Source organism: Callorhinchus milii, unplaced genomic scaffold (assembly GCF_018977255.1).
Source record: "Callorhinchus milii isolate IMCB2004 unplaced genomic scaffold, IMCB_Cmil_1.0 Scaffold5, whole genome shotgun sequence".
Classification (NCBI taxonomy): domain Eukaryota; kingdom Metazoa; phylum Chordata; class Chondrichthyes; order Chimaeriformes; family Callorhinchidae; genus Callorhinchus; species Callorhinchus milii.
In genome coordinates, this window is record NW_024704746.1 from 27,086,610 (window position 1) to 27,228,708 (window position 142,099).

At 40.6% G+C, this 142,099-nt stretch overlaps 9 protein-coding genes across 15 annotated transcripts; 3 read left to right on the top strand and 6 right to left on the bottom strand.

Moving 5' to 3' along the window:
* Nucleotides 1–16,772: 16,772 nt before the first annotated feature.
* On the bottom strand, nt 16,773–19,928 carry LOC121848060 (sulfotransferase 6B1-like). The gene is made up of 6 exons (XM_042335699.1): nt 19,714–19,928; nt 19,381–19,589; nt 18,719–18,845; nt 18,460–18,554; nt 17,811–17,997; nt 16,773–17,199 (listed from the first exon to the last, which is right to left on the bottom strand). Exons 1-6 carry the CDS (start codon nt 19,850–19,852, stop codon nt 17,081–17,083), a joined length of 876 nt encoding a protein of 291 aa, XP_042191633.1. The 5' UTR covers nt 19,853–19,928; the 3' UTR covers nt 16,773–17,080.
* Nucleotides 19,929–23,665: 3,737 nt separating this feature from the next.
* LOC103181076 (sulfotransferase 6B1) lies at nt 23,666–26,340 on the bottom strand. The gene is made up of 6 exons (XM_007897290.2): nt 26,134–26,340; nt 25,801–26,009; nt 25,455–25,581; nt 25,139–25,233; nt 24,598–24,784; nt 23,666–24,233 (listed from the first exon to the last, which is right to left on the bottom strand). Exons 1-6 carry the CDS (start codon nt 26,270–26,272, stop codon nt 24,115–24,117), a joined length of 876 nt encoding a protein of 291 aa, XP_007895481.2. The 5' UTR covers nt 26,273–26,340; the 3' UTR covers nt 23,666–24,114.
* A 3,367-nt stretch (nt 26,341–29,707) lies between these two features.
* LOC121849226 (sulfotransferase 6B1-like) lies at nt 29,708–32,662 on the bottom strand. Its single transcript, XM_042335703.1, has 6 exons — nt 32,434–32,662; nt 32,101–32,309; nt 31,649–31,775; nt 31,336–31,430; nt 30,692–30,878; nt 29,708–30,155 (listed from the first exon to the last, which is right to left on the bottom strand). Exons 1-6 carry the CDS (start codon nt 32,570–32,572, stop codon nt 30,037–30,039), a joined length of 876 nt encoding a protein of 291 aa, XP_042191637.1. The 5' UTR covers nt 32,573–32,662; the 3' UTR covers nt 29,708–30,036.
* Nucleotides 32,663–35,769: 3,107 nt separating this feature from the next.
* LOC103181074 (sulfotransferase 6B1-like) lies at nt 35,770–38,652 on the top strand. The gene is made up of 6 exons (XM_042335704.1): nt 35,770–35,947; nt 36,072–36,280; nt 36,752–36,878; nt 37,091–37,185; nt 37,737–37,923; nt 38,409–38,652. Exons 1-6 carry the CDS (start codon nt 35,809–35,811, stop codon nt 38,525–38,527), a joined length of 876 nt encoding a protein of 291 aa, XP_042191638.1. The 5' UTR covers nt 35,770–35,808; the 3' UTR covers nt 38,528–38,652.
* Nucleotides 38,653–38,655: 3 nt separating this feature from the next.
* Nucleotides 38,656–50,508, bottom strand: recql (RecQ helicase-like). Of its 2 annotated transcripts, none has more exons than XM_007897288.2 (15): nt 50,430–50,508; nt 48,120–48,184; nt 47,617–47,811; nt 46,687–46,866; nt 46,213–46,319; nt 45,593–45,791; nt 45,196–45,362; nt 44,488–44,569; nt 43,328–43,476; nt 42,757–42,874; nt 41,660–41,798; nt 41,156–41,247; nt 40,621–40,840; nt 39,991–40,111; nt 38,656–39,316 (listed from the first exon to the last, which is right to left on the bottom strand). In XM_007897288.2, exons 2-15 carry the CDS (start codon nt 48,133–48,135, stop codon nt 39,188–39,190), a joined length of 1,914 nt encoding a protein of 637 aa, XP_007895479.1. In that variant the 5' UTR covers nt 48,136–48,184; nt 50,430–50,508; the 3' UTR covers nt 38,656–39,187. The 2 variants fall into 2 exon arrangements, with proteins under 2 accessions (XP_007895479.1, XP_007895480.1); XM_007897289.2 differs by lacking the exon at nt 50,430–50,508 and adding an exon at nt 49,858–49,889.
* A 245-nt stretch (nt 50,509–50,753) lies between these two features.
* On the top strand, nt 50,754–64,474 carry LOC103181073 (vesicle transport protein GOT1B). Of its 3 annotated transcripts, XM_007897283.2 has the most exons (7): nt 50,754–50,858; nt 54,740–54,831; nt 56,492–56,670; nt 57,290–57,371; nt 59,423–59,464; nt 61,384–61,415; nt 62,486–64,474. In XM_007897283.2, exons 1-6 carry the CDS (start codon nt 50,834–50,836, stop codon nt 61,396–61,398), a joined length of 435 nt encoding a protein of 144 aa, XP_007895474.1. In that variant the 5' UTR covers nt 50,754–50,833; the 3' UTR covers nt 61,399–61,415; nt 62,486–64,474. The 3 variants fall into 3 exon arrangements, with proteins under 3 accessions (XP_007895474.1, XP_007895476.1, XP_007895475.1); XM_007897285.2 differs by lacking the exon at nt 59,423–59,464; XM_007897284.2 differs by lacking the exons at nt 59,423–59,464; nt 61,384–61,415.
* A 3,796-nt stretch (nt 64,475–68,270) lies between these two features.
* LOC103181071 (spexin prohormone 1) lies at nt 68,271–70,099 on the top strand. 2 transcript variants are annotated; one of them, XM_007897281.2, is made up of 5 exons: nt 68,271–68,350; nt 68,860–68,940; nt 69,103–69,160; nt 69,637–69,699; nt 69,923–70,099. In XM_007897281.2, the coding sequence occupies exons 1-5, from the start codon at nt 68,345–68,347 to the stop codon at nt 70,066–70,068; spliced, it is 354 nt and encodes a 117-aa protein (XP_007895472.1). In that variant the 5' UTR covers nt 68,271–68,344; the 3' UTR covers nt 70,069–70,099. The 2 variants fall into 2 exon arrangements, with proteins under 2 accessions (XP_007895472.1, XP_007895473.1); XM_007897282.2 differs by having other exon boundaries at nt 69,637–69,693.
* A 2,796-nt stretch (nt 70,100–72,895) lies between these two features.
* gys2 (glycogen synthase 2) lies at nt 72,896–92,784 on the bottom strand. 2 transcript variants are annotated; one of them, XM_007897280.2, is made up of 16 exons: nt 92,394–92,781; nt 90,751–90,932; nt 88,949–89,140; nt 86,867–87,052; nt 84,576–84,720; nt 83,870–83,987; nt 82,709–82,829; nt 80,783–80,889; nt 78,998–79,057; nt 78,397–78,475; nt 78,014–78,127; nt 77,268–77,394; nt 76,775–76,870; nt 76,309–76,472; nt 75,698–75,778; nt 72,896–75,353 (listed from the first exon to the last, which is right to left on the bottom strand). In XM_007897280.2, exons 1-16 carry the CDS (start codon nt 92,512–92,514, stop codon nt 75,165–75,167), a joined length of 2,082 nt encoding a protein of 693 aa, XP_007895471.1. In that variant the 5' UTR covers nt 92,515–92,781; the 3' UTR covers nt 72,896–75,164. The 2 variants fall into 2 exon arrangements, with proteins under 2 accessions (XP_007895471.1, XP_042191634.1); XM_042335700.1 differs by lacking the exons at nt 72,896–75,353; nt 75,698–75,778 and having other exon boundaries at nt 76,374–76,450; nt 92,394–92,784.
* Nucleotides 92,785–108,781: 15,997 nt separating this feature from the next.
* ldhb (lactate dehydrogenase B) lies at nt 108,782–116,961 on the bottom strand. 2 transcript variants are annotated; one of them, XM_007897279.2, is made up of 8 exons: nt 116,822–116,961; nt 114,540–114,677; nt 112,810–112,927; nt 111,984–112,157; nt 110,977–111,150; nt 110,346–110,463; nt 109,656–109,779; nt 108,782–109,135 (listed from the first exon to the last, which is right to left on the bottom strand). In XM_007897279.2, the coding sequence occupies exons 2-8, from the start codon at nt 114,666–114,668 to the stop codon at nt 108,965–108,967; spliced, it is 1,008 nt and encodes a 335-aa protein (XP_007895470.1). In that variant the 5' UTR covers nt 114,669–114,677; nt 116,822–116,961; the 3' UTR covers nt 108,782–108,964.
* Nucleotides 116,962–142,099: the final 25,138 nt, after the last annotated feature.

Sequence of the window (142,099 nt, forward strand, 5' to 3'; positions counted from 1 at the left end):
CACTCAAATTTGCAAAATACTCTGGCATTGATTTCAGGGTCTGCAATTTCAAGGACTCAAGGGATGATCTCAGGTTAAATCCAAAAGTCCAAACCAGTCCCTGTTCAAACCAGACTGTTATAATCAGCCTGGTACAGTTCGTAGCAATGTCTGAGTCAGGAGGCTGTGGGTTCAAGCCCGACATTGAAACGTTCAGCTCACAGTCTAGGCTGACACCCCAATATAGTGCTGGGGGAGCGTTGCACTGTTGAAGATGTTGCCCTTTAGTTCAGATGTTAAAAAGTCTGCCTGTTCAGGTGGATTTTAAAGATCCCGTGACACCATTTCAAAAGAAAAAGGGAGTTTCTCCAAGTTGCCGAGCCCACAATCCCCCAGGAGAAATCGGTCATTGATTTGCATGGTTGTTTGTAGGACATAAATGCATAAATCAAACACAAGGATTATTATGATTGCGTAGTGGTTCGAACAACAACAACAACAAGGTTCCATTTATAGAGCGCCTTTCACGTCGGGAGGACGTCCCAAGGCGCTGTACAGTTGGGTCAGGACCCGAGCATTGGGGGGGAAATGGTCAGGGTGAGGGGAGGGAAGGGAGGGAGCGAGGAGGGGGTAGAGAGTCGAGAGGAGAGCTGAAGGTTGAAGGTCAAAGAGAAAGGTCTTGAGACCGGCCTTGAAGGAGGAAAGGGAGGAGGCGGCGAAGGCACTGGGGGATAGAGTTCCAGAGCAGCTGCCTTGCAAGCGGGAGAACCTGATTTCAATTCCTGGAAGGCTAAACCTTGGGCAAGATTCCTTCCTCAGCAAGTCTTAGCAGCAAGTCAGAACAAGGTTGTTAGTCAAATCACTTTCCTGAGGTAATAATCCTCAAAAAATATTAGGTCACTCAATCCACGACTGTTTGTGGGACTCTGCTGTGCGAACTGGCTCCCATGTTTCGCCCACAAGATACCGAGTCAATTCATTTTACAGTATATTCCGCGAAGCGCTTTGAGACGTCTCGATGATGTGATAAGGCGCTATATCAAATGCAAGGATTATTGTTATCACTACCCACCTCTTTTATGGGTGCATCATATACAATCTCTAGAGCTGATGCAACCCAATGGCAATTTACATATCAAGACAAGAATGAGCTCATGGTTTTATATTAGTGGTGTAATATTGCTCCTTTTCATGATTCTACACCTCACACAGTTAAGAACTTTCAAATGTGTGGGAACGTAGAGAGAAGTCTTGGTTTATGGAAGCTGGATACAGTAAAATCCTCATCTTTTCCTTAGTTTTATTTCCTGCAAATTTAAAAAAAGATTGCATTTTACAAGCATACTACAGGCAGTTTTAACTACAATGCACAACTAGATTTCTTTTTTGGCTAATTGCGCTAGATTCTATAAATGCCGTACATTTGCAGGGATGATTGCTGTTAAACAGATGGTAAGCGTATCATCAAAAGCAGCTGCAAATGGTATCAGTAGCTCTGTACTTTACTTTTTAATATCAGAAGCAATAACGCAGCCACACAACAGCTTTAGAGTTATCACCGAGTCTTAAAATTAGAATTCTTTCTTGGATTTCCAATCTTATTTCTCCTAATTTTCCAAGTTGCAGCCCCGAAACTCTGGAACATTCTCCCTCTATCCCTCCCTCCCCTTTAGTCCCTCCTTCCCCATCTTCGGGTCGCGCCTGAAAACCTTCCTCTTCGACCTGTGCCTGCGGTCACCTCCCCCCTCCATCCCCCCGGCTCAGTGTCGTGCTCCGACACTGTCAAGCGCTCTGGGACGCTCAGGACCTAGTATTGCAAAAGGTTTTTATCTAGATGTATCCGTCCATTTATCCCAATTGCCATGATGTCTCTAGGGCTATATTCAGTGTTTGTCTGGAGAGAAATGATAATTATGACATCAAATCTGTTATAAAACATTGCATTTTTCATTCCATAGACTGAAACTAGCTCTTCGGCAAATTGGATAATTTTTTGTACCAAACACATTTCCCTTCTCTCTTGTCATTTTAACTTTGGCTCAGATACTTTGACTAAAGTAATTTGCCATTGCATTGTATTCAGAAATAATACTCTGTTATATGTGCGAGACCTGCTGACCTCGAAATGGCTTCGAACTATTCCCAGATGAAAGAGAGCCAAACCATCTGAAGCAACCCTCTATCAAGCTACTCTAGCTACTCACTGAGGGGTGCAAAAGGGCAGCCGGTGGTGAGTCATCTACCAATTACCAAATATTTTATAAAAATCATTGAAATAGGGCCCTTTTATCTCCCCTAGAGATCGAAGGTTACCCTGCCCTTGGCTTTGCTGCCTGCTCATTGTCTCTTAATGCCATTATCAGATGCTGTAGGAACAGAACTGTGCTGCAGAGTCCATAACATCACTGGTGTGAGGATAATCTAAAAATATATACAGGACTAGTCTCTACAGTGTAGTGTTGGGCAAATCATGGCCAAAAGATAAGACACTTTTAGAAGATTCGTAATTGGAACAGAATTGGATGTAACATTTTGCCCCACAAAATATACAGTCAATTCACTTTACAGCATATTCCGTGAAGCGCTTTGAGATGTTTTGAAGACAGGATAAGGCACTGTCTCAAATGCGAGGATTACATTATTAATTGTTATGTGCTTTGAGACATTCAATCCATTTGAACAAAAACAATATTCCTTCCATTTGGTGTAGGGCCTTTCAGATTGGGGAGGACATCCCAAAGCGCTTCACAGGATATATCGTAAAGTGCAGTGTCTGTGATTTGTAAGGGAAAGGTACATTATCAGTATAAAGTGTTGTTGCTTTGCTTAAATCTGTCTGTGGCCTGCACTGAAGTCCATTGAAAGTCATGGAGTAAGGCATCTGAGTACTGTGATACTGGTTTCATTCAAAATAAAACAGGTTACTTGGTATTCAGAGAAACCGTACTTAAATGTCGTAAATAGCCAAGGGCATTTAACCACAGCCATAGGCACAAATCTAATGATTTTGGGATTTGAGCCCAAACATTTTGACAGTGTGACATCGATAGAGTCGAATTTCCTACTGTGTAGCACTTAGCACATCACATATGCCATGATTCTCACCCCAAGTTTTCCAGCCTATACAAACTGTATGTGATGAATCGAGTTCCCTTGAATGTTGATGTTAAATAAATGCAAGCCATCCCTCGACTTGAAACAAAGAACCATCATCCCTTCTTATTAATCACAGAGGGGGGAAAATTATAATCATTACAGCTAAAATAAGCAAAGTGTATACCCCTGTGTCTGGCTGCTCTGTGAAATATTTCAAATGTAATCACCAGCAAATTATATGTCTGCTTTATTTAAATACTTGCTGATTTTAGACGAAGATATATTTGAATTCACTGCCAGTGATGAACTGCCTTCCGTTGTGGCTTTGTGCAAGATGATGGAAGATGATAATTATATTGAGGTTGGCCTTTACGGGTTAAATGGCCATCTCTTTATAGAAGAAGACGTAAATGATAATTTGGTCACTCAATCCACGACTGTTTGTGCTGCTGCGTTGCCCCCTCCTACCTCCCTGACCTGCTGACTCCCTCCCAACCTGCCCGCTCCCTCCTTTCATCGGGCTCCGGCTGCTCCATACCTCCCACCAGACCCACCCTACCATCGGTGACCGGGCTTTCAGCCTCTCTGCCCCCACACCCTGGAACTCCATCACACAGTCCCTTCTCCTCGCTTCCTCCCTCGCCTCCTTCAAGGCCGGTCTCAAAACCCTTCTCTTCGACCGTGCCTTCGGTCGCCCTCCCACCTCTCTGCCTTCCCTCACCCCTACCCCAACCCTCCCCCATGCTCAGGTCCTGATCCCTGACTGTTCAGCGCCTTGGGACGTCCTCCCGACATGAAAGGCGCTCTATAAATGTCATTTTGTTGTTGTTGTTGCTAAGAAGCAGGATTTGCTGGTGAAATCTAATTTGCTGGTTGCAGGAGAAGCGTAAAATAATGCACCATTTGTGTCGTGCGCTTACGTAAGAGGAGAAAGAATTGCATGCAAGCAGGTCAGGAAACTAAGTGCACAGAACAAACTAAGATTACATCCCCTCGTTTGTTTCAGATTTCTTCACACCAGAGGAAATAGTCTCTCTGTAGCCACTCTTTTGATTATAATTTGAAAGACCTCGATTAGATCGATCCTCAACCTGCTGACTCCAGGAAATACAGACCAATCTTATGCAACCTGTCCTCACAATTTAATCCCTGGTATCATTCGGGTGAATCTGTGCTCCAATCCAAAGCCCCATTAAAATTTAAGTTTGCCCAGAAACGTGGAAAGCCGTTGAGTTCAGTCTTAATCTGCAACCCTGTGTTTTGTGTTGCTTTTTCAAGAAAAGAAGATCCAGATTCCGTGTTAGAATTGTGACATTCTTAAATTTTACGACAAAATGGTCTTAAAGGTTAAGTTTTTGTCCAATTCCCGGCTTGTTGTGTACCCATTCAGTTGAATAAAACTGTTGTTGGCTGCAAATCCAGATGGTCTTCTCTTTCTTGAAGTCAAGTGGATCCACTGTGTGTTTTGTTCTTCATGAACGGAGCTGTGTAAGTGCGAATTGTTGCAGGAACTGGACTTATTGAATGCCTCATGTTTAAACCAGTTGATGTAGCATAACTACAGTGGACAGCTAGTGCAACCTAAATCACGGCTTTTAATTGGCCTACATAGACTAACTGGGCAAACAGAATCTTTTCAATTTACGGAGAATTGGTTATTTTGAGGTCAATTTGGTCGATGTCTAAACAAAATGCCGTATTCTCTGCTTCCATTTCAACAATCTACCAAATAGTGTCGTTAACTTAACCCCAAGGCTGATACAGATCTTCTTCAAACAAGATCCCTCTGCAGATGATGATGTTGGAATGATAGTGTAGGGATTCTGGCAAGATGGCAAGATTGTGGAGTCCTGTAGCTCAGTGGTTAGAGCACTCGCTTTGCAAGCGAGAGACCTGTGTTCAATTCCAGGCAGAGGGCGAAACCTTGGGCAAGTTTCCTTACTCCACACAGAGCCTAATAATAATCCTCCAAAACCCAAAACAATAATAAATTGGTTATTTTCAATCTACGACTGTTTGTGGGACATTGCTGTGCGCAATTGGCTGCCGCGTTCGCCCACAAATATACAGTCAATTCACTTTACAGTGTGTTCTGTGAAGCGCTTTGGGACGTCCTCCCGACGTGAAAAACGCTATATCAAATGCAACGATTATTATTATTATTATTATCAAATTAGTATAAATGGAATCTTGTTGTTGTTGTTGTTGTTGTAGTTGAAGGCCTTCTTCATGCAATCCTCTCTCGTGTGAACTAAAACTGAAAATCTACCAGAATATTTATTGCTATGTATATATATGTATATTTGATATTATGGCGACTGGTTGATCTGACACATAAGTAAAGCTAACTTTATTTCCTTTCCATTCAAACATGCAGTGAAGCAACACCAGTAACCTACAATTGTAAGGATTGCTCAGTCCTGTTTAACATCAGTCTAACAAATACTCAAGTCATGTGTTTTATAGAGAGGAGAAACAGATTGTACAAAATGTACAAAGTCATTGCCGGGCATTGAATAGTGGCTGATTGTGAGTCATATTTTACATTTAGTAAGGATCTGTTCAACATAAAAAAATGCAAGGATTATTATTATATGAACTACACCATTGTATTACCTGCATCACCAGAGAGGCCAATCTTAGAAAATTGTGTCTCAGCAGTTTTAATTGCAGGAAGTCACCGAAAATATTATTAGATTACTTACAGTGCAGCAAATACGATTTAATCGACGGAGGATTATTCACTCACAGCCCTCATCATCTTCCTTTTTATTTAATCTGGAAGTTGTAATGGCTTTAGATAGCAGTCTACGTCCTTTGTTCTTTTTTTGGTCTTTGTGAAGTTAACCCTAAAAGCAAGATTGTGCAACTGCATTCAGTTTCCTAATAAATTTCAGTCAAGAGGATTAATAATATTAAATCTAGTACAAAGCCTATTGTTTCAGATAACAATACTGGGTCATTTCTTGATGTAATTCACAGGCCTTTTGAAGAAAAAGAAACTAAAAAAAACATTGCATCATATGAGTCCTAAGTAATGCTCGCATTTGATATAGCGTCTTTCATGTCAGGGAGATGTCTCGAAGTGCTTCGCAGGATTTACTGTAAGGTGTAGTGACTGTGTACTCACAAACAGCCATGGAGTGAAGCAATTTTATGATTATACGAGTTCAACGTCAGATTTGAACCCACTGCCTTCTGACTCAAAGGCGATGAGAGTGCTACAAACTGGCCCCATTTTTTTAAAGGAATTATTACTCCCGGAAAAGTGGTCTGCCAATCGACTAGCAACTGGGTTCTTAGTTACTGCGGTAAACAGAGGTGTGTGGAGCAAGGAAACTTGCCTAATTTTTTTCCCTGCCCGGGAATTGAACCCGGCTCCTCAGGCTTGCATTATGTTAATATTGCGTAAGGGAATATTACAGCCTTGCTCTATGATCTCTTCTATCCAGGATGGAATGTAGGTTGTACATATTAGATGAATCTCTCTCTCTCTCTCTCTCTCTCTCTCTCTCGCTTTCTGAGACTGTTAAAGCTCATTTTGGTTTGGCTCATCCGTGTCTTAGTGGGGATGAGGCCACAGACACAAATAATAATAATAATAATAATAATCCTTGCATTTGATATAGCGCTTTTCACGTCGGGAGGACGTCCCAAAGCGCTTCACAGAACACACTGTAAAGTGAACTGACTGTATATTTGTGGGCGAACGCGGCAGCCAATTGCGCACAGCAATGTCCCACAAACAGTCGTAGATTGAAAATGACCAATTTATTATTGTTTTTGGTTTTGGAGGGATTATTATTAGGCTCTGTGTGGAGTAAGGAAACTTGCCCAAGGTTTCGCCCTCTGCCTGGAATTGAACTCAGGTCTCTCACTTGCAAAGCGAGTGCTCTAACCACTGAGCTACAGGACTCCACAAATGGCTTCAATACCGGAAATCTAAGAGCAGATTAAATGAAATGGCAGTGAAGCTGTGGGGAATTGGAAAGCCGATTGTTTCTTAAACCAAAAAAGAAAAGAAAATCTGTCTAATCCCTAAACAAGATGTTACAATGGCCCAACGGACTGCATAGGAATATTGATGTCAAAAGTTATAAGTTAGTGTTCATCTCAGGTTGCAAACGATGCAGAGAGGCTTTGGACAACATCTGCTGTACATCTGTCAAGTATTACTTTTGGCAAATTATGCAACTGGAAAATACTGTTTCTGCCTATCGGCTATTTCTACTGTGCGAAATGGCAAAATTGTCTACTCCTTGGCTCTGTTGTTCAAAAATTGCATCAAAAATAATAGATTGCGGCAGAATCGAGTGGGAAAACTAAGATTTATAACAAATGAGTGGGGGTATATGTACATGAAGATATTTTATTTTTGATCTGCCAATTAGTGTCTGACACACAAGGCAACACAGCATTGTGCATCCAAACCAGGCTGAGAGTGCCACATAAATATAGCCACCCACGTATGGAAATTTCTCTGTGTCTCTTATGGAATCCACCTTCTCTTCCTTGGGCGATAGCTCCTGCTTACTTAATTCTGGAGCGTATGAAATGTATGAGAGCTTTGTCACCATCCATCCTCCTGCCTACAGCTTGGACACACGCTCAGCAAAATACGAAGCCTCAGGCAGCTATTTAATTCCTAAATTTTAAAACAATGGTCTTACGTGCAACGCGTAAAACATTTTGGGGCTCTGCTTGGACAATAATAACCCTTAACAACCCTTGCATTTGATACAGCGCCGTATCACGTCTTCGAGACGTCTCAAAGCGCTTCACAGGATGCACCGTAAAGAGGATTCACTATATATTTTGTGGGCGAAATGCGGCAGCCAATTGCGCACAGCAGCGTCCCACAAACAGTTGACGATTGAGTGACCAAATTGTTATTTTTCTTTTTTTTTAAAGGATTATTACCAAACCCTACAATGGCATTAGTATTATTCAGTGGAGTTTTCTGCACAATGCACAATACTTTAAGGGATTAATGTGTTTCAAGGCATACACGTGTTAAGCAATGAAGCTGTCTTTTACTCATTAGTACTTTTCCTGCATTCTAGCAGTTAATCTGCTCTGACTAAAACCAAAGCTAATTCCGAAGATTTAAAATGTCCTGAGTGAGACAACCAGAGCAATATCTGACGACAGACATGAAATTAAATCTGGAACTCAATTAAAAATTATGATTAAGAAACGAAGCCCTCGGTAGACTAGATTAATACTGTTTCAATGCACCTCAGCAAATACTGTACCATAAAATCTCTCGCTTTCTTGGGCATTTCCTAGTTCTTGTTGGACAGTGCTGTGATATGATGGACACTCCAGAAACTATAAGCTCAGAACAAAGGAATGAATTGAGGAGTGGCGGGAAGGGGTGAGGGGAGGAATTCTAGGTCAACATTCACTGGAAATTTGATGAGTCAAAATTGTAGAGTTTTTTCTGTTGCATCGTATTCCGTTTGATTCTTTGCCTCTGCTCCATCGGCAGCCCGGACATTGAATTGTGTCTTCAGCTTATTCCGAGTGCAACATAAGTCAAATATAAAAGCTGTGAGACAGTGTGAGGCTTTCGCAAATCCTTTTTGCACGCTTTTGATGGGGTTGGGGTGGGGGGTGGGGGAGAGGTTCATTCAGCGAGTAATCATTGTCTTCTCTGAACAGCAACGACAGCTTGAGTGATTGATTGTTCCGCGGTGACGAAGATCAGCCCCCAAAAACGAGCGTGTAAAATAAGCGAGTCGGTTCCTGGTGAAATAATTGAGGAGAAGAAATATGTGCCTCATATGTGTCGTCTTGCTTGCGACCTTATGGCACTGCGTCCGTGCTTCGAGGCATTGTGTGAGGCAGGGAAGCTGGTGACTGTGCTGTTAAATCAGCCGATTTAAGCGGTCAGGGTTTACGACATCAATCTTCACAGATTCTCTGTTTGGAGTTGATAATCGTACGGTGCACACATGTGTCAGCGAGTGCCGCGTGCATGTGTGGGAATAGCCGAGACGTGAACCCACTACAGAAACTCGGAGCTGGTTTGCACTACAGGCATCAATTTGCCATGCCTGTAATATCAGTTCAAGGTTAGATTTAAAGTTAACAAAATCTTCCGCCTCATTGAAATCCTCTTTTCTTGTCGGTTTTCCAGCCATTTCAGCTGCATGAATGCAAGTTGTCGTTGTTGTCGTTGTTACAAAACAGCGATATGAGACCACAAAGGTGCATTTCGTATTTTTGTTAATAGGCATTATTATTAATATTATTATTAATATTAATACCACACATTCTCTCCCTGGAGGGATGCACTTCTGCAGAGTATCAGGGTCCGTTTTGATGTGAACCAATGCTTTGGGAACCCAAGAGTGTGCATTGAGACACCTCTGGAGTTTAACCAGTTAAAACTGCACAGCCGGCCATGGATAGCGGTATCTGGCAAGCTTCCTGCTGCTTCCAGGTCTTTGGCTTGCACGATTGAAAGGAACTGAGTGGGAAGAATCCTTGCTCCCAAGAAACTATCTATTCCTCCTGGCAGTTTCACACACAGCATACACAGTCATTACACTTTACAGTATATCCATTGAAGACGGGATGAGGCGCTATATCAAATGCAAGGATTATTTTTATTATCCGTCATCAGCAGTGTCGTACAGTCCTGTTGTGGACCCAGGTACTGGTCTAACAAGACTGCCACAGATGATTTATTCAATTCCAACATTTTCTTGCCAAGCACATGATCTTGGAACCAGTTCTGTTCAGCTCCAAGGTGACTCCGCTTTAAGGGAGCTGTAGAATACTTTGAGACATTCCTCCCAGTGTGAAAGGTGCTACGTTAGTTGTTATTGTTGTACACACTGTATGAACGTTTAAAATGTGGGTCACTATTTAGCTCTCATGAACCTGATCTCCAACTGTTTGCGTTCTCTTCTTGACCAGCGGTCAACTGCTGTGGGCTGTACTCAACTATTGGCACAGATCAGGCTATTCCTCCTGATCTCTGAGGCTACATGTTACACTGAGGCAAACTGTCTGCAATGAATAATAAAGTGATTATTCTTTCATTACCTCCTGAGAATTTAAAGTATAGATACATATTACATATCTACATATTTATGACTATACAGTATATAGAACAGTAGATTGGAATAGGTATGTTATGCTTTTTTTTACAATAGGTTATGACTTAAATTATTCAAGTTTATTTTTGTTTATTACCTTTTATTGTTTCTTTATAGAAGGTAAACAAGCAACTCGTGGAGTCCTGTAGCTCAGTGGTTAGAGCACTCGCTTTGCAAGCGAGAGACCTGAGTTCAATTCCAGGCAGAGGGCGAAACCTTGGGCAAGTTTCCTTACTCCACACAGAGCCTAATAATAATCCCTCCAAAAACCAAAAACAATAATAAATTGGTCATTTTCAATCTACGACTGTTTGTGGGACATTGCTGTGCGCAATTGGCTGCCGCGTTCGCCCACAAATATACAGTCAATTCACTTTACAGTGTGTTCTGTGAAGCGCTTTGGGATGTCCTCCCGACGTGAAAAGCGCTATATCAAATGCAAGGATTATTATTATTATTATTATTATTATTATTATTATTATTAAAGAGAAAACAAATATCCCTTCATATTAAAACCTCAATAGCTATCTCCTCCAAATTCAACATCTAGAGACAACCGAGACTGTTTGTGCTCAATTTGCTGCCGTGTTTTGTCCATTAAATATACAGTCAATTCACATTACAGTGTATTCTGTGAAACGCTTTGAAACATCTCGAAGATGTGATAAGGCACTGGATGAAATGCAAGGATACTATTATTATCAAGTCTATCAGACTCTTTGAAAATGAAAACACAAACCCAAAGATACGCAATGGAACAGCAAAACGAACAGTACAGTTGTAAATTGAACATTTACTTCTGACCTTTCTAACAATACTACCTGGTTACGTTATTCTTTTCACCTTTAAGTGCCAATGATACCCGTTAGGAGATGGTACCTGAGAATCCAAGCTACAGAGCTGCCCTTAATATTGATTTCAGTCCATAAATGTCCAAACTGTTGCAGTGACAAGCAGCACGGAGATCTTAAACTGCAGACAGCGTGCTAAGCCACTGATCGAAAGTGAGGAAATAAAAAGGATGCATCCAACACCAAACAAATCAAAGTAATCCCATGTGAGAAATGCACTTTGGACCAGAGTTCAGATAAAGGGCATATCCCCTCGCTGTGTTTTAATGTGAGAAACGGGATGGAGAAAGTTAACTGCCACTCAGCCCAAAGATAGCTTGAAAGATGAAGTAATTGGGTTATTTAAGGCATGTAAATGGTTTTGCTCCTGGAACACAACATACGAACATAAATCACTCCTCCCCACATGAAAGGCGCTATATCAAACGTAAGGATTATTGTTATTACAGTGAATCTCACATAAATTTGTCTTTCGTCGGTTACAGATGGTTCGGTAAACTGTTTTATATGGTAGAGGTGTATTGTGTACTTTTCACTATTTTGTCTGCCTCATAATAATAACCCTTGCATTTGATATAGCGCCTGATCACATCTTCGAGACGTCTCAAAGCGCTACACAGAATAGCCTGTAAAGTGAATTGACTGTATATTTTGTGACCGAAACGTGGCAGGCAATTTCGTACAACAGTGTCCCACAAACAGCCGTGGATTGAGTGTCCAAATTATTATTTGTTTATTTTGAAGGGATTATTATGTATTAAAAAGTATTATTATTATTATTATTATTATTAAGGACAAGCATGCTATTTAATAATTGACCCTAAATTGTTAATTAGCAATAAGATGCACAAAAAGGACTCAGTTTTGAGAAGATAATGAACATTTCAACAGTGAGCTGAGTAATCTGATGGAAATAAGATAGATGGAGATTGGAGTGGAATCAATGATGCCACTAATTGATTATCTGTCAGTCATCACATTTCATGGCTGTTTTCAATTGAAATCACATTTCATTCTGTTTCTTCATCAGCAAACACAATGATTCCAAAGATTTATAGCAAATGCCCCACCTCCTTTACAGATGTATCCTGCACGGGAAATGGTTTAAAATTCTGTTCAATCCTATCTTATTTTCACAGCTGGAATATATTAGAAAATCGTGATAATAATAATAATCTTTGCATTTGATACAGCGCCTTATCACGTCTTGGAGTGGTCTCAAAGCGCTTCACAGAATAAACTGTAAAGTGAATTGACCGTATAGTTTGTGGGCGAAACACGGCAGCCAATTGTGCGCAGGAGTGTCCCACAAACAGTCGTGGATTGAGTGATCCAATTTTTTTTCATATTGAAGAAATTATTAACCCCGGAAAAGCGATCCGCCAATCGACTAATAACCAGGTTCCTACTCACTGCTTGGTAATCAGAGGCGCGTAGAGTAAGGAAACCTGTCCAACGTTTCACCCTGTCGGGAATCAAACCCAGTAATAATCTGGTCACTCAATCCATGACTGTTTGTGGGACGCTACTGTGTGCAATTGGCCATTCACGGCCTCGCTCCCTCCTACCTCTCTGACCTACTATCCCCCTACCTACCTGCCCATACCCTCCGTTCCTCTGGCTCCGGTCTGCTCCACGTGCCCCGCCCCAACCGCCCTACCATTGGTGGTCGGGCCTTCAGCCTCTCAGCCCCGAGGCTCTGGAACTCCATCCCCCAGTGCCTTCGCCGCCTCCTCCCTTTCCTTCTTCAAGGCCGGTCTCAAGGCCTTTCTCTTCGACCGTGTCTTCAGCTCCCCTCTCGACTCTCAACCCCCTCCTCGCTCCCTCCCTTCCCTCCCCTCACCCTGACCATTTCCCCCCTCCTCGCTCCCTCCCTTCCCTCCCCCTCACCATTTCCCCCCTCCTCGCTCCCTCCCTTCCCTCCCCTCACCCTGACCATTCCCCCCCTCCTCGCTCCCTCCCTTCCCTCCCCTCACCCTGACCATTTCCCCCCTCCTCGCCCCTCCCTTCCCTCCCCTCACCCTGACCATTTCCCCCAATGCTCGGGTCCTGACCCAACTGTCCAGCGCCTTGGGACGTCCTCCCGACGTGAAAGGCGCTTTATAAATGAAATCTTGTTGTTGTTGTTGTTGTTGTTGCTACGTTTCACTCACAAAATATACAGTCACCACACTTCACAGTATATCCTGTGAAGCGCTTTGAGACGTCTCGAAGAGGTGATGAGGCGCTATATTAAATGCGAGGATTATTATTATTATAACCGAGTATGTTAGTTTAGTTGACAGCAGCTTTACTTTGACTGTTAATCATTCATGCATTAATTATCTCCCATTTTGCTTAGCAGATTGGGTTTAGCAGTGGGCGCAGATATCCAGGTATTTCTTGAGTCTTACCTCATTGAAGGGCGTTGGTTGTCCTATGACATACTGATTGAGATTCATGCAGCAAGGAGTCATTGAGCTCTACTGGAGCTGTGCAGTTGCTGCATTGCAGTGACTTCCCAAGTTGAAGGCAAGTGAACGTCGCAGAAATGGCTTATTAATTAAGATTTCTATCACCGTTTACATCAACATGCTCTCACAAACTTAACAGTGATATTCACTGCAGCAGAGTTTCTGAGAATGAATGTGTTCTATAAGGTGAAGGTGTGAATTAAAGAGGCAAAAAACTGAAATAATATTAATAATAATCCTTGGATTTGATAAGGCGCCTTATCACGTGGTTCAGACGTCTCAAAGCGCTTCACAGGATACACTATGAAGTGAATTGACTTTATATTTTGTGCGAGAAACGCGGCAGCCAATTGTGCTCAGTAGTGTCCCACAAACAGTCATGGATTGAGTGACCAAATTATGATTAATGGATTATTAACCCCAGAAAGAAGTCTGCCAATGGACTAACAACCGGGTTCCTAGTTACTGCTAAATAAACAAAGGCGTGTGGAGTAAGGAAGCTTGTCTAAGGTTTCGCCCTGCCCGGGAATCAAACCCACGTCCTCTTGCTTGCGAGGCGAGTGCACTCACTAAATTGCTGCAGGACTCCACAAATTTAGAGATATTCAGACTCAGACCTTAAAAGAGAGATTAAACTAACATGAATATTGCATTGCCATTTGGCTGTATTACTAAGGGAAATTAAAATATTGTTATGTGCTGCTCAAATTCACCAGAGGATCCAACTGTCTGCCAGAAATGCTTCAAATACTAGAAATTAAATTTCGCAAAATTGCAATGATTGCCCTGGGAAATGCTTCTTAAGAAATGAAAGTGCTCTCAACTTGCATTCATCTTTACCTTAAAGTAAATTGTAAACAGTAACTTAACCCCTGCACCGTTCGAATGAAAATACATTCAGATAAAACATCTCTAAACGACAAATATTGCAGATCTCTTGAAGTTCTTCAATTCAACTTTCTTCAGTTGAACGTCAACAAGACCGAGGCTCTCCTGATTGGCTCCCGTCAGCGCTTCCTCACCTCAGGCGCTGACAGCATCACCATCCCTGGGGCTCACTCCCCCTCCCTGAGCCGGTCCCGAACCTTGGGGTCTGGTTTGACCCTCAACTATCCTTTCTCCCCCACATCTGTGCCATGACCCGCTCTGCCTTCCCCACCTCCGCAACATGGCCCGACTCCACCACTGTCTCACACCGCAGCCCCCGAGACCCTCACACACACATTCATAGCATCCAGGCTCCACTGTGCAAACTCGCTGCTTGTCGGCCCCCAACTCCTCCCTCCACAGACTGCAGATCATCCCGAACTAACTCTGCAGCCCGTGTCCTCTCCCCCACCGGGCACCGTGACCCCATCACCCCCATCCTCTCCCACACCGGGCTCCGTGACCCCATCACCCCATCCTCCCCCACCGGGCACCGTCACCCATCACCCCCATTCTCTCCCACACCGGGCTCCGTGACCCCATCACCCCCATCCTCTCCCACACCGGGCTCTGTGACCCTATCCCCCATCCTCTCCCCACCGGGCACCGTGACCCATCACCCCCATCCTCTCCCACACCGGGCTCTGTGACCCTATCACCCCCATCCTCTCCCACCCGGCTCCGTGACCCATCACCCCCATCCTCTCCCCCACCGGGCTCCGTGACCCCATCACCCCATCCTCTCCCACACCGGGCTCCGTGACCCCATCACCCCCATCCTCTCCCCACCGGGCACCGTGACCCTATCACCCCCATCCTCTCCCACACCGGGCTCCGTGATCCTATCACCCCCATCCTCTCCCACACCGGGCTCTGTGACCCTATCCCCCCACCCTCGTGACTTCACTGGCTTCCCATCACACAGAGGATACAGATCAAGATCCTGATCCTCATCTTCAAAGCCCTCCATGGTCTTGCTCCCCCCCCAACACCTCTCCGACCTCCTAAATCCCTACCACCCTGTTCGCTCCCTCTGCTCTGTGGGCTCCGGCCAGCTTCACATCCCCCGCCTCGCTCGCCCCACTATCAGTGGCCAGGCCTTCCGCCACTCTGCCCTCGCCCTCTGGAACTTCATCCCTGACCCTCCGTCTCGCCCCCTCCCTCGCCACATATCAAGACCCACCTCAAGACTCTCCTCTTCGACCGTGCTTTCGATCTCCCTGCTTCCCCCCACCCGCCCTCCCCCGCTCGGGTCTGTAACCCTATACGTCCAGCGCCTTGGGACGTCCTCCCAACGTGAAAGGCGCGATACACATGTCATTTTGTTGTTGCTGTTGTTAGTTTTGTACCTTTCCCAGTTTTAATGAACTTCCCGTTGAGACGGTGGATTGCACAATTTAGTTTGAGGAGATCCATTCCTCGTTTAAGCGATTCTTACTAAACTTTCTTTGCCGACACTGTCCCCTCCCTTCTGAAACATCCTTGGTGAGTCATTCCTGACAGTAAAGGTGATTCATCATGTGATTTTATACATACGCAGTGGGTGCACATGTACACAACAAAATTACATTTGTATAAATAGAAATAGAAATTTGTGTACAAAAAAATTAAACCTGACTTCCTGGTGTGTGTAAAGTTTTACAATGTTCTTTGACGTGAATTGCCGTACAACTGCATCTAATTGACTGTCGTTGTTAACTGGGTGTTACGCTGAATTCTCTCCAAATTAGTTTTTTTCAGTTTTCGCCTGTTTGAAAAATTTTATTAGCTCATACATCACGCAATATTTTGTGTTTCTGACGCCCTCTGCTGTTAAAATATTCAAGTGAATGCTTTTTTTTTAATCGCCCAGTGAGCGTCAACACTCAGCTGTGCAGCGCTGGGAGGATGCAGGTTTGAAACCCATCCGTTCTGTGCTGAGTTGATCTCAGACACGGCACCAAGATGGGCACTGCCTTTAGTCTCAGCATTGCTGGGATAGAGAGGAGAATCTCAATTAGGGTTCGTAAAAAGAAGCAAATAATTACCTTCGAGTCTCTTCCGGCAAAGAGGCAAGAATCCAGCTTGTGAAATAATACTAATACTAATACTAATGATCCTTGCAGTTGATATAGCGCCTTATCACGTCTTCGAGACGTCTCAAAGCGCTTCACAGAATAAACGGTAAAGTGAATCGACCGTATATTTTGTCGGCGAAACACGGCAGCCAATCGCGCACAGCAGCGTCCCCACAAACAGTCGTGGATTGAGTCCCGCAATTGTGTTCGGAGGCAGGAATCCAGCTTGTGAAATGGGATATAGTAATAAGAAAATGATTGGAAGGAGTCGAAATATTTGTGTCAAAAAATATATAATTTGTTATTTGAATTTTATTAAATACAACTGTATTATTGAAATATATAGTAAGCAATGATCTGAAATTCAAAAATACTCAATCACCCATGTTTATATAAAAATAAATAGCTATTCATCATTTTTTTAAACTTAAATAGATGCATTTAATACGTTCAGATAACTGTTGATACAATTCGTAATGGAGTCTGTGCTAAAATCTTGATGCAGGAATCTAGAAAGCAGCTGCTATAAACACAATCATTTTGGCCCTAACTCTGTTGCTTTAGTGTCAGAGATTTTCTTCTTCCGACTTCACTGATGTCCCTCGATGTTAACTCTCATATTCAATAGACTTTGCCAGTTCACTGGAATTCATTCTCTCTCCAAACCGCTCGTCGAACAGTTTATTCTGTCTTGTGCTGAAATGGTTCTTCCAGTCTCCAACAGTACCTAAAGAGAAGAGGCGCATGGATTAGACTGGGAAACAGTAATAATAATTGGATTTGATACAGCGCCTCATCACGTCCTTGAGACGTCTCAAAGCGCTTCACAAGACAACCCTGTAATGTGGATTGACTGGATATTTTCTGGACGAAAACACCTTTGTAACTTTTGAACACATGTGATTTGGGGATCTGCTCTGGGGAGGAAACTAAAAGAAGATGTTGCGGTGAGCCCTAAGGAGGGTATAAAGGGTTTCAATGAATTGAATCCAGGGAATCCGTGGAAACAGATTGACTAGCGTGCTGCCAGATACGCTGACTACAAGCAGATCAATTCAGCCTTCATCCCTTCAGGAAACTGGATGCAAGTCCTGCGAGGTGACAAACTTCTCTGTTGTGCCACTCAGTCGGCTCAATGTTACCCCAAATGCCCATCTAAACAGTTCTGATATTATTGCAAAGCTGTAGCCATGGCAACCCTCCATTATTATTGGCTAAAAATGAATTAAACCTCTAATTGTATTATCATAATAATTTTCGCATTTGACATAGCGCCTTATCAATCACTATTGAGTCTGATCACCCTATCAGTATCAAATAAACTCAGAGGAGACGAACCTTTTCGGAATATCAGCCTCTTGTTGGATGTCAGAGCGCACACAGTGTTATTGGCATCGACCTTTTCCTTCTGCGCCTGTTCCTTCATCTCATTAAAGGACGATTTCCTGGTGATGTCGTCAATTTGCTCAGAAGTCAGGTTGACACCCAGGAAGGTGCTGATCTGCTCAACGCTCTCGGTCGGATCCTGGAGAGAGAATTCCAGAACAAAAGTTTAATTATAAAAAGGGAAATGAGAGAGTATACAGTGCCCTTCATGAAATAATAATCTCAACAAATGTGTGACTTTGTAACAAGAACATATGACAATTTGTGATTTATTCTACTTTAGACATTTCGCCAACAAAATACACAGTCAATCTTTTTCCTGTGAAGTGTTTTGAGACCTCTCAACGATGTGATAAGGTGCTATATCAAATCCAAGTAATATTATTATTATTATTATTATTATTTAATGTGTCATTTACATTGTGTTTAATTTCTGAATGTTTAATTCAGAAATTAAACACAAATTTTCAGCGAAACTGAAAAATAATTTTAGTGTTGCGGAATAATTATTTCAGTTCTTTCAGTTGTTGTCTGGCCGCGTGTATATAATAAGTGTGGTGCATTGTTACAGATCTCGTGCGAAACAAGTGCAGTATCTCACCTTCTTCATGGCTTCGTAGTACAGAATGAGAACATTGTCATCATTTTTGCGCTCCTCCCAACTGTGAATGTGATCGCACCACGAGCCACAAACAACTGCAATAGAAAAGAACAAATGTTCAGCAATCAGTCATCTGGAAATGAGATTGTATTTAATTTCTTGCCCTCCCTCTGTGCCTCCCCTTATCCATTGTCGTTAAATTCTGCCATTTTGATTTACGTGTCAAATTGAACCGTATAAAGATTTTTCCTATTCTCACCGTCTCCGTTCAGGAACTTTTCCAAAAAGGTGGTCCATTTGTCAACGGTTGGCAGGTTGGGATTATCTTTGTAGTAGTGATACAAGGAAACAGCAGTGTCTTTAGGGTTTCTGATGATGTAGATCATCTATTGAGAAGAGAGAACACAACATGTTTAGCAAAGATCATACAAAGAGCACACAAGGTTTTATATTTAATTAATAATAATTAAATATAAAACATATATACAACAGATCCTTAGAAACAAACCGAGCATCCCAATTTACATTTTATTAGCAAAGAACACAAGATACTGCATTATTCAAGACAATATATGAATATGTTACATATATTTTTTGCAGATGTTATGTGTAAATTATTTAAGTAAAAACATAAGAATTTGCTAAACGAAAGAAGACCGAAGTCCACCCCGTTTGCCTTCCACCATCCTGGCAGCCACTTGCACATGTCATGTCCCAAACTATATACTGTATCCCCGAGATATTATTTCTTAACAGAAACCTATCTCATTTGTTCTTGAAATAATGATCTACATTAAACATTTCAAATCGATGAAAAGCAATAGTTTTGATACATTTGATTTGTTTATAAAGCAACTCTCTGAAGCATTGCAGAATACAGCGTCTCCTTTAATTGTACAATAAAATGCCAAGTGTCTGTACCTTGCATTTCTTGGTTTTGAGCTGCACTGGCAACATCTTGTAGTTCAGGTGTGTGGGGATCAGTCTCGGGGAAGGAAGATTTCTCAGGTCCTCGTATTTGGAAGGATCTCCAAACTCAATGGGAGAGGTCAGTGTCACTGTTCCACAGCCATTTGCACCTTGTTGAGTGCGGTACAGGTTTTTCAGGATCTCTGCCAGCCAGTGAGTCCCTGTGAGGGTTGAAGAGAGAAAGACAATGAGAGTGAGATATTGTCAAACTATTATCAATAGAAACACACCATCTTCCCTATCTCTGGAGATTTGATTTTATATTTAATGTGTAAAACTTCTTACCTGACTTTGGGTAGGACACCAACAGCACATCATCCTCTCTGGCTTCAAAGGAGTCCAAGGTGTGTAAAAGCTCTTTTGATGAGCGTGTAGAAAAGGGAATCCCGTTAAAGGTGTGGACGAGGGCTGACTGGGATGGCATGTTGCAGTCGGATTCTCTCTCAGATCTGAGGCTGTGGAAACGAGAAGAGACTCTGAATGATGAGAGGCTGGAGATCCTCCTGTATATATACATCCTCTCTGTCCTGTCGTAGTTACACCATTGACGCAGCTGTCAGTTACAGGAAAATGATTTCACAATTGACCAACCCAAGATTGTTGTAATGGAATATTGAAAAACCACAATATTTATGTATTTTCTTAACCAGAAACGTATTACTGATAACTAACTCGAATTGTATGGTTTGTGTGGCTGTTGTCTATTGATGCAATGTTTGGAGGGACTTCCAATATATGGACCTGTTCACTTTTTCAAATACCCTTTACGTCTTTAAATCATTCTTACATATTGCCTTTAATTGATTTTGCAATCATTGTGACTGGATGTCATCAATAATTGTACCTCTTTTGCAACTGTGCGCTGATGCATTGAAGATAAATAACACGGTTGCAAACAATGATGGTGATTGATTATTATGCAGCTTCGCTTCTCATAGAAATGTGAGTCAAACATCCTCCAGACAAGCAATCACATAGATATAAGTTTATCGTGTTATAAGGGAACTAGAATACAGTACAACCCAATACATTCATGGTGTCCTGATTAAACATCGAAACAGGAGGAGGCCATTCAGCCCCTCAAGCCTGTTCCGCCATTCTATAAGATCACGGCTGATCTGTACCTCAAGTTCAATTACCCTCCCTTGCCCCGTATCCCTTAATACCCCGACCTCACAAATATAAACATCTTCAACGTCAGAGTCGGTTACTATAGGGTGAATAGTAGCAAAGTATTTTCACGCTGTTTGGTGAGGCAGTAACCAATTGGTGCAAATTTTCAGATAATCACAAAAAAATTCAACGTGAGGTTCAGAAAACAAACAATTACACGGAGAGAGGATGGAAGGTGACATTCTCTGCCATAAACTGTTGCTGAAGCAGAGGCTATAAATGGGAAGAGGAGGAATATTAAAGGATATTGTGAATGAGCGGGCAAACGGTATTAGATTGGCCAATGTGTAGAAACAGCTACGGCGTCAGCCATTGTGTGCTGCAACATCCTATGTTTCATTCAATTTATCTCACTGTACATTTAATAATAATAATCCTTCCATTTTACATAGAAACTGATCATGTCGTTGAGGCATCTCAAAGTGCTTCACAGAATACACTGTTAAGTGAACTGACTGCATATTTTTTTTAAGGGATTATTACCTCCAGAACTGACTAACAACTTGGTTCCTACTTACTGCTGGTAAACAGAGACGTATGGAGTAAGGAAATTTGCCTAAGGTTTCACTCTGCCCGGGAATCAAACCCAGGTCCTCTCGCTTGTGAGGCGAGTGCTCTAACCAATATGCTGCAGGACACCACATTTATGGTTTGAAAAGCCTTTCTTTCACAGGGGAAAGAAAAGCAAAGCTGTTATCTTTGTCAATCTTTACTCCTCAGCATTCATTAAAACTGATTGATTGATTTGGTGTTGTTTAGTAGAATCCACAGCCTTTACAAATGTTACTTATCTGGTGGAAATGACAATGACGCGAAAATAAGATTTTTCCATCTTGTCATGTCATTACTAAACAGGAAAACATGATGCAGCACGATCGTGCGTCCAGAGAAATAACAGGAAGTTGCAAAAGAGTTATTGGGTGGCGAGATGGTAGGGCTTTCCTCTTTCTTTGAATTGATTTCTTCTTTCCTTAAATTCTTGAGATCATTGCTTTATAATTTGGAGTTGCGCAAAAACTTCCAGGAAGTTCTTAAATTGAGTTCATTTGAAAGCAGAGTTCCACAGAATGTACTGAAAACAACAACAACAACAACAACAACAACAAGATTTCATTTCTAGAGCGCCTTTCACGTCAGGAGGACGTCCCAAGGCGCTGGACAGTTGGGTCAGGACCCGAGTAGGGGGGAAATGGTCAGGGTGAGGGGAGGGAAGGGAGGGAGCGAGGAGGGGGTAGAGAGTCAAGAGCGGAGCTGAAGGTGCGGTCAAAGAGAAAGGTCTTGAGACCGGCCTTGAAGGAGGAAAGGGAGGAGGCGGCGAAGGCACTGGGGGATGGAGTTCCAGAGCCTCGGGGCTGAGAGGCTGAAGGCCACCGATGGTAGGGCGGTTGGGGCGGGGGATGTGGAGCAGACCGGAGCCGGAGGAACGGAGGGTACGGGCAGGTAGGTAGGGGGATAGTAGGTCAGAGAGGTAGGAGGGAGCGAGGCCGTGAATGGCCTTGTAGGTGAGGATGAGGACCTTGAATTCGACAGAAGTGAATTCTGTGATATTCTGTGATATTCAGAGAATTCTGCATCTTGTGGGCGACGCTTGATGTTCATTTCCTCATTCCTTGTGTAGGATTTGATATTCTAAAATTAAGATAAATGTAAATTAGTGTCAGTGCTAATTGTGTGGTACAGTATTTCTGAAAATAGATAACAGCAGATGCATCCACTATGCAATGGCACATCTCTCAGAACACTTGTTCCCAACTTTCTGAGTGCTTTATTTTATCTATGATGTATTGTTAATATTTTTGGTATCAAAGTCCCCTGCGGATGTTATACTTTTTTTTCTTTATGAGTTCTTGTCTGGCCTTGGCAGTTGCACCCTTCCAAGCCCAGAAAATGTTATTTTCCAAATGAGATTGATACCTTGAGCTGAGCCAGAGATTTAAATCATGATCTGGCAATGAAGAAAACACAGAATTATAGAGTATTATAGTACAGAAGGAGGCCATTCGGCCCACTGTGCCTGTGCTGGCTCTTTAGAAGAGCTCCCCAATCACACAAGCGCATTGGGACGTCCTCCCGATGTGAAAGGCGCTGTACACATGTCATTTGTTGTTGCTGATGCTGTGTTTCATTGTGTTCACTGTGGATGTGGTGAAGATTCACGGGAACTAAAGAACATGGGTAAAATGTGTGATATAGTCTGTCAAAATCAATGGCTGTTTAAAGTCAAATTTATTATCACCAGACTGTGGGACATTGCTGTGCGTAGGAACATAGGAACAGGAGGAGGCCATTCAGCCCTTCAAGCCTGTTCAGCCATTTAATTAGATCATGGTTGATCTGTACCTCAACTAATCCTTTCAAATCCAATTTCACGCTTTCTCCCCATATCCCTTAATACCCTGACCTCCCATTACCCGTGCTCAGATCGTTAACTGCATTTTTCTAGACGTTTACAGTAACTACATTTACTTAACAATAAATTCTGTGAAGCGCTTTGAGACTCCTGAAGTTTGAATGACAGATTTTATTCTGTGGCGATGTCCAAATTGAGTTCACTTACACCACTGATTGTAGAGCAAAACCTCAGAGAAGCACATCTAATACTTTGCAAACAACAACAACAAGGTCAACAACTTGCATTGACACAGCGCCCCTCACGTACAGTAGCGTCTGAGAGCGCTTGACAGTGGCGGAGCACGACCCTGAGCTAGAGGGAGCGGGGAGGCGAGGGTAGGCTCGGCCAAAGAGGAAGATCTTCAGGCGCGATTTGAAGGTGGAGGGGGGGAGGAGTGGGGGCAAAGCACAGGTGTAGAGGAGGAGTGTTCCAGAGTTTCGGGTCGCAGTGGCTAAAAATGCGGCCACTGATGGTGGAATGGAGGGCACCAGGGACCAGACGAGCGGAGGCAGAGGGTAGCGGAGTGGGGGTGGGGGGGGGGGTAAGCAGGTCGGAGAGATAGGGAGGTGCCAGGGCATGAAGGGATTTGAAAACGAGTGAGAGGATCTTGAAATCAGCCGTAAGTAAAGCCGATAGCAGGAGTTTGAAAATGACCATTGGTAAACTTCTCTATTGCTTTTCGTTTCTTTATTCAGGAAATAAGTAACAATCACAAAACTATGAAGTATCAAAAAAAATTGTTCAATGTGTGACTGCAAATGAAAAATCTAAGTACATAATAAATCTGAATTTAATACACTATTAAATTGCGATACAATTTCTTTTCATTTCCTGAGTTCATACCATGAACTGAATGTGGTATTTCTGGGATACATCAATGTAAACATCTCAAAAAACACATTTGATCATTCAATCCACGACTGTTTGTGGGACAGTGCTGTGTTTTACCCACAAATGTACAGTCAATTCACTTTACAGTACATTCTGTGAAGCGCTGTGAGACGTTTAAACGACGTGATAAGGCGCTATTTCGAATGTAAGGATTATTTTTATTATTAAACATAGCAAACAGAAGTTTTCACCATGTTTCTCAAACTCTACTTTGACACTGTCCTTTGATGTTAACTTTCATATTCAATAGACTTTGCCAAATCACTCAAATTCATTCTCACTCCAAAATGCTCATCGAATAGCTTATTCTGTCTTGTGCTGAAATGGTTCTTCCAATCTCCAACAGTACCTAAAAATAGAAGACAAATGATTAGACAATGAAGACCATGTGTGTAACACGTGAAAATTCAATTAAAAAGTGGTGTTGAATGTTCTGTGGTCAAAGTAATAATAATAATAATCCTTGCATTTGATATAGCGCCTAATAGTGTTTTGGGGACATCTCAAATTAATGACCACCCACTGGTATTACTATTGTTATATTAAATTATATTATGATGTTATATAATATATTGTTATACTGCACTGTTATTATTTCCATTATTGAGATGGAAATAACTCTATAACTATTTATTAGGGAGACATTTCCATCCGGTCTAGACGTTTTTGGCTGAGGAGCTTCACTATGGTTCGATGTCACAAACTATATTTACCTTTTCGGAATATCAGCCTCTTGTTGGATGTCAGAGCGCACACAGTGTTATTGGCATCGACCTTTTCCTTCTGCGCCTGTTCCTTCATCTCATTAAAGGACGATTTCCTGGTGATGTCGCCAATTTGCTCAGAAGTCAGGTTGACACCCAGGAAGGTGCTGATCTGCTCAACGCACTCGGTCGGATCCTGGAGAAATAATCACAAGGAAAAAAAGCTTATTATGAAAAAGGCGAAGGGTTTGTTCATGTAGAATTCTGTGTGTGTGTGAGTTGAGTGTGAGTGTGATTAAAAGTATTGCGCTGTGAGATGCCGTCGTCTGAATCGCAATTCTCTTGAATTGTGGATGGATTCTTCCCTCAATAAATATCTACCGGTATTTGTAACTTCTTCCACATGTAATTGTGAAGTAACTTGTTCATTCCTACTCCGAAACATGATCATAACATTCTTATTATTATCAATTTGGATGTGAGATACTTAGACAAAGTGTAAATGTGGTATAATTTCATATCTGGCAACACATTTTCTACAGTATCTCACCTTCTTCATGGCTTCGTAGTACAGAATGAGAACATTGTCATCATTTTTGTGCTCCTCCCAACTGTGAATGTGATCGCACCACGAGCCACAAACAACTGCAATAGAAAAATAGAATAAGTGTTAAGTAAACAGTTAATTGGAAGTGTGATTATATTCGCGGTAGTTTCTCTTCATTGGCAAACTGAATGAGTTGGTCAGTTGATTGATATTAAAGTTAAGTACCAATATTTGTCTGTAATAATATTTCATTTAAGGGCAGTGTTAAAATCTTTTGTGGAATCTGCAACCTGAATGTTTTTGACATTGTAAATCTCACCGTCTCCGTTCAGGAACATTTCCAAAAAGGTGGTCCATTTGTCAACGGTTGGCAGGTTGGGATTGTCTTTGTAGTAGTGATACAAGGAAACAGCGGTGTCTTTAGGGTTTCTGATGATATAGATCATCTGTGAGAAGAGAGAACACAACATGTTTAGCAAAGATCATACAAAGAGCACACAAGGTTTTATATTTAATTAATAATAACAATATTCATTACATTTGATACTTGGCTTTATCATGCCGATGGGAATATGTTGTAAAGTGGATTGACTGTATATTTTGTGGGCAGAATAGGCACTGTTCTTAATGTAAGGATTATTGTGATATTTATCAAGTGTCTGTACCTTGCATTTCTTGGTTTTGAGCTGCACTGGCAACATCTTGTAGTTCAGGTGTGTGGGGATCAGTCTCGGGGAAGGAAGATTTCTCAGGTCCTCGTATTTGGAAGGATCTCCAAACTCAATGGGAGAGGTCAGTGTCACTGTTCCACAGCCATTTGCACCTTGTTGAGTGCGGTACAGGTTTTTCAGGATCTCTGCCAGCCAGTGAGTCCCTGTGAGGGTTGAAGAGAGAAAGACAATGAGAGTGAGATATTGTCAAACTATTATCAATAGAAACACAACATCTTCCCTATCTCTGGAGATTTGATTTTATATTTAATGTGTAAAACTTCTTACCTGACTTTGGGTAGGACACCAACAGCACATCATCCTCTCTGGCTTCAAAGGAGTCCAAGGTGTGTAAAAGCTCTTTTGATGAGCGTGTAGAAAAGGGAATCCCGTTAAAGGTGTGGACGAGGGCTGACTGGGATGGCATGTTGCAGTCGGATTCTCTCTCAGATCTGAGGCTGTGGAAACGAGAAGAGACTCTGAATGATGAGAGGCTGGAGATCCTCCTGTATATATACATCCTCTCTGTCCTGTCGTAGTTACACCATTGACGCAAACTTCAGTAACGGAAAATGATTTCACAATTGACCAACGCAAGATTGTTGTAATGGAATATTGAAACACCGTAAAATAAACTTTACAGATTTTTTAACTGACCTCACATATTAAAAGTTCTATTTAAACAAGTGAGAAATACTGCAAATGTAGGTTTAAGTGGTTTTGTAGATATAGATTTACTGATATTCTGAAAATTCACATGGGTCGAGATCAGTAGAGTTGTTATTTCCACATATTGTAGACCAATGGAAAGCATTGCAAAATACAAATAACTCTACTGATCTCGATCCATGTGAGTTTTCAGAATCTCAATAAATCGATATCTACAAAAACAATTAAATCTACATGTCATTAGAATATTATATTATAATATATATAAAATAACATAATAGGAATTATACAGTTATATATAATTATATATATATTATATATAATATAAATTATACAGTACATTCTGTGAAGCGCTTTGATATAAATGCAAGGATTATTCTTATTATTTCACCAGATCCATCTTTGACAGAGCATTTTCTTCCTCACACCTGAGGTTGCTTTGGTTTTCCATCCTTATCAGGAACACTTGTGAGTGCTAATAATCCAATCTGACACCAAGCTTCCCCTGAACTCAGATGAATTTAGTTTCACTCTGCCAAAGGAATGATGGGGAAAGGAGGGTGCAACATATTTTGAAATGTTCCAGCCATAGTAACTGATATTCTGAAAAAATAATAGGAAGCACTTCTCTGTTTTAGAAAACAATGTTCTCCAGATACTGTAATAAAAATAATAATCCTTGCATTTAATGTCGCCCCTTATCACGTCATCGAAACGGTCTCAAAGCGCTTCACAAAATATACTGCAAAGTGACTTAACTGTATATTTTGTGGGCAAAACACTGTCAGCCGATTGGACACAGCAGCGTCCTCACGAACAGTTGTGGATTGAGTGACCATGACTAATATGTGCGTGTACTTGTGAAAGAGTGAATTCTCCCCATTATGCAAGGTTAATGGGCAATCAACTATTCTATTATAATGCCAACCAACATGACTAATAAGTGTGGCGTCTCACAAGCTTCTCATAAACAACTGATTAGTCAGATCAAAACTGATAGAACTGGTTCATTTCAATGCAACACCACCAACAAATTACATTGCGCAGCACCTTTCATGTCCGGAGGACGTCCCAATGTGCTGGATAGTCAGGGATTTGGACCTGAGCTGGGAGATGGGACCAGGAGGGGTGGAGGGCAGGGAAGGTGGGGATAGGTGGGTGGCTGAAGGCGCGGTCAAAGAGGAGGGTCTTGAGATGGGACTTGAACAAGGCAAGGGATGGAGCGAGGCGACGATATTATGTCAACAACAACAACTTGCACTTATCTAGCACCCTCCACGAAGGGTAGCGTTTCAGAGTGCTTAACAGTGGCGGAGCCTGACTCCGAGCCAGGGGGAGGTGGTCGTAAACACGGTCGAAGAGGAAAGTTTTCAGGCAGGACTTAAAAGAGGGGAGAGAGGGGGCAAGGTGGAAGGATTGAGGGAGAGTGTTCCAGAGTTTTAGGCCATCCATCCGGTATACCTGACCCAGTATATTTTCAGAGAGAGAGAGAGCCTTAAAGAGACTTTTGGATGCTCGAAGACTATTTTTTTTTGCCAGCCGGGTGTCTGCTACATATGGAAACCCATCACCGTTGCTTAAGAGTCTCCAACCAAGCTGAGAATTCCACGCATCCCATCTACACCATGGAAATCCCAGAGAGAGATTGTTGGAATGGAATGCGCTCTTCTCTCTCTCTCTCTCTCTCTCTCTCTGGAGAGATGCATCCTGCTTACCTAATTACGGAAAGGATTAGGCGCAGGTTGGCAAGAGCCAAGGCTTGGAGCAAGTCCCTACTTAATGCACAAAGACAGAACAACAAAAGATAAAGATATTTCTTTACTCAAAGATTACTGGAAAACGATGGTTGAGACTAGGACTTGGACTTGTTTAATGCTGTTAAATTGGGTATTGTGTAAAGATGAGATGAAATTGACTTACTTCGTCATCCCAATCAATCTTGTGATCCATCATCTTGTGAAATTTTCAATTTCTCTTCCTTCAATTTTGACTCTTTCTTCTCTGGTAATCCCCAATTGTCACTTTTCAATCGTTACTTACTTTCTTATATTACAGAAATCACAATGATGTTCTGGAAATATGACTTTGCCTATTTTAACTGGAAATTGTGACACTGATCAGTCAGAACAGACAGGAAGTTAAGAAAGCTTCAAGGGAATGACTTGATAACCCCAAATTTTGTGGAAGGTTATATAGCGTGGAAACAGGCCGTTGAGATAAACTAGTCTACGTTCAGGGCGAAACATTGGGCAAGTTTCCTTCCTCCACACTCCTCTGTTTACCCAGCAGTAAGTAGGAACCCGGTTGTTAATAATAATTTGGTCACTCAATCCACAGCTTTTTGTGAAAACACTGCTGTGTGAAATTAGGGACTGTGTTTCGCCCACAAAATATAGTCAATTCACTTTACAGTATACTCTGTGAAGCACTTTGAAACATCTCAACAAGGTGATAAGACACTACATCAAATGCAAGGATTATTATATGATGTTTATACTCTACATGAGTAGAGTATAAACCACCCCTCCCCTCTACCGCTCCCCTCTATTGCTTTCGTCCTCATGTAGACATCACATTTCCTCTTAAATGTGTCATTGCTTTCTAGTTCAACCACAGCTTCCATCCGTCAGTTCCACCATCTCACCACCCTCTGTGCAAGAAGTTCCTCTTAAACACCTGTGAGATCTGCTGCTAATTTATCTTTATGTCCCTTTATTTCAGACTCAGCCACACAGCCTGTTAACGCTCACGTAATTTAATTATTTCATGATCTTAAACATCTCCATCAGGTCCCTTCTCAATCATCTCTTTTCCAGAGAGGAAAACTTCACCCTGTCCAGTCTTTCCGGGTAGCTATGTGATGTCTGACAATTGTTTCCATTGTAAAACATATCTTGTTCTTGTGACACACATTCTTGTGAAATATAATGCCTGATTATAGAATATGAGTGCTCGTCGGACATCAATATCAATGGCAAGCTATGTGGTTTTAGCTGGTTAGACTCTAGCAGTGCCACGCTCTGGGTGGAAGGGAGAGAGGAGGATTGATTTCCACGGCAGTCTTCGGGAATTATTGGAAATAATGTTTCATAACTCAATCAATATGACAAGTTACAAAACTTATAGTAGAATTATAAGTATACCGCACTTATATTAGAATTTTGAACATTACAGGAAAAAGTCAATGAGTATATTGGTTTCACTTTTTTATTGAAGTGCAGTGAGAAGAAACAAACCACAAAGCTGTTCAATAATAAAAATAAATATTCAGATAAATTAACAACAATCAAAAATATTCATTGATCTAATCCTTGGGTTATGTGGGTAATAAGTTTTATATATAAAGAATACAATTCAACACATCATAAATATTACACGCAGCACTGAGTACACTAAGCTCATTGCCTCATGAACCTTATGCTGCAGTTTAAGTAAGAAATTCCTGCAATAAATTATTACAAATACAAATATTGTTTGAATCCTAAGCACGAGATTTTCTACTTCAAAAAACATCCTTCAATGTTAACTCTCGTATATAATAGACTTTGCCAGTTCACTGGAATTCATTCTCTCTCCAAACCGCTCATCAAATAGCTTATTCTGTCTTGTGCTGAAATGGTTCTTCCAATCTCCAACAGTACCTAAAGGTTAGAAGGGCAAATAGATTAGTTTGGAACATGTCTAACAGTCGAATAAATAGTGCGGAACATGGCAGTCATTTATCAAATATATACATATATATGGTGTCCAACACATAACACAATGTTTAATAAGAAAATTAAATATGTCAACCATCCCCCTACGTATATTCCGTTATGACTGGTTCTCAAAGGATCAGCAGCAGCAACGCTTAAAGTCAAAATAACTCGAGCAAGTTGTACTCTCCTCAACCTGAGAGGACCAGGAAATCTAACAGAGACTTCAGTCAACACAGAGACATTCTTAATTAGTAAAAGGGGAACTGAGGTTGAGGTACAGATCCGCCATAATTTATAGAATAGTGGAACAGGCTCTTGGGGCTGAATGGCCTACTCCGGCTCTATAAGAATCGTCCCATTTTACCCAATTAGCTCTGAATTTACCTAAATCTGCTGTGACTGTAGCGAATTGTGATCATTAATACAATCTCACTATTTCAGCTCAATCCTGTCACCAAATAAACTCAGAGGAGACGAACCTTTTCGGAATATCAGCCTCTTGTTGGATGTCAGAGCACACACAGTGTTATTGGCATCGACTTTTTCCTTCTGCGCCTGTTCCTTCATCTCATTAAAGGACGATTTCCTGGTGATGTCGCCAATTTGCTCAGAAGTCAGGTTGACACCCAGGAAGGTGCTGATCTGCTCAACGCACTCGGTCGGATCCTGGAGAAACAATCACAAGAAGAAAAGCTTGTTATAAAAAGGGAGATAAAACTATCATTAATTTAAATATGAATATTTTCCTCATGGCCCAGTAACAGATACTGTTCAATGAGGATGAGAATCTCTTTTGCCAGTTTAGTAACTTACAAGAAATGTGTGTATATGAGGAATAGGATTTTCCTGCTTTAGGACAACGGCACATTGTGAATGATGGGACCCAAAGTGCTGTGGAGTTGAGTGAAATCCTCCTGAATTGTTGGTCAATTCTTCCCCAATAAATATTTGCTGGTATTTGTAACCTGTTCCTCATATAGTGAATGAATTGGTGCCCTGTGGATTCTGATGACTAGATATATATGTAATTGCAGAGATATTACAAGGGTTCTTACTTGTTTAGACCCAATTTGGATGTAAGATGTGACATAGAATAAAGCAGAACCTTTGTGCACGACCTTACCTTTTTCATGTCCTCGTAATATAGAATGAGAACATTGTCATCATTTTTGTGCTCTTCCCAACTGACAATATGATCGCACCACGAGCCACAAACAACTGCAATAGAAAAGAATAATTGTTTAGCAATTTGTAGATCTAGAAATCTAGATTTTATTTCCAGGAAATTTTTATTTATTCACAAATTGAGAGAATGGGTCAGAATTTTAACATTAAATTTAGTGACAATAACTACTACTACTAATAACGATAGTAACAATAACTACTACTACTAATAATAATAATATTAGCAATCACTAACTGTGACATAATCTCACCTTCTCCTCTCAGGAACATTTCTAAAAAAGTGGTCCATTTGTCAACGGTTGGCAGGTTGGGATTATCTTTGTAGTAGTGATACAAGGAAACAGCAGTGTCTTTAGGGTTTCTGATGATGTAGATCATCTGTGAGAAGAGAGAACACAACATGTTCAGCAAAGATCACACAAACAGCACTAAATATCAGTGCTCAAAGAGCACAATAATAATCAAAATATTGTTCACTGAATGCACATAAATTATGAAACAAAACAGATATGTGTAAGTGTAAGGTTAAGTAGGTAACACATTTTAGGCTTAATTATGAATTATTAACAATTTTATGGAAATGTAAGATTATGAGTATTTTGATAAATTTTAAGTCTTTATGAAACATTAACATTGTAATATGTTGCATGAAAACCATTTCTCTAATGTAAGGATTATTGTGATATTTATCAAGTGTCTGTACCTTGCATTTCTTGGTTTTGAGCTGCACTGGCAACATCTTGTAGTTCAGGTGTGTGGGGATCAGTCTCGGGGAAGGAAGATTTCTCAGGTCCTCGTATTTGGAAGGATCTCCAAACTCAATGGGAGAGGTCAGTGTCACTGTTCCACAGCCATTTGCACCTTGTTGAGTGCGGTACAGGTTTTTCAGGATCTCTGCCAGCCAGTGAGTCCCTGTGAGGGTTGAAGAGAGAAAGACAATGAGAGTGAGATATTGTCAAACTATTATCAATAGAAACACACCATCTTCCCTATCTCTGGAGATTTGATTTTATATTTAATGTGTAAAACTTCTTACCTGACTTTGGGTAGGACACCAACAGCACATCATCCTCTCTGGCTTCAAAGGAGTCCAAGGTGTGTAAAAGCTCTTTTGATGAGCGTGTAGAAAAGGGAATCCCGTTAAAGGTGTGGACGAGGGCTGACTGGGATGGCATGTTGCAGTCGGATTCTCTCTCAGATCTGAGGCTGTGGAAACGAGAAGAGACTCTGAATGATGAGAGGCTGGAGATCCTCCTGTATATATACATCCTCTCTGTCCTGTCGTAGTTACACCATTGACGCAACCTTCAGTACCGGAAAATGATTTCACAATTGACCAACGCAAATAAGATTGTCGTCACGGAATACTACAACAACATTCTCATTATTGTTTTTCCTCAGCCCAAGATTTACTTTTCTGATATTTTAACAAACTTCCCAATTTAACAATCCAATCAGGAACTCGTGTCAATTAGCATTAATAATAAACATTGCATTTGATATAGAGTCGCATCACATCTTTGAGACATTTCACGGAATATACTGAGAGTATATATTTTTTGTGGGCGAAACACTTTACGTTTTGCACTGCACAGGAATCAAACCCAGGTCCTCTCGCTTGCAAGGCGAGTCCTCAAGCAATTGCTACAGGATCCCACATCTTAATCATTCCCAATATGTGACAAAGTGTTGTTTGAGGGGTTCTTCCACAGAATTGTTTACTGATACTCTGAGAATTCACAAAGCGTGAGAACAGTAGCTGTGTCTGTTTTGCAATACTTTCCGTTGCTTTTTATTATGTAGAAATAGGGACTTGTTATTGGAAATAGATCAGCCTTTGGAATAGGGAAGTAATTTGTTGTTGTGATATAATATTCTTCACTATTTCTGTTATCACCATCAATTCACTGCCCTTAGTCACTACACACTTCTGTGTGCTGATGATCAGCTCTGATCAGATCTTCCTCTACACAAGCCTCATTGGGCCCAAAGAGTTATTGCTGGACATGGAGGAGACCAATAACAGAAGCATTTCCAGGACAAATATTATTTAAGGGAATTGAATTGAAGATGAAGGGAATTGGAAATAGCGAAGAATATTATAGTACCACAACACATTGCACTTGTATAGCATCTTTCACATATAAAGGACGTCCCAAGGCGCTGGACAGTCAGGGATTTGGACCCAGTGCTGCGAGTTGGCATTGGGGGAGGGTGGAGGGCAAGGAGGGTGGGGGTAGGAGGGTGACCGATGGTGCGGTCGAACAGGAGGGTCTTGAGACGGGCCTTGAAGGAGGCAACTGTTGACCAACACGGTCTTTAGGACCTTTCTATAGCAGCCTGTCTAACATAGTGACAGCTGTAATTAATGCTGGTCTTAAACCCATTTAAAACAATAGAATTCATAAGGTAAAGTGATGCTAATCTACAGATAACCTGTTAATAGGACCCAATGAAGGATTTTATCCTAATAATATACATGTTTTAAGGCTGGTAAAATGTCCTACAGAATTTTGTTAAGCCGTGGATTGCTGTATTAAACTCCTAATTCAGTCAATAACTTTACAAATGTTTGGGAGGAATTTCTCCTCCAAATAGCCCCAAAGCCAAACAGACAGACTTTACTTCTCTGTCCCAACTTTTCACGGAATATACTGAGAGTATATATTTTATGTGGGCGAAACACTTTACGTTTTGCACTGCACAAATATCAAACCCAGGTCCTCTCGCTTGCAAGGCGAGTCCTCAAGCAATTGCTACAGGATCCCACATCTTAATCATTCCCAATATGTGACAAAATGTTGTTTGAGGGGTTCTTCCACAGAATTGTTTACTGATACTCTGAGAATTCACAAAGCGTGAGAACAGTAGCTGTGTCTGTTTTGCAATACTTTCCGTTGCTCTTTATTATGTAGAAATAGTGACTTGTTATTAGAAATAGATCAGCCTTTGGGACAGAGAAGTAAAGTCTGTCTGTCTGGCTTTGGGGCTATTTGGAGGAGAAGTTCCTCCCAAACATTTGTAAAGTTATTGACTGAATTAGGAGTTTAATACAGCAATCCACGGCTTAACAAAATTCTGTAGGACATTTTACCAGCCTTAAAACATGTATATTATTAGGATAAAATCCTTCATTGGGTCCTATTAACAGTTTAGCTGTAGATTAGCATCACTTTACCTTATGAATTCTATTGTTTTAAATGGGTTTAAGACCAGCATTAATTACAGCTGTCACTATGTTAGACAGGCTGCTATAGAAAGGTCCTAAAGACTGTGTTGGTCAACAGTTGCCTCCTTCAAGGCCCGTCTCAAGACCCTCCTGTTCGACCGCACATTCGGTCACCCTCCTACCCCCACCCTCCTTGCCCTCCACCCACCCCGATCCCAACTCCCAGCACTGGGTCCAAATCCCTGACTGTCCAGCGCCTTGGGACGTCCTTTATATGTGAAAGATGCTATACAAGTGCAATGTGTTGTGGTACTATAATATTCTTCGCTATTTCCAATCCCCTTCACCTTCAATTCAATTCCCTTAAATAATATTTGTCCTGGAAATGCTTCTGTTATTGGTCTCCTCCATGTCCAGCAATAACTCTTTGGGCCCAATGAGGCTTGTGTAGAGGAAGATCTGATCAGAGCTGATCATCAGCACCCAGAACTGTGTAGTGACTAAGGGAAGTGAATTGATGGTGATAACAGAAATAGTGAAGAATATTATATCACAACAACACATTACTTCCCTATTCCAAAGGCTGATCTATTTCCAATAACAAGTCACTATTTCTACATAATAAAGAGCAACGGAAAGTATTGCAAAACAGACACAGCTACTGTTCTCACGCTTTGTGAATTCTCAGAGTATCAGTAAACAATTCTGTGGAAGAACCCCTCAAACAACACTTTGTCACATATTGGGAATGATTAAGATGTGGGATCCTGTAGCAATTGCTTGAGGACTCGCCTTGCAAGCGAGAGGACCTGGGTTTGATTCCTGTGCAGTGCAAAACGTAAAGTGTTTCGCCCACAAAAAATATATACTCTCAGTATATTCCGTGAAATGTCTCAAAGATGTGATGCGACTCTATATCAAATGCAATGTTTATTATTAATGACAATTGACACGAGTTCCTGATTGGATTGTTAAATTGGGAAGTTTGTTAAAATATCAGAAAAGTAAATCTTGGGCTAAGGAAAAACAATAATGAGAATGTTGTTGTAGTATTCCGTGACGACAATCTTATTTGCGTTGGTCAATTGTGAAATCATTTTGCGTTACTGAAGGTTGCGTCAATGGTGTAACTACGACAGGATAGAGAGGATGTATATATACAGGAGGATCTCCAGCCTCTCATCATTCAGACTCTCTTCTCGTTTCCACAGCCTCAGATCTGAGAGAGAATCCGACTGCAACATGCCATCCCAGTCAGCCCTCGTCCACACCTTTAACGGGATTCCCTTTTCTACACGCTCATCAAAAGAGCTTTTACACACCTTGGACTCCTTTGAAGCCAGAGAGGATGATGTGCTGTTGGTGTCCTACCCAAAGTCAGGTAAGAAGTTTTACACATTAAATATAAAATCAAATCTCCAGAGATAGGGAAGATGGTGTGTTTCTATTGATAATAGTTTGACAATATCTCACTCTCATCGTCTTTCTCTCTTCAACCCTCACAGGGACTCACTGGTTGGCAGAGATCCTGAAAAACCTGTACCGCACTCAACAAGGTGCAAATGGCTGTGGAACAGTGACACTGACCTCTCCCATTGAGTTTGGAGATCCTTCCAAATACGAGGACCTGAGAAATCTTCCTTCCCCGAGACTGATCCCCACACACCTGAACTACAAGATGTTGCCAGTGCAGCTCAAAACCAAGAAATGCAAGGTACAGACACTTGGCATTTTATTATAATTCAAAAAGAAAGTGTTTACTCAACGATTCTCTCTTGTTTTATAAACAGACTACGGTAAATGAGTCCAAAACCTTACATTGTCTGTTTAAGTTAATGAGAAATAATAATAATAATAATAATCCTGGCATTCAATATACTGCCTGATCATCTCATTGAGGCGTTTGAATACATTGCGCAGGAGTTTACTGTGAAATATTGTGACTGTGTATTTTTGTAGGTAACCTCTAATGTTATCGTAATAAAACCAGTACTCTGCAATAAAGTACTGTATTATAGGCATATAGTAATAACAGGTATTAGTTAGAACAAAATATTATTTCTGGTTTATTGATATGTAAATACTTGAAATCATTAAGCACCCCGTGTTTCCTTATGAAGCTAATTTGATTTCAAAATTAAATGAATGAATGTTTCTAAACATGTTGTGTTCTCTCTTCTCACAGATGATCTACATCATCAGAAACCCTAAAGACACTGCTGTTTCCTTGTATCACTACTACAAAGATAATCCCAACCTGCCAACCGTTGACAAATGGACCACCTTTTTGGAAATGTTCCTTAGAGGAGAAGGTGAGATTATGTCACAGTTAGTGATTGCTAATATTATTATTAGTAGTAGTTATTGTTACTATCGTTATTATTAGTAGTAGTTATTGTCACTAAATTTAATGTTAAAATTCTGACCCATTCTCTCAATTTGTGAATAAATAAAAAATTCCTGGAAATAAAATCTAGATTTCTAGATCTACAAATTGCTCAACAATTATTCTTTTCTATTGCAGTTGTTTGTGGCTCGTGGTGCGATCACATTGTCAGTTGGGAGGAGCACAAAAATGATGACAATGTTCTCATTCTGTACTACGAAACCATGAAGAAGGTGAGATACTGCACCAAGTTACCCACCAGATCTGTAACAAACTGCTCTGTGTTTCTCTTGGAGATAAGAATAACGGATGGAACCACATTACACGCTGCAACAACTTGCATTTATTTAGTGCCCTCATGCAGGGTGGCATTCCAGAGCACTTAATGCTTAGATTGAATTGAAATATGATCAGAGAGCTACAAATGACATTTATATCCATTGAGGTTCCTCATTTCAATGGTTAAATTTATTGTTCATAAACAGTTGTTTCCCTCTGAAAGATACTGAAAACTTATAATAATCCTCACATTTGATATAGCGCTTTGAATGTCTCGACGTCTCAAAGTGCTTCACAGAATATACTGCAACATGAATTGACTGTATATTTGTGGGTGAAAGTATTATTATGTATGAATAATAAGTTGATTCAGCAGCTTATCACATCATTGAACTGTCTCAAATTACTTCATGAGATCTACTGGAAAGTGTAGTGACTGTATTGTGTAGAACATTATTGCTTTCACACATACTAATGAATTTTTCTTCTCTGAATATTTTATCAGGATCCGACCGAGTGCGTTGAGCAGATCAGCACCTTCCTGGGTGTCAACCTGACTTCTGAGCAAATTGACGACATCACCAGGAAATCGTCCTTTAATGAGATGAAGGAACAGGCGCAGAAGGAAAAGGTCGATGCCAATAACACTGTGTGCGCTCTGACATCCAACAAGAGGCTGATATTCCGAAAAGGTTCGTCTCTGAATTGACGTCAATAGGTGTCGTTAGCTTTTGATTTACAATAATACTGACATCACTATATGTTGTGGCGGCAGCAAAGGGCTCAGAGAGGTCCGTTAGGTAACATGCGGACAGCACGAATACTGTTAGTAATCAGTGTGTGTTCCAACCCTGAACAGCCTTCAGTTGCTATTTGTCCTTTTCACCACCTGTGGCCCTACTTTACATGTTAATTTAGATTGGGATTCAATTGCAAATTAAAGTCAGAGGAAGGAATTCTCCGACTCAAAGCACTTCACAGAATATACTGTAAAGTGTAGTGACTGTGCATTTTGAGGGCAATTTCCACTGTGAGTAATAACAGCACTTAAAGGGAAACCACTGAACATAGTTTAGCATCACCCAGAGCAGTTACAATCACATTATGTGTCTCTAAACTCTTGTTTGTGTTAATTACATATATTTCCCAGTCTAATCCATGCGCCTCTTCTCTTTAGGTACTGTTGGAGACTGGAAGAACCATTTCAGCACAAGACAGAATAAACTGTTCGACGAGCGATTTGGAGAGAGAATGAATTCCAGTGAACTGGCAAAGTCTATTGAATATGAGAGTTAACATCGAGGGACATCAGTGAAGTCGGAAGAAGAAAATCTCTTGACACTAAATCAACAGAGTTAGGGAGAAAATATTGTAATGGCTATATTTATAATCATGTATAGAAATCTTTCTCTTATATTATTATATTGATAAATGTGTAAATAGCTTTTATTTATAACAAGATATTTTACAACTTTTTTTGGTCAGCAGGTAATTATTTGCTTATACAGTATTTGGAAATGACCTGTGCATTTTTTGTTTATCATATCAACTCAAACTAATAAAAAAGTAAAAAAATGTATTGACTTGCTGATAACTTTCAACTTCATGGCACACATGTGTAAATCACGGGCTTTGAATGCCCACCCACATAATACTACTACTAATAATAATAGCATTTGATATCTGTGCATAATTGGCTGCCGTGTTTCACCCACAAAATATACAGTCAATTAACTGTACAGTATATGCTGTGAAGCGCTTTGAGACGTCTCGATGACGTGATAAGGCACTATATCAAATGCAAGGATTATTATTATTTAAACAATGTCCAGATCTGACCCTATGGCAAAGACGCATATAAAGAAGCATTGGCTTGATACCACAGCATTTCCATCCCTCTAATGGTAGTAACAGAATAGGATTGTTCCTCTGGATGAATCAGTGCAATGTAATAGGTTAACGAACAGACAGCTTGCTTTTCTTTTTGCCTGCTCCATGGGATTCAATGAGAGACCGTTTGCGCTCATTCCCCACCTTTACTTCGCTTTTTTGTTGTGCACTCGGGGAACAATCTGGGGAATTAACCTGTAAATAAATCAAAAGTACAAGTCACTCAAATATTCTTAGATACAAATATTAAACATCTGGTCTAGTGTTCTAGATCTTATTTATAGCAACAGAATTCAAAAACAGTACAAATAAAATATCAGTGAGTGGGAAGTAACAATAGCAGGACTGATTGTGTTAGAAACAGTGTATTCGCTGAAGGGAATCAATATTTATCACAAACCCTATATTCAGTCAAACAAATTTTGGCCTCTTAACCAAATTAAAACGTGACCTATACAGTGTGTTCCTGTTATAACCACAGTTGCACTGTAGATCCTGTAATAATCTTTGCATTTGATATAACGCTTTATCAAGTCTTTGAGATGTCTGAAAGTACTTCACAGAATATACTGTAAAGTATAGTGACTGTGTGTTTTGTCCTGCGCAAGGTGCATATGCACAGTTGACCTGCTTACTTCCTAGGAGCCGGCAAGCACTCATGCTAAAAGGCCAACATCCAGGACATCGCCAAAGTCACTTTCTGCTTTGCGAATGCATCAAACCATGTGAATTTAAATATTTTTTTTTTTTAAATGATGATGACTATTTGGGTTTTCATTTAAGCTCATTTTGAAAGAGCTAAATTATATTGATATCTATTTAGAGTCAAAAAAGTTTACCCCATTTAGAATTTGTTAAACACTGGTTACCTTTTGGCTCCTGCTTCTCACACGCAGGAAAATGGAATGTTTTTCATTGCTCAGCATATGTGCCTTAGGTCCCAGCTTTAAATAGGAAATGGTTGTATACGGAGTGAAGCTAAAATCTTCCCTGTAAATAACAATATTCAAGCGAGTTAGAGATAATATTCCTTGCATTTGATACAGCGCCTGATCATGTCTTCCAGATGACTCAAAGCGCTTCAAAGAATATACTGTAAAGTAAAATGGCTGTGTTTGTTTTTGGGTGAAACACGGCAGCCAATTGCGCACAGCAGTGTCCCACAAACAGTCATGGACTGAGTGACCAATTTATTCTTAGTATTTTTAAGAAATTATTACCCCCAGAAAAGCGATCCGCCAATCGACTAACAACCAGGTTGCAACTTACTGCTCAGTAAACAGAGGCGTGTGAAGTAAGGAAACGTGCCTAACGTTTTGTCCTGCTGGGAATCGAACCCAGGTCCTTTCGCTTGCGAGACGAGCGCTCTAACCACTACCCTACAGGAGTCCACGTTATCCTCAAGACATTCAGTTAACCAGAATAGGGTCTGCACTGCATGGGAATAACTTGAAGAACACCAGAGTACTCTATACGCACTGGAAGATGGCTCTGCTTACTTGAAATACTGTTCCAGCAGTAGGTGAACGATGGCTCGGTGCATTTCAGGTTTGGAGAGGTCTGGAGGTGGCAAACTGGCTACCCTGAGCTTTACAGCACCCTTCCCTGTCCACGCGTCGATCAGTTTCAGGGGAGTCACCTTCTCATCCAACTGCTCGGCTTGTTTCAATATCTTGATGAGATCTCTACAATGATTTGCTATGTCGATACTTTCACATGCTGCAAGTGCATAAACAAACAATATCACGGGATGTCAAAAAGGTGGTTTTCTTTTAAATTATGGCTACCGTGATTTTGTAGTTCTATGTACATGACTTTTGTTTGAAAAATGTTAATTATCTGTGCTGTAAAGAACTGCTCATTTTCTTTCAATAAAAACGCTTTGTACATTAACTCACTGTTACCCGCATCTCACTGTGGATGTAGAAGATACTAAAAATTAATTCAACAACAATTCTAAGATAGATTTATTACCCGAGCTAAACAGCAAGTCCTCCCTCCAACGCCTTCTCTTTCAGAAAATCATGTACTCACATGCTCCGTTGCGACAGTTGTCACACATATTGTTGCACTTCGCTGAATTCCAGACTTCATCAAAATGCTCAGCCATCAGCACCCGTCTACATCTAGAAATACACAACTTGATATTGTACTAACTTTACTGAGGCGATTAAGCCACTCTGAGATTATGAATATTCAATTTTCCTCCCCAAAAAATGTTCCTCCACTTAATGCAGTCCAAAATATAACGGTAGACATTCGATCTCAGAGCTGATCTTGGTTTCGGCTTCGCTGCTTTTCAGACCTACAAGGTTTGGGTTTTAACCCTGTTCCCAAGGAATGGACACCAGTGGAAATTCTGAACACGGGAGGTCGCATTACTGGCAACGTTTTCAATTACATTTTTTGGGATTTGCTTATAATGTCTCTGAGATATTGGACTCAAATGACTGGGTTAGAACAGGGTTGGTCCTCTGTTTTAAATAGAACAGATTTAAAGGTGTACATATTATGGCTTAACGGTAGCATAAGCTCTACCTGTTTGGCTCATTGCAGTATGCCACTATTTCATACAACTTCTGCTGCCCGACATTCTCCATGACCACCATTGTGCTTTGCCTGAAGACGTCTCCGAATCCATAGTACAGAATGCAATCAGCATTGCCATCATCTCGACCTGTGCAATGCACAAAAAAAGTAACCTTAATATACATCACTTGTATTTTGTTAAAAGGTGCCTTCACCTTAGTGTGTGAATGTACTTAGGCACCACAGAGCAGGAAGATCCTACATTAACTCTTGGCCTGTGCTAATTTGGCTGATCTGTATCTGGGCAGCAGTGCAGGACAATCACGCAGAGTCACTTCCCAGAACACTTGACTGTGGTGGAACACGACACAGAAAGGAAGGTGAAAACAAATCAGAGTGTTCTCTATTGATCAGTAACCCTAAATACAAAATGCCACTGCAATTTACTCTTTCTTGTACAATATAAATAAACACAAGTATATATGAAGAATAGTCGAGGCATTAGCATCGACAGAACAATGCTCCAATACAAGACATACCTTCAGGAGAAGGGAATTTTAAACCCACTTCCACAGGTATTGGGAGTCATTTTATGAATTCACATTAAGTTTTTTAGATTTTAATAACAGGAATGAGAAAGCACATAGCAATTACCCATGACATTTAGTATTTTATTTTAAAGAAGAAATAAACATTTTGGGACCCCAAATTATTATTTTTTAAAAAAAATTAAAGTATTATAAAGATATGTGAATCCTTGTTTGATTTTTGTTCGGGAAGATTTTAGATTCTTCTCAATAGCTCCATTCATAATAACAGCAGAAGTAGTGGCTTGGAGAATTTACTAAGTGTGACGGTATAAAGGAGCTGAAGATATATTAGTTGATACCATTACTAAGATGCCTGCTTCAGTGGTTTGTTTAAGTTCCCTCATACTATTAGATTCATTAAATCTACCAAATCATTTCTCTGATGTGATGTGAACACTCACTACCTACACACCAAAACGACTGAATGATCAGACGTTAACGTTAAATCGTGTTTTCTTTTCAGAACATTCCAATTGTGAAACTATGTTTTTGAGAAATAGTTATATCATACTTTACCTGCTCGCCCACTTTCTTGGTAGTAATTCTCCATGGATTTGCTCAGAGTGTGATGAATCACAAATCGTACATCAGCTTTGTCAATTCCCATGCCAAACGCTACTGTTGCCACAACCACCTAAGAGAGGAAACATCTGATATTATTCTAACTGTACCAATTACTGTCATTCTATTTAAAAGCAAAAATATTTTATATGAGCATGATTTTTTTCTAATTACTATTTTCATAGACAGCACTTGATATTATATATTATTAGAATTCTTACATTTGATATAGCGCCTAATCATGCCTTTGAGACGTCTCAAAGCGCTTCACAGAATATATTATAAAGTAAATTGACTGTATATTTTGTGGGTGAAAGACAGCAGCCAATTGTGCACAGCAGCGTCCCAAACAGTAGTAGATTGAGTAACTGTTTTTTAAAAAATTAAGTTTAAAAAACGTATTAATTAATAGCTGCAATGAAAATCAGTTGCTTCTTAAGGCTTTTGCTATTAATGTGTGAAGTATTCACTGGAAATAATCCAGGTCTTTTTTGAAAGTTAGTGAAAACAAATCACAGTAACTGACCTGTATCTTGTTGATACTCCAGTCCTTATGAACTTTGCTCTTCTCAGCAGCCTCCATGTTGGCATGATAGGAATCAGCAGCAACACCCAGCTTCTTCAGGCTGACAGTGACCTGTTCAGTATCTTTCTGAGAAAGACAGTAAATGATTCCTACAGAAAGGTATGTAAAAAGAAAAAATAATTATACGCTGGCAGCCATCATTGGGATGTTACAAAATGAAATCTTTTTTAATCCAAAACAGCACGAAGCTAAGATCAAAGGTTAATTTAAGAATTTGGTGGGTGAAATATAAGATTATGCAAACACATATGTGTTACCTTAAATATGATGTAGAAAAGTCAGAAAGTTATGGCACAACCATGACATTGGCTATTGTGTTTGCCTACAAAAATACACTATTACTACACTTTACAATAAGTCTTGTGAAGCGCTTTAAGACATCCTCCTGACAAAAGACGTTATATCAAACATGAGGAGTGTTATTTTAAAAGTCTAACTTAATGTCTAACGTAAACTGAAGATGAAAAAAGTGTGTAAGTAGCTTATCTTATTCTGTGAAGCGCTTTGAGACGTCTATTATTATCATCATCTAAAGGATCATGGTAGAGAGCAAAAGTTTTGTATTGAGAGATATAATGGAAATTGATCCTTTCTATTACAGTAACTGGGAGACACCACTTCTTTCATCTCCGCAGATGAGAGATATCAGAATTGAACTGACAGGAAAGCTCAGCAGAGGCTGATTGAGATATAATAAGAAGTTCTATGCTTCCTTCAAGTGCACCAAAGTTCTCAAAACAGTTTAAAAAAAAAGAAAATTGAAAACCCATAGACTCTGAAAGAGAAAGCTGGATTGGGGGAATTGAAGACCGGCAGATACAGCAACAACTTGGATTTATATAGTGCTCTTCACGCCGGATGGCATCTCAGAGTGCCTCACAGTAACGGATCCCGGGGGCTGAGCCAGGGGGAGGGGGAGGAAGATGACCAAAGGTGCGGTCGAAAAGAAAGGTCTTCAGCCGAGACCTGAAAGTAGGAAGGGAGGGAGCGACACGAAGGGAGTGAGGAAGGCAGTTCCAGAGCCTTGGGGCATAGTGGCTGAAGGTCATACAGGGCAAGATGGAAGAGGAGCGGGAAAACAGAATGCAAGTCCAATGTACCTGATTTTCCTTTATATCGTTCATTAATGAGCTTAACAATATTTTCAATACAGTCTTCAAAATTTGCTGGTTTCTGTCGAACCTATGAAATAAAAGAATTTGACAAATGGTGAACGCAGTAACATACATATGCCAGATATCTTTAGGATGGGCAGATCCATTTTATATACTGTGTACTGACCAGAACATGAACTCTGGCTGAAACACTGCCACTGATTTCTGGTGATAAATCCAAAGAATTTAGCATGAAATCCATTACTTTTAACAGATAATAGATCTAATAATTGGTGAATTCTCTGCAAAAATGTGCTGTTATTGCTGATGGCACAACCCAGAAACTCACATTCACAACCAGAACAATTAAACAATGAAGAACCTAGAAACTGTAGGCATATCGTCTCGTCAAATTCTGCAAGGCATTCAGAATTGAGAATGGTTTATAAAAAAAAATCTGAAAAATGCAATCTAGGCTGTGTTATTGTGAAAATATAACTGTTGCCATAACAAATATCCCTGTTTTGGCCCCATGGAAATCATCTTAAAGATGATACAGGTCTCCTCAACTCGAACTAATTAAATTAAGGAAGGGATATCTGAACTGCATACTCTCGCAAGCCCAATGGACATTGAATAGGGCGCACAGCAATCAATACATCAATATCTTTAATTTAAAAAAATGTATCAGATGCAAACATGAATTCCGGATACCTCGTAAAAGAGATTGGGTCGGTTAAATGAAGCTGTAAATGTGATGCTTTTGGGAACACACAGAATTTTCTTCACATCCTCCAAGAGATGACTTGTGGCAGTTGCGGTCAGTCCTATCAAAGGAGCTTTAGGGAACTGGCGCTTCAGGATACCGAGACTCTTATAATCTAAGGAAAATAACACAGAGATTATTGGCAACTCACATTTGCACTAAAATCAGAAAACAAAATCTGTTAATACATTTCTTAAAAATTACCAAACACACGTAACATGAAATTGATGCTATTCTTGACTTCCAATAATTAATAACCAAATTCATTCAAAACAAATTTAAATTATAGACCTATTTACAGCCATTTCTCTCTTCCGGAATTCGAGTTAAGAGCACAATACTCACCAGGCCTAAAGTCATGTCCCCACTGGCTGCAGCAATGAACTTCATCCACAGCAATGCGGGCTAGACATCCAGCTTGATATGCTTTTTCCAGTTTGGACATGAAGACTTTACTTTTAGCAATCTTCTCTGGTGTCACGTACAGAAGTTTTAACTTGGAGGATTGGTTAAGCATTTCATTATGAACCCACTTGACATGTTCCTGCCAAAGAAATACAACTTTAAGGACTAGTAATATGCCATTAGTCTTTCCTCCTTTTCATTCAGCATGTCAGGCACGTAGTTTGCAGCACACATAAGCATAGTGCCAGGTTCCAAGATCCCAGGGAGATATGGATTCTGCTGGATTTTATGTAACTACTGTAAGGAAAAAATACTGTAACAAAAGGCTAGCTCCTTCTCATTATTTAATGCAAGCTGCAATAAATCCAGCACGGACGGATTGTTAATTCTATACTTGACAGACTGCATACAGAGACCTTAAGTCACAAGACTGTCCGTGAGCAAGTTCCAACAACAGGAGAGTCGGTTTGTAAATTCCCATTGTCTCAAACTAAACTCTAGCTTAAAACAATGCGGTACTAAGAATATTTGAATTGAGATAAAACTCAAGCCTTCCTTACCTTTGTGCTGCTAGCATTCAGCATAGTGGATGAAATCCCAAGCTGTTCCAAAATCATTAGCTGATCTTCCATCAGGGAGATCAATGGACAGATTACCAGAGTGAATCCTAGTCAAACACATCAACCATTACTCTTGTGTACCAGGACTAATCTAAAGAGTAAGATTCTAACCATCAGAAACTCCTTTTAAAAATGCAGTGACAATAAATTTTGATCAATTTCTTATTTTATAACGAGTTTGTGGATCACAAAAAATCTAAGTTGAACTGTGTTTATCTAAGTTGAACTCCTTTTCATACAAAGTGCCGAAAAATGTAAATAATGGCTTGGGGCATTTCTTACTTGATATTAGTATATTTTCTCCCTCCCCCTGGTTCGGCGTCGTGCTCCACCACCATCACGCTTTCTGGGACACTACCCCACGTGAGGGGCGTTACATAAATGCAAGTTGTTGTACTTTATAGTGCTGCTTACCTGTGGAGCACAGAGCCGGCAGCTCATAGCACAAGCTCTTTCCTCCTCCAGTGGGCATTATAAGAAACAAATCCTTTTCTGCCATCGTAACGTTGATGGCCTGAAGCTGCAAAGGGCGGAATGTCTGCAGTTTAAACACTTTCTTGAAAACCTCATCAATCTTCTGGGACCATTTGAAACCTATTCAGAAACAAAATAATATTGGTAGGTTACATTTTCAAACCTTCTAATCACGGGCAACTCAGTAAACCGAATGTTAACCTAACAGCTCTTCAAAGAGATCTCTTACTCTAAAGAGATTATCGTTTTGGCTCCAGACATAAAAAAACCCTACATGCTTCTGTTATAATACATATTAATTAATTCACACAGACAACATCAACAAGAGGGACTGCTGACAATCACGGTTATATTACATAGAATTACACAGACTGTACAGTAACAAAACATGCCATTTAGCCTAATTAATCCATCCAGGTATTTTTAGTTTGCATTTCCACCTCTCTCATTCTCTCCTCCAATCCCTTCTCCCTCACTGAGGTTTCCTCTTAAACGTTCCTCTTTGCTGTGCTGCTGAAAGAATTTCCGGGCAGGGCAAAACCTTAGGCAAATTTCCTTACTCTGCATGCCTTTGCTTACCTAGCAGTAAGTAGGAGCCTGGTTGTTAGTTGATTTGAGGATTGTTTTCTGAAGGTAATTATCCCTAAAAAAAAATGTGTTCACTCAATCCACGACTGTTTGTTTGTGAGACACTGCTTTGTGCGATTGGCTGTCACATTTTGCCCACAAAATACAGTCAATTCACTTTACCATATATTCTGTGAAGCGCTTTGAGATTTCTCAACAAAGTGATAAGGGACTATATCAAATGTAAGGATTATTATTATTTAAATTTAATACTCAAAGTGGCTAATTTCTCTTTAATGTTACCTTTCTTGTTCCAATCTGCTTCGGCTGGATTTGGCTTTGTGCTGGATCCAGCGTCGTTGTCAGATAGTTTGTCTATTTTTTCCTTCAGTCTTTGCTTTTTTTTCTGCAGCACCTGCTGCCTGTCCAGAAGTTCCTGAATCTGAATCTCCAAGGCACGTAGTTCATTATCGATCAACACCAACTGCTCTTCCATATCTAAACACAATGCAGTTTTTTTTATTAAAAACGTTGCAAAAGATGAAAAACTCAAAAGCATTACAAAAATGACCAGTGTGACAAATAGAAACGTTACACTTCTATAATAAATATTACAGCATTGTTAAGAAATGTATTGAAAGTTATGCAGTTAAAATCAGCACCTAATCTGTACCAGCAATGTCTGATATTCAACAATGAAACGAGTAGTCAATTAATATGAATTTAGGAAAAATTGAGGTGTAAACTTATTTTTGAAAAAGCACAAATATGGTAAGAAAGCGTCACCTTGTTAAGTATTAACTCACCTGGAACGTCTGCCATTTCTGAAACAAAATATCTATAAAGCTAATATTTGGACACCTTCAAAGACCTGTAAAACAGATGTAGAGAAATGCAGTTCAACTCTTAATCATGATATTCTTTACTTTCTTCAAAAAGAACATTAACATTTGTAAAAAGCGCTTAAAATGGTCCTTAAAATTTCAGCACTAATTTCAATTTGACCATTCATTTCTGGTAACACAAATTGAAAGGTATTGAGCTAAAGTTAGCTCCGCATCCAATTTCAAATCAACGTTGTGTTGAAAATTGACATCATGTAAGTGGGATTACAAGGAATCTGTGAGAAAAGGCCAACAGGTTTCTCAATTTTATAGAGTCAACGAGTGCAAAAGGAAGTGGCGATGCATCTGTTGGTTGTACCGCAGCTGGAATATCGGCGGCAGTTTGGGCTCCACATTATGGAATGGGTATTGGAGAGGGTGCGACACAAGGCTGGCAATCATAATGGATAACAATAATAAACAGAAAGAGAATAGAGGGTGGAATGTGTGGGATGGTGGCTCATGTGGAGTACAAACTCAGGGACGTGCTAGCAGGACCCAATTTATTTTATTTCGTGTGCGAGATTAGGCCCTACTGCAGTGCCGGTCACAGCCAACAGAGGGGAGAAACCATAGCTGTTGCCAGAAGCTCAATCCTCATTTGATTATAGCGTCTTATCGCGTCATTGAGACGTCTCAAAGTGCTTCACAGGATATGTTGTAAAGTGGAGTGACTGTATTTTCATAACTATGCGGAGAGGTTAGAGAGGTCACAATTCAATTAATCGAGTTGGAAAAGTAGAAATGGCTGAGAAGTGATGTGCATGTTATTTCCTTTACGGAGTGTTACAAGAACGTGGAAACCACTACCAGAATTTATGGCTGATGTACAAAGCATCAAAGCGTTTCAAAACTAAATGATGCCGACATGAGGGAGGAAGAGAATAGAGGGCGGAACGGGTGACTCATATGGAGTACAAACTCCGGCGCATGCGAGCGGGACCCAATTTTTTTTTATTTGGTGAGCGAGACTAGGTCTACTGCAGTGCCGATCACAGCCAACAGAGGGGAGAAACCACAGCTGTTGCCAGAAGCTCAACCCTCATTCTTTTTTGGTCAGTCTGAGACGTGCGGAAAGCCGTCACCGTACTTAAGAGCATCCGAACCAAACCGAGAATTCCAGATATACTTGGGAGGGCTTTGGCTGCGGCGTCACCAGGAGCTGAGGGGGAGGATTCCCTGCCCCCAGTGACCGGTCGGCCCTTCCAGGTCCTGCCGATGAGCCGGGCCGGGCCCTGGGACACTGCGGCCCCTCCCGGCTCAAAAACCATGGACTAGAGACCGCCACAAGGGCGGGCGGGGGGGCCCGACCAGTCCAGCTCCCAAGGAGACCCCGCTTCCGTGTGTACTACACGCCCGCCCCGATAAAGGCGCATCCCGCCAATCGTGGCCGGGCGCGGGTTTACGCCAACCCGGAACGCGGGCGGGAACCACTATTTTCAGCGCCTCGGGACGCACGTGCTCCTGGGCCTGAAAGGCAACTGCACAAAGGTAACACGTGGTGGCGGCGGCGGCGGTGGTGGTGGTGGGGATCTAACCCCACGCTCCAGCCCGTCTCCCCCACTTTATGGGGGGGGGGGGGGAAGAAGACAAACAGACAGACATTTTCCACTGGTTGGACCAACTGGCAAAGCAGATGGAGGGTGACTGACTGACTGACCTGGAGGAGGAGATCGTGGTGCCACCACCACCAACAGCAGCTTCTTTCTTTCTGTCTCTCTCTCTCTCACTCTGTTTCTCTTTCACTTTCAGCTGGTCAAGGACTTCCTGCTTCTCTCAACCAATCAGCGCTCGGGACGCTCGCCATTGGCTAGCATTCGACCAATAGCAGCAGCTCGTCCCCCCTTCCCCCCCACACACTCAACGTATAAACTGGACGCTCGCCATTGGTTAACATCCGACCAATGGCAGCAACTCGACTCCACCCCCCCCCACCCCCGCCCCGCCCACCAGCCAATCACGTGTCGCAGGCTGACATTCTCTCCCCGCCCCCCCCCCCCGACTGACGTCACTGGCCTCGCGCCTGTAATAACGGTCGTTATTCAGGCGGCCATAACGGTTCCCAATGGCCGCCCTGAATGAAAAAAACCATTCAACGTCAAATCAACCCTCCCCCACCCCTCCCCCCCACCCCCACACCTCCACCCCCGCCCCGCGAGGCCGCTTCTCACACATGATATGATGACACCGACATCACGTGGGTTTGCATCGGGCTCCGCTTTCGCCGCTCACCTGCGTTCGCGGCGGTCGAAGCGACACCGCGAGGACCTCACTCCGCAATCCGCCAGGGGCGGCGACAGGGGGCGGGTCTGTCCCGCCTGTCAGTCAGCGGTTGCCAGGGGCGGGGCGAGATCGCGGTCCGTCAGTCACTCAGTCAGTCAGTGGTTGCCAGGGGCGGGGCGTGACTCGCCTGTCAGTCAACGGTTGCCAGGGGGCGGGGTCGCTGTCAATCACGCAGTAAGCTGCAGTGTGATTGGGTCGGGGGTGGGGCCGTCAGGTGACCGCGCCCTCGCGTGGGAGGGGGGAGGGGGCGGGGCGGGGGCCCGCATCCGGCGCGTGTTTCCGGAAGACGTGGCGGCTGATGTGGAGGCGGTGGGCGGGAGCTGCTGCTGCTGCTGCGCTGCGGGGCCGCCAACATGATCTCCTTAACGGATTCGCAAAGTAAGCGACGTCTCTCGGGGGGGGGGGGAGTGACCGGGGAGGGAGGGAGGGAGGGGTCAGGGCAAGTCCCGGACCACCAGCCGCTGGGCTGAGCCGCGGCCTCTGACCGGTTTCCAAGGCGACCGGCCCGGCCCGGCCTGGAGTCGAGGCCTACACGGCTGTGACCGGCATCAACGGCCCAGGCAGCGGGTCCGGTCAGCGGTTGAGGTGGTCAGGGAGGGAGGGAGGGAGGGAGGGGCTGAGGCTGTGTGAGCCACTGACTGACCGGTCCGGCCACTAACTCTTGTGTGGCCGCTCTCAGAGAGAGAGAGGGAGAGATTATCCCCAACAACAACAACAACTTGTATTTGTGTGGCGCCCTCCACCCCGGGCGGCGTCTCGGAGCGCTCAGCAATGGCGGAGCCCGAGGTGGCGGTGGGGGGGAAGATGACCGACCCCAGTCGGGTAGATCCCATCCCAATAATAATAATAATTTGGTCGCTTCGATCCACCACTGTTTGTGGGGCGCTGCCGTGCCCAATTGGCTGCCCCGTCTCAACCCACAAAGCACACGGGCGCTACACTTTACAGTGTATCCCGTCAGGCGCTTTGAGACGTCTCGAAGACGGGATACGGCCCAGGATCAGATGCGAGGATTATTATCATTATTAACGATCCATCTCCGGGATTTTCCGCGTGTGGTCGGGATGCATAGTTTGGAGCACAGCTTGGTTCGGAGACCCTTCAGCGGGGTGATGGGTTCTCCCCCCCCACGGCACGTGCTTCGGAGACTCCAAACCAAACTGGGAATTCCTTGAATCCCTCCCCATCAAAAACGAAACCATGAGAGCTGTGAGGAGAGTTCACACTCTGAATGAAGTGGTACAGCTGCTCCAATGCTCCCAATTTCTCCCCATTTAGGCTGATGGGGATTGTGTTTAAGCTGTTGCGCTGCTTTTGCATTTTGTAGGTTGCACAGAAATATATAATACACTACAAAAATGTCAATTGCATTTCGCCCACAAAATATACAGTCAATTCACTTTACAATATATCCTGTGAAGTGCTTTGAGACGCCTCAAAGACGTGATAAGGCGCTGTATCAAATGCAAGAATTATTGTTATTATATGCACTTTTATTGTTTAATGGATGTGGAGTCCTGCAGCTCAGTGGTTAGAGCACTCGCTTTGCAAGTGAGAGACCTGAGTTCAATTCCAGGCAGAGGGCGAAACCTTGGGCAAGTTTCCTTACTCCACACAGAGCCTAATAATAATCCCTCCAAAACAATAATAAATTGGTCATTTTCAATCCATGACTGTTTGTGGGACATTGCTGTGCGCAATTGGCTGCCTCGTTCGCCCACAAATATACAGTTAATTCACTTTACAGTGTGTTCTGTGAAGCGCTTTGGGACGTCCTCCCGACTTGAAAAGCGCTATATCAAATGCAAGGATTATTATTATTATTAATAATAAATATTATTTTACTATCATTACAAGCCTGAAAACGGCAGTTGTGTTTTAGTGGCTGGGTCTGAAGTTTGAACAATGAACAACAACTTTATATAGTACTCCTCAAGCAGTCCCAGAGTGCTTGTAAATAAATGCCATTTACTGCAATAATTCTTTCCTCGATTGCCTCTTTTAACCAAAGGAACTTATTCCACTTTTCAATTTACCAACGCTGTGTCCTCGGGGCAGTCACTATATTCACTGATCTCCCGAGACAGTCCTGTTGTTCACTCTCATTCCACACAGTTGCCTCTCTCTAGTTTGTAAGTTGCTCTTTCCTTTCTTTGGCCATTTCTGATCACTTTACATAAATACTCGCCTTTCTGTGCCTTCCACCTCAGCACCATCCTCCTGTGTATTGCACTGTTTGAAAAAAAACTGATAAAACACGAGTTCCCCTTGTTCGAAAAATAATTTCATCAAAGTTGATTGTTTTCGATCAAGACGCTCTTTTACATAAAACTACGTAAACTCCCTCTTATTGCATATGTTCATAGGTAGCTAAGCATTCTCTTCATCGTGTATCAACATGACTCCTCAGTGGTAGCCTCTGAATCGGAAGGTTGGAGGTTCAAACCCCACATCAGGACTTGGAATCGTGTACTCTAAACTGATACTCCAATATGGTGGCAGAGTCCTGCATTGTTGGAAATGCCGTCCTGTGGATGAGACGTTAAAGCGTCGTCCTATCTGCCTGTTAATGGCATCATTCGAAATAAGAGAAGCGAATTTCTCCCAGTGTCCTGGCCAACAAGTCACCCCAAAAAATTGGTCACTCCCTCTCCATAGCTGTTTGTGCGCAATTGGCTGCTGCATTTCGCCTACAAGATATACAGCCAAACACTTCATATCCTGTGAAGTGGTATGAGACGTCTCATCGATGTGACAAGGTGCTATATCAAATGCAAGGATTATTATAAGAAGCATATGTTGTAATATTTTACTGTGCCTCGATCCATCTTAGGAACCTATACTTTCAGGGATGACCTTAATGGCCCTTTTGATATCGGCTTTGTCTCTAACTAATCCTCAAAGCATTGCTTTAATTCCTAATGATTTCCCTTAAAAAAACAAAGTGTAACGTATTTTGTTTGTAATTAAATGTTTAATTTTACTTTATATATTAGACTTAACGATTTATCCATAAGATTCCTCATATTTATATTTAAATCATCAAATGCAACTCTAATGAATAACAGAACATACGATGTGAAGAACATGAAAGGCTGATCTCTACCCATTATTGTGTCTCATTAGTCATTCCAAATCAGAAAGGACCTTTAAAGGTATGAGACATTACAAAAAATGTTAATTATATGCACCGATTAACTGAAATGACAATGACAACATTATTTTTGAGAAAAATGAATTCCTGGTTATCCTGTAAATCTTTTGAATCTTTGAACCTCAAGACCAATTAGCCCATATAGGTTCAGTGATTGCCAAAATAACAAACAGTATACACCTGTGAAATTAGGTCAAGCTGCACCTCGGCAGCAACATGCAACTCAGGTTGTATCTTCAGCCCATCCATATTGAATGTCAGAAGTTTGACAGATCTGGCCCTCACGTTAGAACCTAATTGTGTATTCAATAGATTTCAATTGAGTTGAGTTGATACCCTGGTAATAATAATAATAATCCTTGCATTTCATATAAGTGTCTTATCACATTGTTGAGATGGCTCAACGCTCTTCACAGAATATATTGTAAAGTAATATTTCTTAAGGATCTTAAACAAAGTAGTATTTTTAAGAAAAAACACACAAATTCATAGTGCCCAATGTTTTTACCACATAAATCAGGTCAAAAAAATGATCAAGGACTGTTTAAGGAACAACTAGAAAGGTAGGGAGTTCTTTAATAAAATTCAGATCAATTTAAAAATACGCTGACTGGCTGGCAGTTTTCTGTCAAGTTGTCTCTTAACTCCCATACTTGCCTTTTTCTTTCTACAGTGTACATTTTTTAACTCGTTGGACTCTGATGTAAATATAATAGGTTATTGATAACATAAGTTTGAAGTATTCTAAATGTGGTATCAAGCTATACTTTCGGGATGGAGGGGAGAGAGGCTGTTCAACAATGATAATACTAATAATCCTTGCATTTGATATAGCGCCTTATCAAGCCTTCAAGACGTCTCAAAGTGTTTCACAGAATATACTGTAAAGTGAATTGACTGTATGTTTTGAGAGCGAAACGTGGCGGCCAATTGCGCACAGCAGCGTCCCACAAACCGTCATGGAATGAGTGATCAAATAATTCAGATTTTAGTTATTTTATATATTTTTAAAGATGATGAGCTCTGGGTCGGCCAGTACATTTCAGAGGTGAATATGAGTGGTGAAGTCCGCGTGTAATCTCCTGTTTTTGCATTTCCTTTACAGAAATTGGAATGGGACTAACAGGCTTTGGCGTGTTTTTCCTGTTCTTTGGCATGGTCCTGTTTTTTGACAAAGCACTCCTTGCAATAGGAAATGTAAGTTTGTCTTTGTAAACATCTTGTGGGATTATCTCGTGTGAACTCATTGTGATGACCATACGGTTTGATATACAGAAGCACTCAAATGCATTTATCATGTCCTTGTTTAAGAAAACGGAAGAGATCAACATTACCTTTAAGGCTTAGGCTTTTACACTCGTGTCTTATTTTGTTATTTATAAAACATCTTTAGACTTTTGAAACACTGATTCTCTTGAGGGGTCACTGTGTAGCGTAATTACTGGATTTTAGAAGGGAACAATTCAAAATGATTTTGATCTGAGCTTTAATGTATAACTTGTGGCAAGATTCAAAGGATTGATTGTGTAATAGTACAAAACAGTGTCAAAACTGATTCACATAGTGCAGCTTCAACTAAGCGCCCTCGCAACGATATAAAATTAACCTGCGTTTCATTCTAGTCATTGATCACTTCAACAAATTTTCTCAGTCATTCGGTTTGATTTTATTCCTATTGCCTTGAAAAATTAGGGCAGTTGGTGCTTAGTTTCAGTATTATTTCACGCTTTATATATTCACATATCAGCTGTGGCTGCCAATCCAAAAATGTGCAGGTCAAGTGTCTGTGTGTGAGTCAGGGAGATTTTTTGCTCTCGCCCTCAAATTCCTTTGCCCCTGAAGTTGCTGATTCATGCAAAGTTTCTATTCCACAGGCACCAGTCTAGTGATTCCTTCTGCAAAACAGCTATTGTTTATGTGTAAGCCTATACAACTGGATAGCAATCCGTAGTATTTATTTTCTCCTCCTTCTCCTCGCCGCCCCCTCCCACCGCCCCCAATTCATGAACAGCAAGAGTTAAGAGACGTTTTGCATACTTTGTGTGCACTGGAGATTGAGCTGATTAAAATAGGCCTCATTAGATGATTGCCTTAAGAGTTCCCAGGAATGGTGGTTGCCTGTAGATATCTTTATGGAATATTCCCTTGACCTAATTATATACATCACTTAAAAAAAACTGGAATTTCCACACGTTCCAAACTCCCGAAACTGTTGTTGCTATTTTTGTCCTGTTCATTTTGTTGTTGGAAACTATTGTACATCTTACTTTATGAAATTAGATTTGAAATTTTAAAAAAAAAGTCAGCTAATTCAATAGTTTAAGTCCGTGTGCGAATCATGTTACCATAAAGGAAAGTTCCCAAATAAGCGCTGTTTAGTTACTTAAAGCTTTCTTGTAGGATTGGAATTCCCAACATTAATGACTGTTTTGGGTAAACCCACTTTGAAATGTGTTGAGATAATCCAATATGTTGATGTCCGGATCCAGGTGCTGAAGGAATGTGTTCTGTTTATTAACACATTTGTCTACAAAATACACAGTCACTGCACTTTACAGTAAATTCTGTGAAGTTCTTTGAGAGATCCTCCTGATGTGAAAGGCATTATATCAAATGTTGACTGAAATAGCACACTGCAACCTTGTTTATTTAAAAATATGGTATTTAAGTGCAAAATAATTTTAAAATAACATTTCAGATGGTTACATTAGGTAGATGATTACCTCAGGGTTCCCAAGATTATTATTTGCATTTTTAAGTTGAATTTAAGGTGTGTTTATTATCCACCATGCCCTTGCTTTTCATTTGTTTCAGACAGACTAATTATAACTAGCGTGTTTTCTCTCTCTCTCTGCAGATTTTATTTGTGACAGGCTTGTCCTTTGTCATTGGATTAGAAAGGACGATCAGATTCTTCTTCCAGAAGCACAAAATGAAAGCCACAGGATTCTTTTTGGGTGGTATATTTGTGGTGCTGCTTGGTTGGCCTGTGGTGGGGATGGTTCTTGAAATCTATGGATTCTTCCTTTTATTCAGGTAGAAACTCTATAAAAGATTATCGATTGTTTCAATATTCCTTTCTCTTTTTCCTCGCACTCCATGAAAAGTAAGATGTAAACTTTACCTTCAATGTGAGGCAATGCAAAATACAAACATTTCGCCCACAAAATACAGTCAATTTATTTTACAGTGTATTCTGTGACGCGCTTTGAGACGTCTCGAAGACGTAATAAGGCGCTATATCAAATGCAAGAATTATTATTATTTTCATTCTTATGATAGAACATTTCAAGTTTAAAGTTTACTTTGATTACACCGGATTATGGAGGAACAATTCAGTGGGTGGAATTAATAAATTAGCAGATTGTCAGGGCTAACTTTTGTAATATTTTGGGGATATTCAAAAAGCTAAACCTCAAACTTCACATCTTTCCAAAACAATTGGTGATTCACTTGTGAGACATTGCTGTGTGGAATTGGCTTCAGCATCCCCCCCAATAAATGAATAGTCACTACACTTTACAGTAAAACCCTGGGAAATGCTTTGAGATGTTTTGATGACATGTTTAGTATCAAATGCAAGGATTATTATCATTTATTATTATTTCAAACAGATTTTTGTAAAAGCTTCACTTTTTTTCTTGCTTCTTGACAGGGGGTTCTTCCCAGTTGTTATTGGCTTTATTAGACGAGTGCCTATATTAGGCTCCATTCTGAATTTACCTGGATTAAGCTCAGTAAGTATACAAATATTCTTATATGTATAAAAATCCTACCTGCGTCTGCAAAGCCTCTTTGTAATTTGTACTTCAAGTTTGTGCCTGCAAGTGAGGAACAAGGTGTAATTTGAATTATTTAGTGCACATTACAATTACAGCTTAATTGGAATTGACTAAAGTAGCATACGGCATTGTTTAGCGAAGATAAAAGGCTGCTAAATTTTAAAGGGATTTTTTTTAAAAAGGATTGCTATTCCTAAATCTACATTACATAGAGTTAATGAAGTCTGTTACGTAATTGGTGGTTCTACTGAACTCCAGAATTATAAGAGCAAAGTTTGATCACCATAAAATCCTGTGTCAGTTGACAAATGTATTATATGGTGTAGTATTAAGATCTGTGTTTTGCTCAGTTGAGACAGTTCTTGAAGGCATTACAATTGGCTCAGTTGCCTTGGTTTATTAGCCAGGAGATAAAACAAAGTGGTGGTTCTGTTACTTATCAGTACTGGATTTTGCCGACTGAAAGTGTGAGTAGGATTAGCTACAGTGCCTCTGACACCCAGAACTTTGGCAAGGTAGTGAAATGCTGCTGGAGCTTATAGAAATATACCCAGCATGAATTGCCACATTCAGGAGAAAAAGGTAGGAAAGAGAGAAATGTTTCCTTACTCCACATGCATGACAATAATGCCTCAAGAAAAAAAGCAATAAACACTAAATCCACGACTGTTTGTGGCACATTGCTGTGCACAATTGGCTGCCGCGTTTCGCCCACAAATATACAGTCGGTTCACTTTACAGTGTATTCTGTGAAGTGCTTTGAGATGTCTCGAAGACGTGAAAAGTGCTATATCAAATGCAAGGATTATGTTATTAAATGTGGCTGGAAGGAAACCTTCATTTCTTTTTTTTATTAAGCTTTTTCTCTTTCATCCATTTTGTCATCTTTGTGCAGAGTTACTTTTCAAATAAGTTATTTTACAAACTTGAAAGAAACATGAAGGCAAAATATGAATGAAAAATGTTGGAATCGCCAAAGGGTCTCAATTAATACGAAATCCGGAAAGGAAAGACAGATTTTAGGTTCTGATGACTGGTCCTGTTTGACACTTTAATCTATGACTTTTTTCAGATACTAATTGACCTGGTATGAATTTCCAGTGTTTTCTCTTTCATTTCAGATTACCAGCATCTGTTGATTCACATATTATTGCTAGGGTGAAGTGCTTATCCTTGGTAGTGCCCTAATATCTTTGCTAAGAAGTGGTTGCATTTTCACACAAGCTCATTTGCTCCATTATTTAGAGAAGAAGTGAAATTGTTTAGCTTGTGGTGGGTCACATTACTTGTACAGTAGTTGCTTCGCTTTGTCTTGAGCTTTGGTACTTCTAGATTTACTTTTCTATATACTGATTTCAGTGGAATCAGCTATATTTTACAATTCAGTACATGTGTAATGTGGTGAAGTGGCAAGTTTGTTGCATCAATTCAAAACACTCGTTTGCAATTTTATGTTTGCATTTCAGTTTTAAAGCACGGGAGCTTCAACATTCCTTTAAACGATTGAGATCACTTAAAGCCACGATATAGTTTGCTAGCATTTCATTATGTTGGGTGTGGAACAGTGGCAAGGGTTTATTTCTGCAAATGCCTACTTTATAAGTACCTGATCTCAATTGTGTCCTCGACAGGCGCCAGAGGAGGGTGTGTTTCCCCACAGAATCACTTTAGTGAAACTTGTAAGCCTGTAATTTCCCTTCAACTGTATGTGGCATAGCTGGAATTCAGTGAGCAATGAAGCCATCCTGTGTGACATGTAGAAAGCACATACTTTGTTTAGCAATTGAGTCTGTATTTGTGTCAAAGAGACAACAATGTGATCTCAACAATTGAAAGGTTTGAAAGTTACCGTTTAAAGTTCTACAGAACAAAGTAGACAACAGTGAGATTTAAAAGCTCACAGGGTTTGGTGATGAGATTCCTGTCTTTAAAACAGCGTCTTGTATGTCTAATCAAACTTGTTTTTGTTTAAAACACTGGAATGATCTCTACCGTTGGCATTACAGAAACTTGACAGAAAGCAGAAGATGGAAAGAGATGGACATAAGGTGGCATAATATTTTTTTTACAAAGATAGACCTCTTAAGATAGACAAAGGAATGGCCATATTGGTAAGGGAAGATGTAACCAATATAAATCCAGTAGTTAGGTACAATAACAAGAGGGGAGAAGGCAGAAACACGAACTGAGGTCAACAAAATAATCATTCCTGTCTACTGATTGGTAGCTTGATAGTGCATAGATGTTTTACCAGGTGAGACTACAGAGGATTGTAATGTGATAATGGGACAGTTGAATCCCAATGGCAGTAGGACATGAGGGACAATTAGAAGGGAAAAGTGCAAGTACTGTTTCATAGAGGTGATGGACGATTGCTTTCCAGTGCAACATGTGAAGCCAAGAATTAGGTGTATATAGTGAATGATATAGTGAATCCACCAAGACTGGTTGGTAGGTCAGTGGGTTAATGAGGAAGAAGATCGGGTTGGTTTCAGGTGATCGTTGTACAGGTTGGTTTGCTGTAATTGAGATCAAAGTAGAAAATAATAATTATTATTAATAGTGCAGCAATGCAAGGTGTAAGAGAAGCAAACAGTGAAGCTGTGAGAAATGCTGGAAGTCAATCTGGGAACGAAAATAAAACAAAGTTCTAAAGGGTTAGTGTACAAAAACAACAGATCGGGGGAAGGTAGATATGTAGATACTGAAAAAAGGATAAGTGGAGCATCGTTCCAAAAAAAGCTGCCTCGTGCGAATTACACTGACTGGAATGTAGGAATGAGCACATCTAAGGTTTCCAATGGTTGAACTACGTGCTCATTTCATCAAATTAATTGTGTGAGGGGGAAGTGAGAATGCTTCTCTTACTGCGCTGAACCAGGCTGAAACAGGATAGAAAGCCAAACATGGGAAGGTCAGAGTGCCAATGTGAAATAGAATTGACGTGATGAGCTGTAAGAGCACATTTCACAAATACGATGGAGTTGTTCGATTTCTTGGTTTCCTGATGTAGAGTCGAACAGAATAAGGTTAGAGGTGATGCCTTCAGTTATACTTCCACTTGTTTTTACGCATCCCATTTCAACTATGTGTTATATTCTTTTCAAACTTAGATTTCAAAGCATTTTCCTGTGGCATGCCCTGTAGGAAGAGTTATGTGAGTGGTCCTTATTTCTGGTTGCATTTAATTGGATTTTGAGTTCAAGTATGTTAAGTGGGAAACTCTTGTAATACAGTGCGTTAGCTATGAAAGATACCGTATGAAAGCTAGCCTCGTGCCTTCTGGATTGTAGCAGATCAGTTCAGTCGTTGTCCATTTCTTAGTGAGCTTTAAAGTGATTTTTTTGTACTAATGTTAACCCCCTTTATGATATTCAGCATTTTACAGTTTATGCATTCTCGTTCGTATAAAGGAAGTATAAAGCTGGGCAATGATTCTGAATGGAAATTCAGTAACAATACTGAGGGTTGTTCTAGTGAGTCTTAAATGGGTTTTAATGATATCAAACACAAAAGTGACGAATGTATCAGTAACTCCAAAAATCCTTATACGTTTCTAAATGACGTATCTGATTCAGAAAACAAATGCAATGTTTGATCCAATTAATCGAATTACTGGACAGTTGAAATTGAATCGGATTGAGTTGGCAAGAATTTCTCACTTGCAAGTTAAACTGATTTTCCAAACTATTATTCTCTACCATTCGGTGTTGCTAATCCATGTTAATCTTGCATATTAGACACTGTGTGGGGCAGAAAACCCTCCTCAGGTATAAATGTTTGTCTCATGGCATTCAAATTTGAATCCCTGAGGCACGCCACTTTAAATTGTGGCTATTCGGTCTGTGTATCCTGTGCACTTTTACTTTCCTCAAATATGCCTGCATGGAAATGTTTACCTCGTTCTTTGAATAACAGATTTGCTGGTGCTGTTTGTTAATATATGTTCCATTAAATATCTTTAAAGCTGACGATATCATAAAGGAGGCTGAGCATGAAGTACGTACCTTGTTATATTATTTTCTACATAACCTGGAAGGATGGGTTGAATCCATGAGTCTGTTTACCTCTCTTAAAACATCTAGATGTGTCGTAAAGCGGTTTTAATTAAAATGCAAGAAGGCTAGACAGTAATAAGAGAAGGGGTATTATTTTTTAATTGCTTTTTGTTAACTTTGCTACCACAACCCATTGCAAAATTGATTTTCAGTATAAAAATCGAAGTTCATTCAAAGAGTGTGTGAGTTGAGATCTGAACTGTGTTTCTTTAACCTACAGTTTGCTTTACAACTTTGGCATTAGAGTTTAACTGAAATGTTTCTGATTCTTATTGTATAGTTCACATATACATACAGTATTTTGAAAGTTGAAAACGAATTTCACACTCAACTAGTGCGGTTTATTGAATTCCAACAACACAGAGTGGTGAGAGTGTATTTGTAGCCATTATCCTGCACCACATATCTCCATCTCTGCTATGTCGTGAAGCTGTGAATAAAGGCCTGGAAATTCCCAACAGGAAGTTCTAATTTGTCATCTCGTTCAAGGACATTTTCATGTTTTTAATACAGTAATCGGTATTGACCGAGACCTGGAACCAGGTCAGGCAGGTGGGGAATAGTACCAAAAGATCCAGCTCAGTGAAAATAAGTATAAATGGGGAGCTTCAAAATGAACGTCAATTGATAAGGATTCAAATTGGATAGGACACCATGTTCAAGATTCATTTCATCACAAGGAAGCTGTAAGGTTATGAAGACATAAAATTACTGTGACGTTCTTTAATATATGTGTTTGTGTTTATATTATATATTATATATTTGTGTGTGTGAACTCTGTCACTACATAAGTGCATGGAGAGAGAGAGCGAGAGTGCTCCATTCAAGGTGGGTTAGTCATGCTAAGTCTCGAAGTACGTGAGGTGCTGTGAGTTTTGCATGGCAATCTTTACCTTCACTGGTTAAAACAGGAACTTTGAATATCACTGATGTCCGAGTTTAACAGACTATTTGTTGGCGAATAGTTTTCAACTATTTTGATGTTAATTGAGATTTCCTTCTCTTTTGCAGCTTGCAGATAAAGTGGGAGAAAGCAACAGCATGGTATAACACAGACAAATGGTGGACAACAGCTGCAGGAATACTGTATCATATTTATAAGGTTCATTTCAGGCAAACCTTTCAAAAAATTCTATTTTACCAAGTTATCTATGTAGGAACAAATGAAACTGGGTGGCATTCTTTATATTAAAATATTTTTGTTGTAAGGCTACTGTTAGTGATACGTGTTTTGCCTGTAACAGAAAAGAGACAGTCATGTATAATTCCATGTTTTTTGACTCTGACCCTTTTTCAAAAATAAACTTCCCTATATAGGATGCTCGCTACTACAGTTCCTCCCAACAGGGAGGGCAGGATGATATGTCTATGGACCTCTCTTTAACCACCATTACTCCTAATCCATGAACAGCAGGAATGGGGTAGAACTCCAATTGGATAAGATGGACCATGTAAGTTCTACTACCCTTGCAGTGGAGCATCTTGTTAACAAGTGACCCAGTTGAAAAGTCACAAAACTCACTTAGCAAAATGTGAATTTCAAGCTGGTTGAGTTTTAAGACCAATTTTCTTCTGAGACGGAGCACATTGTAATATGTTTTGCTCCGTACGCTGGACAGCCACTCCAAATCGTTCAATAAATCGTAGTGAGTTTGTAACCTTCAACCTTGGGACTGCATTGCCATTTTCTGTCGGAAGTCAAGTCATCAGCAGCTTGAGCAATCCGACCATTATTGAGTTAACAAATGTGGATTTGGCTCATTTTTTCTTAAGTTTCATACTTTTTTTTAAAACAAAACTAGTTTTATCTAGTTTATAGGCGTGATCACCTTAGCCCAACCTTGCAGAAGTTTTTGAGCATAGTAAATGCCTGTTGTGTTATTGTGCCTGAACTTTACTTTCCTATGTGGAAGGCCAAGGTAATGAGATTTTATCTTTGTGAACTGCCTTATTGGGCACACAATTCCTACAGACACCTCTGACATTATGTACCTTTAACAGACGTTGATCGGACATTAAGATTTTTTTTAAAAAAAGAAAATAATTAGTTTCTCAAACACGTGAAATCTCTTTTTTGGTGTTTACAGTGCTTTTGTAAATGTACATTTCAAAACAAAATGGTTTGCACTGAATTTTTTGAATTAAATATTCCCTCAATGCGGTGAGAATTGTTACTATAGTTTGATGAAACTGGTTGTCAGTATGACTTCTCTTCAAGCGCAGTGTGGGTAAAGCATCACATTAGTCTGTCACTGAGAACAAATCAACTATTGCAGCCAAAACCCAAATAACAGTAGCTATTGACTTCCAGCGGCATTGGTGCTCTATTTAAAAAAAATAAGCATAATTAGTTTCTATTATAGCAGTTGACCTTTCATGATCTTTTACGAGCTCGAAGAATGATGTGATAACGCTTAAAAAGGTTCTGTTACATTATGCTGAATTCATTGTCAATACACAGTAGGTTCAGAAAGCAGATGACTTCTACTTAAACCCTGTTGTTGAAAAGCACTTAGCTGCTTGTTTAATCTTTATGGTCTAAAATACTATTTCATTGAAGTGCATGGTTTCGTCACAAAGTTGCTGTGTACAAGGCGGTGGTTCAGTTGATGTCGGACACCATTGAAGACAGGAGGTAATTGAGCCATGAATATATTCAGAGAGAGGGTGTACTCTGAAAAATGATTCAGAACTTTTTAAATCTTTGTAACAATTAGCAGCAGTCAATGTCATAAGGCTGTTTTTTTGCACCCAAACAATACTGTACGTGTCAGTATTTATTTCTGTGACACCGTAGAGGGATATTTACAGTGTATCAGGCACATCTCCTAAGATTTCAAATTTTTGTATTCTGCCTCCCAACAGCAAACGGAGGAGTCAATGCATTGTGCATCATTTTGTGAATATATATATATATATTATATATATGTATATCCAGAACATGGGCATCTGTCACATTTGTAGACTAAAGAAAGCAAATAAAAATTGATAAGATAAAAACATTGTCAAAGGCTTATCTTGAATTTGTATTTGTAGAAGCTTCAGTAGATATGTTTACCGATAGACCAGTCACTGGGGCAGGGACTCTTCCTAGTTGGTTCCTGTTAACCCTGCAAGTCAAAGCCCTAACGGGTAGGGTTGTCTTAGCTGGACAAGCAGTGGGAAACCTTGCCAGACAACGCTCTCAATGGCAAGCTGTGTGGGTTTAGCTGGTTTGACTCCGGCAGTTACCCCAACACACACTCTGGGCTCTCCCCAAACCTTGGCTCTTGCCAACCTGCGCCTCATACTCTCCAGAATTGGGTAAACAGGATGTGTCCCTCCAGGGAGAGAGAGCGAGAGAGAGAGCGCATTCAATTCCAACAATCTATCTCTGGGATTTCCGTGTGTAGGTGGGCTGCGTGGATTTCTCAGTTTGGTCTGGATAGTTTTAAGTACGGTGATGGGTTTCCACGTGAGATTCCAAAAAAAGGTTTTTAAAAGATAGACATGGGTTAAAACATGTTCCGGGATGGCAAAGACGAGTACAACCTTGATCCAATTATTAACGTATTGAAGAAATTATTTTATACCCATTAATAAATTACATGTTGATTCAGCCTCAATAGCAAAGAACTTTCCCTTCCCAGCTCTGCAGTAGAAACTCCCGTCTCTGTACAAGGGCTGAAACAGCAAATATGCAACACATTCACAATAATATAACACAAACGTTAAATAACAAATGAATGTTCACTGACTCCTTAATGTTAAAAATGGACCCGACCCAAATTATGCAGAATATTGGATGTCCCGATGTTTGTATCCAAAGACCGGAATCGATAAGCGCAATTACATTTTGGCTCTGCAGTGTATTTATGAAAATGTTTCAATTTGAACTGGAATATCAGCATGGATCCCCTCACTGATTAACATTCCAGCATTAAATGCTGTAGCATGAATCCTCACACAGGTGCATGTAATCTTAGTGTACATTATGTAGAAAAAAACACCTGAATGTTTCACACCATTGATAACTTGAGCGCAAAGACAGAACTTCTTAAGCGCCATATGAGTCATGACAATATGCGTTGTGCCATATGTTTAACCTTATAGTTCGGACACAAAACCTTCTATAATTGCATATCTTTGCAAAATCATCAGCATTGCTCAGGAAAACTAGAATCAGCTCATGGTTTGACAGATATCTGTCTTTTGAAGATAATATAATTAAGATGACCTTTCAGGATCCCTAAAGAGTTTTAATATTGACGCACTTTCAGAACTTGACAGTTTAGCAAAGTTACTGTTTACTGATATTTCTCCCGGAAATAAGATAAAGGGAGACAACTTGACAACTTTCTGTGAAATCAGAAACACACCAGCAATACTTTTAATAAATATCTACGTTGACTTCAAATATCTATTGAATCATTGGGAAGCTTTTAAGCACTACTTGTCTAGTGGGAACCTTACTGGAAACTAGACAAATAAGATAAATAAAATTCAAGAAGACATAGTTCTCTCAGCGATGATGGAGCTACATATACAGACCTGCAATCCACGACTGTTTGTGGGACGCTGCTGTGCGCAATTGGCTGCCGTGTTTCGCTCACAATACATAACAGTCAATTCACTTTACAGTAATCTGTGAAGCGCTTTGAGACATCTTCAAGACGTGATAAGACGTTATATCAAATGCAAGAATTATATATATTTTACTGCGGTGAATAATGGAGCTACATATACAGACGATTTTTATTTAACAAGTAAGTGAAGGAAATGGTTTGGAGAGGCACTTGTTAACTTCAATTCCTACTTTGGGAGATTTCCTGTGAGGCAGCCAAATCCTCTGAGAGGGTTTTATTCTCTCATATAACATGTTATAAATTTTAATGGTGGCATTCAATTCTGTAACATTAATGCCATAATTGTTTGAAATGGCATTTTAGGTATAGGGCACTGTCCATACTCCTTGTGTTAGATGTTACATCCAGCTGCTTGACCCTCCTATTGATTAGATGTCCAATGATGAATGAAAAGAGTTGAAATTGTTTTGAGAAATACCAAATCTTTCCCCAACGTGTAATCCAAATAGTTCATGACGTCAGCGTGAACGTGAGAACAAAGGTAACAGAAGCTGTTAATTAAACGCAGATCTCAATCGATGGTTTGCATTTTACTGTTATTTTCAATCCACATTACAGCATCATGGGGACAGGAGGAGGCCATTCAGCCCGTTCCGCCATTCTATAAGATCAGAGCTGATCTGTACCTCAACTCCAGTTACCCACCCTTGACCCCTATCCTTTGATACCTTGACCTAACAAAAACCTATCCACTTCAGTCTTGAACACGTGAATGGATCCACAGCCTTTTGTGGGAGAGAGTTCCAGATTTCTAACACCCTTTGCGTGAAAAGCACCCATCCCATATACTGATCAACCAGCCACGGTTTTCTAGCTCTTCATTGGCCACTTTTATTTGTCCCCCTGAACCCTTAGGATGATTCACTCCGGTTCGCCGAAGAAATCTGTATCTGAACATCATTTTTTTATTATCATTTTACCATTTTTTCAAATTATTGATTTGTCACATCCTGTCCTGTCTCCCATTTGCCGGTTTCCCTGTCACCTCTCGTCCTTCACTGAGTGTTTTCTCAATAAAATAAAACTGGATAGAGATTGATTTATACTTTATTATCGTTGCCTTGTCACTTGACTGAAATAAAAGCTCTTCAAGATCATCCAATCTGAACGGTCACTTTGTCGCAAATGGCCATCCTTGTTACATCCTGGCACAGTTATAATAATGTATTTAGAAAAGTACACTTGATACGGTAAAAGATTTAAAGTTGGCACTGTAAAATTTCAATTGTGTTTTGCTAATGATGCGTTTTTGCAATAATTGGGTCACCCTCTGTTTACCGCAGTAAGTAGGAACCCGGTTGTTAGTCGATTGTCGGATCGCTTTACCGGGGGTAATAATCCCTTCAAATAAAGAAATAAATATAGAAATAAAATAATAATAATTTGGTCACTCAGTCCACGACTGTTTGCGGGGACGACGCTGTGCGCAATTGGCTGTCGCGTTTCACCCACAAGTTACACAGTCACTACACCTTACAGTATATTCTGTGAAGCTCTTTGAGACGTCTCGAAAACGTAATATCAAATGCAAGGGTTATTATTATTATTATTGTGACTGTATCAGGTAAATATTCCTACAGTACTGCCTCCGTTGTGTGAATAATGTTTGTTCTGCTGTATCATGTTGTTTTACTAATGCAAACAAAAATAAATAGTGTTGCGGTAACTAAATGGCCTTATTGTCGAGATTTCAATCAACGGTACCTTTCCATCCACAGTACAATGTGAGCCCCCATCCTATTACTGATGATGATGATGATGATAATAATAATAATTCTTGCATTTGATATAGCGCCTTATCTATTCAGCTCACATAAAAACGCCACTCGCGTTACTGTAACACTGAACTTTTCGTTGAACGCAGACAGGAATTTATTCCCTCAGCCTCCGTCTCACGTTGCTGCGATCGATTTTGAAACGAGGCCCCGACGTCGTGCAAATGATGTGTAAGAGAGGCTCAGACATTGATGCTGACAGCTTAAGCGAGTGGTCGGGTTAATGGGACGGGGATGTCTGTGGTTACTCGCTAGCTGGGAGCTGGAGTCTTCTCCTGAAGCCCTCTGTGGTTTCGCCTCCATCTGCTGCACTGACTGACATGTGGCCCCTTTAGGATCAGGCAGACAACCAGAGGGACCACTCAAAGAGCATTTAAAGAGTGCAATTGCTAAGAGCAGGAGCTTACCCCAAGTCACGCAGACACTTCACTTGCTACCAACTCTACAGGTGGAGGTTCACGAAGGGAGACATGAAGGTGGGTGAGGTCTTATTTGCTGTTTGTGGATGGTTTGCATCAGATTGAATTGGCTTAGATAGATTCTGAGGCAAACAGGCTGACTGACTGAATATATTACTGCACTGGTTGGTTAGACATTGTGTGTGTTCAGGAGCTGAGTGAGTTAAGACTATCCCTGATGTGTAGTCCTGCTGTGAGCAAGTTGGCAAGGTTTTTATTTGAGGGGAAAAGCAACACTGTGAATGTTTAAAGTGACTTTTCTAGTGCTATATAGAGCTCTTTTGTGAAGTGAAGTGCTACGCACAGTAGAGTAGAATTTCAAACAAACAGAAGGAGATGAAGGGAGGCTGAAGAGGTAGGTACACGATTTTAAACTGGATTAAGGAATACAATATGTGCAGGATGTGTGGGAAGTGTTTCAGGTTTGAAGAGAAAGCTGGAGAACAGAACCTACTAAATAATCTGCCTGGCTATTTGCTGAATTTCCTTCTCTCTCTCTCTGTCTCTCTCTTTCTCCCGCTGGGCAGGGCTGGGTGTCTCTCACAGTTTACGCTCTCCTGCTTCTGCTGATGCTTTCATTCTTCGTAGAATCTCGACACCTTCCCCAGGTACAGAGCTAAACCGTGTGTGTGTGTGTGTGCGGTGTCTGCGGGACGCTACCCTGCATGAAGGGCGCTATATAAATGCAAGTTGTTGGTGCGTGTGTGTGTATGTGAGTCTCTCTCCCCGCTTGTATCCCAGTGACAGGGCGGTGTGTTGTGTTTGTACAGGACCAGGTTCAGAGACGGAATTGGACACCTCAGGCTATGTTATATTTGAAAGGCGCACGTAAGTTCGAGAGAGCTATTCCAGCACCTTCTATTGACTGACTCTCTTCACATTAACTGCCTTCCTGGGTGCTTCAGGCTTCATAACACCATTAGCTGTGTTTTATCTACCATATATATACACAGTGAATATATACACAGATTATATACTTTTTCAATGATTCAAATAGTCGCATTTTACTTTACTTGCTTTATTATTATTCATTATTAATTAACTATTTATAATTAATCGTTTGTTATTATTACTGATTATTATCAGTATTAAGTATAGATCCACAAATGAAAGTCAACCTTTGCTTAAAAAGTAAGATATCTCGCATTCACTCATCTCAATACTGTACTAAGTTTCTGAATGGGCCAGGCTAATAGCAAAGTGGATTTCACCTTCAAACATTTTCAAGTTGTCCCATAGAATCATTTGGTCGCTCGAATACTGTATCCTTCTCTGAACTCAACTCTCCTCATGTCTCCTTACAGAGGGACGTCGATTGATCGCCGAGAACGGAAAAGCTGGAGCCCTTTATGAAACCTTAGGTCTTGGTAACAGACAAGCTTGTATTTAATAATAATAATAATAATAATCCTTTCATTTGATATAACGCCTTATCACGTCTTTGAGACGATTCAAAGTATTTCACAGCATATACTGTAAAGTGAATTGACTGTATTTTGCACTTTTGCTCAATGCTTAAGATTTTGGTTTCTGGGTCAATAAGTGTTTTAATTTTTGCATTTGTGACACTAACAATTTCATCTTTATTAGAAACTAGAAGTGAAAACTCTAACCCCTTAACCCTTTCACAAGCAACTGCTATGGTGATGAATTTGATCGGACAGGCACAAGATAAGTATGTTTGGCAACTTTCTTGCAGGTTCAAGTATTACTGTACGAGTCGGAGATACGGATAAGTTACCAACATAGAAAGTTTCTATTAATTATGCTGGGAGTTCGATTACTATGAACCGTTAATACACTTGTGACAGGTTAGTTAGTTTACAATTTGGACACAAATTGAGCACTGAGTAAAACTGTGTTTGCCACAGAAGTGATGGCATTTCTCAAATGGCTCCTGTTGATTTTTTTCCCCCCCAAACCAACCCAGATTGCTGAAGAGATGATCTGAATCCTAGGCTATGCAGGCTAGGATCTGATATTCTTCATAATAATACCAATAATAATCCTTGCATCTGCTGTGCGCAATCAGTCTCCACGTTGCGTCCACAAAATATACAGTCAATTCACTTTACAGTATATCCTGTGAAGCGCTTTGAGTCGTCTCGAAGACGTGATAAGGCGCTATGTCAAATGCAAGGATTATTTTTATTATTATATAGCGCCTTATCATGTCTTCGAGACGTCTCAAAGCATTTCACAGGATACACTGTAAAGTGAATTGGTTATATATTTTGTGGGCGAAAGAGTAAAGAGGGAAGATTTTTTTTACTATGTTTGCTTGGGAATCCTGCAGGTTTCTGAAATGCAATTATTTTTGTAATTGTAGGTTTTCCTTATTTGATTAAGTTTTGCGACACTTTAAAACAATCGTGTGAGGTTGTCCCCTTCTCCTGAAGAGAGTAACCTATTATGCTGGTGTCTTATGCAGAGAGTATTTGAAGTTTATTTGGAAGTGTGTGTTGTGGGGAATGGGAAATGTGGAAGAGATCAGAGACCAAACCCATCAATAGAGATATTCCTTTGGAGTTTAGTCTTATATTTGTCTTTTATTAAAATTACAGATGAGAAAGAGGAAGGTGAACAGCGGGGACTCTGGCAAGACAGCCCAAAGTGGAGAAAGCCAGTCATCTGAATTGGTGGATTTTAAAGACCTATTTTTAATCCGTTGAGATGTGTGCTAATCTCTACCAAAATGGCTACTTACCACAGCTGTATCCTTGCGGCATCAATCATGTTCTACATGGTAAATAAATTTCGTAACCCATTTGGCGAATGTAGAATGGTATTGTTGAATTAAAAAGTCGTTCAGCATCCAAAAGCTTTTTTCTAAAACAAATTGCTCAACGTAACCGGTTTTCAGAGTTGCATTTTAGCTCTATTTTCTCCAATTTTTTTTAAAAAAAGGACACTTAATACTAGAATGATAAACTTTGATTCGGTTCTCCGTGTGAGTTTTCTAGTACCATTTCAATTCAACTACATTTTTGTTCAAAACCACGGATGTGTATAACAAAAATCTGAAAATACCCACACAGACGGCCACTTTACTAGCATAGCGAGACAATATTCAAAGAATCATAGAATATTACAGCACAGAAGGAGGCTATTCAGCCCACGTGCCCTTTGCTGGCTCTTTGGAAGAGCTACCCAACAACAACAACAAAATTACATTTAATAGAGCACCTTTCACGTCGGGAGGAAGTCCCAAAGCGCTGAACAGTCAGATGTCGGGGGCCGAGCATTCCCCATCCACCCTTTTAGGCAGTAAATTGTTATTTTACATTACCCATTGGGGTGGATAGAATTGTAAACTTTATATGTGCATTTTGGAGACCTGTATCTCAGTGGTTAGAGCCTTGCGATTGAGACACCTGGGTTCAACTCCAGGCAGGGCGAAACCTTGGGCAAGTTTCCTTACTCCACACGCCTAATAATAATAATCCCTCCAGTAAACAAAGACAATAATAAATTGGTCATTTTCAATCCACGACTGTCTGTGGGACGCCTCTGTGCGCAATTGGCTGCCGAGTTTCGCCCACAAATATACAGTCAATTCACTTTACAGTCTATTCTGTGAAGCTCTTTGAGATGCCTAGAAGACGTGAAAAGCGCTATATCAAATGCAAGGATTATTATTATTATTATTTTAGTGGAATTCAAAATCTGAATTAATCGACTTTGTTATTGTATGAGAAATGTTTAGTGGTGCCATTCATCAACATACAATAAATTGACCAAAGTAAAAATTTAATGACATTTATTGCACACTGAATTAATGAGTCCCACTTGGCTTAATATCATTAGATTTATAATAAATTGCACTGGTTTCCTAGGATAGCAGGACTATCCTTGTACATTAGCACTGAAACCAGGTTTCCTTAAACCGAACAACCCTTAGGAGATGGTTTCTGTCCCCTTTGCTGCTCTGAAATAAATCACTAACAATGGAGAACTAACAGTACACGTTGGATGTACTTTTACTCGCGAGTTGCTCAGAAATAGCCAATATCAATCAATTGATACAGTATTGTTGGGAATAAAAAGGAACTGGTAAACAGGACAACAACAAAAAAAAATCAGGCAAGATTGCCAAGTTTGATCCATAGAGTTAGCAGAGGGCTATCAAGAAAAAAAATAGAAGATAAACTGATGGAATCGTAATCTTTGAATATTTCAAAAATTTGCTTCAGTGTTTATTGTTAATGGAAGAGCAATAACTAAGATCAAGTGATGAACATTTTACAATAGGTAGATTTAAAGACACTGATTAGGATGCATTTCCACACCAGCTTTATATCCAATCTGAATTTTGCAGTCAGGTTCTTAGCAGAATAGGACACGATGGGCTGAATGGCCTTCTTCTGGGCTGCAAATTGCAAGCGAGTCATTTGTTAACCATTATAAATAATCTTTGCATTTGCTATCGCACCTTTCATCTCAGGAAGACAACTTCAAGTGCTTCACAGAAGTATCACTGAAAGGTTTATTGACCATTGTAGATTTTTAAATCTTTATTTAGTCAAAAAACACAAATGTGTTGCGATTTAATCTCCCTTAAGTACTGAGGTACAAATGGAAGCTCAGTCTCTTCAGATAAATTATTAAAGTATATGAATCCTAACAGAACCCAGAACCTTAATTTCTTTTTAGCCCACAAAAAAAGGGACGCAAAATAAATCCAGTCTATGAATCTTTTATTTTTCCTTTAAACACCTATGTTTATCAAAAATACACAATTTCTTGGACTTTAGTTCAACTTTAACTGCAAATCAGTTGGCATAAGTGCAAGTTAAAGAATAAATTGCAGCATTTAAGCAATATTCTTAAACATATCACACAAGTGAATAATGGTGCTGTATTGACAGGATAAAAGATTTGGTTTGCATTTTAAAAGAGAGAGTTCATTTAATAATCCAGATAGTCAATCTTAAACAATTTTACACTAAAACAAAGAAACAATTCACATTCCAGTTGGTGTAATGCTCTGGAAAGAGTAGCTATAAACAGACCACTTAACAGTCCTTTTCGGATGCACTGCTGTTATTTACAGGCAAGCTTTTCAGAAATGCAAGACAAACATTCCTGTCGTTTACTACAAACACAATTGATCTTTTGAACCGTCTTTGTGATGAGCGACTGCACTTCATTCACCATCTCTACGAAATAGAATATTCTAAAATCACTGGAGTTTGTACAAAAGTACAAACATTGTCAAAAGCTGCAGCAGTAAATACATGTTGCTAATATTCGGCTTTTGCAACACAGGACATACTGTAAGATGTGCAATTATTTCTTAATCCTTTGAAACCAAGTGATGGAACAACGACTATCATAATTGTTCATACTATAATGTTCCAATTACAGAATGTAGCTCATCAAAGGGAAAGGGAAATAGGAACGGTTAGGTTTTTTCACATTAAAGGAGATAACACCTGCATCAACACTAAAGTTGTTTTACACAACTCTAGGAAGTGATGTTAGAGAAGTTAATTAGGGAGCATGGTCAGTGGTTTAGACACACATTTAGAAATCTGCAGAGAGCAGCAACATATAAAATGGTTTACATAAAAAATAAAGCAATACAAGTTTGGACGTCTCCTGAACTGCTGACGAACATTTAGCTCAATGACACTGTCAGTACAGAATTAGAAAGATGTCTATTGAACACCACAATTGTAATGCAGATGGAAAGGCTATGATGGATGGTTTTACTGAAGACATTTGTCTGCCGGTCTACTACACTACATCACTCAACACCCCCAGCTCAGTAAACAGCTGAACTTGTGCTTTTAACTGCTGTAAAGGGAAAAAAAAGAATAGTGAACCACAAGAGTTTGCATTACTCCCAACCAATAAGATCCAGTTTTAATATTGGATTCTCCCCACTTCTTATATTGTGCTACCGTGAGTGACAATTTAATTCTAATCACTGCGATAAAAATCTTTCACTTTGTGATTTTTTGTCACACTTTTGGTGTGTGCATTAGCATGAAAATAACTGACATGATAAACAGCATCTGTCTGGATATCAGCACCACAGAATGGAGCAGCCCTCAGTGAAGTTAAACAGGAAGTTTATACATTGAGTTAGTTTTTATTTTGGTTGGTGGTGGCGGGGGTGGTTTACAGCAAACAGACCAAGAGTAACCAAACAAATAGTTTAGTGGAAGCTACAAGAGATCAGGAAGCACAAACATTGACTGAGGCCTAAAGCCATGTCATTGAGAAACACGTCTACACGATTGCCTAAGAACACATCACAAACGACTGATGGCCTGATGAAATGTACCCGTTTAAAGAACCAACAGTAAAATTCAATAAATAGACTAAAATGGTCGCCCTAAATTATGTGTAACATTGGTGCCAGAATATCCCCACGAGCGAATTGGTAGCAGAAAATGTCAGTGTCGCAAAGCAGGCAATTTATAATCCCAAAGGAAAGCTTAACGTTCTTCATCTGAAGCCAGAGATAATCCAAAACACAATTAGATGTCTATCATTTGAAAGCAAAGTTAAACAAAGCGAAAATGATGAACCTCATTCTTACAGTGATGTTTATAGGACAGATTTTAGAGAAAAAAAAATGAGAACATCAAGCATTACAATCTAAACCCCAAACACCCAATCCTAACCACTCCAAACAAAATGACCACTTTGGTGCTCGATAGCCAAAATGTTATGTCTCTCACAGAATAAAGTTTAACACAGCTTTGTGGATTCGGCCTGAGATACCTAAATACTCCTATTTTCCACCCTCCAGTCATTGTAAATACAGTTGCAGCACATTTCCTGTAGTGAAATAGGGTCACCTGCTTCATTTGGGGTAAACCTACTTGCTCTTCGCTTTAGTGGGGACTTTAATGTTGATCCGATCCTTCTCCGCTTCTTCATCCTCATCGTATCTCTCGTGTTCGTTATCAGAACCGTCCTCTTCATCGCTGTGGTGTGGGCTAGAATGCAGGGAGACAGAGGGCGACGGTGGCACGGAGGCTGGCCGTGGGTATCTGAAACCTTCGGTCTGATTTTAAAGAAAATCAGAGTTTTTAAGACATCAAAGAAATTTTGCAGGTTGCATTTGTACAAAACACAGGCTCCGGCCTGCTCCACGTCCCCCTCCAGGTCCACCCCACCATCGGTGATCGGGCCTTCAGCCTCTCCGCCCCCACTCCATCCCACATTCCCTTTGCCTCGCTCCCTCCCTCGCCTCCTTCAAGGCATGTTTCAAGATCCTCTTCAGCCATGCCTTCAGTCACTCTCCCTGCCCTCCATCCTCCCTGATCCCATCTCCCAGGGCCTTGGGACGTCCTCCCGACATGAAAGGTGCCATTTAAATGTAAGTTTGTACTGTATAGATAGACTTACCAACGGTGGAGCAATTGGTTCCATTTGGAATTTCTCAGGGAAGGCTTTACACACAGCGAGGTGACGGGCGTGCATGTAACACTGGAGATTTAAACACCACGATTATACAATCATAACTACACAGATCCTTCTGGTTACCACGTGCAACAAAACGTGGTGACAAAGGGACACGGGCATTTTGCTTTGCCAAGTAGATGCGCGACACTCCAGACACCTCAAGTTCCAAACGTGAGACACAGAACCAAATTATAACTCGGTTCACTTTGTTCAACTATTCCCCCCAAAATAAATTCAATGACTATTAAGTCCCGCAGCATACTGGTTAGAGCAGTCCTCACAAGCGAGGGGACCTGGGTTTGATTCCCGAGTGGGGCGAAACCTTATGCAAGTTTCCTCGCACCAAAATAATAATTTGGTCACTCAACCCGAGACTGTTTGTAGGACGCTGCTGTGCGCATTTGGCTGCCGTGTTTTACTCACAAAATGTGCGGTCAATTCACTTTACAGTATATCCTGTGAAGGGCTTTGTGACGTCCCAAAGATGTGATAAGGCGCTGTATCAAATGTACGGATTATTATTATTATTATATCATTATTATTAAATAGCTTACCCTGCCCAGGTATCGCCAGTCTAGAAGTTCCGATAGCCTTTCCGTGCGGTTTCTCTGTATGATTCTCTGACGACGCGACTGTTTGCAGAACCCGAACATGAACTGCGTCAGCTGATTGCAGGACTCATCTACAGATCGGAATCTGCGATCAACGATGTAAATTCCTTAAAGACAGACCAGGGTGAAGCAGCATGAACGTTTGCAAGCGTGGCTTTGGGGTTTTTTTGCGTAAACGTGAAGAGAACACAAGGATTTAGTATCCAATGCATTTTTAAAAAAAAATAATAATAATTTGGTCACTCAATCCACGACTTTGCCAGACATTGCCCACAAATTAGAATCAATTCACTTTACAGTACATTCAGTGAAGCACACCTCAAAGACTTGATAAGGCGCTCCATCAAATGCAAGGATTATTATTATTTTTATTACCTGGTGGGCACAGTATTTAATTACAAACACTCACCATAGGCTGTTGGATCAGCTACATTTTCCTGCATAAAACAGCCAAAGCCTGAGAGGTTGGTGGTCACGCTGGGAATCCCCATGACTGTGCACTCGGCTGCGGAAAAGACGAGGCAAATACTTTATTAGCATCGGTCGGTCTTTTATTGATCGGCTCAAAACTAAGCTTTAAAACGCGAGAGCTAATTATTTAGTAAAGGCATTGATTGGGTCCACTCAATTCAAAACAAGAGCAGTTTTAAGAATTTCCCTTTGGGTAGGCAAGGCAATGTGTGTTCTAGTTATGGACAGAGCTTTACAGCTGGCTTCTTTGATAAAGAGCTGGAACTCCCATCTCCCCCACACACGCTCATTTCCTCTCGTGAAAGGTGTCAATTGAGATAAAGTCGTAGATTCTTAGCTTTCACTAGACTTTGGGGCTTTGCTTTCCGGAGACGAGAACCGACATTTCTAAACGTGGCCCTTTCAGAGATTTATTTTAAAGGGACACTTACCGGGTGTGTATCCCCAAGGTTCATAATAGGATGGAAAGACACCAAGATGACACCCTCTGACAAACTCTTCATAATCCATAGGCAACAGTGGGCTTGTGGAGGACAAGAATTCCGGGTGGAAAACAATCTACAATTACAAAAAAAATAAAAAAATAATGAAGAATAGAAATAAGCACTATGTTAAGGTATACAGACAAGAGAATAGGAGGCTATTTAGTAATGTTATCTGGAATAAAGACATGTCCAGTGACAATTTGTTTGCATCTCGCAAAAGAAAAATGGAATATGTGAATGGAGTCACCAGATTTATAAGATAAAATTTTTCCTACAACCCAATTAATAACAATAATCCTTGCATTCGATATAGTGCTTTTCACATCTTCTAGGCGTCTCAAAGTGTTTCACATAATATTCTTTAAAGTGAATTGACTGTATATTTGTATAGTTGTGGGCAAAACTAAGCACTGAATCTTTTGAATATTTCAATGTGAATAACATGACCCACTTGGTCACTCAATCCGCGACTGTTTGTGGGACGCTGATGTGTGCAATTGGCTGCTGCATCTCTCCCACAAAATGTACAGTCAATTCACTTTACAGTACATTCTGTGAAGCGCTTTGAGAGGTCAAGAAGACGTGATAAGGCGCTGTATCAAATGCAAGGATTATTATTATTATTTTTATTATTATGACTTGATGTTTGGTCTAACAGTAAATCTTCAAAGGAAACGAGCTGAAATGTCTACCTTGACCCTGTCCATCCGATTGTTGAACAGCCCGATTCGCCTGACAGTGTTGAGGATGGGATCGTTGCCATCATCCAGCATGTTGTGAGTGGTCACTGGAGGCAAGGTTTGACGCTGGAGATAGCAAACAACAAAGCTCTGATCAATGGCCACAAAACAAAACAAGTGTGTTCAGGATAAAAATAAAGCAAGCGATTAAACCATTGAACCTTGTCACAAGCCGGAAGACAGAGACGGTATTTCATCACAAATAGAGTTTTCTATTGGTTAGAAATGAAAACCAGCCACATGCAATATTTTGTAAGCCATTAAAAACAAACCCAGATCTTCAAGTCACTGTTTATACATTGTGAGGCAGCCATTTGCACTTCCGCCACTTATACCTGAGTTGCGTAGATGGCTCGTTTCATGATGGTCAAGTCATCCCGATCAAGAATCCTGTTCATATCTGGAATCTCCCCTCTGTAATTACAGGGCCAAAACAGCAACGACATCTCAGGGGATTTAGACAATTTAAAAAAAAAATCACAGTCATTTCTGGGCTCGTAGAGCGGCTATAACAATTGACATTTGACCGTATGGTAAAGTGGATTTTAGTAGCGAGTTTATATGCTTTAAGAAATGTTAGCAGTATAGTTTTAAAAAGATGCTTATTCGAGTACTGTGTAATGCACTTGTGCTATTTGGACTCCCGTCGACAGAAACCCACCCTCTCCCAGATTTTTCTAATAACTAGAAGGGAAAGCTGGTCTAATGCTAGAAACAAACAAGCAGAATAGAAGCTGAAATGGTGAGCTAATGTAAACTTACGCATTCTCACTTGATGCTCAGTCCAAGGGACAATCCTATACAAGTTATATGTCTGTTTGTGTTGACAAATCAAAAATTATATATTATATAAAAATACTGTTTTAGCTTAAAGTTAAGATTTGTAAACAAGTGCTCTGAACGGCTTGGAACAAATGCACATAAATTTGAACTTACTTTAATAATGCTTCATAAAGTTTCTTTCCAAATTTCTCCTTCACTATATGAGCAGTATCCCTGCAAAGGATATACATTTTGTGAGATTCTTATTCAATGTCCCAGTGAGTAGAGAACATTAAATCGTTCATTCATTATAGAGAAACACTGAATAAAGGCCATGCAGTTCTTTGATCAGGTTATTTCAGGGAGTTTCCAAATGGTCTTGGATTAAGTGATCAAATTATTATTTTTTTTTCGAAGGGATTATTACCCCTGGTAAAGCAATCCACCAATTGACGAACAACAACCGGGTTCCTGCTTACTGCCCGGTAAACAGACGGTGTGGAGTAAGGAAACTTGCCTAATGTTATGCCCTGCCGGGAATCAAACCCAGGTCATCTCGATTGCGAGGCGAGTGCTCTAACCACTGAGCTACAGGACTCCATCTTATTAAAAACGCTTTAGAAAAGAGCAGTATAAAGTACAGCCCAGAGAGCTTGTCAGCTGCTAAAGAAAGGACAGGCTCGGTTGATGGCTGAAGGTGATGAGTGGTTAAGCACACAAAGCTGTGGTTTAATTTAATGTTGGTTTTAAGGTTTTATTGCAGCAATTAATTGCAGTTTAATTCAGTAAAAGCCAACTATGAAACGCTTGAATCAATACGCAGTAATAGTTTGCAGTGAATTTCAGCTGCAAGAGTAAGTAGGCGTTAGTAGTTCTAACTGGCACTTAGTGACAGAGCACACAGCTCATTTGGGAAGACAGAGGAAACCGGTTGTCCTTTAACGCCGAAAAAACTCTGTACTCAAATACAAAGAGACAAAGAATTTACACAAGTGACTAAAACTCTTCCTCTATCCCTCCCTCCGCCTTGTCCCTTCCTTCCCCATCTTCAGGTCGTGCCTGAAGATCTTCCACTTCGACCTGTGCTTACGGTCACCTCCCCCTCCCCCTCCCCCCCCCAAACAGTGCCGTGCTCCGACACTCTCAAGCGCTCTGGGACGCTGCCGTGGGTGAGGGGGCGCTGTGTAAATGCAAGTTGTTGTGGTGTAAGATTTCAAATTGAAAACTCCATTGAATCCCATAGATCAGTATTTTCCATCCACTTTTTCGTTCCCCTCCCCGGAGCACCTGCCTTTAGAACCTACGTTCAGGAACGGTTTAGTTCCCTGCACCAGCGGAACATAGCAATTTCACACTTCAGATGTACTGCATCACCAGGGGTCGGTTGCAGAGTGAGGCGAAGGCAGTCGTTTCCTCCTCATGATGGTACTACAGTGGAACCCGGTTATAAAGTGCTTTGTTAGAAGGCGGATTCCAATGTGGATTCCATTGACTGAAGATCTCATAAGACCATAAAAAATGCTGGACGAAAAAAGACCAAAGTCCATCTAGTTTGCCTTCCACCTTCCTGGCGGTCGCAGGCACATATGTCCTGAACTGCCTCTGTAGTTTGGGACACACGTGCCAGATCTTGTTCACTGTGAATGCACACTGTCCTGTGCAAAACGTGTCTGACTTCCAGATCATCGAGAAGAGATCGCTTGCTGCACATTACGTAGGTGCTACACGCAGAGAGTGACACAGGCGGCCACTCGGAAATCAGTTTAAGTGCTACAAGGTTGTTTGGGATTCATTTTTTTTGAACCACAAATGCAGCTCCGTTGTACGCAACTAATACGTCTGAGTGATGCTGAGGTAGTTTGGCTTCCTCACCACATCGCGGGACAGTGAGGCAACTGGCAATGGCACTAAACCAAACGAGGATGGTGAAGAGTATATACTAAAAACAAATGAGCTTACCATAGCTGTTTCCGTACGGCCTGTCCTTTCAACGTCTCCACATTAAAGTTGTGTGTTTTGGCGGGCATGATGAAAAACACTATCACGGTTACATCCGACTTGTGCACCTAAAATACACATTATATTCAAGACCGGTACTTCACACCCTGAGTACAGCACTTCATTAATGTACATTTTAATCCATCATCATTCAATTAGGCCTGAACACTGGAAGCTACCGTGTCCTATTTTACATTGCCCGAGCCGTGATTCTCTATTAACAGTACAGTTAGCATTAGACTGATGAATTTTAATGCAGCCCCAATGCACGCTCGCATTAATCGTTCCAGATAAACACATCAGTCAGGATTGCCTGTCTTTCGAGTTTAATTTCTTATTTTAAAAGCCCTTCAAAACATCTGTGAAGCAGCAGCTGTGAGCGATGGTGAGGCAAAGAGGCCAAGGGTTTTAACCAATGCCTTATTTAAACCGACTGACCACTGAATGGATCTTGCGAACCTTTCTATAGCTGTTCTTTTTATACTTTCCAATGTTTTAAAACCAACAAGAGCAGTGAGGCACGACTGAATGGAACCTCACGTGATCCAAGACTGAAGTACTTTCATTTGCTTAAATCTTGTCCACGCGGATTAAGATCATTCCAATGTACCTGGAAAGCTTTCTAACCTCTGAACTGGTTATCATTTGAAACAGGATGTTTCTTCCCCCCACCCCACCCCCCTCACTGAAAATGGTGATTTACCGCAGTGATCGTTCGTGATGTGCAAGTCTATAGAAGGTGTCAGGGGGCTGTTTCAACTTTGAAGCCATCATTACTGAGAGCTCGGCTATTCTCCCTCACTGTGTGCGCACACGCACACGCACACACACATGCGTGCACAAACACACGCTAGGGTCAGTGAACAGGAATACATATGTTGGCTGGTTTCTCCAGCCCATGGGCACAGACACCGACTGAACAGGAGCCTTAGGCTAGACGGTGTGCTGTCCTGCCATTTCGTTAATTTCCCGGGGGGTGGAGAGTTCTAATTTGATCATTAAAAAGCTATGCTCCCAGTTGTATTTTTTTTCTCTCCAGATTTTAAGCGTTAGGAAAGCAAGATAAGGTAAAGGAGCCTTACAAATAGCTTAGTTAAAAAGTTTGGATAAATGTCACAAAGGGTTTATAAACACGCTTTGGTGTTGTGCCATTTAACAGCACGAGGTCTCCTGAACAAAAGAAACTCATTTGCTGTGTTTTCATGGGCGAGAGATTCATTCAGCGAATCACTTTGCCAGAAACAACTTTGTTTGGAGCCCTGTCAGACCTGTTAGCTTCTAAATGCGCTCACAAAAAAAAAACACTGCTCTTCAATGAAGATCTTTGAATAGATGAACTTAAAAACATGCTCGCGTTGGATTATTTTACAGTATATGCAAAGTTTGACACGCAACATTAACCAGATGAGTTAAGCCCTCTGCTTTGCCAATCCAGCTGCCGTTAAAGGTCATTTGAGATAAAGTAGAAAAATGTCGATTTAACATTTGTGAAATGGCACTATTTACAAGCAAGCGCGGGTTAAGTGGTGTTCAGTGGTTGAATATTCTGACGATGCTTATATTCTTTGGGGATTTGAGGGGAAACTTTTTGAAATTTGAAAATATCCGACTTTCAGGTGGTACGATCGTCACTTCCTGTGCGTTGCGCACCATGCAATTGCTGACTTTAGAACCCAGACGTCAAATCATTACTATGATTCAAGGTAAGTTACCAGTCGATGTTACGCATCTCAACAAGTTTAGTCTAAGTCTACATCTTAAATGCAATCTTAAACGCAATCAACAATCTATATTACCCAAAACAGCAACTAATAAGAGGTTTAAATATAGTTTTATGCTGTGGAATAGTTTGAAGAAGATCTTTTTTGAACAAACCTACATTCTTACCCGGAGGAGGAAATTTAATCTGGACAAAGCTTCCATGAATAAATCCGCTCCTTTATTTGAAAATTCATATCTTCCAGCAATGAAGAAGAAGAGGGTCTTTTCTAAGTTGAAATCTAAGTGTCTGGAATCAAAGAACCAGGTTTCATGAAGAATTTCTTTAACTTACCATTTTATGACTATGTTAAATATTTGAATTCAGTAGTTAAATAGATATTCCATAAATCGTGTCACGCTGACATCCTGAACTACCACATCAAAATAACTATGGTTCCCTCACCAATAGTGAGTATAATGATCTTACTGGATGTTGTCATTAAGATGGTTGATCATTGTATTGCTAGGATCCTACTCCCGACTCCATTAAACTCATTTTACTGTGTTTCTTTGTTTTGTTTATTAAAAACTTTGCTGGATTTCCACATACACCAGAAAGTGAAAAGGAAATACATTCACCAAGTAAACCAAGAGAGGGGGAGGGTAGAGAGAACCAGGGGGTTGTATCTTTCCTTTCAGTAACTAGTTTAGCCATTCCAATCCCACTTAAAATAACTGTACTTTATCTCTTTTGCAAAGGATTTGAAACATTTTGTTCATTGAAAACCAGAAATGGACAGAAACCAAGATTTCAGAAAGTGATCAAAGTAGTCAGTGGTAATTTGCAATAATATGCGGTAAATTTGCATTAGATTAGATTTCTGCTCAGGTATGTTCACAACAAAGTTCTCATAATTCATATAATGTGCAGACATTTAGATAAAATATTCTTATTTGATAAGAGTCTTGGGACGTCCTCCCGACGTGAAAGGCGCTATACAAATGTAATCTTGTTGTTGTTGTTGTTGTTATTGAGTCTGTCTGGAAACTGATTAAAACATCCCGTGAAAAATTTCTCAGCAAATTACAAATTCCTAAATGTACAGTACTTATTCTTATTACCCTCTACAATTTCTTGACTGTAAATACACAAACTGAAGACGCCTAAAATATCATAAATGGATGTAGTTGAACTACGTTTAAGGGACGTTAGCCTCAAATATAGACTGAAGTTAAAACTTGCATCATTGGATGAATCAGTATTTCAAGTCTAGTCTAATTTCTCAGATATCGAGATGCAGTGTGTTACAATGGACACTAAACAGAAAAAAAGACAGTATACAATACCCATAGAAATGCCCCCGAATAAATTCTTGAATTCGAGACTTGTGCAAAGCATGCAGATTCTGAAACTCATGCATGGCAGAGAACTTCTTAACGTTTAACCCGTTAGGTGTGATGACATCTGGATCCAAGAGAAAACAGCTTTTAATGTTATAGTCGTGTCTTTTTTTTTAAAAAAAAGTGCATTCAGTTTGCATCAGAACTCTTTTTAAAATCGACAACCTGTTATTTATTGGATCCTACATTAATAAAAGCTCTTTAATAAGAATCCTTGCACTCGATACAATGCCTTATCACGTCTTCGATACGTCTCAAAGCGCTTCACAGAATGTGCTGTAAAGTGAATTGACTATTTTGTGGGCAAAACGCGGCAGCCAATTGTGCACAGCGGCGTCTCACAAACAGTCGTGGATTGAGTGACCAAATCATTACTTTTAAAAAAAATTATTGAAGGGATTATTACCCACAGAAAAGCGATCCGCCAATCGACTAACAACCGGGTCCCTACTTATTGCTAGGTAAACAGAGGAGCGAGGAAGCTTGCCCAATGTTTCGCCCTGTCCGGGAATCGAACCCAGGTCCTCTCACTTGCGAGGCGAGCGCTGTAACCAGTAAGGTATAGGACTCCACAATTGAACCAGAATTACTCCATTGAAACTTTGAGTTAACAAAGTTGCTTGAGCATAAATGTTAGGCTGATCAATCTTGCCTGGCTTTCTCTTTATCATGTGTTCTGCCTCGATCGCTGTGATGGCAGACACTGTTGTAAACACATGTGCACAGTGAGCACTGGCACGTTCCATGCAATACTGATGATAGATCTGTCTCTCTCCTGCTTCCTTATCAACGTTGAACTGTTTAACAATAATAAAAAAAGTACAATAAGAAGCAGATTCTTTCACTTCAGAAATAAGACACGATGCAAGTTTTTCTTTTAAAAATAACCATAGAGGCGTAGTCAAGAAACAACTTTCAAAAATCATACCTTTCTAAGGCAATCGATTGACAATTCAACAACTATTCGCTATTACAGTGCCTGACAGTCTAACATTTACTTGAGTGATCAGATGTTCTAACAAGGCTTTCGTGACTGTAATAAGAAAAAAGGTTAGCAAAGCCCAAGAGGCTGGTAAATCACTGTGGTTCGATCTGTGGTTTGTTCATTAAAAATCACACTGATGGACAAATCGCTGGAGGCAAGAGAGCATTCAATATAATTTCAGGCTCAAAGGACCAAACGGGGAGATAAATTCCATCGCCAGCCGCTGAAGGACAAATGAGAATTCAAAAAACAGATTAAAGTCTTTTTTTTCAAAAAAAATGTCTTCAAGAAATCGTTTCACGTGTAGCATTAGTTTCCATTCTATTAGAATGGCCACTGCATACACTAGTGAACTTCGGACTCCTAATTTGAAAGTCCAAATGAGAATGGTTTGCAGACAATTGCGTGCCTGTTTAAGTACTTTTGTGGCTTATTCTGTATATATATATATACACACACACACACAATAGCCCTGTTCTCTCACCCACAACAACATACTTGCTGCTATTCCAGCAGCATCTCCAACACCCAAGCCCCTACATAGGGTTTCCCAGCAACATGCTAATTGAACAGTATCATTAGTTATCACAGTATTATCAGGTTGCTACTCATAATCCCGTAATCCCTGATGAGATAACACTCACAGTAATTACTTCCACACTTCAGATTTGATCCACAAGATCGATTTGGATGAAAAATGCCCTTTGGAAGGTAAATCCAATTGAAATGGAATACTGCATTTGGACAAATATGTATTTGAAGTCAAATAATGTGTTTAATTGCTGGTTTAATGTAGTACTGAAACAGGCTAAGTAATCCCACTGTTGACAGTTTTATGAGTGATCTAATTATTGTACCATAGCATTCACCAGGACACTGTACGATTAGTCTAATTGTTGTCAAATTTGAAAATATGACAATTGACAAGTCTGAAAATGTTCTGGGGACAAGGAGGGTTAGATTGCAAAACGCTGTGGAAAGCAAAATAACTATCTCGGAGCTTTGGTGATTTACTGATAGCCCGATTGCAAAACAAATACAATTGCATCAGTAATTTCCAACCACAATAGTAATCTTAAAACCAGATACAATTAATTTATACCAATGTTGCCCCCAAAACTAGCTATTTGGAAAATATGGAGTAGTGTTGCTTCTGATGGTTTCAAATATCTGCCATGCTTAGTAACTTAGCTCTTCCAGCTGCTAAATTCACAAACAGTGAGTTTTCAAATAAACGGACGTAATTCAAACTTAAATGTTCGTCAATTGACCAATGGTGAAATCCATAGAAACAAGTTAAACTGGGACAAAGAGTAGAAATTCTACATTCCACAAGAGAGATCATCCCTGAGAGCTTCACCATACACAAGCTCGATTGATTACTTTACTCCCACCCACACATTGCTTATAGTGATGGGTGCTGGGAAGAAACATAGTGCCTTTCACCATCAGCAAGCGCTCTCAAAGCGCTTCACAATGCTGGGTTTGGAGGTCAAAGGAAGGTGGGGAAGGGAAAGATAACAAAGCGCAGTCAAAGAGGTATATTTTAAGTTGTGCCTTGAAAGAGGGGAGAGAGGAAGCAAGTTAGAAGGACACCAGAATTGAATTCCAGAGAGCAAGGACAGAATGGGTGCAAACCCACTCCCTCACTGATGGTGGGGTGGAGTGGGCAGGGGAAATGAAGCAGGCTGGCGCTCGCTGAGTGAAGGGAGCGGCTAGGTCAGTCGGGCTCTTTGATAGCCACCCACTTGCTCCCCCCTCCCAGTGCTGTGGGAATTTCCAAGTTTGTAACTCGCACGTTTAAATTCTAACCAACCAACCAACCAACCAACATTCATTTGTGCCAGAAAATATTCAAGATACCGGACTGTAAAGTAGGCCAAAAAAAACTCACTAACGGTCTAACAGGTGTACCTTGAATTCAGAAGACCTGGCAAAGGCACGGTGAATAGCATTACCTTGTCAAGTTGGTTGTAGAAATCAACATTGCCTGCACACAGATGCCTGCCCAGCAGGGTAGCGTGGGTGGTGAAGATTGTTGCAATGGGGAGTTTCCTGTATCTGCTGAGCACCAGACCAGCTCCCGCTTGCCATTCATGGAACTGGACGATCACGTTCGGTTTATCCTGAAACTTATCAGTAAGCTGGCAAAAGGGAACATTTCGAAAATCCGACGTTAAAATGAATGGAGACACGGGCACTCAATTCGCGAAGGCATCCTTATTAAATCGTGCAAAAAAACACAAACAGCTTACAACTGACGCTCATAAGGCTAAAGTAATAAGATTGGATCTTTCACCAAAATGGCTCATTCAAAAAGGTGCATAATCTTCATGAAAAATATTTTGGCAAATTTATTTTTAGGGGGTGGTGGGAAGCGAGAGAGACAGACGAGGCAAATTATATTTTCATCACAACAGTATCCACAAGTCCCACAGTAATGGCCTTCGTTAAGGCCACCACACTAGGCAACCACACAGTCCATTAGTTCAAAAAACACTCTCATGAAGACAGTGAGTGCATCTTTCATTTACCACGTTAAACCCCCAATGGTTATTGCAGCCAATAAACAAATGCAAAAAACATTAGATATAGAATTCTTAGTTAACCAACTGGATTTTTTTAATAAATCAATGCTGAGTATCATCTGGTTATTGGGAGTTTGTTCATCAACAACAACAACAACAACAACAAGATTCCATTTATAGAGCGCCTTTCACGTCAGGAGGACGTCCCAAGGCGCTGCACAGTTGGGTCATGACCCGAGCAGGGGGGAAATGGTCAGGGTGAGGGGAGGGAAGGGAGGGAGAGAGGAGGGGGGAAATGGTCAGGGTGAGGGGAGGGAAGGGAGAGAGCGAGGAGGAGGAAGAGAGTCGAGAGGGGAGCTGAAGGCACGGTCAAAGAGAAAGGTTTTGAGACCGGCCTTGAAGGAGGAGAGGGAGGAAGCGGCGAAGGCACTGGGGGATGGAGTTCCAGAGCCTCGGGGCTGAGAGGCTGAAGGCCCGACCACCGATAGTAGGGCGGTTGGGGCGGGGGACGTGGAGCAGACCGGAGCCAGAGGAACGGAGGGTACGGGCAGGTAGGTAGGGGATAGTAGGTTGGAGAGGTAGGAGGGAGCAAGGCCGTGAATGGCCTTGTAGGTGAGGATGAGGATCTTGAAATCAATCCTCTGGGGGATGGGGAGCCAGTGGAGGCGAGCGAGGGTAGGAGTGATGTGGTCCCGAAGCCTGGTGCGGGACACTTGCCACTTGCCACTTGTTCACTTGCCAGCTCTTTTCACTTAATCTCCATGTATCTTTCCTCCACCATAGAGCAAACATTTAAATGCCAGCCAACACTGACTAACATAGTGAAAGCTAACTACAGTGATGTAAAGATCAACTGTACCACACATATTGAAAAGCTGCCAGTACCATCTCCCGAGGCTGACAGTCATGACTAGCCTCTTACAAACGCCCACGTTAGTAAGATGGCATTTGTAATAATAATAATAATCCTTGCATTTGATATAGAGCCTGATCACGTCTTCCAGACGTCTCAAAGCGCTTCACAAGATATACTGCAAAGTGAATTGACTGTGTATTTTATGGGAGAAACGTGGCAGCCAATTGCGCACAGCAGCGTCCCACACACAGCCATCGATTGAAGTGACCATTTTATTATTTGTTTTGGAAGGAATTATTACGTCTGGAAAAGCGATCTGCCAACTGACTAACAACTGTGTTCCCAGCATGGCGAAACGTTGGGAAACTTGCCCAATATTTTGCCTTGCTGGGAATCAAACCCCGGTCTCTAGCTTGCGAGGCGAGTGCTCTAACCACTGAGCTACCCGACTCCACTACCATTTCTTTGTAACAATTCATACTTCACTCCTTTTTTTTTTTGCTTTATTCAGCCCATCGAGCTGTTCCCCCATTCTATTAGATCGTGGCTGATCTATACCTCAATTCTAATCACCCGCCTTTGCCCCGTATCCCTAGAAACCCTGACCTAACAAAAGTTGCTAAGATATCGGTTTGCAGCGGACGTTAAGACTGTACCTCTTTCAAAAACCAAGCAGTGAGCGATCCAAATATTAGAGCGTCGGCAGATTCCGTATCGTGGTTGGGGATGCCAATATGACAAGCTTCCCAGAATTCTGCCTTCCATTTGTCCAGATTCCAGGCTGCTGATGCAATATCAAATAATAGCACATAAGGACCGCCTTCGATCAGCCATCTGCCAAAGTAAACCTGAGGAAATATTCCAGGAGTCAGTGCAAATTGTAAACATAATCTGCCAATGTAAAGTAAAGATTAAATATTTAATCTGCAATATAAGAACGTAAGAATTTGCTGGCGAAAGAAAACCAAGGTCCATCGAGTTGGCCTTCCTCCACCCTGGCAGTCGCTTGACACGTCGGGTCCCATAACTCTACTGATCGAGTCAAAATAAAATATTTAACTAAATTTGTTGAACTTTAAATATTGGAAATGTAAACAGAAGGGAATTTTTTTTCCCCTTTGCGATTTACCTACGAACGAGTGCTGTGTTAACAGAATTTTGCCAAGATTGTTGTTCTGTTTTGACTTGGAGATTACGTATCCATTACAATCAATCAGATGGGATGTTACTGCTGTTGCACAAATTAAATCCCAAACATTTGGATGTTATTTCCCTTTTATTGCTTTCCCAATATTAAATGTTCCAAATTATCAAACACACCATCTCTTATAAATATACAACATAACAATTTTGTACTGAGCAGAACCAATAGATTTAAATTGAATTTAAATCCAACCTTATTAAAATACGATGGGGGTCATTTAAAGGCCGCATTGATTGTTTGAGAATATTAGTTTTAAATCTGGATTTGAAAGGGAAATAAAAATTAAATTCCATCCCTACAGTTGTGAATAGCTTTAGTTCTCTACTATTACGTACTGGGCAATAATCAGATTGGAGAGCATCACAAAGACACAACAAAAACAAAGGATTCTGAAGCAGTTTACTTGGGATTGGACTCCAAGCCGGTAAAACACGTCGTAATCTTTAAACGTCCATCTAAACAGAAAGACGGGAACTCGGTGTAATATTTCATTGGGAAGAATGCACCTCTGACAATGTGGAACCCCACCCCCAGCACCATATTGGAGTGTCAGCCAAGATTATACAAGTTCCAAGTTGTATAGTGTAGGCTTCAATCCACAACCAGAGGCCAGAGTGCTACCAACTGAGTCAGGCTGACACACTTGCAATGACTAGTTTCTCAGTGCCACAATCAGCTACTAACATGGTATGACAAGAGCAAGTGATATAAATATTTAAAATGTCTTCATCCACTTCATAAGGAAAGGTTTCTGCCTGATAATCGATTCTCAATCCTTTAGCAAGCGTAGAGAATGTTAATACAGGATGGGTACAAAGTACTGTAACGGTTTGTGTATTGCTCCAACACACTCAGAATCAGCGAAGCAATGCAAATCAATCTCGAATACTTGATCAGTCCTCCACTTGCTCGTCTCTTAAACGCTCGCCGTGAGGAGTTCAAAAACGTAGTGGAGGGACATCACATTCCAATTGAACAAGATAAGGTGGACTGCAATGAACAACAACAACTTGTATTTGTATTTATATATGCAGGGTAGTGTCCCGGAGCGCTTGACAGTGGTGGGAGAGCATGACGCTGAGCCTGGGGTGGAGGGAGGGATTGAGGTGGGGGTGGGGAAACTGTGGGCATTTTAAAGCTGTAATTTATCAACATGTATACCACGTTAAAGCTGTGGCCATGCAGCACTGCTGTGTCAATAGTGAACCTGTGCAAATCCTTGTTCCAGAGTCATTGACAATTGATCCCCTTTACCTGGAATCCATGGAAATTCAGTGAGTCGATGGCCTTTTTTAAGGCTGGGTTGGTTGGCTCAAACACTTCTACTTGACTCCTCACATTATGCTCATAGTACGGACCTATCAACACGTAGTTTTCTCCCCATTCATCAACTGTGATTTTAGCTTTCGTCTGAATTACTGTGAAGATACCACCAACTGGGGAAACACAAGCAAGATCACGTATAAAAGCCATAAAACACGACCAAAATCAATTCCGTCAAATAGGGTTTTGTACAGTTAAGAGTAATATTACCTGCATTTCACATGTTGCCTTATCACATCTTCAATCATCATTCAAGACATCTTCAGGCACTTCATAGAATATACTGTAAAGTGAATTGGCTGTATATTTTGTGGGCGAAATGCGGCAGCCAAACAATCATGGATTGAGTGACCAAATTATTATGATTTTATTAATTTTGAAGGGATTATTATTTTTTGATAGTGATATATATATATATGTGAAACGCTGTACACTGTCCAACACCTTGGGACGTCCTCCCGACGTGAAAGGCGCTGTACAAATGTAATCTTGTTGTTTTTGTGTTGTATAAATGTAAGTTGTTGTTGATAAGGCACTGTATCCAATGCAAATTTATTATAAGAGTATTTGTGTGGAGATATTTAGAAATTGAGGCATTTTGTAATTGAAACTCGTCTGAAGCCCTGGTCCCATTAATTTCCAAGCTCTTAACTAGCCAGCAACCTGACTCTAATTCAAATAGCAAAATAACATTTAAACATGGAGATGGTAACTGGGAAAGGTATTAGATTACTGATGGACAGTTCAGTTTGCTACCAGCTAGGCTACAATTTGCATAGTTTGCTGCCATCTGGCGAAAAGGGAGATCTTTACAAAAAAATGCTTTCAGACAGAGCAGAAACCATGAACTACTTACAGTCTGTGACCTTATATAACTGTGGGGGAAAATAGTGAGTGTTTAAATGAAGAAGTTTCTGCAAACTTCAAAGCACATAAGTACAATACATGCGAGGGCTTTTTCAGGTTAAGGCATGAGTCAAGTGGATTCCCATTTTCATTCAGGCCAGTGATGTAGTTTGTGTGAGTTTGAGCTGTCTGTTTAAGGGGAGAGTTTGTTAGTTAATGAAGCTACATTCCTGCAATAGTACAAGTCCCCAACCTTGCTCTCTCTCTCTCGCTCTCCCCCTCCCTCTCACTATAGTAAGGCTGTGTTCAGGCTCTGAGAGTAAATGAATAACTTCTAGAGGTCACACATTCCCCCAGCGCTCCGATAAACACAGCAAACTGGGAATTAAAGGTCACTGAGTTTTTAATTACGACTAAAAAAAACTACTAACTTTTTTTGGGTTGGGGGGGGGGGGAAATATCAACTCACAAATCATCCCCAGATAAAAAAAAGACCAAATAATTGGTTACCTTTAAACTTTATCAGAGTTAAAAAAAACTTTGGAATAACTCCCAAGAAGTTTAGCCAACCCAGTGCCTTTCTATTATTGCAATTGTTTGTTAGATAAATAATAATAATAATCCTTACATTTGATATAGCGCTTATCACGTCTTCTATATGTCTCAAAGCACTTCACAGAAATTACTGTAAAGTAAATTGACTGTGTGCAATAATAATAATAACTAACCTTTGTTCGTAACTTCCCAGGAAACTTCAAACAACATCAAGTCTTCCACCAGCAAATCTTCATCCTCCCACAAAGGGAGTCCATTTAAAGAGGTCATGGAAAGTGATCGAGCGAGTGGCATGTTTGCTGAGAATCTGTGAATGTCCAACAAGTTGACTTTGTCCAGAAAAAGATCTCACAGCAAGCTCCCTCCTTTGGGCTTCTTGTTCAAATAAAGATTAATACTTAGTTCTAGTTTATCATTGGAAAATCACTGCTTGAGTTCCGCCAGCCAGACTTGCTGAGGTAGTTGTGGTTTTACAATCAGATTGAGTTAAGTATAATCTCCTCCCCTTCAACCAGGAGACGGGCAGAGTTTGCTAAGTGATCGCAGCAGCTGAAACATACCTATTTATCACGTGTCAGAATGTCCTGCCTCTCCTCAGGAAGCTGCTCTTTCCAATAGCTTGACTTGATGTGACCTGACCCCCTCCCTCCCCCAACAGTCCCTTTCGTGCTAAAACGCACGAAATAAAATGTTTCATTCAAATCAGGAACAGACTGGATTAGACAGTCCATACTCAGGCTTGCTCCCTGTATTTTGGGTTATGCCGGACAGCTGACACGTGTGGAAACCCTTTAATGATGATGATAATAATAATCCTTGCCTTCGAGACCTCTCAAAGCGCTTCGCAGAATACACTGTAGAATGAATTGCACGTAATAGTTTCTGGAATTAAGTAAGGAGGATGCTTCCCTCCAGGGAGGGAGTGCACATTCCATTCCAACAAATATCTTTGGAATTTCCATGTCGGTGGGATGTATGGAACTCAATGGTTAGAGCACTCGCCTCACAAGTGAGAGGGCCTGGGTTTGATTCCCGGGCAGGAAGAAACGTTGGGCAAGTTTCCTTACTCCACACGCCTCTGTTTACCTAGGAGTAAGTAAGAAACCAATTGTTACTCGAATAGCAGATCAGTTTTCGGGGGGGATAATAACCCCTTCAAGTTTTTAAAAAAATATAATAATTTGGTCACTCAATCCACGACTGTTTGTGGGACGCTGCTGTGCGCAATTGCCTGCTGTGTTTTGCCCACAAAATAAACAGTCACTTCACTTTACAGTATATTGTGTGAAGCGCTTTGAGACGTCTCACTGATGTGACAAGGTGCTATTTTAAATGCAAAGATTATTATTATTGTTATCATTATCAAGAATGAACTCTAGTCCCAGTGTTTTTCTCACTTCTTTTTACAAGGACAAGAAACAATTCCAGTTCATCTTCTTGAACATTTCCCACGGGATGTCACTTCCCTCTGGAGGTCGGGGAACATTCTAAGAGAGTTTTTTTTATTACAAAAAAGCTGCTCCACAATCTTTATTCAAGAAACATACTTCAATGTTCTTTTGCTCTTATTTAATTTATCGGATGAGTTTGTTCCTTTATCCTAGAGTTTTATTATTACAAAAAAAAGTGATCATTTTTCGTCAACCGATGATTGGTGATTGGCTCTAACAGAGGGGGTGGTCATAGTTGGACAAGCAGCGGGAAAGCTTGCCAGACAGCGATATCAATGGCAAGTTATGTGGTTTTAGCTGGTTAGACGCCAACTGACACTCTGGAGTCCCCAGGCTTTCGTTCTTGTCGACCTGCCCACAATACTTTCTGGAATTAGGTAAGCAGGATGTGTCGCTCCAGGGAGAGAGGTCATTGCATTCCAATAAATATCTCTGGGATTTCCATGTGTAGGTGGGATGCGTGGACCTCTAAGTTGGGCTTGGATGCTCTTAAGCATGGTGCTGGGTTTCTGCGTGTGTCAGACACCTGGCTGACCAAAGAAAAGGAACCGTCAGTCAAGAACACCATGTAACAAATCTCGTCCATTACAAGTTAATATCTCAATGTAATAATTCTCCTTTGTGCTCAGCCAAGGAACATTATGGTCTGAAATGCTGTGACACTGTAAGAGTAACTTAACTTTCACCATTGCAAAACGCACATATGATTTTTCTCATAAATTAAAGTAGGTGATTTTTCTCATAAAAGTGAAAAAGTGCCGTAGCACTTCCCTATATCTCTGATTTCTTAATAATAATAATAATAATAATACTTGTGTTTGATATAGGGCCTTATCACTTTGTTGAGACATCTCAAAGCGCTTCTCAGAATATAGTCTATATTGTAAAGTGAGTTGACTGAAGGCCATTATATACTGTAAATGCAAGTTGGAGTTGAAATATTAATTGGCATTGATATCAATAGCCGTCAGTATATACAGTCAATCCACTTTACAGTAAAGCGTGTGAATCGCTTTGAGATGTCTCACTCATGTGATAAGACGCTATATCAAATGCAAGGATTAGTATTATATATTATATTATTATATTATTGAATTGGTACTACAAATTCCCTTTTGTACCAAGAGCTTACCCTCATTTAAATGAATACTTCATATAAATACGGGATGAGGTAAGCATGTTTCATTGTCTGTTTGGAGAGAGTGACGCATTGATAAGAGCAAATGAACCTGTAGATGCCACTTATCTACTTGGGTTGAGTGAACGTCCCCAAACTGTCTTTATATGTGTGTTGAGCCCAATTTCATGTGGTTTGTGTGCGCAGGTCAATACGTGTGTCCAGGATAAACAGAATCAACCTTTGGCTGCCGCGCAGCTTAACTGCTGCTCACATACAAAACAAAACCATAACAATAATACACCGCTTACTCAATCAGTCGGTACAAAAAGCCAGGGATGTCACTCAGCTCTACAAACAAACTGGTAGATAACGTTTCAGAGGGAAACATGAGGGCTTTACGCCCTTGCAAGAACTTTATGTGTCATGAACCTCTCCTTGTTATTATATTGTATAAGCACCTGTTCTACTACTATATGTGGAGCATTGATGGCTGTCAAGTGCTCGTGGGATGAGCTATGAGAAATCAAACACGTTAGGGCTCTTCAGCCTCAGAAAGAGACATCTCAGAAGGGAGCTTATAAATAATAACAATAACCCTGGCATTTGATACAGCGCCTTATCACGTCGTCGAGACGTCTAAAGTGCTTCACAGAACAGACCGTAAAGTGAATTGACTGTATATTTTGTGGGCAAAACACGGCAGCCAATTGCGCACAGCAGCGTTCCACAATTATATATTTTTAAAAAAGAATGTTTGAAAGGATTATTACCCCAGACAAACGATCCACCAATCGACTAACTACCAGGTTCCTACTTACTGCTAGGTGAACAGAGGTTTGTGTAATCAGGAAACTTTCCTGAGGTTTTGCTCTGTCAGCAAATCAAACCCAGGTCCTCTCTAATGTGTTCACTCAACCCACGGCTGTGTGTGGGACGCTGCTGTGCGCAATTGGCTGCCGCGTTTCGCCCACAAAATATACAGTCAATTCACTTTACGGAATATTCCGTGAAGCGCTTTGAGACGTCTCGAAAATGTGATCAGGTGCTATATGAAATGCAATGATTATTATTATTAATAGAGCTACAGTGGCTTCATCTCGCTATCTTCTCCAGTCTGCTCTTGTCTGGTCTGTGTAGGTCTAAAAAAAACAACGGCTACACCGGCTACATTTATACCTAACTTGTTTACTCAGCCTTTCGTTCAACTCTTAACTGCCAGACTCTCTTGTTTGTCTCTCAGTTTTTAACTCCTCACCTAACAAACACTATCTTGTTCGCAAATTCCTTCCCTATATGGCTACACCTACCAGCAAGGCCACATAGTGATCACACACACGCGGACATTGCACTCTTCGTTTTTTTTGTCTCACTTCTCACACAACACGGAGCATCTGTTTGCACGTGCCTCTCTCTTCAGAACCATACCAGACAGGAGATAAAGAAATGGTTTGCACACCGTTTTTTCTTCCTCATTCCCGCCCGCAACCGAACAAGGAAAAAAACAGCCAAAAAGCCTTGATCGGGTCCAACAAACTGATCAGCAAAATTTCACTTAAAGGTACAGCTGTACAAGTGTCCGGTGATTTTTTCATTAGAGGCAAAACACATAGCAGTAGAACAGTATAATGATCAATTTGACAGTTTCATGGGTCCTACACTTCTAGATACAGCTCTTCTTAATGAAACCACTGAATAGTCTATTGAAACCACCGAAGTGTCTGTCCCATATGAAGACATACATTTGTTAAACACTTTCCCAATACATAAACTGCATTGAGTGCAATTGGATCAAACAGTCAATAGGTGGCCATCTCACACTTTGTGATCAGTGTTTGTTCAATTCTAGTCACTTATGTTGCAGATAGATTTGTGCCTGAGAAGTCAGTGGAAACCAATTCTTCTACTAGCTGATGTGGCAATTCACATGGGAAATAAAAACTCAGTTTTAACATCTCTGATGATGGGCTGTCAGAGTTTGTCTTACCACAGAATAAGACAGACAGTTCAGTGGTTTCAATAATAATAATCCTTGCATTTGATATAGTGCCTTATCAAGTCTTCGAGATATCTCAAAGCGCTTCACAGAATATACAGTCGCCCATAAAATATACAGTCAATTCACTTTACAGTATCTTCTGCGAAGCCCTTTGAGACGTCTCGAAGACACGAAAAGCGCTATATCAAATGCAAGGATTATTATTATTATTTACACTAAAATAGATCCCTGTTTTTCTGCAAAGGTTTACTATTGTAAAAGGCATCTGACTTTGTTGCCTTTTATTTCAGAACTGAAACATCTAACCAAGCAAAATCCATCTTTATTCAACACTTTGTGAAATAATTTCTATCCCCTCCCTGTAAAGGTTGTATTTTGACATGGCTTCTATTCGGTGTGTTCAGAACAAGTAGTCTTTTCAAATACTTTCTCTCTCTCTCTCTCTCTCCTGATATTACAGAGTTGCAGTAATCAGGGCATGAGATACAGTCACGGTTTAAAGAACAGGTGAAATAAAATTGCTTTAAAAAACACCGATTTATTTTTACACAGGGGATAGTACAAAAGTACTGGATGTAAGTGCAAAATCTCTAGTGGATGTGCCTATGTATCATTGTGTGATACTGGTTGTCAGGGTTGTTGACTTGTCCATCAGTTATTTTCCTTTTAAACAAAGATGCGTCATATACAGAGGATTTTTTTTATGATGTCCATGAAAACGGACCTCATAGCGGAGTTAAAAACAAATGTCATCAAATATTGCAGCTCAATCCAAGAGACAGCAAAGCCGAGAGAGAAGCAGAGAGACAGCACAGACAGCGTATCAAGGTGAGCCACTGTTTTAACACAACTCAGAAATCTCCTGATATAAGATTAACCATAGATATGAACCGAGAGATAGTTTCATAATACAGTCATTGGACAGAATTACTGCTATAACCTTTCCATTGGATTATTCAATTCATTTCATCCTTACAATTGAGAAATAATGCCATTCCTAACCTAAGTAACTATTTGTTTAATAAAACCAATTGAAGGCGAATGGAAATATTTCTTCTCTTCTCATTATTGGAGGGAAAATATCAGCAATGATAACTTAGTTATCGGCTTATTAGATTGTTCTACATCGCATTTACTGAACAATATCTTCAGTGATTTCAATAGGTGATGAGAAGTAAATAAGGATAGTGTTTACAGTTTGCTAGTAATCTAGATAGTAGCATTTGTTTAATGCCTAGTTGCAATAATTTATTTTATTTTATTAGTTGCAATAATTTATTTCACTATATAGTGATTTTCTAACAGTCAGATGGACATTTGGAACAGTCGGGGAATGCATGGATCCAGCAAAAAATCTGTGGAAATATTAGAATGTTTAATAGTTTCAACCCTACACTTATACCAAATACATGGGTTTACATTTGGATTCAACAGAGTAAGTTGACATTGATGCAAAGTGCACACACACACAGTGTGGGATGCTCTCAGTTACAGAAAAGAAATTTCAGTCAATCTTTGCTTTAGAACTGAGCTCTATTGACTGGTTGTCCAGTGGACTATCTCTCAGTTCTTGTGAATACTCTACTGACATTTTAGCTGTTGAATACGCACAGTATAGTGCTTGGTACAGTGGAGCAGTAATGAGTTAGATAGTGACAATCGCCACATTTCTTTTAATCACGATTCATGTGTAATTTCTGATCGCTGTTTCATTCCACTTGTTACCAGTTAATGGCGAAACACAGTTAACACACGGGTAAAAAATACAGTGTATTGTTTGCTTTTGTATTTATTAGGCGTGGAAAGGTTTTGTTTTCGGGTAATACTGCACTAAGTGTCAAACCAAACAGTATTATTTTCAATAGAGCGAATTTAAAAAAATACCTCATCCCATTAGTCAATTACCTAAGCATTTGAATGTTGAATTTGATTAGGATTTTGTTTTTGGAATCCCTATTTTTGTGCGTTGGAGATGCATTTGTGTCAAAGGAGGGCAGAAATCCAGATTAGTCTCTGAAAAGCGACGTCTGGTTCAAAAGGAAGATTTGAAAGTGCCTTTGTTTCTCTCTCTCTCTCTCTCTCTCTCTCTCTCTCTGCAGGTATCTGACATGACGAGGCTACTGCTCTTTCTAGTTTTTTTAGTCAATTGCCAGAATGGGTACTGGGGAAATCCTGTCTCCAGCCAGCACCTTGCCTCTGTGGGTAAGTAATGCCGTCTTATCATTTTAACTTTCTTTTTAACTGGCTGCGCGTCAAAACTCCACTCAGATGTGAAGTTAGACTATATGTGTCAGGTGATCCATTACTGTAAAACTATCTGCTGTTTCATAATAGTAATCCTTGGATTTGATATAGCTCCTTATCACATCTTCGGGACGTCTCAAAGCGCTTGACAGAATATACTGTCAAGTGAATTGACTATTCGTGGAGTCCTGTAGCTCAGTGGTTGAGCACTCGCTTTGCAAGTGAGAGACCTGAGTTCAATTCCAGGCAGAGGGTGAAACCTCGGGCAAGTTTCCTTACTCCACACAGAGCCTAATAATAATCCCTCCAAAACCAAACACAATAATAAATTGGTCATTTTCAATCCATAACTGTTTGTGGGACATTGCTGTGCGCAATTGGCTGCCGCGTTCGCCCACAAATATAGTCAATTCACTTTACAGTGTGTTCTGTGAAGCGCTTTGGGACGTCCTCCCGACGTGAAAAGTGCTATATCAAATGCAAGGATTATTATTATTATTATTATTATTATTCTTGTGGGCGAAACGTGGCAGCCAATTGCACACAGCAGCGTCCCGCAAACAGTCGTGGATCGAGTGACCGAATTATTATTTTTTATTATCATGAATAGTCGAGCTATGGTACATGTTTATTTAATGCTTCAGAAATGACCTCTACCTTGCTCCCTTCCTCTCAGCTTTCAAAACCGGCGTAAAATCTATTACTTAGACTTAAAATCTATTCCCCTACCCCACTTTGTAAAACCCTTTGATAGGTTCTCTTCAATAAAAGGCATATAGTACAAATTGTTATTACTGATGCTGCAGGCTTAATTGACATTCAAGCATCTATATTATGTACCACAAATTGCTTCTGTGTATTTTTTCCTGAACGTTCAGTGCTTGTTAACACAGTCCTAAAAGTCTGAGTGTAAGGCATTAGATGTTGAACGAGATATTACATTAAATAAATTACTAAAAGTTCGGGAATATGGATGGTGGTTGCTTTTCCGTGTAACACTGACACACTGCATGTTTAGCGACCAGGGTTCCTGATAAATTGGCATCTAAACAGCACTCACACTAACTGCCGCTACTTTAATAAAATCTAGATTGCGCGACCAGGCAATTGGGGTTTATTCAGTCTTAGGGTTGGTCATGTTGTTTATTTAGGTAGTAATATTAAAAGAATAATAATAATACTCCTTGCATTTGATGTAGCATTTGAGCACAATTGTCTGAGGCGTTTTGCCCACAGGATATAAGGTTGATTGAGACGTCTCAAAGCGCTTCACAGAATATACTGTAAAGTGAATCGACTGTATATTCTGTGGGCGAAACCCGGCAGCCAATTGCACACAGCAGCGTCCCACAAACAGTCGTGGATTGAGTGACCAGATTCAGCGTAATTTAAAAATAAATTATTTCTTATAAAATAATTCCTAATTCCTTCCCTGTTCCTGATTGCCACAAACGACATTATTGCTCGGGATCAGGGCCGAGGTGAAAATGTAGCTGTAAAACGAGCTGTTGCTAGGTTTAGTGATGGTGCTGATGCATTTGCTCAATGATGTTTGACTCCTCGTCTCAGATTCAGTTTACCCAGCCGGGGAGTCAGGATTCCCAGAAAATTCTCAACCGTTGGCTCGCAATGCAGAGGCTCAGAAGCCGGCTGAGCAATCCAGCATGTGTTACTTCGTCCAGGAGAGTGAGCTCGAGAGTCAGATTTCCTGCAAACTTCGCTTTACCCGCAGTAAATTTAACTTCAACCCTTTTGGACTGCGCTTTGGGAAACGACAAGATGCTGCCTCAGTCAACTGGAAGTCTCTGGTAGTGAACGGCAAAAGGCTTCCCTACCTTTGGAAGTATAAGCAAATCCCAACATGTAAAAATTCTCAGACTTATTGCTAACAGGTTGGACTGTACTGCACTGTAGTCATATATGTCGTATTAAAGGCTTTTTAACTGCTCGGTCTACCTGCATATGTTTGGGGTCGATGTCATGTGAAGTACAGATTTAACGCATGTGGAAATGGCTTTGCTATTATTATCATTATTTGTATGGAGTCATAATAAATTTATCAAGTTGCATCAGTTTTGTATGACATGTACAATATGTACTTTCGCTGGTCACACAATAAAAGCTTTGGAGCAAATCTATGTATTTAAATGTATCTGAAAAATAAACTGAATTCTTCATTGGGAGGAAAATAAACTGAATTCATTCTTCATTATTTATCATTATTATATATTTGGAAGGGTCGGGGAAATAAACAGATAAATGGGAATAAACTGTTCCATTAGATGAGCTCTGATTTGTTTAGACTTGCTCAGCCTCCGATATTGTCATGTCTATCATCAGAACCTAAATACTATGCAAGGGTTATTATTATAATAATATAATAATCCTTGCATTTGATGTAGCGCTTTATCACGTCTTCAAGACATCTCAAAGCGCTTCACGAATACACTGTAAAGTGAATTGACTGTATATTTTGTGGGCGAAACGCGGCAGCCAATTGCGCACATCAGCGTCCCACACACGGTGGTGGATTGAGTGACCAAAATGTTTTAAAAAACATTTTTAAAAGGGATTATAACCCCCAGAAAAGCGATCCATCAATCGACAACAACAAATATTAAAAATAATAATTATTGCTATTATGCAAAGGGAAGAGGGTTTATGGTTTCTCCATCTGCTTAGAGTATTCCGCAGTGTCACTAGTGTAAATAATTACAATAAGGTTAAAAGACTCTTGAGACCAGGTGTGTTAATGCAATAATCTACACAGCTGACACAGGTCTAATTCTGCTGGTAAACAAAGATGTAAAATAACAGAAAACAACATAATTAATGAATATACACTGTCATTCCCAGTTGGTCTAATAAGCTTTGTATCTAGCATCATTAGACCTGTGCTTTGCAAGCTGTCTGCAAGGATAACCACAATTATCACAAGTTCCAGAGAGTGGGAACGTAGTCTCTAAAAGCTGCTTTAAATCCCATTTATTAATTCATGGAGCCATCATTGACGAAGAGGTACAATTTTACCCAAATATTATTTATTAAGTGGATTTTTTTTTGAGGGGGAGAAATAATAATAATAATAATCCTTGCATTTGATATAGCGCTTTTTCACGTCTTCTCAGCATCTCAAAGCGCTTCACAGAATATGCTGTAAAGTGAATTGACCGCATATTTGTGGGCGAAATAGGCATGTTTCAATGTTCTTGAACTCTCACTACCTTTGGATTTGCAAATATCCTTTTTCAGACTTTCCCATTTGAAAGGGAATAGCATTGACATAATAAAATAATGATTCACTATCCTACAAATGAGAACAAATTGGATAATTGAATTACTTATCTTACAAATTACATAGGTCTTATTTAGCTCCTTTTGTGTACGTCAACACAAAAGGAGCTAAATAAGACCTTGATCTAACTTTTAGAGTTGATGATATTTTTGTTTCAAGCAAATACTGCCAGCAAAATTAATTGCTCTCTGAAAAAAAAACAAGTTAATTAGGAATGATTAATTCTCTGGCTTCAGCTCACCATTATTATAAAGCTTTTGTTCAATTTTGTTTTGCTTATTAACCCACCAATGAAGAAGAATGTTTTTGCACCTGTTACAAGGTCATGCCACGGTATGATGTGGCACTTTATATGTTAGTGTTTCAATGAAATACAGACATTGCTTAAAATTAGTATGCGTGACACCTAGATATATTAATGCAAAACTCAGTGGGATCCAAAAGGGCAAATTAATGTTCTGATATATTTTGAATTAAATGAGTAATCAAGCCACTCACAATGGAACTTGTTGGAAAGAAAAAGCGGTGCAGATAATATAATTTGAAGAATGCACTGATTAGAATTAATTTGCAACATTGACATAAAAATATGAAATGGTGCATTTAAAATGTCCCCAAAACAATCCTGGAATCACCTTCTTCGTTCTTGTGAAGAAATACTAGATTTCAGGACAAGGGGAACTCAGGAGACATTTAGACTTCAGTACAGTACAATACAAATTATGTTCGCGCCTTTCACATCAGGAGGACATCTCAAGGCGCTGGACAGTCAGGGATTAAAAGATAAAGTCATACAATGCCACATAGGAGATTAATCCACAAGATTGGAAAGCATAGATTAGAGGGAAGTTTATGAAGTAGATTTGAAATTGGCTATATTATAATAATAAACTACTAATAATAGAGTAATAATAATACAATAATCCTTGCATTAGGCATAGTGCCTATAATGTGGAAACGTTTAAAAATGTTTCACAGGGAATTCCTGTGAAGTGTAGTGCTTGTTTTATGAGATTTATTTGTGTTCCGACAAGACTTTATATGACCCAGAGTTACGGCAGTTTAGGGATTAACACAGCTGTGTCTGTTTTATATACATTAACAAATCTCCTCATGCATTGGAACTTTTAAGTGTACATCATCAATTTCAATGTCCAATATTTTCGGGTCACCTCTGACTATTTTGATAAAAACAACCTTTTTTTATCAGGGTGAAGTTGCTTCCTGATGAAATAACAGCAACAAATTGCATTCCACGTCAGAAGGACATCCTAAGGTGCTGACAATCAGGGGTTTGCACCCGAGCTGTTGCTGTTGTTATAAGAAAGCCAACTTATTTGAGGAAAGCAGATGTTTAATGTAAAGTACATTGTCATCATTTGTTATTCTGTAAACCTAGTTTGTATGGTAACATGCACTCAAAATGAATTTAGCAATGTGGCATGCACTGATGTAAATATGCCCAGTGAATCGACGCAGGGCAAATTGTAATGCTCTCACGCATACTTTGTGCGAGAGCAAGAAAACATGTGCACACAGGTGCCAAATCTGATCAGTAATTTGTTTGCAGCAATCATTGCTAATACATAACTTGAACTGATGGACTGAACATCCCATAGTTATAACAAGCAACGCAAGAATGGAATGTACATGTTCGTGCATTTAGTAATGTTCTGCCTTTCAGACGATGGTGTGATGCACAATTTTGTGTTTGGCAGGTCACCTCAACCGATGACACTGAGCCAATCCAATGTCTCTTGGTTATGTGAGCAGGTCATTTGTTTTGAGTGCTCTGAATTGCTGTCCTGTCTGAAGGGCACTATAGAAATTCGAGTTGTTATTTGCAATATTGGAAGACAATTACAGGTCGCAACATGTCAAGCGACTGCCGGGATGGTGGAAGGTGAACTAGATGGACCTTGGTCTTTTTTCGCCAGCAAGTTCTTATGCTCTTATGATAAAATTGGTTAATTTTAAAATCTCTTAGTTTGCATCAGTATTCCTTTGCGAGGAAGTTTCTAGGGAAATAGGAACAGGAGTAGGCCATTCAGCCCTTCGAGCCTGATCCACCATGCTATTAGATCAGAATAATAATAATAATCCTTGCATTTGATATAGTGCCTTATCACATCTTCGAGAGGTCTCAAAGCGCTTCACAGAATATACTGTGAGAGAACTGATTGTTTTTTGGACGAAATGCGGCAGCCAATTGCGTACAGCAGTGTCCCACAAACAGAAGTGGATTGAAGTGACCAAATTATTATTATTATTATTATTTTTTCATGGCTGATCTGTATCTCAACTCCAATTTCTGTTTTCTGTTTCTGATACATAGCTTTGACATACACAGTAACTTCATTTCGTCTGCAATGGGAATGGCTATCAACGATTTCTTGTGCGAATGTTCCTTTTGGAGTTTGTCAGTGGTCAATTAAGGAATGTATCATGAGATAAAGCCACTCTCATATAAATTCAGGGTCTGTATAAGTACATTCTGTGAAGTGCTTTGAGTCGTCTTGAAGATGTGATAAGGCGCTATATGAAATGCAAGTATTATTATTAATTAATATTTGGGTCAGAAATGTCAGCCTGCAAATCTGTCAAACTCAATCCACATCTTCAGAGGGTCACATGAATGCACTTTCCTGCCCCTTCGCTTTAGATTAGATGCAAACTGAGAATTTAGCCCTTGAGGGGGCGAATGCACATGGAGCAGAAGTGAATAATTTACTCCAATTAATCAACAAGTTTCTATGGGAAATGTTGGAACCTGTTGGGTGGAAAAAAACAGAAATTGCTGCCTGGGCATGTAAGTAGCAAGAATTGCCTAACCAAACAGATTGACAATTATATGAAGAGTTTTAATAATAATAATAATAATCCTGATGATGTCTATCTGATGATAGACATGACAATATTGGAGGCTGAGCAAGTCTAAACAAATCGGAGCTCATCCAATGGAATAGTTTATTCCCATTTATCTGTTTATTTCCCCGACCCTTCCAAATATATAATAATAATAAATAATAATCCTTGCATTTGATACAGCGCCTTATCACGTCTTCAAGACGTCTCAAAGCGCTTCACAGAATATACTATAAAGTGAATTGACTCTTTAGTTTGAGCCAATTGCTCAAACAGTCGTGGATTGAGTGACCAAATTATTACTTTTCAAAAAATATTATTGGAGGGATTAATTGAGGGAATTGAGTGGATTGAGTGACCAAAACTATTATAATAATAATAATAATAATAATCCTTGCATTTGATACAGCGCTTTTCACGTCGGGAGGACGTCCCAAAGCGCTTCACAGAACACACTGTAAAGTGAATTGACTGTATATTTGTGGGCGAACGCGGCAGCCAATTGCGCACAGCAATGTCCCACAAACAGTCGTAGATTGAAAATGACCAATTTATTATTGTTGTTGGTTTTGGAGGATTATTATTAGGCTCTGTGTGGAGTAAGGAAACTTGCCCAAGGTTTCACCCTCTGCCTGGAATTGAACTCAGGTCTCTCGCTTGCAAAGCGAGTGCTCTAACCACTGAGCTACAGGACTCCACTAATTATAAAATTTAATTAAAATAAAATTATTTATCTTTTAGAATGTGTGTTTTTTTTATTATTACCCTCGGAAAGTGATCCATCTATCGACTAATGACACACCAACGTTCCTACTTACTGCGAGGAAAACAGAGTTGTGTGGACTAAGGAAAGTTGCCTAAGGTTTCACTCTGTCTGGGAATTGAACCCAGATCCTCTTGTGAGGCGAGTGCTCTAACCAATATACTACGGGACTTCACCTACAGTATTCATACTGTTTTCATGTGTCATTACATTGATAAATTAATAACTAAGGTTAGAGCCAGTTGGCAATGTTTATGAGATTAGTCAACAATCATATTCATTACTTATTTACTCCTTCATTGATTCCTTTCACATTCAATATGATTCCATATTAACTGAATTGCAATGTGTGCTCTTAAAATGTAAAACTGTGTCACATTATGTAAAGAGCAATTTCAAAACTACAGACACAGGCTTGAGCTACCGTTTCAAATGGGCTTTGAGAAAAAATATTGCATGTGAAAGAAATTGGTAGCCAGCCAAGAATATTGAGGTGTTGTTTGGTATAGTTTGGTTTACACAAGTCTGAGCAAACACAAAATCCAGCTTGGATTTCTTATTAATTTTGCAATGAAGACAGTAAGAATAGTATGGATTGATGTCTTGTAAAGATAGGATGAAAAGGGTGACTGTGAATTGAAAGTTGCAGCTCGAGTACTGAATATTCGTGTCCACGTAAATGAACACCAATTTATCGCGAGGTGTCTCCTAGAGCTGTTCATAAGGTTATACATTTAATGTGGAAAAGAATTGTCAGAGAATGTAGTGGGCAGGAAGATTACAGGTAATTTAGATCAGATACAGTATTACCTGTTCTGTGCTTAAATGCAACGTTATGAGAGTTAATTTGAGTCTGGATTACTGAAAGTACTTATCCCTTATGTTTGAAAAATGATATAGAAAGTAATGGCTGGGATGGAGACGATGTTAAACGGATTCCATTACTGAGATACGTTTTGCAGTGAATAAAGCACGAAATGCCGGCTTCAAAATAAATGCCTCCGAAAAATGTCAAGGTTTCCTTCACTTGGTGTAAGGGAAAAAGATACAGAAGAAGAAATGGCAAATGATTAGCTCAAGTGGATAAAATTGCATTTCCAACTGTGTGAAAGTTGTGAGTTATAGAAGCCCAAAGGCTATCTGTCATTTTGGTGGTGGGGGTGGGGGCAGGGAAGAAGTAAAAGAAAGAGTTTAGTCAGTTCTTGGCTGGAGTCCTGAATGACAAAACCTATCCTTAATTGGGAGGAAAAGTTAATAAAGAGCCTGCAAGAAATTAAAGTAAAAAATGACACCACCATTCAGACCATCTTGTCTAGGTTGGTATTAGTTCCCTACTGGAGTCATCTACTCTAATCCCATGTGGAGTCCTGTAGCTCAGTGGTTAGAGCGCTCGCCTTGCAATCGAGACACTTGGATTCAATTCCAGGCAGAGGGCGAAACCTTGGGCAAGTTTCCTTACTCCACACAGAGCCTAATAATAATCCCTCCAAAACAAAACAATAATAAATTGGTCATTTTGAATTTACGACTGTTTGTGGGACATTGCTGTGCGCAATTAGCTGCCCACAAATATACAGTCAATCCACTTTACAGTCTATTCTGCGAAGCGCTTTGAGAGGTTGAGAAGACGTGAAAAGAGCTATAACGAATGCAAGGATTATTATTATTATTCCCTACGCCTTTCCCATACACTTTAATACTTTTCCTTTTGAGTACTGCCTTTATCAGCGTGTCTGACACATGCGGAAACCCATCACCGTACTGAAGAGTGTCCAAACCAAACTGAGAATGCTATGCAAGTTGTATCAAATTCCCTTCTAAATGTTATAATGGACACAACATAAACAGATACTGGTTATAAACAATCCACAATCTAAAAACCCTTGCCGTTGTACAAGGCTTCAGATTGCTTCCCAACACATTTTCTTTAGTCGGTATCGCTCAGATTATGCCCTCCTACTACACACCCACTGATCAGTGGAAATAAGTTTCTCCATGTTCGATCAGCCAGGAATCTGACACATGCAGGAAACCATTATTGTCCTTAAAGAGTGTCCAAACTACAGTGAGTTCAGGTAGTCTAGTTCCTGAGCCATGTGGTCCTCAGTACTCCAGGGCACTGCTTATGGCAGTCCAGCAGTCTTTATGAAAGACCCTAATGGTTATAAAATATTACACCCATTGAGCTTGAATCTTGGCTAAACGCAAGATCTCAGCATGGCTGAGCATTCCAAATTTAGCATGTTTATAGCGTAAAGATACTGAATGTTCAGTAAAAAAATTGGAACATCTCGATCGAGGGATACATGCAATAAGTAAGGTTTTCTTGCATAAAGATTCTCACACCGTAAACACAAACCCACAACAATACTGGGTTTGAAAACGGTTCATTTTGTTGAAATGCAGAGTTAATACAAATGACAAATACATAGCAGGTTCTTTAAACCCATTACCCATTACTAGTTTTGCTGCAAATGTGTACACGGGCAGCTGGGCTTATCTGATATTGTATAAGATTGAGAGATAAGGGCTTTGCTGAGCAGAGATGCATTGAATTGCTTTTTAAAGTCAACTCGGCAGATGGATAAAGTGTTTTTTTAATGGACACACTTCACTTAGTGAGAACATTTTAAGTGCAATACGCAAGTGGTTTTCCAGATTTAACACAACGGTGTGGACTCCAGGTTCTATTTCTGTATTCTGTGGCACTCTGTGAAAATATGTAGGTCAGGCCACTGAACACAGGAAATTGTGCAAAACACGGAAAAGATTTGCGAACTTAAACCTTAACACACTAGGGCACAAAACAAACCCAAAACACCACAAAGATAGTTTGCAAATTTTATTGTTGCAAACTGCAGGTCTTAATATCATACAGTGAGAGATTACAAAGTAAGATTTGTGACGTACAATGTTTTTGGTATATTTCATTACGATGTCGATTTGCATACCACCTGTTGTTACACTTTGGTGCATGAGCTCTGAGCTGTTACAGTTCCACTGAAGAACTTCATTTCAGATCTGTTAGCTCCTTCTGAATGTCCCACAGGGTGTCAGCACTCTTCTTTAACTGGGCTACCTCGTCATCCTTCAGGGTTAGCTTGATGACGTCAGTCAAACCGTCAGCACACAGGACACAGGGCAGGCTCAGGAAGACCTCATTCTCGATGCCATACATGCCCTAGAGGTTGAAGAAGAGTTTCAGGTTGGTTGCAATTTCATTACTTACAATAAAAACGTGCTCCCTACTTTGAATACGAGCTTTCAGATCCAACAACAACAACAGCAAATTACATTTACACGGCACCTTTCACATCGGGAGGAAATCCCCAGGCCCTGGACAGTCAGGGATTTGGACTCGAGCTGGAGGTTGGGGGTTGGGATTGGGAGGGGTGGAGAGCAGGGAGTGTAGGGGGTAGGAGGGTGACCGAAGGTGCAGTCGAAGAGGAGGGTCTTGATGGAGGCAAAGGAGGGAGCGAGGCGAAGGGACTGTGGCAATACTTCTCATTATTGTTATCATAATTATTAGCATTCTGGAATTATTATATGCCTAATAACTTGCCAATATTTCCGACAAAATCCAAATCTATTGCATGAAAATATATTTGTCATCAAGACTAGCTACGTATTGAGTGTGATTACACAATCTAGTTTGCTAATAAAATCAATAGCCTTAATAATGTTCCAATAGTGTGTCATACCTTGACCATGGTGGATACAGGGTGAATCCTCTTCAGATTTTTGATCAGAGACTCAGCCAGCTCAGCAACACTGAGACCTATGGCCCAGTTTGTGTAACCCTTCAGCTTAATCACCTCGTAAGCACTGGTAACACAAGTACAAGTTGTGACATGTTATCAATAAGGCCTTGAAATGGAGAATGGATTCTTCAACTGATTTCAAGTTTTAATAGTATATTGGTGTCATTCTCCTCTTCTAGTCATTTTGTTTGTGGGTGGGTGGGCGTCTGACACACGCAGAAACCCATCACCGTTGCTTAAGAGTCTCCAAACCAAGCTGAGATTTCCAATGCATCCCACCTACACATGGAAATCCCAGAGAGAGATTGTTGGAATAGAATGCGCTCTCTCTCCCTCTCCCGGACGCATCCTGCTCACCTACTTCCAGAAAGTATTACGCTCAGATTGGCAAGTGTCGAGGCTTGGGGACAAATAGTCGTGGATTGAGTGACCAAATTATTATTATTATTATTTTTTTGAAGGGATTATTACCCCCAGGAAAGCGATCCACCAATCGACTAACAACCGGGTTCCTTCTTACTGCCCGGGAATCCAACCCAGGTCCTCTCGCTTGTGAGGCGAGTGCCCTAACCAATGCGCTACAGGACTCCACAATAGTTTTGCTTGAATATTTTCTACAAACGTTAATACCTTTCAACCACCATTTTATGAACATCTTTCCAGTTCTCTTTGTCCTTTGGAGTTCCAATATCAGGATTCAGCTGCTGGAGCCCAACACCTGCCACATTGATGCCACTCCAAACGGGAACTGCAAACGGAAGCGGAGCTGAATTTATATGGAGTTATTCCAAAGTCCATTGGCTCACTGCCAATTTGCTATATAAGAGTCCCTCGTAAATATTTGATTCAGATGTCACAAGTTAAACTTAATGGTTTGAGTTGAGTTGTAGTTTGCACCGTTTAATCTTCTGATGCAGACACAAAATCAATTGGGGTCAAATACTTGCGATCTTTTTAATGCAACTCAGAAACCGTTACCCATAAAAAAACGCTCTTGAACTAGGCTCTGTATGGTAATGTTATAAAGCCGAATTACAGGGCTAATTATATTTGCGATGCCAATTAAAGTGCATACCACCTCACGTAACAGAAACACTTCACAATTTGAATGCGACTAAAAAGTGTGCTATTTTTATCGTTAAAAAAAAATCAGCATTTTGACCTTGTAGGTTCCTTTAAGAACGTAAGACTTTGCTGGCGAAAGAAGACCAAGGTCCATCTAGTTCACCCTCCACCAGCCTGGCAGTCACTTTAACCTTACCACTGGAGTCTCCATGTTCACCGAGGACCCAACCATGACAACTGGAAGCATGGACACCTAGCTTTTCAGCCATCATGTATCGGAACCTGGCGGAGTCTAAATTGCAGCCACTGCCAATGACACGGTGCTTGGGGAAACCGCTAATCTTCCAGGTCACGTAGGTCAGAATATCCACTGCAAACACAGGGAATATAAACATCATTTCAGCCCGTTCATGTTTCGAAAATTCTGGCACAATCCACCGGTTACTCATGAGTGCACTGAAGGATTTTGTCTCAAACTACTAACAATCATAAGACAAGCGATCTGCCAATCGACTAACAGCTGGATTCATACTTACTGCTAAAGAAACAGAGGCGTGTGGGGTAAGGAAACTTGCCTAACATTTCAAACCCAGGTCCTCTCGCTTGCTAGACGAGCGCCCTAACCAATACTACAGGATTACTCAAACCATTAAACACGGAAACTAAAATTGAGACAAGCTATATATTTACAAAACAATCCGCTCTTCTCAAGATGCACATAATTATAAGGATCATTTGGTTATTTTGGCAAACCTACAATTAACTAAAAGTGAGAACTGCCTGCCTCGGAGATCAATTGGTGCAGCGGTGGCCAACTTCTTCACAAAATAAATGTTTCTTGATTGAACATTTCTTGATTTATGGCAAAAGTCTGGGCTATTTTGATATTTCTATCATTATTTGTTATTCCACTCGACTGGCTCCGGCCTCCTGCTCGTCCCTCGTGCCCTCTGTTCCACCATTGGCGGCCGCACTTTCAGCCACTACGCCCCGAAACTCTGGAACTCTCTTCCTCTGCCTTGTTCCCTCCTGAAGACCTTCCTATTCAACCTGTGCCTATGGTCACCTCCCGCTCTCCCCGGCTCGGTGTCGTGCTCCGCCACTGTCAAGCGCTCTGGGATGCTGCCCTGCCTGAGGGGACGCTGTGTAAGTGCAAGTTGTTGTCGTTATTTTTGAATTAAACATTCAAACCTCTTTACCTACCTGGATTGGACACCACAATGATGGTGCATTTGGGGCTGTACTTTACTATTTGGGGGATAATGAACTTGAAGATATTGACGTTTCTCTGGACCAGGTTCAGTCGGCTTTCCCCCTCCTGTTGACGTGCTCCAGCAGTGACAACCACAACTCGCGAATTAGCTGTTACTGAATAATCTGTACAGACATCAATCAACATAGCGAGTTACAAAATGTATAATAAGAACATAAGAAATGCTAGACAGAAAAAATGATCAAAGTCCTTCTAGTTCACCTTCCACCTTCCTGGTGGTCACATGTACATATGTCCCAAACTCCCTACGTCCTATATCCCATCATGTTATTTCCTAAAAGAAAACTTTTCTAATCTGTGTGTGAAGGAATCAACATTTCCTGCTTCAACCGTCTCTCTAGGGAGCCTGTTCCACAAGTTCACTATTTGAATGCTAAAATAAATTCTGGGCTTTTTCTCCCCCCCAAAAAAAATCTGACACGTTTCCAAGCGGTTTTAACAGAAAAGATTTTTTAAACCAACAAAAAAGAATTGAGCTCCAACAAACAAAAATACAGAGCTACTTTTTACTAGTACTGTACTATAATAAGCCTTGAGTTTGATATAGCGCCTTATCATGTCTTCGAGATGGCTCAATGTGCTTCACAGAATATACTGTAAAGTGAATTGACTTTTATATTTTATATTTTGTGGGCGAAACATGGCACCGCAGTGTCCCACAAACAGTGGTGGATTGAGTGACCAAATTATTATTATTATCTAAAAAATGTGTTTTTAAGGGATTATTATCAGTTAATATAATACAACTTGCAATACCTTTGTTGGCCACAATCTTTGGAGTTTTGAGGAACAGACTACCATGAAGGAGATCCATCATCTCTCCCTTCAGTTTATCTTCCAGAACATCAACCAAAGCCATTTCATCAGTGAGCTCCTGAGGGAACAGAATGGGACTGGTGTAACTACGGATTCTAATGACCCAAACAGAAAGACTTTAAACTTAAATTATAAGATCACTGCCAAACTGAAATATCTCAATCAGCATCGAGCACTTTCTACAGCATTACAAATTAAGAGCAATTGCTGTAGTAATTACTATCATTTCAAAAGATCTTCATGCCAGATCACCCTTTTTTTTAAAAAGGAAGTTACAAGAGGAACAAAGGAACAGGAGTAGGCCATTCAGTCCCTCGAGCCTGTTCTACCATTCAAAAGGATCGTGGTTGATTTGTACCTCATGTCCAGTTAGCCGCCTTTGCCCCATACAGCTTGATACCCTGACCTAACAAATATCCATCTACCTCAGTCTTGAAAAAGTGAATGGATCCACAGCCTTTTGGAGGAAGAGAGTTCCAGATTTCCACTACCCTTTGGGCAATTCCTCCTGAAATTCCTCCTGATTTCGCTCCTGAATTGGCTTAGCTCTAATTTTAAGATTATGTCCCCTTGGCCTGGATTGCCCCACCCATCAGAGGAAGTAGTTTCCCTGTATCACCCGATCTCTTTTAACGATTCATGTGGCAAAGCCGCACTCACTGTGAAACTAGGCCATACAGACTTGGAAAATTCCAGGTCTGAATCCAAGTGTGTGCGAGATTACCTGAACTCAGCAGGACAGGACGGAGTGCTAAATGTAACCTCAGTGACTTGAGAGAGGAAATATCTGATCAAGATAGTCTTCCCACTGCATTTTGACATTTGCCAGATAATCTCTTGTTTAATCATCAGTTGAGGGAACTGGATTTGGTTCAACTATGACGTCCCCTACATTTGGTATCTAGGTTCAGATAGGTTCAAAATGATAAAGACATGAAAAAACAACTACTTGAGCAAAGTAATAGTGAATGGCCAAAACCGTGTCAAAACAGTACAAGTCACTGCTTTTAGGAAAGGAAAGCATTTCCCCATAATTTTCTAAAACAGTGATACAGGCTGAAGTGAAAATATTGCACAGAATTAATACACACACAGGTGGTCTGGTTATAATGCCATGAATTGAGACCCTGACAGTATAACAAGGCACATACAATATGACTGCCGGCCAGTTCCCTTGCTACACACAAGTTATCAACGATCCATCCTGACAAATATGAAGTGACGTCAGTGGTATTTCTGCTCATTATAATAATCTAATAATAATTATAATCCTTGCATTTGATATAGCGCCTTATCATGTCATTGAGATGTCTCAAAGCGCTTCACAGGACATAGTGTAAAGTGAATTGACTGTATATTTTGTGGGTGAAATGCCCACAAAAAAACAGTCGTGAATTGAGTGACCAAATTATTATCATTATTATTTTTGGGAGAGGGATTATTACCCCCAGAAAAACGATCCACCAATCAATTACCAACTGGGTTCCTACTCACCCCTGGGTAAACAGAGGGGTGTGGAGTTAGGAAACTTGCCTAAGGTTGTGCGCTATTCAGGAATCGAACACAGGCATCAAAGTTCCAGTTCAGAGTGGGTCTACGGTACACGCATACTATAAACAGACCGAGGCTGAATCAAGCCACATTATAATGGCATTTGAGTGCAAACTTACCCTTAAAAGAATGCTAACAGCACAAGCCATCCCAACCTGGCCAACACCAACTACTGTGACCTTATTCCTAGGACCTTCGGCTCGGTCCTGAGTAACAGATGAAATCAGTTTTTCTTGAAGAGTTGCCATGTTGCACCACTGCTACAAAAGAGAAAACAGAATTATTTACTGCATATTTAAAAACAAGATGAAAGTAATACACAATAACTCTTGAAAGCAATGGTTAGAAGATACATTATCTTTTTCTGTGCAATACTGCACAACTTTTAATTCAATCAATTGCCAAGAGGGGCTACAATAGAGAATGCAAAGGGTAATTAGATTCAGATAGTCTCACAGATCTGACTGCGAGCAAAGACATTCGTGCACAACACAACTGTTGTCTAGAACAAAGTCAGAGACAGATGCTATATTGAAAGAGCTGCCAAAAAGTTCCCATGAATGTGATCCATCCCATTTGCAAACTGTTCCAAACTAACAGCCCTTCCAAGATGTCTCCATTGTGCAGATCAAAAGACTTAAGCAAAGCATTTTCAACTTAAGTGTTACTTAAAAGGAAGTTAAAATTAAATCAAGTCCAACTTACCACGGTACAGCTTAAGAACAAAAAAAGTAAGGGAACTTGGTTAAAAAAAAAGCTACAATAATGTTTGTTTAGATATTTCAGCTCTCTGAGCCATTAAACGTTGGAATGAAACGAATCTCATTATGTTGAAAAAAAAGAGCTACAGGTCTGATGAACCGGTTGAACCAACAACATTTACATAACACAAGGTGACATTTTGCATTTACTGCTTCCAGCTGCGGATTATATTTAAGAGCTCAACAAGTTGGACGTGAGCCATTATATAGTTAGATAAACCTTTAAAGTAATTGCAAATTCAACAATCTAAATGGCGTTCTCCTAATTTTTTAACATTACTCGAGTAAATTGGGGGGAGCAAAAATCAGACACACACCCCCCCACCCACCCCACCCCGTAAGCAAATGCTTTAAAAATATTTGCTGTGACTTCCTTTTCTACGAAAACGTGTGAAACGAGCACAGAAAATAATTCACAGCTAAAAGGCAAGCGGATCTTGTGCGTTGTTCCCCGCAGATTGGGATGGTGAGGGCAGTGCAAAAAAAAAACGAGAGAAAGAAGTCGATGAAGGTTTCTTTTTAAAAAAAAGTGAAAAGAGACACAAGGAATTGTATTTGCAAAGATATCACTCTGTAGTTTATTTGGCTTAGAGAGAGAGAGAGAGAGAGAGGGAGGGAGAGAGAATGGCAAATAATAAGCCTGTTAAGATCTTAGGTGGTTGTAAGCAGGACATAGTTTTGTTCCATTGAAGGGAATTCTCTCCCGCAATCCGCCTGCCTTGCCCTCTCCTCCCCCCATCGCTCTTTTAAATCGCGACTGAAGATCTTCCTGTTCGACCATGCTTACAGTCTCCCTTCCCCCCCCCCCCCATCTCAGCTTAGTATCAGGCTCCGGCACCTTTAAGCGCTCTGAGACAGGATGTAGGGCAGCGTGTAAGGACAGACAGCCCTTGCTTGTCCTTATTCACATTTCAAGGTCAGGTAATGCGTGTGTGTGTGTGTGTGGGTCTGTCTGTCATCGTACAACACTCAAAAGAATGCGAGTTGCAAAGATGCCAAGTTTCCAACAGAGCCCACATTAAACAGTCCGGATACAAAGAGAGTCCAGTTTCAAATGGGCCGCAGACACACACTGGTTAACAGAGCCCAGTGGTTTAAAGCCACATTTCTCTCAGTCCTTTTGTAAGCTCCCAGCTCCTGTTTCATGCAACCGTCCACCAAGTCAAGATTTTTCTTTGAGACGAGAGAGAATTGTGCGCGTCCTTCTAAGTCGTGCAATTGCATGGACTGCTCTCTGGACTGAGAGCTTAAATTGATATTAAATTGGCACATGTCTCTCTCCCTCTTCTATCTGATGGCAAACCCACTTTCAGCCACGTTGTTATCGTAACAAACACTCCCCCTCTCTCTCTCTCCCCCCCCTACACACACACACACACGGGGTAATCGCAGCCTTTCACCCCCAACTGAGCGAGATTTCGAACCAAAGTGCCAACTTATGAGCGGAAAAAAAGGACATTATAATATCCGCAGTGGCTAAACTGCGGGGAAGTGGAGAGAGAGAGAGAAAAGGACATGATATTATCAGATGGGAAGTGGTGTGGGGAGAGAGAGAGAGGGATAGAGTGAAGGAGGAGGGAGAGTGAGTGAGTGAGTGAGTGGTGCCTCTGGTTAGTGTGGTGTGTGGCAGTAGCACATACCGGTCTGGATGGCTGCCTGGTCTTCCCTCTGTGCTGCCTGTGTGTGTGTGCGGTGTGTGCTTGGCTGCTCAGTCAGTGTTAGTGACGCGCTTCTTTCCACCCACAAGGACATCTCGAGGTCCTCCTCCCTCCTCCCCCAGCCTGACACCATTATGAGCGAGGCACGCGAGAGGGAGGTACCAGAGGAGAGGAGCCTCACAAGGCTTTTTTAGGGGTTGATTCGGATTTGCCGAGTGTTTGGCGAAGGTTCTGTGTTTTTTTTAATTTTGAAGTCAAAGGAGAGAGTTTTCTTTCTATTTTCTGAAGAGTTAGAAAGTGAGAGCAACGTCGCGCACGCGGTCCTGCAAGAGACGCTTCCACGTCAGGGGGCTGGAGGGGCGTTAAAGAGGACAGGGCGGTGTTGAGGAGGGGGGCGCAGAGAGTGGGGAGGGGGGGGGGTATGGAGAGGTGGGGGGCATTGAGGATGAGGGTTTAGAGGAGAGGGGTATTGAAGAGGGGGGTATTGAGGGGGGTTTAGAGGAGGGGGGTATTGAGAGGGGTTTAGAGGAGGGGGTATTGAGGGGGGTTTAGAGGAGGGGGTATTGAGGGGGGTTTAGAGGAGGGGGTATTGAGGGGGTTTAGAGGAGGGGGGTATTGAGGGGGGTTTAGAGGAGGGGGTATTGAGGGGGGTTTAGAGGAGGGGGTATTGAGGGGGGTTTAGAGGAGGGGGGTATTGAAGAGGGAGGTTTAGAGGAGGGGGTATTGAAGGGGTTTAGAGGAGGGGGGTATTGAGGGGGGTTTAGAGGAGGGGGGTATTGAGGTGCGGGGTTTAGAGGAGGGGGGTATTGAGGGGGGTTTAGAGGAGGGGGTTATTGAGGGGGGTTTAGAGGAGGGGGTATTGAGGGGGGTTTAGAGGAGGGGGGTATTGAGGGGGGTTTAGAGGGGGTATTGAGGTGCGGGGTTTAGAGGGGGGTATTGAGGAGGGTTTAGAGGAGGGGTATTGAGGGGGGTTTAGAGGAGGGGGGTATTGAGGGGATTTAGAGGAGGGGGTTTAGAGGTTGGGGGTTTAGAGGAGGGGGGTATTGAGGGAGGTTTAGAGGAGAGGGGTTTAGAGGAGGGGGGTATTGAGGGAGGTTTAGAGGAGGGGGGTTTAGAGGAGGGGGGTATTGAGGGGGTTTAGAGGAGGGGGGTATTGAGGGGGGTTTAGAGAAGGGGGATATTGAGGGTGGTATTGAGGAGGGAGGTCTGGAGGAGGGGGGTATTGAGGGGGTTTAGAGAAGGGGGTATTGAGGGGTGTTACAGAAGGGGGATATTGAGGAGGGTTGTTTAGAGGAAGGGTGTATTGAGGGGGTATTGAGGAAGGGGGTATTGAGGCAGCAGTATTGAGGAGGGGGTATTGAGGAGTGTATAGAGGAGGGGGTTTGGGGGAGGGAGGTGTAGAGGATGGGGGCATTGTGGAGCTGGCAGTATTGAGGAGGGGGTATATATGAGGAGGGGGGTATAGATGGGGGGGTACAGAGGAGGGGAGTGTAGAGGAGGGGGTATTGAGGAGGTGGTGGAGTAGGGAGGGGAGGGGGAGGCAGCATTGAGGAGGGGCAGCAATGATGGACGTCAGGCTTTGTAAAATAAGAGCCTGAGTTGGCATCTCTGAAGCCCTCTGGCTTATCTCACTCCATATCAGCTCCTCTGCCCTCTTCACACATACCGTACACTTTACTGACCTATTTAAGAGATTCGAAACCACAGTATTTTTCTTTGAACGACTCTTCCATCCACCGCCCCTTTTCCCATTGGCTCTGGCCCTGGTCCAGGGGTATGTTTGTATGGGCCTACATTTGGCAACACTTGAACGTCCGATGTCACAGGTTCTCTCGTGATGTGCTGCTGCTGTACAATAAACTCAACAAGGCCTTTCGCCCTTGTTTCGAGACGGCAATCCCTACACGCTCTTGTGCCGCAGAATTTCGTCTCCTGATAAGATTATAAGATTACAGCTGTATGTGCTAAGACCGCGGCTCTCCTGATTGGCACCCGTCAGCGCCTCTACATCTCAGGCACCGGCGGCATCACTATTCAAGGTTGCACACTCCACCTCACTAAGCCAGTCTGGAACCTTGGCGTCTTGTTGCCCCCCTACTATCCTTTCTACCCCACATCTGCGCCATGTCTGGCTCTGCCTTCCCCCACCTCCACAACGTCGTTGAGACGTCTCAAAGCCCTTCACAGAATATGCTGTAAAGTGAATTGACTGCATATTTTGGGGGCAAAATGCAGGAGCCGATTGCACACAGCAGTATCCCACAAACAGCTGTGGATTCAGTGACTAAATTATTAGTGTTTTTGGAGGGATTATTAACCCCGGAAAGCAATCCGCCAATCGACTAACAACCTGGTTCCTACTTACTGCTGGGTAAACAGAGGCGTGTGGAGTAAGGAAACTTGTGTAATAAAATATACAGTCAAATCACTTTACAGTATATTCTGTGAAGTGCTTTGAGACATCTCGAAGACATGATAAGGCGCTGTATCAAACACAAGGATTATTATCCCCCTTAAACAGGCAATCAAGACCTCAGCTCATCCTCAGGTTAATTCTGACAAAGTAACTCCCCGGCATTGCACTGAAGTGTCAGCCTAGATTGTGAACTCAAAGTTTAGAAGAGGAACTTGAACCCACATCCTTTTGACTCACAGACCAGAAAAATTGCAGTCTCTGAGCCAGGCTGACACCGTTAAGTACGGTATTTGAATCAGTCAGTGACTCAGAAACAAAAGCTCGAAGAATACCTTTCAACACAGGTTATTTTGTCAACGGCGGAACTAATCACCGTGCTTAAAAAGTGTCCAAACCAGACAGAGTTCCATACTTGCTTGGAAACATTCCCTTCGAATTGAGCGCATTCTCCATCCCTGCAAAGATGTACCCGGCTTATCCAACATCGTAAAATATTAGGCACAAGTTAGCCAAGGCTTTGGGGGACCTCAGAGCATGTGTTTAACCAGCCATTGCAAACATTGTTGGGAAGCTTCCTACTTCCACCGAGACGTCTCAAAGCGCTTCACAGAATTTATTATAAAGTGAATTTTTTGTATATTTTTTGTATATTGTATATAAAAGTATATTTTTGTGGGTGAAACACAGCAGCCAATTGCACACAGCAGTGTCCCACAAGCAGTCGTGGTTCGAGTGACCACGTTAATATTACTTTTTAGTGGTTCTTCTTTCAAAAATAAAATACTATTTTTTTCCCCAACAGTTCTTTAGCCCCTTCACAATAAGTTAGAAATCACACACACGCTCAGGAACTTTCATGAATCCACGAGAATATATTGCTGGAAAGCAAAGAACGATAGGAAAAAAGGAAACTGTAAATAAAGTGTCAGGAAGCACTGAAGGAAAGAGATAAAGAGTTAAATTGAGCAAAAGCAAGTTCTTTGCCCTTAAAGTCCTTGGAATTCATTGCCATCATATGACTTCTTATTTTAGTGATGCCCTCTTCCTGACATTGTGCATGCAATCCGACCAAAATGGTAAACCTTTTAAAAGCTCCCACAGAGAAGGACTGTTCGGGATTGACTTCAGTCGCATGAAAAAAAAATTGGATTTCTTCTGCCTGAAGCAAAGAAATAAACACAAAGAGGGGAAAATATCAAATTAAATAATAATCAGCGGAAAGATGAACCGATGATTAACAGTACGCACTTGTGAAGTGTCTTGAATTTTTTTTACCCATGATGTGGGACTAAATTTACTTCCCTTTTGATAAACATTGTGCTGTCAGCTGCAGAACTTCTTCAAGCTTGACCTGCAGAAGGCAATCAAATGCATTGAAGGCATTTGCTCCAAACTAAAGGAACAGTTTCTTTTGATTACACACTTTACTCATATAGAGCAATTCATAAATAAGCGCTTTGTATGTAGAGGTCTCAGGATTCTCCAAACATCTGGGAAACTTTGCAACGTGGCTATAAAATAGTTGAGTCAGATGACTGTTCCAGTCTTGTTATGAAATGAGCAAAATATGTGCCTGAGCCTCAGGATACTGTTAGGATTCTCTTATGTAAGATCCAAAGTGTACCCATACGAGTACACTTTGGCAACGTTAAAAAGATGCGCATGATTTCACGGTCCACTTACAAAATACACAGTCACTGCACTTTCCTGTGAAGTGCTTCAAGGCGTCCTCTCAGGAGGATTTCTCAAAGCGCTTCACAGGATTTATTGTAAAGTGTAGTGACTTTGTATTTTGTAAGCAAACACGGCAGTCAATTTATACATAGTAATTTCCCACAGGCAGCCGTGAAGTGAATGAGTAAATGATGAATTTTATCTGTTAGCTGGAACCTGGGGAAAAAAGTCTGTTCTCTTTTCATATAGTGTGGGATATATAAGACTGGGCTCTTTACTGCTCACATGAACGGTTGGACTGGACCTCAGTTTAATGTCGAGCAATGCAGCAATTCTCAGCAGTGCTCTGGGGTGTTAGCCCAGACTAACTATGTGCTCAAAGTCTCGACGTGAGACTTGAACCCATAACTTTCTAACTCAGAGGCAAGAATGTTACCGACTGAGCCAGGCTGACATCAATAACGGCTCAAGATGTTAATTGTTTCACCCACCATCGTGAATCGGGGAAATATGAGACTAGAAGTTTCCTGAATGGAAGGAAGGAGTTAACTGGCGTTCTTCCACAAAAATATCAATAATCAATCCGTCTGCAATACACAGGAACCTATAATAAATACGGCCATTCCTTACAATACCACAACAATTAGTCATCAAGTCATCAATACATTTCACACTCTGCCCTTTCCCTCTTAATTAGCACTAAGATAATTACTGTTAGAGGGATAGAAATGCTGTACTGCATATGAATAGATTTTGCTATTGAAGACCTTCATTTCAATTAAGGTTGCTCGGTGTAATGTCAATAGCCTGTCGCCCACAGGACAACAATGAACTCTCAATATTTATTCAAGTGTTGTACTGTTATAATTGGTCCTCGTGCAGAAATAATGTGATGGTCAATAATGTGTATGTTTTCTGGGTGTCAACAATTTTGCGGATTGTAAACAGGCATCTGGAATTAGCTTTGCTTAAATATGTTCGTACTTTGGGAACAAGCATTGCAAGTTTCTGGGATCTGTTCCTGATATTGGAGACAAAGCTATAAACTCATTAAATGGGGGAGGGGGGGGGTGGTTGATCCAATTAAAGTAGGTCATGCAGAGTTCCTTCACACAAAAAGGAGCACCTGATCTGTTGATTATATCGTAAATGTAGCTCACAGCTACTGATGTTGAGATGAAATCCGTAAAATCCGGCAAAAACGCAGCAAAATCTTCACTGTACAACCACCATCCTGTCATCTGAGCTGGATGAGGTGTGAACACCAAAAGTAAGACACTTAGAAGGTGACCAGTTCTGAGAGAAAGGTTCAATTAGGGCAGAACATGGTGTCCTTGAGAGTGAGAGACAAGCAGTGGAACAGAGGATTGAAGCTTCCCGTGGGTGCAGTTGATGAAATTAAATAGTGATTGAGGAATAGATTGTCTCCTCTGTGATTATGGTAACAATTAATTTACACATAGGATAAAGCCTCAAAGTATTTTAATGAGAGGATATGGGGGATTCAATAGATAGGACGAGGAGGAGAGAAGTTTGAGAATAACATAATAATAATATAATAATTCTTGCATTTGATATTGCGCCTTATGCCTTCGAGACGTCTCAAAGTGCTTCACAGAATGCAGAAGCGCTCCAGGACGTTACCCTGCCCGAAGGGCGCTTTATAAATGCAAGTTGTTGTTGTTGTTGATGATGTAAAGTGAATTGACTGTATATTGTGTGGGTGAATTATTGTTGACCGAAGACACGGACAAAGATTTTTAATAGGACCTGAAGGTAGGAAGAGAAGGCACAAGGTGAGCTGTGTTGGGACCATTCAGATCAAATGCCGGGCCATCTCATCCATCACCCAGATATTTTTTTCCGGGGGGTGGGGTGGGGTGGAGGGCAGGGGGGTCATCCGGTCAAAATATAATTTATATATTGCACAGAAATAACTTGATGTATAGTATTTTAGATTATTTTTTGTCTGAGAAACCCATCACCGTTGCTTAAGAGTTTCCAAACCAAGCTGAGAATTCCATACATCCCATCTACACCATGGAAATCCCAGAGAGAGATTGCTGGAATGGAATGCGCTCTCTCTCTCTCTCTCTCTCTCTCTGTCTGTCTCCGACTCTCTCTCTCTCTCTCTCTCTCTCGTTCCCCCTGGAGGGACGCATCCCGCTTACCTAATGCCATTTGATAGTTTGCAAGATGTTTCTGGGCAGAAAACCTTCCGGTTTTAAAGTCCCTTTTGGTTTATCCAATGATATTTCAAATATTTTTCTGACGATATATCTACACGTATATATAGCTCCTAATCTTTCAGTAATTGGATGGCTGATGGGGCTAAAAATACACTGGGAATAGTTCAGCTGAGCTGAATAGTATCGTGTTCAAAGACAAAACAGATATAAATTAAAAGCATGTAATCGTTTGTATCCTAGAGAATCTGCAATTTGAATCACAAATAAATTAAATTATAGGCTTAACAATAACAAAACGGATTGCGTTGGATTCCAGGATTGGGATTAATGAACATGTGATCTCCTTTTGCTCTTGGAGTTTAGTTTCAACCGAAAGTATTGTATTGTGTTGAACACGTATCAAATGGTTTTGTCAGCTGGGTCAGCGGGAGTGATGGAATTGTGTTATATAGCACCTTATCACATCCCCGAGACGTCTCGAGGCGCTTCACAGAGTATACTGTAAAGTGAATTGACTGTATATTTTGTGGGTGAAACGGGGCAGACAATTGCGCACAGCAGGTCCCACACACAGTCACGGATTGAGTGACCAAATTATTATTATTATTATTATATATTCAAAATGGTAGGCCCAGCTTGGCAACAGAAGCATAATCATTGTTTGTAATCAGTTTTGCAAACATTATATAGCAAAGTATTGGTAGAATTGTAGCGTTATCCATTCCACTGTAAAGGACGCAAGTTAACAATCTATTTTTAAGTGATTAAATAATAATAAGCCGTCAAACGGTTTGTTTGTGTGTTATAATTTTAGCGGCATCTGTTTTAACAAACACAAAAGCCCAGGATCGCAAGATTGATCTGCCTGAAGGTGACCCTTTGGCCCATCTGCTTTTATCTCACCACAACACCCACCCCTACCATCCCCCCATTAACACAAACCCTTTTGACCTAAGTCGTGTCTTCAAGACAACTCCAGAGACAGAGTAAGGCTTTATGATCATTGTGATGCCGACGAATTGCCCTTATCCTTTGAGGAATAAGGACAATGGCACAGCTGTAAAGGAGGAGAGGGGTTTGTGTTTCCAGTCATCTTTGTTCTCAGTTTGCAATCTGAGGAACAGACCATTCTTTTGCAGTTGTAAATTAATTCTAGGACTTTATTACCCCCAAAAGGCAATTTTATATGGGGAATTGTTGATCAGGACACAGGGAGAAAATGCTTTCTTGTTTTTGTTTAAAACAAAATGATCTAATTTTTCCAACACACAAACATTGAACCTAAGGAGAAAAAGGACTGCTTCTTAAAAAAATACTTTTTTATTTCAGCTGCTTATCAGGGCTTCTTCACTTAAATGGCTTTTGCTTTAAGTGACTTAACCGTGCCTTTTTATAGCTGTTTAACTAAACGCTGAACTTTCATGGGGCATTGATCATTTTCTTATTTTAAGATTCTTGACAGTACTTCTATTTGAGAATACAGTAACCAGAGGGATAATTATAGTAACTTGACAACTTAAATAGTCCGTGAGAAGAAAATGAGAGTGTGCGAACTAACAATAGTGGGTGGGGCATACTGTTCTCTTTAAAGACAGATATATTTTTGTATTGCTCAAAGCTTGTTAAGTTTGAACCTGTTCCTTTGGATCTAGAAATTCCATTTGGGTCTAGATTGGCTCTGTTCATTCAGGTAAACGTTTCGCCCTACAGTCAATGGACTTTACGGTGTGTTCTTTGATAAAAGATATAAATTAAAAACATGCAATCTCAGCCGATGACTAAAAGGTGTGGCCACCACTGGCCTAGATGGTAGGAATCTTAGGGGTGTGGAGGAGCAAAGACATCTGAGGATTTAGATGCATAGATCTTTAAAACTAGCTACACAGGTAGAAAAGGCTATAAAAAAAGACCAATGGCTTTTATATCAAAAGGGATAGAATATAAAAAGGAGGAGGTAATGTTGAATTCGTACACAACCTTGGGTCGATCACATTACATCCAATTCTGGTCTCCACACTGTACGTAGGATGTAGCACAGATGCAAAAAGTACAGGGTAGGTTTACTAGGATGATACCAGGGCTATTATGTTACTGCCACTGCCAACAGGATAAACTGGATACGTTAGGCCTTTTTTTGCTGGAGAAAAAACATTTAAATGGGGGACTTGATAGAAGTATTTAAAAGTATAAGAGGGTTTGATAAAGTTAACGCAAATAGGCTGTTTCCACTGGTTGGGATGTCCCTAACCAGAGACACAAGTATAAATTAGCGACTGTGGATCTAAAAGAGAATTTAGCAGGAATTACTTCACACAGAGGGTAGTGAGATTATGCAATTTACTATTTGAAGCAGTGGTCGAATCAGATAGTGTAGATGCATTCAAGAGGAAACTGGACCTTCATGTGAGGGAGAGGGGGTTAGAAGGGTGTGGGAAGGCGTAAGGAATGGGTGGAGACTTGTGTGGAGTATAAACAGCAGCCATTTAATATAATCATTTAAATCATTTCATCTGTGTATTTCTATTTTCAGAGACTGTTCAGTCACCAAACTTTCTATTGTAATTTCAGCTCAACCTAACAAACACGGCATAGGTAGGAAGACTGTAAATACTGAGGGTCCTAGCTGTAGAGACAGTGAGCAATCATCAACCCATATGATTCCTTAACGTCAAAGCAATTTGAATACTATATGAAGCTTTTATGACTATGATTTAATAAAATGAATTAAAAATAGTCCAAGTGAAACAGTATCCCAGTGTCTTGTGAGGTCCTCCCGACGTGAAAGGCGCTATACAAATGTAATTGTGTATTTTTGTTTTGTGTCATGTTATCTCAGTGTGTGGAATCTGTACCTTTGTATTAAACCATTTGAATGTGAGAATTGTTTGGCTGTCAAAATTGGGGTCAAATGAGTTTCACATAGAGACGCTGACCTTGCTAATATTCTTGAGGCACTTCACCATATCTGTATTGCACATCGCTGTTCTTCTCAAGTGGATTCGAAGTAATGTCTCATTGTTCTTCTGAATGAATCATTTCTATGTTCAAGCGGTTTAAACAATGCATCAGCTGCTGCCCTATTTAAGCACCTCCAATAGGAGAGAAGGTAATTACCGAGTGGTGAAAAAACACACAAAAAAATGTTTTTGTAATATAAATGCAGGCGCACGTCATCAAGTATAATCATGTTGTTTATGACAATTTGTATTTTGTTTCAAACGACATTTTCCTCACTGTTTTTTGTCTGCTTTGTTTTAAGAAGGACGCAATCGCCACATATTAATGTAATAAGATCACTGAGACCTTAAAATGGAAAGGTTTTAACACTAACATGCCTCGCCTTGCTCCATTCCATTATTCAGGCTTGATTTGAAGAAAATGTGGAAGGATTTGGAAACTATAGGGAAGTAAAGGAGAAACGGCTTCACTAAAATATGGTAAATGGATTCCTGGCTCTGTGCCAGAATCCCCAGGAGAACGTTTTAAATGGAATACTAACGAAGGCGTTTTCAAATTTCCCCCTTAGCGGAGTTTAATCGATCCATAGAGAATATCCTCAGTTTTATAATTATTTTTAATACCTTTGAAAAGTACGTAATGTGCTACGAAGCCACGCAGACACTGATGTAAACCTGTCATACGTGCTTTTATTACACTCACTGCTTATGCCTACAGCCACAAACACTACTGAAGGTGACACCCAAGGAATTGACACAGTCAGACAGGATTATGTGGACGACATCTGGGCAGACTCCAGCAGTTACCCCAACCCACACTCTGGGCTCCCCCCAAGCCTTGTGAGGTTAACCTGAACTAACATTTAGATGTGTGTGTCACTTGACGATATCGTTCGGTTATAAAAATGGGTAACGCACATTGATTCTTTCCAGTTATGCACTGGATGTGGATGTTACCCACTCATAAGTCACCCCCAGGATAGGGTGAAAAGAGGGCAGGGTGACATTTTTTCATAGGTAACTCTAAAATAATTGTTTTCTTGGGGGAGATACATTCTCCTTGTAGCTGAACTGGCCCCAAGGTGACATGTTTGACAATGGACTGTCGGAATTGAACCCCCCCCTTGGTGATGGTCTCTAGTTCCTGAGCCAGGAGGGGCCGCAGTATTCCAGGGCACTCACTGCTGATGACAGCACAGCCCGTCCTGGCTCATCGGCAGGACCTGGAAGGGAAGACCAGTCAATGGGGGCAGGGAATCATCTCACTCAGCTCCTGGTAACCCTTCAGCCAAAGCCCTCAGGGGTAGGGTGGTCCTAGCTGGACAAGCAGCCAGAAAGCTTGCCAGACAGTGCTATCAATGGCAAGCGATGCGATCTTAGGTAGTTAAGACTCCAGTAGTTAACCCAAAGTTGTAAAGGGCAATTTTAAGACAGGTTTTTCTTTACTCAGAGGGTAATTAATCACTGTTTCAGGGTTGCTGAGAAGAGTGGTTGAGGCTAGGATATTGGGCATTGAATAACCAGCTTGACTGCTGTGATGGGGGGATGGTAGGATAATTGTTATGGAAGGATGAGATTGGATCAACCTAAACCAAACCAATCTTGTGATCACAATAGTGCACACACACAAGATCATTACACTGTAAACCCTTCTAATGAGTGCCATCTGGAGGGTATTGGCTATACTGCAGCTTTGCTCACTGAAATTTCCATTTGTTTGCACAAGACAATAAATACCAACACAGCGTGAGACTAAGCCAGCTAGCAAGGAAGGAACAGATATATTATCCTTCTTTAAATCCGTCTTCACTCCTGTGGATCTGAACTCTTCAACCTCCCTGGGCTCTCCCTCAAACTCACCGAACCAGTGCACAATCTAGGTGTCCGATTCGACCCCCAGCTGTCCTTCCTCCCCCACATCCGGTCCCTGACCAGGAACACCTTCTTCCACCTCCGCCACATTGCCCATCTCTGACCGTACCTTACCCCAAAAACAGCCGAAACTCTCGTGCATGTGTTTGTCACCTCCTGCTTGGATTACTCCAACGCACTCCTCATCGGTCTCTCCAGTTCCACTATTCACAAGATTAGCTCATTCAGACTTTGCTGCCCTCACACTGACCCGAACCAAACTCCGTCCCCAAATCTCACCAGCTCTGGCCCAGGTTCCACTGGCTCCCCATCACCAAACAGATCGACTTCAACATCCTCACTCTCGTGTTCAAATCCCTTCACTCTCTGGCACTTCCCTACCTCTCCGACCTCCTCACTGCACAATCCTCCGATCGACTGGCACCAGCCTCCTGCTCATCCCTCGCACCCTCCACCCTACCATCGGAGGTCGCGCTCTGAGCCACTGCGCCCCGAAACTCTGGAACATTCTTTCTCAATCCCTCCGCCTTGCCCCCTCTCTCCCCTTTTTCAAGTCCCGCCTGAAAACCTTCCTCTTCGACCGTGTTTACAACCACCTCCCCCCCACTGGCTCCGAGTCAGGCTCCATCACTGTGAAGCGCTCTGAGACGCTGTCATGCGTGGAGGGCACTATATAAGTGCAAGTTGTTGTTGTAGTTAAATAATAATAATAATAATCCTTGCATTTTGCTCTCTATCATGACCCTTTAGATGATGATAATAATAATCCTTGCATTTGATATAGCGCTTTTCACGTCTTCTCGACGTCTCAAAGCGCTTCACAGAATGGACTGTAAAGTGAATTGACCGTATATTTGTGGGCGAAATGAGGCAGCCAATTGCGCACAGCAGCGTCCCCACAAACCACAAACAGTCGTGGGTTGAAAATGACCAATTTATTATTTTTTTGAGGGATTATTATCAGGCGTGTGGAGTAAGGAAACTTGCCCAAGGTTTCGCCCTGACAGGAATCGAACCCAGGTTTCTCGCTTTCTGTGCTCTAACCACAGGGCTACAGGACTCCACTCACTCACTCACTCACTCACTCACTCACTCACTCACTCACTCACTCACTCACTCACTCACTCACTCACTCACTCACTCACTCACTCACTCACTCACTCACTCACTCACTCACTCACTCACTCACTCACTCACTCACTCACCTGAAAGTAATTTTGACTAATAAATGTTATCCATTATTCCACATGAAATTATTTTACAACAACCACAACAACTTGTATTTATATAGCGCCCTTCACGTGAGTAGAGTCATATAAATATTTCGACATGAAGCCGAATGGTTTTGTGTGAGTTCACATCGTACTTCTTTCTGCTTCACAGTAAAACCAGACCTAAGAGAAGATGTTTTCTGGTTTAATTGCTAAATAGGTCTTTGCGACATGAATCAGCTATTAATCACCTTCAAAAACAGGAAGAAAATGTTACTAAAATTGTTCGGTCCTCTCTCTGAATCACGCTGTACTAGGAATTGATTGTTTTACTCGGAATTGATTATTTTACTCAGAATTAATTGTTTTACCCAGAATTGATTGTTTTGCCCAGAATTGATTGTTTTGCTCAGAATTGTGCATTTGAATGACAATGCCTTCTAACTAGCTCCATCTCTGAAGAGGGCTATTTCATTAAATAATAACAATCCTCTCCGTTGGGCAAGAAGGCGCTATTGTGTAGAAAATATGAATTTCCATAAAATTCACGGACCGCAGAACCAGTACGAACACATTTCGTTCAGTCAACGTGAAGCAAAGGCAGATTAGCCGTCAGATGCTGAGCAAGTATTGATATTCCAACGTAGTGTGGGAATAATATTCCAAGCATAAATTGGTACGTATTTTTGTAAATATTCCTTACGACTAGACAGGGCCTGACGAGATCAGTTCTGAGTTAATACTGTCAATTAAAATCTTACCATATATTACTACACTGTGTATTATGCTGGGTGTCAACTTGGCTCAGTTGGTAGCACTGTTGTTTGCTGATAAACTTTGCTTGTTTATTGTCAGAAGTACTGACCACTGTAATATTCTGTTGCCAAGCACCTAATAATAATAATAATAATCCTTGCATTTGATAGAGCCCCTTATCATGTCTTCGAGACGTCTCAAAGCGCTTCACAGAATATACTGCAAAGTAAATTCTGTATAGTTTGTGGGCGAAACATCATCTCTTGGGGTAGGTCAGCTCTAAGGAGGCGCCACTTACCCTTGTCCTCAGGAGAAAGCATATCAGAACTTTATTTAAAAAATGTTCGGTGTAAAAATATTTGAGATAAAAAATACTTTTTTTCCCCTCAAACGTTACCACATGAGGGAGCTGCGCAACTCAATTCACAGTTTTTTGTTACAGTGTATTTTACGCAGCTCAGATTATAAACTAGTTCACCACTGTATAAATTACTGAACATATATAATAATACACAATACAATGACAATCACAAAAGTCACAGAGATTCCCCCTATCCCACAGTTATAACATTTCCTGATACAGTTGTTACTAACTCAGACAGGCATGACATCCTACCATGATTTCATGTCGATTCCAATTTATCATTGCGTGTACTTTGTTAGCGTGTGTCATTATTCCCTCTTTCAGTATCCTTTCGTACTTTATCCGTACAAATATCAGACTTGCTGGTCTATATTTCCTAGGATCATCTCTATGAATAAGAGGTTGAAAGCCTTAATGAAAGGTATTTTTGCAAAGGGACAAGAGAGAAAAAATAGAGAGACACAAAGAGAGAGAAAGAGAGGGAGAGAGAGACAAAGAGAGAGAGAGAGAGAGAGAAAGAAAAAGGCAAGGTGGATGTAAGACCAAATGCCCTTGTGCATGATTTACAAGATTATTTAGTAGGAAGAATCTACTCAAAAGCAAAACAAATTGGGAATATGTACTATACTGTAACACCGTTCCTATCTGCCTGAACTCCTTACTTGTTAACATCATCCTAACTTATACTATTGCTTGTCATAACTGGTATAAAAAGCTAGTTTCTTCTGAAATAACATGTATTTATTGTGTTTCGGGGTTTGAGCTGGTGGCCGCAGTATTTCCCACCCTAATTGTTGTATTCTGTCTGTCACTCCCTCTTGTGGTATGATTTGTTTTCTTTTAGAACCGAGGCTGCGAATAATTCTTTTGCTTGACAAGCCATGGTGGCAATGACACGCAGGAATAACAAGATTAAGGTTTAGTAGGAGAGGGAGTAAAACTAATCAATGGAACAATACATCATTTCGCAAGATACCGACTTTGTAGTTTTGTAAGAATGACTCGACTGTGAACAGGGTTCACAGTATCTGGTAGTTTTATTTCCAATTACAGCACAAATACTTTGCTGATATTTGCTAATACTTTATATCATGCCAAGCAATGACTATAAACGTACAGTTGGAAATTAGCCCAGGAGCGGCTAATGGATTCCAATTCAAAGTGTCTGGATATGAGTTCCAAAATTAACTGACGTTAAATCCAACCATCTATTGTGGGACAGTTTCATAAGTTCTCAGCCGAGATGTTAGCTGGAGCACTTTGTGTTGTTGATATAATATAAAGGTGGTAAAGAATTTGTGATGAAGACATATAATAATAATGATGATATTCAGCCTTGCATTTGATATAGTGCTTCGAGACGCCTGTAACGTTTGTGGGCGAAACGCGGCAGTCGTGGAGTGAGTGGCCAAATAATCACCTGGAAAAGCAATCGGTGAGTGGAATGAGGAAACAGCCAAATGGTGTGCAACATTAGAAGCAGCAAAATGGAAGGACATTACAGTCTGGCCCTTGTATGGAAGTAATGATGGATAAGAATAGGATACATTATTTCTGCGCCACATAATTGCATCCAGGTGCCAAATGTGGCACGAATGCAGTTGTGAGGCCCCCAAATTGTTGTAGAAAACTCTCATTTACAAATATGCATGCAAAGTCCAGGACTCGCTCACACACGTAACTCGCTTCCTTTTTGTTCCATTCTCTCATGCAGCCAAAGTCACCGTAGCTAACTCATGTCATTCAGTCACATCAGGCCTCCGTTTGCTTAATGTGAGATGTGGCAATAGGAAAAGAGCAGTTGAATGCGATCCAGCATCTCTACAACATGACCCAGATTCTATATCTGTATCACTTTTGATAACTACGGGAATATGGGGAAATAAGTAGGACTGAAAGGATTCAGCACAGACACGATGGGTCAAATGTGCTTTTGTGCCCAACAATTTGATATAGTTTCAATCCATCCTACAACACAGACTGCACCTAGAGGAAGGTTTGAACTTGGTGGCAAAAGAACAGAGCACAGTAATAGAAAGTAACGCAGACAGCAACGTGCTGAGTGCATGCTGTCACAACGTTCAGGTCAACCGTTTTATTTACAAGTTGAAATAAGAACATAAAAATTGCTCGGCGAAAGCAGACCAAGGTCCATCCAATTTGCCTTCCTCCATCCTGGCAGTCGCTTGACATGTCGTGTCCCAGACGAAATACTGTGTCCCTCGATATTATTTCCTAACAGAAATCTACCTCATTTATTCTTGAAAGAATCAACACTTTCTGCTTCCACCGTCTCCCTCGGGATCCTGTTGCACACGTTTACTACTCTCCCACTGAAATAGCGTTTCTGCAGATTGGTTCCGAATTTACCCCCTTCAATCCCAGACAGGCCGTTAAATTTCCGAGGCCCAATATTTCTCCTGCTCTCCGCCTTAAGAAGCTTTATTCGAAACTTTAAGACTATGCAGAATTTGGGACGGTTCTTAAATTTGGAAGCACTTTTATTTTAAGAACTGGGAAAACTGGCTCCGTATTGAGAGATAATTTCAGGATGTTCCCAAATTTTAGGAGAACGTTCTAGTTCTAAGAAGTAAAAGGAAAAAAAGCCAGTCCCTTGGTAGGACCCAGAGTAAAATGATACTGCATTAAAATCATACAGCTTCCGCCAATTTGTGAGTACAGTATTTGATGTTCTTTTAAAGATAAGTTAGAAAACAGGATCTGCCTATTCCGGGAATACTGTTGACAGTTTCCTTTTATACTTAATCGCAATGATTTATAATGTGCAGTCAATCTAAAATGCCCTGTTGTGTATGAGTTTGCTCCATAGGAAACTTTAAACTGGAAATATCTCACTCAAAGGTCGGAAGGTAATGGATGTGAAAAGTGAAAAGACACCACATGATAGTGAGCGTTTGTCAAGTTTGGGTTGACGTTCAATTTTGGGGGCAGAATATTTGGGGCACAATAGTAGGAGCTTTACTTTGCTTTTTTGAGGCTGAAACTAAGAGCGTGCCAGATGCCTCTTGCTCCTGCTTTTGTTTCGGTCAGCCGGGTGTCTGACACGTACGGACACCCAGCACCGTTACTTATGGGTCTCCAAACCAAGCTGAGATTTCCATGAATCCCACCTACACATGGAAATGGATAGATTGTTGGAATGGGTTGCTCTCTCTCTTTCTCTCTCTCTCTGTCTCTGGAGGGACGCCCCCTGCTTACCTAATTCCGGAAAGGAAAGGTGCTGTGTAAAGGCAAGTCGTTGTACTTAGTTAGAAATAACTAAGTGAAATTCGCAGATGGAAAAGCTTAAAAACTGTTTCACGCTTCGCACCACAATTTATCGTACTCACAATGATTTGCATCACCTGCTCTGTCAGACCGCGCTCTAAAACCATACAGAGTTTTACGGTAAGAGATTTTAAATCCAATGGAAATAATACCTTGCAAATAATTGCATGCTTTATAATACCCTGCTTTATTATGTCAGTTTTTTCTACAGTCTGGAATCCTGAGGAAGACTGTCACTATTGAAATACGGACAGAATAACACGGTGACTACCAAACCTTTGAAGGTACTTTTTTTTAATGCAATGTTTATTGCTGGAGAGGGCCACCGTCCCACTTTTGAAGACAGAATCCTCATACAAATTCAGGATATTTTCTGACAGCAAAATATCAGTCACTTTTTACAGCCAGCGGATATAAGGCGCTGGATTGTTCTGTTCTCTCAATTCCTTCAACAACATCATTAAACATTATTAGTTTGTATTGGTAATTTCCATTGTGTTAGATTGCTTAACAATCAGTGCTGAGTTGAGGGTTATACATGTTGCCACAGACATGGTATATTATATTATAAAGGGCCTGACTGTGTGGGTTGGACAGCGTGGAGGATAGTTGGGGCGGGGAGTACATGTTTCTTTTATGTAAAACTTTATTTTCAGCTGGGGCAGTCTTCAGCCTTCAGCCAGAATAATCTTTCTCTTGAACTAAAAGTTAGTTTTGTGTACATGAGGTGAAGCTTCTTATCTAACCCTCCTCTGCAGTTAGCACTGACAGGCTGCCTACCCCCACTCAAGGCCTTGACAAGTTATTGCTGCATGTGGAGGAGTTGCAAATAGTACCAGTAGGTCCCTGTAGCTCAGTGGTTGGAGCATTCGCCTTGCAAGCGAGAGGACCTGGGTTCTATTCCTGGCGGGACGAAATGTTGGGCAAGTTTCTTTACTGGACACTCAATCCACGACTGTTTGTGGGACATTGCTATGAGCAATTGGCTGCCACGTTTCGCCCACAAAAACGACACAGTCAATCCTTTTACGATATATCCTGTGAAGCGCTTTGAAGCTTCTCAACGACATTGATACGGCGCTTTATCAAATGAAATTATTTGCATTAACTATAGAATCTGGGTTAAGCATTTGATCAGTTTGTGGTGCTGCGAGAGTGATTAATCTGAGAGCGAACTGATGGTCAGTTACATGTCAGATTCCACTGAGAACTACTAACACAGGCAATAGTTTCCTGGAATAAACTGAATTTGTGTTCAGAGAAAATTGATAGATCTCGAGTGAAGTTGTTCACTGGGTTTGGAAATGTCCTGAATATTGGCTTTGAAATCATAACAAGGCACGTTTAAAATATCCGCTAACAGAATTCTGCATTCTGTTTCATGCGATGTGAAATATCTCCTCGCCTTGTGTTTCTGTAAATAGCTTTTGTTTTGCATTGCATTGCATCCAGTTCTCCGAACTGTGCCAGAAACAAGGACAGGGCAAGTGAAGCGTAGGGCTGAGGCACGTGATAGGAACCAGCCTAGAGTAGCAACAGTAAGACTGTTAAACCTATTTAGAGTTACTGCTTGACTTATAGTGTGGTGCAATGTTCGAAATTGTCCAGGCACCGTGTAGCCTGAAGCAAGCTTTCCCATTCAGCTTGTCGTGCTTCAGTGATTTGTTCACGATCTCAGCCATTCTCAGTACATTTTTAAACAAATCGTTCTTTCCCTAAAAGCAAGTGTGAAATATATACTTACTGATTAAGCAACAGTATCTATGCATCGATTCCCGGGCAGGGGCGAAACCTTAAGCAAGTCTCCTTACTCCACACGTTTCTGATTACTTAGCAGTAAGTAGGAACCCAGTTGTTAGCCGAATGGCAGATTGCTTTTCCGGGGGTAATAACCCCTTCAAATTTGTAAAAAAATAAATAAATAAGTAATAATTTGGCCACTCAGTCCCCGGCTGTTTGTGGGACGCTGCTGTGCACGATTGGCTGCCACGATTCTCCCATCAAATACACAGTCAATTCACTTTACAGTATATTCTGTGAAGCGCTTTGAGACTTCTCAACGATGTGATGAGGTGCTATATCAAATACAAGTATTATTATTGTGTACAAGATTTATTATATAGTTTATGTTGTTTAACATTGTACAACTCCCAGAATAAGACTTTTATTGTGAATCGTTTGATAGGCAAAGCCAATTTTCAGGTCAGTCAATATGTACTGCTACTCAATGTGACTGAATATTAAATATCACAGAAGCATCTTTCAGATTCCAGCTATATTCCTTTAGATCAAATCAATGGATAATGCACATAGCACTAAATTAAATCCTGCTTTTACCACCTTGGTAACCCGTTCCATTTGTTAATTACCTTCGACATAAAGAAATACTTCCTGGTGGGTGTCTGGCCTGAAACTGCCCTTCACCACTCTGAACCTGTGTCCTCTTTGTCAATGAAATATTAACAAAGAAATCAGATCTACAAGAAGCAAACTACAACAAACTAACAAACTATGTTCCATCCGAGATTATATTTAAATATTTATGGTTCGCAAATTAAGGTTTCTTTGTCATTTTCAGATTACTTTGCTTCGACTGTAGGCCATGAGGTATCTGCTATGATATGTTTACGCTGATGAGACCAAAGTCACTTAGTTTCCAGCAGTATTCCGACGTGGAATGGGATGACCGATTTATTATTCCTGCTCCATTAAGAGCTATAAAACAACAAACACCTGATTTGGAAGTTCATAGCTTTGTGCACGTACAGGCCATCAAGATCTGATGTTTGTTATTTATGTTCCGAAAGACCTGGTCACAAAATTGCCTCTTTAATAACATTAAAAAAATAATCAGTTGAAAATTCCTGGTCAGTTCATTAGACCACCCAAATGTGGGAATAAAAACGGTGCAATTTACACTTTTTAACTAATATATATTGCCTCCAGGTAACAAGCCAAATGTGCATTATAAACTCAGCCTCATTAATGACAGTTTGGGGTTATTTGTTATGTTATTTTACCGACACGTCAGGTAGACATTGCCTTTATGCCAACAATAACTTGCACTTATATAGCGCCCTCCACACAGGGTAGCATCTCAGAGTGCATAAACCAAAAGACAGTCAAGAAAAACATATCCAACACAGGAATTGTTAATAACTTAATCTGAGACACAAATTAAACCTCCGTCCACTTTTTGGATGTGTTCCACAACAGAAGTAGATTTGTTGGGCTGACACTCCCCATAGGTCACTATGAGGTATTTAGTTATTAGATGGAGTGGGCTTATTGTGACTGGAGTCATAAATAATTCCTAATAAAAATCACTCGTATCAGTACTTGAGCTCATAATTTTTAGACTAACATTTCGTCCCAGTCTGCAAGACCGCTGGATTGTCCAGAGATGCCAACTTGCAGACAAGATGTTAAACTGAGGTCCTCTCTGTTCACACGGACATTAAAGACTCCATGAATTGAATTCCTTGAATCCAAATTCCTTCCACTGTCCTTACCAAGAATTCTTGAGAATAATAGGTCATTCAATTTGTGACCGTTTTTAGGACCTGGTTGGTTCTAAGCTCTGCCATATTTACCTACAACAGTCAATTCAATTAAGGGAAATTATTAGTTAGATTCTAGCTGGTTAGATTCTATAAAATCACATGTTTCGCGCACAAAATAAATAATCAATTCACTTTACAGTATATCTTGTGAAATGCTTTGAGACTCTCGAAGACATGATAAGGCGCTATATCAAATTCAAGATTATTTTATTACTAATTTATTCTAGCTGGTGAGATGCTATAAAAATGGAAGTTCTCTATATATAGCGAATATTTATTCAGAAGAGTTTTCTGAAGAGCGAACAGGAGCAGAAATCATGACTATTTTTTTTCTCCCTTACCCAGCCCAGGAACGCTAACTAAAAGTCAAATGATTGAATGGAACCAAGTCTGAGATCTTCTGCTATGACTAAGTGCTACATCATTTAGTGCTTTTACCTACTAAGCCTTTCATGACCGTTTCTATGAACAAACCTAACGTTTTGCCTAAGGCAGATGCATCTGTTTTAAAATAGTAATCCATTGTTTTGCAATAGAGGACATGATGCTACTCCTTGTTTGGACACTAAAGGATTTGTATCCCAGGATAATCATTCTTGGGTATATAGAATTCAAGGCTGAGAAGCTCCTTAAGGAATGTCCAGATATAACAAAGTCTGACTTTACCCATACACTATGTCAAAAAGAAGAACTCCAGCTGTCAAACTGATGTTATGTTGAAGTTCAATGTCATAAATGTTCCTTTCGAACAGCAATGTCTAATACTCAGCAGTAAAGATACAATTTTAAAGTCCTATAAAACCAGTGATTTGGAATCGTACAAAGTAGTCTTTAACTTTGAAATCTAGTCAGCAAACACAAGTCTTGAAAGTGCCTCGGACACTTCTGGTCAATAAAACGGAAAATAGCAACAGGATGAAACTTTGTCCATGATTCAAAGATGCTCATTTATGAGTTAAAGGGGAAGGTTTATTTTGTAAGGAATGTGATTGAAATTTGTCAATTTAAATTAACTTGTTTAATTATTTGTTTAATGAACAAGTTTATCAATTTGTACAAATTAGCACAGTTAATGAACAGTTTTTTTCAAGAACTGAGATCTGAGTATTAATTGAGTTATATAAACAAATTTTTCCCAATGTCATTCCCTTGTTCAAGTGTGGAAAATTAAATGGAATGAAATTACAGGTAAAGCAGCTTTAAAGATAGAATTGCTATTATTCTTGTGTTGTTGTTGTGTTACTATCTATTGAACAGTTTTTTGCAGCATCTCGGAGCACTTAACAGTGGCGGAGCCTGACAGCGAGCTGGGGCGAGGGAGGATGTGACCATTAGAACGGTCGAAGAGAAAGGTCTTCACTCGTGATCTAAAAGAAGCGCAGGAGGGGGAAAGGCAGAGGGATTGGGAGAGAGAGTTCCAAAGCTTTGGGGCGCAGTGGCTGAAAGTGTGGCCGCCAATGGTGGAGCGGAGGGGACGAGGGACAAGCAGGAGGCCGGAGCCAGCCGAGCGGAGGTAGTGGGGGGGGGTGGAGTGGGGAGAAAGCAGGTCAGAGAGTTAGGAGATGCCAGGGCTTGGAGAGATTTGGAGATAAGTGAAAAGATCTTGAAAATCCATCCATTCTGTGACAGGGAGCGGGTGGAGCCTGGCGAGGACTGGTGTGATGGGGGTGCGGAGTTTAGTGTGGGTGAGAATATGGGCTGCGGAGTTCTGAATCAGCCATGAAGTGAATATGTTGCAGCCAATTTGTACTTAGCAATGTCTCACAAACAGCCGCAAAGAGGATGATCAGTTTTATCTGGGGGGATTTTTGCTAGAACACAGAACACCACATTTCTAACAATAACAGCTCTCACCAAGCAATACATTAGAGTGTCAGTCTAGAATAGGAGTTCAGAGTCCTGATAGAATCCATAACCTTCTTACTCAGAGGGAAGAATGTTAGGAAATGAGCCAGGCTGACACCAATGTAATTAATAAATCATACATTTGTTGTAATCTATCTTGAAGCTTGCAGGAAATTGACCACTTTATTTAGTGATGTGCAAAAAGTTGGCAGAAAGCTAAAAGTTAAATCGAAATACCCAGGATAGTGTCACTTTTCACTTGATGTGATTCAGCAGAGTAATATTTATTCAAGCAATGAAATAAGTAAGGCCTGTGGTCCTTTTTTTTTAACAGTTGAGTTTGTTCGTTTCAAACAAAGTCTCAGCATTTTTAATAAAATGCAGCTGTTTTAAATGTCCAGGGTATCATTGCAGGTCATGGGAATGTCACCCTTTTTAGACAGTGCAATATCATTAATATTGGAAAGCAACCCTTAATCCCAAACAGGGGAAGTTTCAGCGATTTTGTATGAATGCTGATATTGATATATATATACTACTAACTGTACCCGTAATTGCACTTCGCTTGCAACCCAAGGATCCAATATGGAATGTAAATTGACACACAGATAAACATTTCGGCTTTAATCTACACTCAGCTGGGAGGACCCAGTGGGTGGACTCTGCCCTTTAAAAATGTAATGTTGTTGTGGTTGCCGCGGCTTAGCTTCGTCTGTGTTCTTTATTTTGTTCCCGCTGCTTGGCTAGTTGCCTGCTCTGTGACGCAGGATGCCACAGCCCAGCATTGACTCGGTGGCCACGAGGTGTAACTGCGGCGAAACACGCAAAACTGAAAATAACCAATGAATGACAGGAGATACCCAAAAACAAATATAATACTAATAATAATCCTTGCATTTGATACAACGCCTTTTCACGTCTTCAGGACGTCTCAAAGCGCTTCACAGAATAGACTGTAAAGTGAATTGACTATATATTTTGTGGGCGAAACGCAGCAGCCAATTGCGCACAGCAGCGTCGCACAAACAGTCGTGGATTGAAGTGACCAATTAATTATTGAATTTTTTCTTGAGGGATTATAATATGCCCACGTCACTCCCAGACGCAAGCCTTTCCGATGAAGTATGAATCATGTCTCTGCATCAATCTGTTATTGAGATCTTTCTTGAAACGCAGACTTTCGAGCAAGAAACAATGAACAACTGTACACATTCAACAGGTGTCCATTAGCAGAGACGGAAAGGAAAGGATCCTGAGTGATTATTGAGATTTCCCTTCAACGAGTCACTGTTTGTCAACACAGTTAACGGCAGTTTACGTCCTGAAACCAGATTTAGCCATTGGCCATGCCTTACCTTGACAGTCATTTAAAGTTATCCCTTAGCCCAGCGAGAGATCTTATAACCTTCTTCAGTTGATCAAGCAGCAGGAAAGTTAGACTTTACCCCAGCCACTCATTTCAAATGTTTTGACTAAAAGAAAGAGGTTGAGTGTGAGTTATAAGGTGATTCCACTTACCTGGTGAAGGTGCACCATACTCCTACAGAAGACTAAACCATAATAATAATAATAATGATAATCCTTGCATTTGATATAGCGCCTTATCGCATCATTGAGACGTCTCAAAGCGCTTCACAGAATATAGTGTATGTGAATTGACGTTTGGGAGAGGGCAGGTAATTAATTGCTTTCAGAAGAGTTAGCTCAGACATGATGGGCTGTATAACCTTTTTTCTGTGCTGTACATTTCTATGGTTCTATGATAGTTATCTTATGCTTCATAATTTACACAAGAGATGCTTAAAAAGACTGCAAATTCTACCCATATATTGCGATAGCAATCTAACAAAAATCAAGTTCTGCATCAGGATACTAACTAGAACGGTTGAACATTTTTTTCCCCCAGCAACTTAGTATTGTTAAGACAAAAGTAAAATATTTATAACAATAATAATAATTGTTGCATGCGATTTAGTGCCTTTCATGTTGGGAGTACATCTCAAATTGCTTCACAGGATTTACTGTGAAGTGTAATGTGTTGGTGGACACAGCAGTCATCTATACAGCCAGTCTGTGACCTACACCTTGTAACACCTTCATTTAACATGGAAACATTTAACAGGCTTTAAAATGCACTCATTACAAGTTGCAATATATTCCTGTTTACCGTAATACTAAACAATCTTACGAAATATTGGGAATATTCATTTAAGGCCATTTTGTAATATTACAGCCTGATATTGATATTGTGAGAAAATTGCAAATATTCACAAGGACTTTTTAAACGTATATTGAATGCAAAGGATCAAGCGATTCTGCCCTCCTTTCTGGCTACTTCTCATTTATTTCTTCCATCAAAAAGCTGGAGATACAGTAGTATAGAAAAGTGGGAGTTAAATGAACAAAATGTTCTTCCTGGAATCCTACTTGACAATGTAAGTCATGGTGTCATCCACTTGCACATTGCTGTGAGAAGCAATAAATCCAATATATTTGTTCTGCACAATGCGAGACATTGCAATAATATAATGCTTTCAGTTAAAGGAAACACCCAAATCATCACTGTACAAAATAACAGAATAAAATGATTTCCAAATGTTTGTTACAAATATTTTTTTTTAAAAAATAGATAGTGAGTTTCCTGCAAAGAGTTAACATCGTATTCCTTCCGTCAAGGTTTTTTTTGGGTGGGGTGGGAGTTTGCTTAATTTTTCCTGTAACTGTACCTTGATGATTTGAGTGTTGCTTTAATGTACCAAATTTTGCTTGGATTGATGCATTTGTTACTGTACCCACATTTAATTGGTTTGTTCTGCAATTTTGTAAGTGAGAAGTCTGCATTCGATTGCTCATTGCTGCTCTGATGTTGTTAAATATGTTGACGTTAGAGTTCTCACACCAGACATCAAATAACTTTGGTGTTAACAGAAGACTTCATCCTCATTTTGCCCACCAGTCAGAGGGAAATCTATCTCATAGTGACATGACACAGACCACCATTCAACACTGCGAATAAATGTGTTGAACTTTTTAACAAAGTTTTTTTTTATTGTGACGATAACATCTCTGAAAAGTTCCATCGAGTTGCCAAAATACCTAGAATTGATACCTGTGGAGATGTTAAA

What these genes read in the sequence shown, in the direction of transcription:
- LOC103181073 (XM_007897283.2), top strand. Translation starts at nt 50,834, where the DNA reads ATGATCTCCTTAACGGATTCGCAAA. An exon ending in CTCCTTAACGGATTCGCAAA is followed by an intron (nt 50,859 to 54,739) that starts GTAAGCGACGTC and finishes TTTCCTTTACAG; the next exon opens with AAATTGGAATGGGACTAACA. An exon ending in ATTTACCTGGATTAAGCTCA is followed by an intron (nt 57,372 to 59,422) that starts GTAAGTATACAA and finishes TTGGCATTACAG; the next exon opens with AAACTTGACAGAAAGCAGAA.
- recql (XM_007897288.2), bottom strand. An exon ending in GACCCAATCTCTTTTACGAG is followed by an intron (nt 44,570 to 45,195) that starts GTATCCGGAATT and finishes TTTATTTCATAG; the next exon opens with GTTCGACAGAAACCAGCAAA. An exon ending in CCAAGAAAGTGGGCGAGCAG is followed by an intron (nt 41,799 to 42,756) that starts GTAAAGTATGAT and finishes TGCATTGCACAG; the next exon opens with GTCGAGATGATGGCAATGCT.
- LOC103181076 (XM_007897290.2), bottom strand. Translation starts at nt 26,272, where the DNA reads ATGCCATCCCAGTCAGCCCTCGTCCACACCTTTAACGGGATTCCCTTT. An exon ending in GGTGTCCTACCCAAAGTCAG is followed by an intron (nt 26,010 to 26,133) that starts GTAAGAAGTTTT and finishes CAACCCTCACAG; the next exon opens with GGACTCACTGGCTGGCAGAG. An exon ending in GAGGCTGATATTCCGAAAAG is followed by an intron (nt 24,234 to 24,597) that starts GTAAATATAGTT and finishes TTCTATTTTTAG; the next exon opens with GTACTGTTGGAGATTGGAAG.
- LOC121848060 (XM_042335699.1), bottom strand. Translation starts at nt 19,852, where the DNA reads ATGCCATCCCAGTCAGCCCTCGTCCACACCTTTAACGGGATTCCCTTT. An exon ending in TCAAAACCAAGAAATGCAAG is followed by an intron (nt 18,846 to 19,380) that starts GTACAGACACTT and finishes TCTTCTCAATAG; the next exon opens with ATGATCTACATCATCAGAAA. An exon ending in AAAGTTCCTGAACGGAGACG is followed by an intron (nt 18,555 to 18,718) that starts GTGAGAATAGGA and finishes TTTCTATTGCAG; the next exon opens with TTGTTTGTGGCTCGTGGTGC.
- gys2 (XM_007897280.2), bottom strand. Translation starts at nt 92,514, where the DNA reads ATGCCACTCGCTCGATCACTTTCCATGACCTCTTTAAATGGACTCCCT. An exon ending in CTGCTTGGTTTTTGAAAGAG is followed by an intron (nt 87,053 to 88,948) that starts GTACAGTCTTAA and finishes CCCTTTTGCCAG; the next exon opens with CTTACTGATAAGTTTCAGGA. An exon ending in CTTTATGAAGCATTATTAAA is followed by an intron (nt 78,476 to 78,997) that starts GTAAGTTCAAAT and finishes CTGTAATTACAG; the next exon opens with AGGGGAGATTCCAGATATGA.
- LOC121849226 (XM_042335703.1), bottom strand. Translation starts at nt 32,572, where the DNA reads ATGCCATCCCAGTCAGCCCTCGTCCACACCTTTAACGGGATTCCCTTT. An exon ending in ATTACGAGGACATGAAAAAG is followed by an intron (nt 30,879 to 31,335) that starts GTAAGGTCGTGC and finishes TTGTTTCTCCAG; the next exon opens with GATCCGACCGAGTGCGTTGA. An exon ending in GAGGCTGATATTCCGAAAAG is followed by an intron (nt 30,156 to 30,691) that starts GTTCGTCTCCTC and finishes TCTAACCTTTAG; the next exon opens with GTACTGTTGGAGATTGGAAG.
- LOC103181071 (XM_007897281.2), top strand. An exon ending in GTTATATTTGAAAGGCGCAC is followed by an intron (nt 69,161 to 69,636) that starts GTAAGTTCGAGA and finishes GTCTCCTTACAG; the next exon opens with AGGGACGTCGATTGATCGCC. An exon ending in TTATGAAACCTTAGGTCTTG is followed by an intron (nt 69,700 to 69,922) that starts GTAACAGACAAG and finishes CATCTTTATTAG; the next exon opens with AAACTAGAAGTGAAAACTCT.
- LOC103181074 (XM_042335704.1), top strand. Translation starts at nt 35,809, where the DNA reads ATGCCATCCCAGTCAGCCCTCGTCCACACCTTTAACGGGATTCCCTTT. An exon ending in GGTGTCCTACCCAAAGTCAG is followed by an intron (nt 35,948 to 36,071) that starts GTAAGAAGTTTT and finishes CAACCCTCACAG; the next exon opens with GGACTCACTGGTTGGCAGAG. An exon ending in TCAAAACCAAGAAATGCAAG is followed by an intron (nt 36,281 to 36,751) that starts GTACAGACACTT and finishes CTCTTCTCACAG; the next exon opens with ATGATCTACATCATCAGAAA.
- ldhb (XM_007897279.2), bottom strand. Translation starts at nt 114,668, where the DNA reads ATGGCAACTCTTCAAGAAAAACTGATTTCATCTGTTACTCAGGACCGA. An exon ending in CATTGTGGTGTCCAATCCAG is followed by an intron (nt 111,151 to 111,983) that starts GTAGGTAAAGAG and finishes CTGTGTTTGCAG; the next exon opens with TGGATATTCTGACCTACGTG. An exon ending in CATAAAATGGTGGTTGAAAG is followed by an intron (nt 109,780 to 110,345) that starts GTATTAACGTTT and finishes TTGTGTTACCAG; the next exon opens with TGCTTACGAGGTGATTAAGC.